The 111,124-nt window shown below is 39.4% G+C and overlaps 3 protein-coding genes across 4 annotated transcripts; 2 read left to right on the forward strand and 1 right to left on the reverse strand.

Moving 5' to 3' along the window:
* Positions 1 to 13,339: 13,339 nt before the first annotated feature.
* On the reverse strand, positions 13,340 to 38,427 carry LOC132384928 (protein LSM12-like). The gene is made up of 5 exons (XM_059956570.1): positions 38,197 to 38,427; positions 34,051 to 34,184; positions 21,813 to 21,922; positions 19,579 to 19,705; positions 13,340 to 14,378 (listed from the first exon to the last, which is right to left on the reverse strand). Exons 1-5 carry the CDS (start codon positions 38,372 to 38,374, stop codon positions 14,283 to 14,285), a joined length of 645 nt encoding a protein of 214 aa, XP_059812553.1. The 5' UTR covers positions 38,375 to 38,427; the 3' UTR covers positions 13,340 to 14,282.
* An 8,467-nt stretch (positions 38,428 to 46,894) lies between these two features.
* On the forward strand, positions 46,895 to 77,628 carry g6pc3 (glucose-6-phosphatase catalytic subunit 3). Of its 2 annotated transcripts, XM_059956572.1 has the most exons (7): positions 46,895 to 47,216; positions 49,662 to 49,771; positions 51,829 to 51,919; positions 57,863 to 57,923; positions 61,448 to 61,566; positions 63,976 to 64,117; positions 70,598 to 70,783. In XM_059956572.1, the coding sequence occupies exons 1-7, from the start codon at positions 46,999 to 47,001 to the stop codon at positions 70,634 to 70,636; spliced, it is 780 nt and encodes a 259-aa protein (XP_059812555.1). In that variant the 5' UTR covers positions 46,895 to 46,998; the 3' UTR covers positions 70,637 to 70,783. The 2 variants fall into 2 exon arrangements, with proteins under 2 accessions (XP_059812555.1, XP_059812554.1); XM_059956571.1 differs by lacking the exon at positions 57,863 to 57,923 and having other exon boundaries at positions 46,900 to 47,216; positions 70,598 to 77,628.
* Positions 77,629 to 89,320: 11,692 nt separating this feature from the next.
* On the forward strand, positions 89,321 to 91,670 carry LOC132384931 (twist-related protein 2-like). Its single transcript, XM_059956574.1, has 3 exons — positions 89,321 to 89,386; positions 89,813 to 90,357; positions 91,012 to 91,670. The coding sequence occupies exons 1-2, from the start codon at positions 89,336 to 89,338 to the stop codon at positions 90,338 to 90,340; spliced, it is 579 nt and encodes a 192-aa protein (XP_059812557.1). The 5' UTR covers positions 89,321 to 89,335; the 3' UTR covers positions 90,341 to 90,357; positions 91,012 to 91,670.
* The last annotated feature ends 19,454 nt before the right edge of the window (positions 91,671 to 111,124 follow it).

The raw sequence follows: 111,124 nt of genomic DNA on the forward strand, positions 1-111,124 counted from the left end.
GACTGAAGGATCAGGTTCAGTGCTGTATTACTCTATAACTCCATATACTGATGGCACTTGTTGGCAATTAGACATCCTCCTCTCCACATTCAAAGTTCCAGCAAAAGTGAAAAATCATCGGAGATGATGCACAAGAATTATATCAGTCTTGTTCTGCTTCCATTTTTATGCATTTACAATCTGAAAGATAACTTTAGCAAAATACACAGTCATCAGACATGTGATGAATATTTTGGTGACAAATTCAACAAAAATCACATTTTGTGAAATCAAGCCATTATCTTTTGCTTAGGATACCAGATACATTTCAGTAAGGAAATATTGAAAGGAAATTACAGTAAGGAAATAATCCACTGGAATTTGCAAGAATATTTGTACATAATGATGCAACTTTGATGCAAGACCTTACGAGTCTAGGAATTCACCATGTAATTGCATGTACAAACTAGGCTGCAATGGCAATTCAATATTACCTACACTATTTGCAGAGTTACAGATAAGTGAGGTGGGTACTGAAAACCATTTACATCTGAGAAATCTAGCACCTATCTCATAATACATATTAACCACGGACGGTATAAATAAAGACTATACTTCTTGGTCTTAATCAGGATGCAAAATATGCCATTTCTTACAGTGCTGCTTCCTGAGTAACTCATGCAAAATGCTAGAGGAACTCAGCAGGTCAGGCAGCATTTATGATAAGGAATATACAAATGACATTTGGAGCCAAGCCCCTTTATCAGGACTGAGAGGGAAGGGGGAAGCAGCCAAAACAAGGAGATAGGGGAGGGTAAGGAGTACAAGCAAGAAGGCAATAGGTGAAACTACTTAGAAGGGGGTGGGGCAGGGATGAAGTAAGCTGGGAGGTGATAGGTGGAAAAGGTAAAGGGCTGAAGAGGAGGAATCTGATAGGAGAGAAGAGTGAACCATGGAAGAAAGGGCAAGAGGTGGGGTGCACCAGGAGGAGGTGATAGGCAGGTGAGGAGAAGAGAAGAGGCAAGAGGGGAGCCAGAGTTGTGGGGGGGGGGGTGGAAAATGACAGAAGGGAGAAGAGGGAAAAATTACTGGAAGCTAGGAAAATAGATCTTCATGCCATCTGGGTAACCTCCAAACTGATGGAATATGAGGTGTTGTTCCTCCAACTGGAGAGTGACCACATTGTGGCAGCCATGAACAGACATGTTTAAATGGGGTTGGGAATTAGAATTAAAATAGTTGCCCATTGGGAAATCCTACAGTACTTGTTGTGGATGGAGCGAAGGTTCTCGACAAGGTGGTCCCCCGAACTACACCAGGTCTCACCAGTGTAGAGAAGGCTGCATCAGAAACACTGGATACAGTAGACAATCCCAGCAAATTTGCAGGTGAAGCTTTGCCTCACCTGGAAGGACTGTTTGGGGCTCTGAATAGAGGTGAGGGAGGTGGTGAATGGGCAGGTGGAGAACTTATTCCACTTGCAGGGATAAGTGCCAGGAAGGAGATTAGTGGGGAGGGACAGATGGGCAAGGGAATCACAGAGAGAGCAATCCCTGTGAAAAGAGATGGAGGGTGGGGTGTAAGGATGTTTTTGGCCGTAGGATCCTGTTGAAAATGGCGGAGATTGTGGAGAATGATGTGCTGGATACAGAGGCTCATCAGGTGATAAGTCCAAGAGGAACTTTATCCTTGTTAAGGTAATAGGAAGATGGGGTGAGTGCAGATGTCATGGCCTCCTCTACTGCCACATTGAGGCCTCTTTCAGGTTGGAGGAGCAACATCTCATATTCCATCTAGTTAGCCTCCAACCTAAAGGCATGAGCATCAATTTCTCCAACTTCAGGTAACATTTCCCTGAAGTTTCTTCAATTCCCCACTTGGGCTCCCCTCTTACCTCTGCTCCTCAACTGCTCTTCACCTCTCCCAGTGCCCCCTCTTCCCTTTCTCCCATGGCCCACTCTCCTCTCTCATCAGATTCCTTCTTCTCCAGCCCTTCACCTCCCAGCTTCTGATTTTATTCCCTCCCCCACCCACCAGGCTTCAGCCAGCACCTTCTAGCCTGTACTCCTTCCCCTCCCCCTGTGTTATTCTGGCTTCATCCCCCTTCCTTTCCAGTCCTGATGAAGGGTCGCTGCACAAAACATCATCTGTTTATTCCTTTCCAGTGATGCTGCCTGACCTGCTGAGTTCCTCCAGCATTTCTTGTGTTTATGATTTCTTCACTCTTCCTTTCTAGTTGAGAACTGCTAGTCTAGCAATAATTCGAGAACATTATCCATACCTACCTATGATAATTTATTTTGTCCATTACTTGCTAACTTACTCAAAACTTCCAAACTTCTGTATTACAAGATCTATGTAAAGGTATCTGACATGTCACCCAAGAAAAAAAATTGTTCAATGACCAATTTACAGAGCAAAATTATATTTTGTACAAAGTCACTATCTGATGCCCAATACGTCAATGTATTTCTCAATTTAAGAGTAGATAATCCCCTGGGATTTGCAATACCCTCAATATGCTACAATACATCATCTATAATGGATCAAAATAACATCTATCCCAGTATAATGAATAGCCAAGATTGTTGGCACAGATTCAAATCACTACCTCATAAATTGAGATGAAGTTTAAGCAATTTATAAATGTCAGAACAGCACGAGCTGGACCTCAGCCCCAAATGCATTGCCTTCTATTTGTGTCCCTGTGTAATACAATGAATGATTTATTTAGAATCTATTTATTTTGTTTTCTTACTATGAGCACATATATCAGTTTTGTGGTAAAGGTCAGTTGAAAACATAAAAAGGTTATTTTCAAGCATTATGAGACAGTCATCATGGTATTAGTATTCTTCCCAACAGTGGATTTGGGGCAAATTAAATGTCCATTCTGTATTACATCAGAATTTATACTTAATGCACCTTGAACTTACATGAAAGGATAGTTCACCTGATTTCATTACATAGGCCTCTTTCTGTAAAATAATACAAATATCAGGATGGAGGTGCTGATTTTTATGCTTAGTATCATCACCATTCTATCTAACATATGGGCAAACTTATCACTGGAACACAGAATAATACAACTCAGGAACAAGCCGTTTGGCTCACAATGTTTATGACAACAATGATGTCAACTTAAGTAGCATATCTGCAGACAATGACCTCAATCTTTCTATTTCAGGCATTCTCAAAAGCCTCTTGAATAATGCTTTTGTATCTACTTCCACCACCTCCTTGGCATCAGGCTCTAGGCATCTACCACTTGATGCGGGCAAACTTAATTTTGCAAGACTCCTTTAACCTTTCCTCTTTTAGTCTATACTCTCTAGTATTTGACACTTCCACCCTTTGAAAAAGACCATCTACCCCATCAATGCCTCTCAATGTTATATGTTAATGCTTACCCTCTGCTTCTGACTCTCCAGAGAAAAACTTCTCTCTATATCTAATTCCTTCTAGTCTGATCAACATCCTGACAAATCTCTTCTGCACCCTCTATACCTGCACACACTCGCTTTAATACAATGACCAGAAGTGCATTAATACTCCAAAATTTTATACAGCTGCAACACAACTTTCATTTTTACACTCTATCCCCTGACCACTGAAGGCAAGTATGCCATACATCAGCTTTCCTACCATGCACACTTGTGTTGCAACTTACAGGGAGCATCATCTTACACCCCTAGATTCCCCTGTATAGCAATGCCACTTACTTAAGGTCCTTACTTTTAACCTTCCAAAGTGGAACACCTACACTTGTCTGGATTTGTGAAGAGAGCCATTTTTACCCAAGCATACCTCTCCTCACTAATGACAACACACACATTCTTCCAGCTAGTTTCCATGGTAAAAAATGGTCACGTTTAGCCAAACTGAAATTAGTCAATTTAGCATGCACAAGAAAATATCTTGAACCTTTTATTTTAGAGATTTATTGGCTGAGACCCTTTAATTTCTGAACTAATTGAAGAAAGGAGCAACCAGGCCATACCTCATGTTGGAACTTTAATCTACCTTGAATGGACCGAGAGCCAAAGAGAACTGCCTCAAGACCCTTAACTTAATGAGGAAGAATACAATTAAGAATCTCATCGTCTGTGACCTGTTGAAAATGATAAGTAAATATTACATGAAGACAACTAGAGTTCACCCTATCCCTTGTTGCCTGGGCTCTTAAATGCAGTGATATTGGCAAAAATGCCTTGCTGTAAAATCGTAACCCTGAAAAAAAAAGACAAAACCATTCAGTCAGGGAGAAATGCTGGAATAGTGCAAACAATTCACAATAACCTCACTGATTTTATCAGGTGTGAAAAGTTTGTTCATTTTCAGTGAACAAAAGTCCCAGGTTGGTGCTAATAACCAGTAGTCAGTTAACACTTTGATACTCATTGCTGCATTTGAAGAGTGGGCTCTGCAATCATCAATAGTAGATGGCATAAAACACCTTTGACAGCATAAAACTAAAATAATAAATCCTCCTTTGAGAGATCAAATGAAAATACCACTCTCATTTCACCAAAACATTTTCACAAGTGGTACAATTGTTTTGTTGAGCACCTTGTTTATGAAATGTGACCTACCATTAATCAATCAAATATACAACCCAAAAGATGGCCATTTGGCTCATCATGCCCATGCTGGTTCAAACAGACCATTGTTCAATACAAGGAGCAACACAACCACCTAAATATTAATGCTATTTTTATGACAGACTAGTGATGTGATATTTGGTCTCAACATCCCAAGGCCTGGAAAAGTGGGGAACGAAAGGACAATTGTAGGAGCTGCTGCTTCAGATTGCTAAGATAATGGTTTGTTGCAGGAAAGGTTAAATTGTGTAGCTAAAGGACCAGAACAGAATTAACTCTTAGCCAATATTCCAATTGTGATGTGTTTTGCCAGCACCTATTGCACAAACTCACAAAAAGGAATGACTACACAATATATTCTGCAAAACTGTTACCAGAGGAGGAAGGAATCCAATAGTTAAAGTTGTCAGATTATAACTTGCACAAAAGGAAATGAGAGTTGATCCTCTCACCCTCAGAGATATCAGTGCAAAGCTTCCTCTGAGCAATGCTCCAAGTCCAACTACCACCAGATGTTTCATTAATGCCCTTACTTCCATCATCAAGTTAGAAATGGTGAAGTTTACTCATGATTACAAGATCACAAACATGAAAAAAAATCTGTAGATGCTGGAAATCCAAGCAACACACACAAAATGCTGGAGGAACTCAGCAGACCAGGCAGCATCTATGGAAGAAGAGTATAGCTGACGTTTCGGGCAAAGCCCCTTCAGTAATTCTGGACAGGACTTCTCATTTTCTCCCCCAGTCCTGATGAAGGGCATCAGGCCAAAACGTCAACTGTACTCTTTTCCACAGACGCTGCCTGACCTGCTGAGCTCCTCCAGCATTTTGTGTGTGGTTGCTTTGATTTCCAGCATCTTCAGATTTTTCTTGGCTTTGATTAAACCTACAGACTGTATCGTGGTTTTCTCAACAGTCTTTGATTTTATATTTCGGACTTAAGGTAAACATTACCATAACAGTCATCATAAAGGAACACAAAGATAATTCATGGCCGATTTACCTCACTATTACTTTTCTTTTATTCTATTGCCATATCCCTTGTTTCCTTTAATATTTAGCATCTATTGCTGTATTTTGAATACAATAATTTTCCACAATGCCTGTGTAAAAAGTTGCAAAGTTTCACCACCTTCCAAGTGAAGAAATGTCTCAATTCCAGACCTAAATTGTCTGCCCATTCTTATTTTGGGACAGCCTTATTCATCCTAGTTTTAATTCCTCAGTCTGTTAATTAATCTGAACCTTTCACATTATTTGGGAAGAATTTATTATTTAAATATTTCACATCTATTTTTCCTCTTGTAACTTCCTAGGTTCCTATTAGAAATGAGCATACATGTATTACATTATGATTAACCTCCTCCAGCATTGGGACTGTTATGGGTAGATGAAAGTTGTCCTGAACAGTTCTCTGATAGATGATAATTTGTTCCATTCTGGTTTGATGGGCTCAGTGGTGGCTATGAGTTTGAAACTGAAAATGAATATTATTTCACAGATGAGGCAGGGCAGCAGCTGGTGGATAATTAGCTTTTTAGGTGGTTCACACAATCCACTATTTACTGAGTTTCTATGGGCTCCTTGTCCATGGTCTCGAGATTCACAGTATAATCCAGAATGCTCCTTAATCACTTAGATTAGTCCCAAACTAGAAGTTGCCAAGGAAGAGCAGGAACATTATACTTCAAATGGATTTGAGCATGTCCTTAAATCTATTTTCTGCTGTCTTGGTAATCTCATCCCAGAACAGAGCTGGTCGATTTTAGGAATCTGGCATCTGAAGCACAAGGGATATGGGGACTGTAACGTACTGCAGTTGATCATGAATATCTTGGGATCAATGCTAAGGCAGTTATCCTGTGAGTGTACATTAACATTATTTCACTTATCCTTTCGGGGAAGTAGTATGAGTTTGCAAGTACAACATTGATGTTACATTTTCATTGCCTTGATATGCCTGCTGTAAGTAATCCAAATCACATATGGATATAGGGGGGGGGGGGGGTAGAGAACAAAAGTTCATGAGATTTTCTTTGAATACCCTACTCCTTAACCAAAAGGTTGCACTGAGTATCTAAGGTAGCTGGGGGAGGAAGATTTGGAAATTCAATGTGTCATTGAACTAAATCTCAAATTGCAAAGTCTGAACAATATAAATAAGTTGGCATACTGCATGCCCCAGTGTGTCACAAATTCATACTGCATCCCTCAGGATGTCACAATATTCCTTACTGTGAAAAATAGATTAGTATACCTACCCCAACATGTCATTGATATTGCTGAATTTCTTACATCAATAACACACCTAATCCAGGCCCAAAAACCGGCAAACCTCACATTCATATAGCAGTTTCAGTGGTTCTATGTTTCAGAATGGACTATACTGAGAGAAAATGTAAACCAAACCAATAAGTAGTGACCTAAAAAGCATAAATAAAGGTTTAAATTTGGCTACGAAGAATGAGGGACATGAATAGTTGATGGAATTTGTTACATCTATATGTAATCTTGGAGTAATATGTAGTGGCATGTCAAAAATGGAAGCCGATGTCAAGCTAAATGCAAAAGCAGGATATTCTATGAACAAAATTCATGAGATTATTCTGTATGTAAAGCATTAATGACTGAGCAGATGTTCAGTACAAAGGCAAAAATATTGGATATTTATGATGAAATACATGAAACAAAGATTACAAGGGCTCATTGTAATGCTTGTGGCATAGTTAATTTGTGATTCATAGTTGAACAATTCACAAAGTTGAACTTCCAGCTACAAGAACAGTGAAAAAGGCTCATTCCTCCATAACTGCTTAACCTCTCAGACCCTTTAATTGGTACTAAACAATAGAAAAATAAGTACAATGAGCAAGACAAATGGAGACTTCGCACTGACATAATCAATACCAGTGTTACTGCACCTTGTATTGAGAAACCCTTTCTATAGTCAAGTTACTACAATGCCATACTTAAACCATTCATGGATACTAATTGTTAATTGTTCTCTTTTGCATAGGTGTCAAAGGCATATTTGATGTTGTTTTAAAAACACGTTCTAAATGTTGCATTATTGGCAACACTGACATTTCCTTCCTACCACTAAATACGGTGATATCTGACCATTGAAGAGGACATGCAAGTCAATCACATTTATGGGGTACTGGAAGCTGCACACTGAACCAAGATATTAAATCATATGCATTCTAAAATACAGTTGTCATCAGCTTTATCAGATGGCTGTTTGAACTGCTGGAACTTTAAGCCTTTGGAAGCATCACAACATATGTTCAGTTCAGTCTAGATTGGGATAATTTAATTTCAGTCCCTCAGCAGGTCCTGTGACCAAAACACTAGCTAGTTCATCTATTCTCAGGAATATGCGGATTGTACTAATTCACATCTTCCATACAAAAAAAAACAGGAATTTACTAGTATTTTTGACTTATTCTGACAATTATTTTCCCAACAGTAAATATACACATCTTTGAAAATTCTGAATGCCATGCTTCAAGATTTTAAGATCAATTCATTTGCATTAAATTTACAATCTACACCACCCCAAAATAGTATTTAATTCTGCAATCTACAAATGTTCTCATTTGGCCATGCTCTTTTCACAGAATTAATGCATTAAACCCAAGTCTTACTCTGCAAAGGAGAAATGTACCTGAAAAGATGCATTATCCTTTAACCAAAAGGTTTCATCTCTGACAATGTGGCAATTGTTCATCATTGCATGGAAAGCTCATCCTGAACTGTAGTAAAGAAAGGAAGATCAAGTCTTTGATCCTCCAACTTAGATAAGACTGTTACTATTGAAATTAATGTTTCTATTAACATTAAATATAAAGGTTCATTAAGGCAAAACAAACTCAGCTAAATGATCTTCACCAGTAAGTTACTGCCAGATCTTGCATGTGTGCAATATTTAAGATTGGCAGCTGAATGTTGTTGAAGGGAATAAAACTTTAGTCATTTTCAAAAACATGCTTTTTGTACATCAAGAAACAAGAAAGGAAACAAAACAATTGAAAATTGCTCAAAAAATACCAGGCTTTAACTTACATTTTTAGATACAATATTGAAATGCTATCTGCAACCCAAAGTATTAAATATTAACTTCCATTAAACCCAAGGCTCAATTAAAATTGTTTGCCTTACTGAAACTACGTGTTCCAGAAAAGAACCATAATGCAATAAACTTATTTTAACATCTCCAAGCTTACTCATTACTGTATTTAATGTCTCTCATTTTGGCACCTATTTTGTCATGTTTCAGTTAAGTAAGAGAACAGGAAGAGGCTGGGTTCAGCTCCACTACCTAACAAGATCATGAATGATCCTCTGCCCAAGTTCACTTTCTTACCTAGCACTATTAGCTTTGACCCTACAAAACAAAAATCCTCATTTAACATACTAAATGAGGTGCTATTGCAAACCTGATGAAATGCTTTAAGAATTGAACTAGCTGAAATACTTGAGCTCATTTTTGCCTAGTTTATTAGGAGGAAGATATTTTCTTTGAGCAAGTGCTCCATGTCATCCAGTCAGTTGTTCAATATTCTGAATACCCAAAGCAAGTAGTTGCTTACCCAAAATTGGGGGAAAAATCCCATTATGAACAGAATTTCTGGGCACTAAGGGCAATGAGAACTTAAAGGGAATGTAGCATAGTCCATTCTTCATTGATTTAAAGGTAAAGATAGTGCCCATTTCGTTATTGAAAAAAAAAATTCCAGTTTCAATTCCACACTATGCAGTTAATCAATGTCAGCCCAAGGCAATCTACAGCACCACATTCATTTAGGCATTCAAATGAAAAAGGTCTGAATAATAAAATGAGAAAATACCCTACTCTTGGAAATATGCCCTCATCTGAACAGTGGTCAGTACTCACCTGGGATTATGCATGAGTAACAAAAAACTTTACTGGTTAGAACTGCTTGAAGCTACAAGTGCATTGAACCACATTGAAAAATGGACTTAAAAACACCAGTTTTTTCCCCCCAGATATTATGAGGATCCAAGATTAAAGGAATTTGGATCTCTGGTTATTTGTAAATTTTACAATAAAAGCTTGAAATAATTTATATTATCGAAAAAAATCCATGACCCGAGGGCGCAGTTTCAGAATAAAGGGGCATCCATTTAAAACTGAGATGAGGAATTTCTTCAGCCAGAGGGTAGTGAATCTGCAGAATTCATTACCCCAGAGGGCTGTGGAGGTTATCATTGGACGCATTTAAGACAGACATTGATAGGTTCTTGATTGAGGAGAAGGTTATAATTTTACTTTAAGATCTATAGAGAGAAGGCAGGAATGGGGGTTGGAAAAAACACCCATGGTGGAGAAGATTCAATGGGCTGAATGGCCTACATCTTATAGCCGTAACGTTCATAGAGATAATTTTTCTTCCAATGTCATAAATTGTACATTCATAGCTTAAGCTAATTTCGGAGAACAATCCATTCATAGTTAATCAGGCTGGAAGTTCATCATCATCTGACTGTACGCACATACAACCAAAAACAACGTTCCTCTGAACAACGGCGCAACATCTATCGCACACACAAACCAAAATATTATTGTACACGTTTATAAAATACAATTCAAAATGCATGCTGTAAAGCACAGCACAGCTAAGCAGCTTGCTGTCCCAGTGACGAGCCTTGGTGGTGGCAGGGCATTCATTATTCTCACAGCCTGAGGGAAGCTGTTATTACCCAGTCTGACAGTACTAAATCCTGATGCTTCTGTACCTTCTTCCTGATGGTGATGGGTTAAATACATTGTGGGATTGGTGGTAGGGATCCTCAACAATGCTTTTGGGCTCTTCGTCTGCAACTCTCCCAGTAGCTGACACATGGGGGGGGGGGGGAGATTAAGAGAGGAGGGAGACTCTCGGCAGTTTTTACCGTCCTCTAAGGTCTTGCAGTCCGATGCCTTGCAGCTTTTTTTTATATATAGAAAATTGTTAGAATGGGGGCCAGGAGCTCGCACGCCTCAATATTCTCGAAATGTAGATGTCGCTGTGCCTTGACTAGTGAGATCCAGGTTACATCGTTCGTTATGTGCATACCAAAGAACTTTGTGCTCTTCACTCTCCACGACTAATGTGCAACCGAGTGGTCAACCTGTTTCTTAAGTCCACTATCATCTTTTTTGTCTTGTCCATGTTGAGTGATTAATATTCTCGCACCATTTGACAAGCTTCTCTACCTCCTCTCTGTACGCAGCAAACTTTTGAGGCGGTTTGAACTGAATCCGGCAGTGCAGTCCTGAGTCGGAAAGTGCATAGCAGCAAGAATGAGTATATAATAACCCTAGGGACACCAGTACTCAGTATGATGGAGCTTGAGATGCTGCTGTCAACTCGGACTGACTGAGGTCTTTCCGTCAAGAAGTCCAAGTTCCAGTTACAGAGATGAGCGTCGAGTCCCAACGAGGACAGGTTACCTACCAGCCTGAGGGGCGATTGCGTTAAACGCGAGTTGAAGTGGATGAATAGCATCTTGGTGTACCGCATCGTATTCTAGGTGGAGCATAACGGTCCAGTCTGAGCAGTAGGCGAACTGGAAAAGCTCCAATGTAGCTGAAAGATAGGATTTTATACTATCCATTACTAGCCTTCAAAGCACTTCATGACTGTTGAAATCAGTGCCTCGGGCGATAATCATTTGGAGGAATGATGGAGGCTGCAGGGGCAGTGGATTGAGATATTAAAGACAAATAGTATTTAAAATAGCCAATTTTAACATAAGAACAAGGGAAAATCTGTAGATGCTGGAATACAGTACACACTTTGGAGGAACTCTGCAGCACAAGCAAATTCTATGGAAAACAGTAGTCGACTTGCTACTTTCCATAGATGCTGCCTTAACATGCACTAATTTTACATTCTATTACACTGTGTAAATTTTATATACACAAAAACCCAAATTACAAATGTTAATTCTGATTCAATTTATAAAATAGTAAGTCTAGACTGCAAGGTGTCAAGAAAGATCGTTAAATGCATTGCACAGCCTTTGGACAAAAATCTCCAATTTTGAAATTATAAAATACAAAAGGTGAGAAAAGACTCAAGAATTAGTTCATTAAATCCAGTCAGCTCCATTATGCCTATATATTGTCAATAGCATCCACCCTTTCCTACAATTAAGACCATACAACAAAGGAGCAGAATTAGGCCATCGGCCTATTGAGAGTACAATACTCTGCCTTTCCATCATGGTTAATTATCCTCAACCCCATTCCCCCATAACCTCAGTCACATTTACTAGTCAAGAACTTCTCAACCACTGCTTTAAATATACTTAATGACTTGGCCTTCACAGCCTCCTGTGGCAATGAATTCCATAGATTCACTACCCTCTGATCCCAGACATCCAAGAAGAAATTTATGTCAATTTTTGGAGGACAAATCTGCAGCAGATTTCTGCAAAAGCTGCTCAAACTAAAACTCCTAGAAACCAGATCGATAGGCAAACTTCATTTATTCAACTGTTTTAAAAAGGTCTGTAATACTTCTATACTTTCTTCATTAATAATTTAAGCTTAATAATTCTCTGTAAAGGGAATTTATCCCTGGCATCTAACCCAACTAAGAAATAGGTGACAATGGACACAATCTCTTTCACCAATTACAATATCCAGAAAAAATTCACAAGATCAGTGGAAATGCAATTCATTTGCTTAGTACCTACCCATGAATGCAAAAAAATTAGATAGCACCTTCTTATGAGTACGAGGCTGGAATGGTATTGACCCAATTACTTACTTTGTCTTAAGGGCTGATACATACATTAATAAATATTGGTATAGGATTTTTAAAGCACTTCAACCACTGATATTATACTAGATGAACAATGAACAAGAGCAGAAATGGGCAATAGAGAATTACTATTCCTGCTTACAAAACCTGCCTGTAATTTGCATTATAAGTAGAACTTCCCCCATTTCCAGTAGGATTCTATCAATTGCTAATTCAAATAGGAAATAAGTTCAAGCATATATGTACTTACATTAAATATAACTGCACTGTTTATGAAATCGGTACAAAACATTTGAACCAAGCTTTATAAAATATGAAATTCAAATGCATAAAATGATTCATTTGATGAATACTTACTCAGTGGTATTCATTTATCATCATATTGCTCAAATATTTCATTTAATTGAAGAAACATTTTGACAATAATGAAAACAGAGCTGGGAAACAGCTTGATATCATATATTGAATCATTACTGCAATGGAATAAAGAACTTTTTTTTTTGTCAGTAGGTCCACTAACTGGGCATATATTGCCCAAAAAAAATCCTCTCCATGCGAGGGAAACAAAGGTAATAATTTGTTTTATAGCATCCCCAATAGTTGAGTAAACTTTAAGATTGCAATCCTCTGTTAGTTTTACACTTTTAAAATTCATTTTTAACTAGTAAGGTTATACATTGCTATACCATGTTAATGTTAATGCTAATCCTTTTGGTAAAATAATAACTTTGGAGGGAGAAGGTCAATTGAAATTAGTACAAGTGTACAACAGTTCCATATGACAAATTCATTCAACCATGCAGTACTAGACTTCTCAATACAATTTCTAAAAATTTTAATTCACTAGAAATGATGGTTTAAAGTAGAAAGGAATTTGAACAAATTATATCTTTTTCAAATTACCCAGAAACATGCCAAAAAAGTCAATCTATCAAACTATCTGCAGGGAAAATAAAAAAGGTATAGAATAAAGAACACTGATTACACGTTTCTTCGTACTCTTTAATTTCATATTTTCAATCAAAATAAGACAATAACAGATTCAGCTTTAAAATGTTTTTTAAATTCCTCCAATTTATATTATAGCGTTGTGCTGACAGGGACTGTGAATAAAAATATACATTATCATAGATTCTTCACCAGCCTATAAAAAGGACTTTATGACTGTTACTGCCTAATTTTATTATGCAAAGACCAGGCAACACCTTTTCTTCCAATTTAATGAAGTGTACAGTACAAGATACATGCAAAACTGCATGAACAGTTATATCCTTTAAAATGGCCACTCTCCATAAGCACTGTCTTAGCAAGACAAACCGATTCTGTACACAGTCAGAGGATAAGCTTATGAGCCAAATCTTCCATCATCAAATAAACGATTCTTCACTGGAAGACTTTTCAGTGACGTTAAAAAAAAACAATTGGACTTATTCCTTCTGAGAATAAGCTTCTGGAAAAATAAAAGGACTTAAAATGAAATCTCTCCTACATGGGACAACAAATTAAATTACCTTCTTGCTTTGGTTTCCTTGTTAGAACACCATTACTATGATGAACTGGTTTGTTACTTTAACAAATATATTTGTAAAGTTGTGTAAGTCACTAACAACAATTTAGGATCTACCTAAAATGAACGTAATGACAATAGGAAAAGTAAATGAACATGTAAAAAATAAAATAACAAAATATGACTTTATTTTTTAAAAGCTAACAAAGAAAAAAGGTAATTTATAGTTAGTCAAGTTACAATTGTGTTGTCTTGTATGCTTTTTTTTTTGTAAAGTCTATTCTCTTCTCAAAGTGGAAATGTCAGCTCACTGTAGATTCTCTCTGGAGAACATATGGACTACTCCCTCCCCATCACAGGAAAAAAAAACTCCCCATCCCTCCCCGATCAGGCTCTGCAAAGGACTATCCAAGCCACTCAGGACGACAAAGCAGTTTCCTTCTGTGTTTGCTGTGCTTGTGAACGTTGTTGCATTAACTTCTGATTTTCCAAATCTCTAAAATGTTTCTCAACCTAAAAGAAAGGAAGAGATGAACAAAAATGAGCAAAACACCATGTCTTTCCTTTTTGTTTAAAATATACAGTCTGGTAGCTTCACTATATTAATAAAAGCCTACCCCCCCCCCCACCCTATTTATCTTGCACACAGCAAAGATACAGATGACAAAGCTGAACATTTGAGTAAAAAATGAATTGGGTTATTTAGGGCAACCTAGGAGATCTGGTGCACAGGTACAAGCAACCAAACTACTGTTAGATTATTGGCCAATAAATCAGCTCCATTCAAAATCACTGCATTTTCTGCTTCCCCACCCACCCCCTGGCCAATTTCTCTTAACCTCTGCAGCAATAGGTGCTATTTTACTCCTTCCCAAATACACAATGATTTACTAATAGTTTGATGTTTTACTAGATATATTCCAGGGTTTAAAGAGTTGAATTACGAAGTGTTTAAGACTAAATTCCATGGAGTTGATGACAGATAATTTCTTTAAAACTATCAAAAGGATTCTTTAGAGAGCAATTAGAAATTTGTTTACAGTGGTGGAAGGAGACGGAACATAGTGGCACCAATTCAAAATTAGAGCGGGGCCTTTCAGGAGTGAAACAGACAAAAGCAGTGGAAGGGCATTATCCATAAACTTTACAATCCATCATACTTTCTTCAGACAAGCCGTGGATGCTAAGTTACCTAAGATTTTCAACCCCCAAAAAGGTATTGAGGGAAATGAAGCTGGTTAATCATGGAGAGATTAGACCGTAATTAACCACTCAATCAAATTAGTTCAGGACTGAAAGTTCAATGTTCGTGTATCTGCCAGCTTTAAAAGACTATTTTACTTGACAAGCATAATGCATAATAGAGAGCACAGTCAAGAATAAAACAGCCTTAATACATTGGAGGTCAATGAAAGAGGAAAGTATACAGTAATGGTAGAACATTCAAGGGCATTAATCTAGAAAGGGATATTGCAGTCAGCACAAGCACATAGCTGCCCAAAATTGACAACACAAGTAGATAGGATGGTAAAGGTGGCAGATGGGCTTATTCCAGTCCTGTTCTACAAATATATTTACCCAGAACTAACTTAGGGAAAATATGAACATTATACAAGAATCTCAACTGGAATTTGAAGTCAGTTCATTTAATTAAAAACTTAAAATTAAGATGAGAATAATTTTGAGAGATATTCCGTCCTAATAAAGTCAGACAAACACTTGACTAACACTGTACTTCAAAAGTAAATGAGTGTCACAGCCACCATGGAAAAGGGACATGCAAAATCTGAACTGCCTTGTTTCTAATTCAACACTTGCATGATAGAGCTATGCATCCCTATTTTAAAATACATTTGGAATATAATAAGTGCTTAACTTTAAAGTATGTTTTCCAAACACAGAACAATGGTTTTGTATTTAGTAAAGGAGTACATCACCTGTTTATGACATACTGCATCACCTGTCACTGACCCAAACAACTGCATTACAGATACAAACTCAAACTTTAGTAACTGCTTCTTCTCCTCTGCAACAGTCCATAACTAACTCACTATACTTAGGAAATACTTGTTTCATCATTATCTATAAAGCAATGTTCCCATTTTCCTTAACCTTCCTCCCCCATCAATACCATGACACACTCTGAATGAATAACTGACTCTAAAAATTCATGCTCAAGTGCCTAGCCACTCTACAGCTAATTAAAGATTCCAATAATTTCCCCACAATGCATGCCCAACCAACACATTCCCAGAAATTGGATGTATTCTAATGTGAAAAACAAAGCTTTTCAAAGTCTGTTCTTCCTGTGCTTTTGGGAAACTGTGTCCTAGAACACCACCCCACCAAATCACATATAAAATTAGTGGCATCTTTCATATTTCACAACACCAATCGACCTCTCCATGCAGTTCTCCTTTGCACCCTACCAATTACTTCCTTTTAAAAAAAAATCACTTACGATTCTCCTCCACTTTTCCTTGCATTTGTAGAATTATTTTCTTTTGGTGTGATATTGCACCCTATCCTATTTGTTGGGCACAGCTGCTTAATTGACCAAATGGAATTTGTCTTATTGGTATTATAACTAACTGATTAATTGCCGTCTTTGAACTGTGAAGCCTAGTTTACTATGGCTAATATATTTTACATCTCTTCTGTGTCTTTTGCTGATTCAAATGCAATCGTACTATCATAATTCAAAAGATCTTCCTTGTTGAATAAATGATGAGGTATTATTAATCTACTAATGCTCCTGAGTTGTTAGTTCTTATCATAAGGACAACATAGATCATAACGGTTCTTGTGGTTCAAGTCCACTTTGCTGCCCAAACACAAACTCCTATGATGCTCTTAAAACTCATTTATTAATGCCAGCCGTAAATATTTATTAATGCCAGCTTTAAATATACTCAGCAACCAAGTATCCACACTCATAAGGTAGAAAGTGTTCTAGAATAATGCCCAGAACAGCTAAGCTGCTTAGCTTTTATCAGTCTGTGAAAGTTTAAATACAATTTCTGCTACAAGATTTCATGATCTCCATAGCTATACTTCCCTGCATGTATCATGACTACCTGGAGGACTTCCGGGAATTTCAGTCTTGCATTCAAGGTTCTTCTTAGCTCTGCCTAGTGTGCTTTGATGCTTGCCCTCATTATTTAATCCAGTATTTAATATGACAAAAAATAAACTATTCAAGACATGGAATATCTTTGAAAGCAAATTTGTCACCATCTAAATTTCTACAAATGTGTACAATTATAATGGGTCTGTCTAGTATTTTTTAAGATGCAAGGTACACTAGCAGCACAAAAACAAATGATAGGTGGAGATTGATAACATTTGGACTTCAATCAAACTGCATTCTATTTCACCTACTAGTTCATAACAAAAGTTTAAAAATTAAATACCTACCAGATTTAATTACCTGACAAAACTGCCAGTTCAACAGAGCTTTAAACATGTTTTAAGCAACCCCATTATCAAAATTTAAGATTTTTATTAAATATCTTATGAACACATACGTATAACAGTTATAAAAAAAACCAACATGTACTAACAAAGGTAACAAAAACCTTTGGTTAGCTGGTGCCCATTCTATCATGAGCTCTCATTTCTCTTTTTACTCAAAGCAATTCCCAAGCACAAATGCTAGTTTAAGACACAGGATGGCAAAGCCGAACTCTCACATCTCTACAAATTATACATCAGACTTCCAATATAACTCGGAGTCCTGCCATGTGCAGAAGTTCGCTGATGACACGGCCATAGTGGGGTGTGTCAGGAATGGTCAGGAGGAAGAGTATAGGAAACTGATACAGGACTTTGTGATATGGTGCAACTCAAACTACCTGCGTCTCAATATCACCAAGACCAAGGAGATGGTGGTGGACTTTAGGAGACCTAGGCCTCATATGGAGCCAGTGATCATTAATGGAGAATGTGTGGAGCAGGTTAAGACCTACAAGTATCTGGGAGTGCAGTTAAACGAGAAGCTAGACTGGACTGCCAACACAGAAGCCCTGTGCAGGAAAGCACAGAGTCGACTGTACTTCCTCAGAAGGCTGGCGTCATTCAATGTTTGTAGTGAGATGCTGAAGATGTTCTATCGGTCAGTTGTGGAGAGCGCCCTCTTCTTTGTGGTGGCGTGCTGGGGAGGCAGCATTAAGAGGGATGCCTCACGTCTTAATAAGCTGGTAAGGAAGGCGGGCTCTGTCGTGGGCACAGAACTGGAGAGTATGACATCGGTGGCAGAGCAGAGGGCGCTGAGTAGGCTACGGTCAATCATGGAAAACCCTGAACATCCTCTGCACAGCACCATCCAGAGACAGAGAAGCAGCTTCAGCGGCAGGTTGCTGTCAATGCAATGCTCCTCAGACAGGATGAAGAGATCATTACTCCCCAACGCCATTCGGCTCTACAATTCAACCACCAGGGGCAAGACATGTTAAAGTGTCGGGGTTAGGACTGAGCTTAAGTTACCACTCAATGCACTTTAGTAACTATTTAAGAACTTTTTAAAAGCTATTTATTAATGCTTTTTGGGAGGGTGATTTTAGATGCAAATCATATTTATATTGAGTTAAATACTTATGTAATTAGTTTTGCTACAATAAAGTGTATGGGACACTAGAAAAATGTTGAATTTCCCCTTGGGGATGAATATAGTATCTATCTATCTTAAACTGGTACTTTTAAGACAGCCAAATAAAATACACTGCAAAAGACAACATACTGTGCAATCATAAGCAGCTTAGAGGATGGGCATGAGAATTATGAGAAATGCTGATTTCAGCACTGAGTAGTGGAAGTGGACAAACTCCCTAAATGTACAGCCTTCTTGGTCTAAATATAAATTAAAGAACTAAAGTTCAGATCAGGCCTTTGTGCAAGGACAATTCAGGTTGGAAATTTGATTCTGTTATTGGTACTAATACATGCTGTCCTTCAATATTAGCTATTTTAGATTTGACTATAATGCACGACTATGGGAAGCTTAGCACATCAGAATAACTCAAGGTTAAAACAAAAGCAGCTAATAATCAAGTATATTCAGAAATGTAATAAAATAACATTTTCAGGGAAGTTTGAGGATTTGCAAAACAATCAATTTTGAAAAATTCAAAAAGAAACTGTTGGAAAAACTTGGTAACAGATGCTCACCCTCACTCTTCTGTCACTTGTTTTGGGAAAATTGTAACGTAGAACAGTACAGAACAAGCAGTCCCATCAACACGATACCAAATCAAACTATTTGCATGCACGTGACCCATATTCATCCATTCTCAACACACTTATGAGCTTGTCTTATCTGCCAGTGTGCATACATTCATTACCTTCTCAATTGTTTCTCTAGCTGCCAGCAGAACAGTGAGATTGATAGTGAAAGCAAAAAATAATGCAATCATCCCAACATTATGGATACAGTGTGGTAAGAAACCACTTGCAAAAATTTAAGGCATTGAAATACAAAGAATGAGCACGTGCTCAAACAGGTTTCTTCCAAGCTCCGACTCCACTGACAAAAGAAATTCACAATGCTTTCACTCTATTGGCAATTTCAGATCACTGAACTAATTAGCCATAGAGAACTATATGTTCACAAAAATGCCACAAAATTTGCCTGAGTATAATAAGTGCCTACCAACTTTCACGATCAAAGAATATCATGAGTAAGAAACAGGGAGGGAAAAAATGTACATGTACTTACTATTTTGCGTACGTGACTTAATGCGCTTCCTTCTTTGCCTCTACAGTTCTCAACTTGGTAAGGTGGTACAATTACAACTTCGTCCATGACAATTATGCTCTTCTCTTGCCATTTACATTCCTTGATGCTAAAAAAGTATACATTACATAAGAATGCTGGCTGACCAGACAAGTAAATAGATTTCCGATCCATTAAAATTATTTCAAACTTTTTTTAATCAACTAAAAGCTGTTGTAACTTCCAATCAAAGCACAATAGCTTTTGCACTCACATATGTTTGCAAATCAAATTAACAAGCTTGAAGAGCACCAACTGGGAATACAAACATCCTTAGTGTTAGTCACTATCACCAATACAAAACACTAGCTCAAGACAACAAAATGATTTTTAAAAGTTCAAAGGGAAAATAGGATGTATGCTTGGAAAATTCCTGGCAGTTATAATAGAGCGACTTCATTCTCTTCTGTAACTGAATACTTAGAAGCTCTGTGCAATCTTGCCCAATTGGCCATTATCTATGCAAGACAGCAGACAAAAATCATTACTTCAAAAGCGATTGGCTAATGCCTGTCTTTACTTACTGTTGTGCAGGCAAATATAACAGGCAATTTGCACACTGTAAATAAATCCAAATAAAATAATGCAGTGTTGATTAAGAAATATTGCTATAATGCTAGCAGTGCAGCCTACATTTCTTCAGAAAACAACATGCTTTTTAAATCCATTTACTTGAAAGGGACAATGACACTCACTTGGTGCTGCACTGAGCTACCAATTTAAGATTACATGTTTATGTTCCTGAAGTATGCAGTGATAACTTTGCAAACATTTACACTGATCTTTTCCACTCTTGGCTCATTCTTCCTTGTCCCGATGAGCAGAAGCAGAGTGTGGGCAAATTGGAAATTCAGGGCCTAGTTCAATCATTAGACAAGAGCAATGATTGACAATGATAATATTGGAATTCCTGACTAATGCTCTGCCAGGGAAAGCCGGTTCCTCTCATGCAGATCTATTGAAAATCTTAACCCCACAGTAAAATTCCTGGTATAAATATTGAACACCATGCCATATGGTCTTTACATTTCCAGAAATAATGCAAAACTTTAACACCACTAAAGCTATGTTAAGTGAACAGTATACTATCATGAGGAACATGTGGAAAAAGAAAAAGTTAACGTATTGAGATAGAAAGCGTTGAAAAAAATAATTTAAGCTTGGAGGAAGCTAATTCACCCAAGACACTGTTCACCCATTAAGCTAATTCACCCATGAAACTGTAGTACTATGAGCATTTTGTCACCAGATATGGAAAACTAATTCCTAAATTTTCTTCCTTCGCCAATATCTTTCAGAGGCCATTTTCAAAATATTCACACATTTCCTTACAGTAGATTGACTCCAAATTATTTTAAGGTTAAAATATATCTTGCAGCAGCTGTGTTTAAATTTAAAATCAATACTGATTAAACTGGAACAGTACGTAGAAATTCATTCCTACTTGAAAGCACCAAATCTACTTTACAGTCATGTCAATGCACTGTACACCACTTCCAGAATGCACTACATTAAATTCAACATAATGAATTTGGGAGGCAGTAACAAATTCTGACATGACTATATAGTAAGCACTACAGAACAGGGATGAATCTTTAAGTATATATTGCTTTGACTTTTTACTTGAACAGATTCTGAAAATCATGGTTGAGTGAACGCGGCCATTTCTCCTTGGAGCAACGGAGTACGAGAGGTGACCTGATAGAGGTGTACAAGATGATGAGAGGCATTGATCGTGTGGATTGTCAGTGGCTTTTTCCCAGGGCTGAAATGGCTGCCACAAGAGGATACAGGTCTAAGGTCCTGGGGAGTAGGTACAGAGGAGATGTCAGGGGTAAGTTTTTTCTTTGAAGAACACAGAGTGGCGTGTGCATGGAATGGGCTGCCGGCAACGGTGGTGGAGACAGATATGATAGGGTTTCTTAAGAGACTTTTGGATAGGTACATGGAGCTTAGAAAAATAGAGGGCTATGGGTAAGCCTAGTAATTTCTAAGGTAGGGACATGTTTGGCACAACTTTGTGGGCTGAAGGGCTGTATTGTGCTGCAGGTTTTCTAGGTTTCTATGCTTTCAAATTAAATCAACTGCTATATCATATCACAATCTTTTTTTTAAAAAATTCATTGAATTAGAAAACATTTTTGATGAAATAAGCCATTTAGGAAAAAAAAACTTACGTCTTATGGATAGTCTGAAAAAGCTGCTGGCCTTCTGGAGAGACTCCGGCACTAATTGCATAAGCTTGGCTTAATTTCTCTTCCTTCTCTGTCCGTGCTCGATTGGCAAGCTAGTAATAAAACAACAGCTTAATCATCAGACACTGCCATCCTGAAGCAAGCAGCTGAAACAATTCAAATGGTTACCAAAACTGTTAGTACCAAATTTTTAAATGGCAATTTAAAGCTAGCAAACAGATCTGCTATCATATCAAAAGAAACATTTAATCATTCCTCCAATTAACATCAAGGTGTACAGTTCATTAAAATTTTTTAGGCAGCAATTTTACAAGTTTGGAAGACAAAACTGGCAATATGGATAGGCAATGGATATGGCATATATGGACTTTAGTAAAGCACTTCACAGGGTCTTTCATGGCAGACTGACCCAAAATATCAAAAAACATGGGAACCACAGTGACTTGACAGATGAGATTCAAACCTCTATGACCAACAGTGTTCTGCAGTGATCAGTACTGGGACCTTTGTTTGTGTTTAGATATATGCAAATAACTGACAAAACAGGGGGGGGGGAGAGGAGAAGAATTAGTTTGCAGACAACACAAAGGGAGAGCTGTGGATAATGAGCAAACTATTGCATCAGAAGGATGCAATAGAAAAGGCACCTCAAAATTTAAATAGGGATTGATCGGAATAGTATTTGATCCACAAAGAAAACATTGCTTAAGATTTAATCTGTGCTTGCAAAAGTTTTGTCTATGGACTTGCAGTTAAGAAATTCAATTCTGCATTATCATTCACTCACTTGTTCCACTGGGAAAAACATGCAAAAGTCAGGCAAGTCAGAAACCAAAACTTGGCTGCAGATTGGTTTTACAAGTTATAGGTGCCAAGGGCTGCAATAGTTTGGGGCATCAAGATATTAATAGGCCTGAAAGAAAGTCAGGAAAATAAATTTAAGGGAAACTAACTTAAGTGGTTCCCAATATCAACCTGGGACTTCCTAAACATCACCCCAATTTGGCAGCATTTTTAGCACATTGAAATAAAATGGAAAACATCATGGGCTATACTTTTAAGCAACTGAAAATCCCAAATGTGAATTTAATTTCATTGCCTATTTCTGTGCACAGTTGCGATAATCTGTAGACATTGTGGACCCCAGACTCAAGTCTGGTCAGAGAAACAACAGCCTCACGCTCTAAAAGGCAAAGACTGATTTTCATCATTTTCTAAAAAATACAGTTTCAACTGTACACTGCACCCAAATGAAGAACCACACAGTCCAATCTCTAGACAGATACAAGACCATAAGCTATCAGAGCAGAAGTAGGCCATTTGGCCAATCAAGTCTGCTCTGCCATTCAATCATGGGCTGATCCAATTCTTCCAGTCATCCTCACTCCCCTGCGTTCTCCCCATTCCCTTTGAAGCCCTAGCTAATCAAGAACCCATCTGTCTCTGCCTTAAATGCACCCAATGACTTGGCCTCCACAGCTGCTCATGGCAACAAATTCCACTGATTTACCACCCTGTGACTAAAGTCTCTGCATCTCTGTTCTAAATGGACATCCTTCAATCCTGAAGTCATGCCTTCTTGTCCTGGATTCCCCTACCATGGGAAGTAACTTTGCCATATCTAATCTGCTCAGGCCTTTTAACATTTGAATGTTTCTAGAAGATCCCCCTTCATTCTCCTGAACTCCAGGGATGACAGCCCAAGAGCTGCCGGACGTTCCTCATACGGTAACCCTTTCATTCCTGTAATCATTCTCATGAACCTTCTCTGAATCCTCTCCAGTGTCAGTATATCCTTTCTAAAATAAGGAACCCAAAACTGCACACAATATTCCAAGTGTGGTCTTACGAGTGCCTTATAGAGCCTCAACATCACATCCCTGCTCTTATATTTTATACCTCTGGAAGTGAATGCCCAACATTGCATTTGCCTCCTTCACTACCAACTCAACTTACAATAAGAGCTAGATCCTTAAGACAGACAAGCCCAAAAATAGATTGATCTGAACTAATGTTCTTTAAATGGATAGCAAGTATCACTAACAACTGTTTTTGGAAAAAAGCCCCAACATGCAAGAATAACTATTATATCCACTGCAATGCAGCAAGCAAGGGAGATTGAAGAAATTAGGCACAAAGATGCAGGAATTTAATGAAATTAGTTTATATAATTGAAAAAGGTTTACACCCAGTAAGGGGCACACACCCATCTGATGCATTTTCAATAAGTAGCTTAGATGCTTATTTCAAAGGCTTCTAGAAGTACACCTTAGAATGTAAAAAAGCATTTCCATAGAGGACAGAAATGGAATGCAAAGTTTTAGGATACGCTTTTCAAAATTGATGGGCATTAACAGTGTATGAAAAGATGGTCTTGCTGAATCTACATTTAATGAAATAAAAAAGATGTTACTGTGCTGTCTTTACGACAGTTATTTAGTTTATAATATTTTCGCTTAGTAATTCATTCAATAGTATTTTCTAGTTAGAATTAGAAGTGTTTAAAGTATATTCATTGCATGTAAAATATATCGGCATGTGATGACGTCACATCCGGTTTCGCCGCGTCTTGTGGGAAAACACCGGTTTGAAATTAGCGCGAGGGTGGGGGCTTTCCACGAGGCTCACCTGAGCACAAGCAGTTTTGCAGGCATGAGAAATCACAGTGAGAGCAACGCTGTAAGTTAATAGATAATCGATATATTGAACTAAGATGTTAATGCTGATCCTGTTAGAGGTAACGACGGTAGATAATGTTTATGCTTTCGTTAGTTAAAGAGTCGCGGATAGTTTGCATGGAAGTGTATTTAAAGTAGTCAATGGAGCAGGTAAACTCTCCCTGTATACTGCACCTTAGTGTAATGTAGTTATAGTCACCTTTGCAAGTATTTACACTTGAAATGTGATATTAAGTAAGGAACAAATACTGTATCAATCTTGTATTGTTTTATCAACAGTTTTCACCATATGTTAATGTGAAGAGTGAACAGTAAATGGTTAATCTTACTGCGATCTGGTTCTTATTAACTGTGGTTTATCCGGACGTTAAATTCGGCGTTTCGTTACACCCGAAGGAGAACGTGACAGTTACTATTTCCTCCTAAGAGGAAAAACACACCTGCAAAGTCACAAATTCAATCCTAAATAAATGCTAACTAGATTGCCATTGAGGCATCTATAAATAACAGTGACTCTTCAATATGAAACAGTTTTGTTCTTCCCATCCCACTGTGCTCAATGTAAATTACATGCACAAAGATAGCACAATTAGGTTACATTCCAATGCCAACTATATTAAAATATCCTGTTGACACATCACTAGAAGGAAAATATTGACTAATTACAAAACTATCCAGGGATGGATGTCTCAGGACTGTCACCTTCAGGAAGAAATACTTTTTCTGCAAACAGCACAAAATAGACTATATCTAGTACTTTCGACAGTGTACTTCCACAAAACAACATGCAAGCCATTTCCATTATAACTAATTTGGTTCGTTGTGAGGCATAATTGGCTCCGTGAATTGTCAGGCAAAAATCCTTTCAAATTGAGAGGGAAAATAGCCAGTAGCATCTAGTCTCCTCTGAAAATAATGTCTAGCAGCTAAGCTAACCAGAATGCACTGAACTTCTAGAGAATGCATTGCAGTGATTCAAGAACCATTACCTTAACTTCATTTGTACATTTCAGAAAAAGGAAACTATCATGCAAATTTTGACAAAGATTATTGACAGCACACTAAAAAAGGGAAGAGGGGAAGACATACCAGGGTGGAAAAAAAAATTCTGAAAAGTACAACAAAGCCAGAAAGCAACTAATAACATAGCAATCGGGGGGGAGAGAAAGGGTAAAAACAGTTTATAAGACTACATTTAACTTCTTAACCAAGCAGCAGTGTTGAGAGAAATTCAGATTTGGTTTTGATTTACATTCATAGCAGGTTTGACTGAGGTGACAAAGTTCAAGTATAAATTTTCCAAGGCTCTTGCCATTCAGAAAGGGCTAAAATTAGAAATCAAGAAAGCCCCAATAAGTAAAGTAAATACATGTGAACCCTTCGCAATTACCTGTTTTTCTACATCAATTACTCAAAATGTGGACTGATCTTCATCTAAGTCACAATAATAGACAGACTGCCTAAATTAATAAACAATTGTACTACTCATCAATACTGAGTATACCATTTAAACAATCACAGTCTAGGTTCAACAGAGTATGTGAACCTCTGGGGTAATGCCTTTTACAAAAGCTATTGGCATCAGGTGTTCCAATCAATGAGGTGAGATTGGAGGTGTGGAGTGTCGATGTGATCTGCCCTATTAAGAAAGACAGGCAGTCAGGTTACTGACAAAGTCTGCTCTTCTCAAGATCTATTTATGTGCACCATGTTCCTTGATCAAAACAACTTTCAGGAGGAACTTAGAAGAACTGTACAGATGCATGAAGCTGAAAAAGACTACAAAAGCATTTCTGAAGACCACAGTCAGAGAAACAGTCTACAAATGGAGGAAATTCAGTACAATTTCTACTCTCCCTACGAGTGGACATCCTGCAAAGATCACACCGAGAGCACAATGTGGAATGGTGAAGGAAGTGATAAAGGACAAGGTTAACAGCAAAAGACCTGCAAAAATCTTTAGAACTTTCTAAAGTCTCTATTCATGTGCCCACTACAAGAAAAACACTGAACAAGAATGGTGTTCATGGAAGGACATCATGGAGGAAGCCACTGTTCTCAAAAAAAAAATTACTGTGCTTGTCAAGTTTGCAAAAGACCACCTGGATGTTTCACAATGCTTCTGGGACAATGTTCTGTGGACAGATGAGACAAAAAATTAACCTTTTGGCAGAAATGCACATCACAGTTTCTGGTGGAAGGAGCATCATGGTTTGGGGCTGCTTTGCTGCCTCAGGGCCCGGACAGCTTGCAATTGTTGAGGGAACAATGAATTCAAAATTGTATCAAGACATTTTACAGGAGAATATCAGGGTAGTGGTCCATCACCTGAAGTTTAACAGAAGTTGGATGATACAGCAAGACAATTATCAGAAACATAAGAGTAAATCAACAATTTGTTTAAAAAGAAGAAAATTTGTTTTAGAATGACCAAGTCAGAGTCCAGACCTTAACCCAATCAAGATGCTGTGGCATGACCTGAAGTGGGCTGTTCATGAAATGTATCCCAGAAATATTGATGTACTGAAACAGTTTTGTATGAAGGAATGGTCTAAAATTCTTCTTCACTATTGCGCAAGTCTGATCAGCTGCTACAAGAAACATTTGAAGGTTATTGCTGCTAAAGGAGGCTCTACCAGTTACTAAATACAAGGCTTTACCTACTTTTGCCTGCCCGCACTGTGAATGATTAAACAATGTGTTCAATAAAGACATGAAAAGTACAACTGTTTGCTCATTATTAGTTTAGGTAGATTGTGTTTGTCTATTATTGTTACTTAGATGAAGATCAGACCACATTTTGAGTAACTAATGCAGGAAACCACCAGGTAATTGCAAAGGGTTACCATTGCCCATCTACTTTCAACTTTTTAAAATAAATTACTGAATTCACATCACATACTTCCATTGCTTCTTTCACTTAACCTCAGAAGCAACATGACTTTGGCCCTTTTAGTTTTATTTCTATACTTACTATAATCATTAAGCTTCCTGCTATATTAGGTTAACAGTGTCTTACTAACTAATTTGATTAAACCCAGAACACCCCAGGAGTGTGAACAGCCCCCATTTGTTATTTAGTTCAACACATCCAACTTATTTGATAATCCTTTCAACATATACATGTCTTTAACTGAGTAAAGAAACAAAGGCAAAGGTTGCTTAAAGGACTGCAAATTGTTTGAAATCCCTACACCAAGATTGGGAATACTTAGTCATTTGGTGTATTCAAACTGAAATAAAAGTTATTTTGATATTAAATTATTTGGTGGACTGAGCAAGAGGACCCAAAGCATGATAAACTATCATCTTTGGCATGACCAGATCAAAGCAATTTGGCTTAATCCTATTCCCACTGTATCTATTTTTCAATAATTTACAATTGGAATTGCCTGTACTCGCTGAAGTTTTCCATAATTTAACTTTTCACAAACAAATACCTATACAAGTCTGTAATGAGACTTACAATAACCATGATCCATTTTCTGCTCCAACGAAAGGAAGGTATTATGTTCTCAAAAATCTGAAAATGCTGCAAACAGTACTAAAAGCTGCATTACCACAAGCATACTGAAAGTTCTATTGGTATGTTAAGATCATAATTATACCAGAGGGCACAGCCTCAGATGAAAGGGGCATCCATTTGGAAGAGATGAGAAGGAATCTCCTGAGCCAGAGGTTGGTGAAACTGTGGAATTCATTGCCACGGACTGCTGTGGAGGCTAAATCATTGGGTATACTTAAAGCAGAGGTTGATAGGTTTGTGATTAGTCAGTGCATCAAAGGTTACAGTGAGAAGGCAGGAAAATGGTATTGAGAGGTATAATAAATCAGCCATGATAGAATGGCAGAGTAAACTTGATGGGCCAAATGGCTTTGTTCTGCTCCCATGTCTTACGGTCTAACATTTAAATCAATTCAACAACTCACTATCAAACTTTGTTGTACTCTAAAACTTCATGGAGGAACTCTTGAGATTAATCAAACAATAGTAACACCACTCTACAACTAAAACATCTCAGGAGCTCCTACACTAAAAATTACATTCTCAAATAATTGAAGGGAATTAATATCTTTGTAGTTTAAACATTGAGTCATGTAACAATGTTAGTACTCAAAAGAAACACAAGAATGCAATATGTAATCTGCAGGACAAAAATTTCCAAATTCACCTTGGGCGGAGAAAAGGATAAATAATTTGCTTTGACGCAGAAAGTGTACTGAAACAATGCAATACACTGAAACTGATGAAGACTGGAAATATCGTGAAAGTGTCCAGGACTCACACCACTTCCTTCTCTCAGAGGAAAATTATAAACATAGATCACAGTTCAAATCAAATGTCAAGTAATCAATGTCATGATAATCATTTGAAACTAAAATAGTTGTTAAATTAATAATTTTTTCAAACATTCTACAAATTTGTATTTTAAAAACACACACACACAATATTGACAATTACAATCTGGACTGAAATTCAGAAAACTTTAATTATGGCACAATTTCTAGTAGTTCCATTTATCCAGAAGATAGGTGACCTATAAAGACTGGACAGCCTAACTCAATTCTAGATCTCTGCGGTATACCTGTTGTTGAGGGGGATGGCCACAGGGGTACTTTGTACTGGCTATTTGACCTCTTTCCCCTTCCTGACTGTCAGCCTGTTTCCTTGTCCTCCACCTTGGGTGTAACTACCTCTCTATATGTCCTATCTATCACTCTCAACACAAGTGACCCCAAGGGCTTCAACTCTAGATAATTTACTAACATTGCTGCAAATAAACATAAATTACTAAATTGTACTGATAACTAAATAATCAGCATTCATGGGACCATCAGGTAAGTTGTAAGGAAATCTGGCAATTTCCTAGTTTAACTTAAATTTATAACAGCAAGCAATCAGAGATCCAAAACACAAGACACAGCTGTGCTCACCCAGTTTCACCAATTGAGTATATAAGGCATTGACTCATGGCAGATTGCTTTTTTGAGCAGCAGCTAATCAGCGATCACAATTGGCAAGAACAAATTAAAATATGACAGGGGCAAGTGGAGCTGTCATTGCTGGAGTGAGGAATTTGAGGCTTTAGTTCTTTGCAGTTTCAGCGAGGAGAGGCTCGAGTAAGAGAAAGTGAAAAGCTGTAGGTGGATTTTCCACCCCCAGTTTATTGTGTTTCTTCCTTTGCATTTGCTCTGCTAGGACAGTAGAACACTCCTCTTGCAAAATGTGAGAAGGTAGGGAGATCTCCAGTGTCCCTGATGACTACACCTGCGAGAAGTGCATCCAGCAGCAGCTTCTAACACTCCACACTGAGTTGGAGCTGGAACTGGATAAACTCCAGACCATTTCAAAGGCTGAAAGAGTGATAGATAGGACATATAGAGAGGTAGTTACACCCAAGGTGGAGGACAAAGGAAACAGGCCGACAGTCAGGAAGGGGAAAGAGGTCAAATAGCCAGTACAGAGTACCCCTGTGGCCATCCCCCTCAACAACAGGTATACTGCAGAAAGCAAGTTCTGTGAATGAGAACATGATTCTTGGACAGTATTGTTCCCTTTCGGATGCCAGGGTCCAGGACATCTTAGATTGAGTTCTCAGCACTCTTAAGTGGCAGGGTAAACAGCCAGAGGTCATGGTCCATGTAGGTATCAATGACATAGCTAGTGACAAGGTTCTGCAAAGTGAGTTCGGTGCTAAATTAAGGGAAAGGCCTCCAGGGTTGTGATCTCATGATTGCTATCCTTGCTGCGTGCTAGTGAGGCCAGAAACAGGAAGATTATACAGGTTCAGCACGTAACCAAGGAGTTTGTGCAGAGAGAGGGAGTCAGATATTTGGATCATTCAACTCTCTTCCATGGAAGGTGGAGCCTGTACAGAAAAGACAGTCTGTACCTAATCTTTTGGGGGGGGGGGGGTGGGGGGGTAAAGTCAGGAGGGATAAAAGGCAGCATGAGGTTTCCCTGGCAGATAAGGTGAAGATGAATCCCAAGGGATTCTACAGATATCTTAACAGCAAAAAGATTGTAAGGGAAAAAATTGGTCCTCTGTAAGGTTAGAATAGTAATCCATGTGTGGAGCCAAAAAGAGATTAGGAGATCTTACATGGATTTTTTTGCATCTATATTTACTTGGGAGATGGACACAGTGTCCTATAGAAGTGAGGTAAAGCATCAGTGAGGTCATGAACCCAATGCAGATTAGAGGAGGTGTTTGCAGTCTTTAGGACGCAAGTCCCCAGAGCCTGACAACAAGGTGTTCCCACGCACCCTATGGAAGGCAAGTGCAGAAACTGCAGGGGACCTAGCTGAGATATTAAACCATCCTTAATAGGCAAAGTACTGGAGGATTGGAGGAGTGCTCATTTTGTTCCACTGTTTAAGAACGGGTCCAAGATTAAGCCAATTAAGTTATAGCCCAGTGAGCCTGACATCAGTTGTGGGAAAGTTATTGGAAGGTATTCTAAAGGACCGGATATATGAGTATTTGGATAGACATAAACTGATTAGGGATAGTCAGTATGGTTGTGTGTGTGGTAGATCATGTCTAACCAATCTTATAGTTTTATTTTAGAAAGTTGATGAAGGCAACACAGTGAATGTTCTCTATATGGACTTCAGCAAGGCCTTTGACAAGGTCCTGCATGGAGGGGTTGGTCATAAAGGTTCAGTTGTTTGGCATTCAAGATGAGGTAGTAAACTGGAATAGACATTGGCTTTATAGAAGCCAGAGAGCGGTAGTAGATGGTTGCCTCTCTGAATTGAGGCTACGCGGATCCATGGTGGACCTGTTGTTGTCTGTCATCTATATCAATGATCTAGATGATAATATGGTTAACTGCATCAGAAAATTTGCAGATAACACCAAGATTGGGGGTGTAGTACAGTGAGGAAGGCTATCACGGCTTGCAGCAGAATCTGGACCAGCTTGAAAAAAAAAGGACTGAAAACTGGCAGATGGTATTTAATGCAGACAAGTGTGAGGTGTTGCACTTTGGTAGGACCAACCAGGGTAGGTCTCACACAGTGAGCAGTAGGGTACTGAGGAGTGCGGTAGAACAAACGGATTTGAGAATATAGGTCCATAATTCACCGAAAGTGGTGGCACAGGTAGATAGAGTTGTAAAAGTTTTTGGCGCATTGGCTTCCATAAATCAAAGTACTGAATACTGGAGGTATTGAAGTTGTACAACACGTTGACAAGGCCTAATTTGGAGTATCATGTGCAGTTTTTGATCACCTACCATCAGGAAAGTTGAAAATAAGGTTGAAAGTGGAAAGAGGAGATTTGCAAGGATGTTGCTGGAACTGGGGAACCTGAGTTATAAGGAAAGATTGAATAGGTTAGAACTTTATTCCCTGGAACATAGAAAATTGAGTGGAAATTTGATGGAGGTATACAAAATCATGAGGGGTATAGATAGGGTAAATGGAAGCAGGCTTTTGCCACTGAGGTTGGGTGGGACTGCAACTAGAGGTCATAGGTTAAAGATGAGATGTTAAAGGGAACACAAGTGAAATTTTATTCACTCAGGGGGTCATGAGAGTGCAGAGCAAGTTATCTGCAGAAGTGGTGCATGCAAACTCGATTTCAACATTTAAGAGAAATTTGAATAAACACGTAGGCAGTTTAAATGGTTCTACACAGACTAGATGGGTTGAAGGGCCCATTTCTGTGCTTCAAAAATTAATGCAGGTGATGAAACTGCCAAAGTGGACTTTCTACAGAGCTTGAGACCATGGAAACAATTACTCATCAAGACTCGCAAGGTCATCAGCTTCAGTTCCCTAAGGCTCATTCAGGAGAATGAGGTGATAGATAGGAGCTGCAGAGATAATCACCCTGAAGTTGCCTAAGGAACATCACAGACCCACAGAGGTATGGAAAGGCTGGACTGATTTTAGGGCAGGTTAAAAGGTTGGCACAACATTGTGGTCTTAAGTACCTGTACAGTTCTAAACAACACAAAACATTATCAAGATTGAAGATAAATGTTAAATTCATTTTGAAGGAATCCATGGAGAAGTACAATCCTTCAGGTATAGGCAAAAACTATGCAGATGAACATCTATGAATGAAGGTCCTCACCAGGTTATGAATGACTGACTTATGGACATCCATACGTACAATCGAGCATTTGGGAGACCAGCAAGATGGACTTGCCAGTCACTACAAGAATGTAGGCATTTGCTTGGTGGAATGGGACATTTCCACATGCCTTCTCTTCCCATCCAATGATTCACAAAAATCAGCATCTGGAGGAAGATGATCAAACCTGAGAGCAGAATCACTTGCACATTCAGATTCAGAGGCCACCTGGCAGTTGTGCTTCCGATGCCTGCTCATTCTGTCACAGCTGTATCTGTGACCCTCGCCCACACACCGCTACTGTCATTTCCAAAAGTTCAAATTGTGAACAGTTCTTAGGAAATGAACCCTGTCGTAACCTGGGAACTGCCTGTCTAATTCAGAGATTTAAGTTTTTTATTTGTAGCCGTGTTTTACTAAATTATGGTCTGGAGTAGGTGCCCTTAATGTAAAGGAGTGCAGATTTAGAAGTGACCAGGAGTATAAAAATAGTACAGATCGCCTCACCACCCCCCCAAAAAAAAAATAGCTTCCAGGATATCACAGAACAGATATGCAGGCAGATTAGGGAAAGGTGAGAAAAAAAAAATCACAGGTTTGTTATAGTGGATGAATTCAATTTCCCCAATACAGACTCAGACTTCCCTAGTGCAAGAGGACAAATGGGGTAGAATTTGTTAGGTGCATCCAATACTCTCTTTAAATGGTGTGTGATAGCCCATTATAAACTTTGCACTGGGTAATAAGCTTGGCCAGGTGATTAACATTTCAATGAGGAAACAGCAATCACAAGTCCTAAGTTTTAAGTTAACTATAAGGGTCAGTATGGACCTCATAAGAAAATATTAAACTGGGGGAGAGCAAGTTACAAGAGTATTAGGCAGATACTAGGAACAGTAAATCAGGAGCAGCTGTTTTTGGGCAAGTCCACATCTGACACATGGTGGTTGTTCAAGACCAACTGCACTGAATATAGGACCAGCAAGTTCCTGAGGATGGAAAAGTAAACGAACCTTGGATGACAACCAGTTGTGAATTTAGTCATGATAAAGGAAACATGCAAGGTTAAATAAGCTACAGAGTGCCCTTGAGGAGTATAAAGAGACTAGCAAAGAACTTGGAAGGGAATTGAGAGCCAGGAGGTCCATGAAAGGTCTTTGGCAAGTGGGATTAGAGAATCCCAAGGTATTTTATAATCAAGAGCAAGAGACTAGGACTACACAAATATAAATTTAAAGTCAAGCTCTCGTGATGAAACAAAGTTAATCTTGTATGCACAAATTCATAGCACATCTAATTGGAAAATTTTGTATCAATTTAAGAATTTTTTTCAAATGGTTGCCCGAATATTTGAAATACACATTGGCAAAATCCTGTTTTTTTTTGAAAAACTTAAGGAAAAGTAAAGATAAGAAAGACAACATTTGAAATTTTTGATTAAGTTAAGATTCTTACCTTGCTAACATTCAGTGAAGCTAAGGGTGGTGGAGTTTCTGTGCGATCATTAATTGTTTTAACATCCGAAACATAAGCTAAATTAATCAGTAGAACATCATTATGGTTGGGCTTCCCACTGGAGGAAGGACATTCTGAGAAAATGGTTAAGGAATACAAATAATGAATGGTAATTCCTAATACACGTACTGCATCTGAGGTCAAACAGTTCAATGGATTCATGCTGGCTCGTAGCAGAATATCCCAACAGTCCCAGTCACTATTTCCCTGTAGTCCTGAAACTTATTCCTTGTTACATCCTCAACTCCATTTGGTTCTTGTGCCGCATATCTACATAATAGGGTAATTTACAGTAGTTAACACACACCTACAGTTTTGGCAAATGGAAGAAAACTGAAGAACCTTGCAGAAACCCTCATGGTGGCAGGAAGAATGGTAGAATGAAGCAGCACCCAAGATCAGGAACAAACCTCAATTCCTGCAGCTGAGGCAACAGCAAACACCACACCACTTTACCACTCTTTGCCCATTTCCACTGCCAAATTTCAATAAATCTGTAACATGGAAACAACTGAAGTAGTTATTGTTCAGCAATAGATATTTCTTCAAACTTAGCAACACACAAGATACTACTGGAACTCTTACGATGGAGAGAAATGAACAGTTGACATTTCAAGCCAAGACCCTTCACCAGGAATGGAAAGAAAGTAGTATGGAGTCAGCACATCCCACCCTTTATTTTGTCTTCTGACCTTCCCGGCAGTCTTTCTGACATTCTTGAGGGTTCTCAGCCCTAAATACCGACCATTCATCTCCATACTGCATAACCTGCTGAGTTCCTCCAGTGATGTGTTGCTCTGAATTTCCAGCATCTGCAGTCTTTGCGTTTCTTCAAGCCCAAGCACCACCTCTTCCAACTAAAATTCACTAAAATACAGGAGGCCAATTCAGAATGCTGTGGGATGGCATTTGAAGATGGCGATTCTCCCATTCTCTTGCTGCCCTTGCCCTTCTCACTAATATAGTAGACAGTGAAGGTTTGGAAGTCAGTGTGGAAGAAATCCTAGTACCCAATTTTTTTTTTAAAAAATGGGTATAAAACTTGACAATGTCACCCAGCAACATCAGAAGTGAATTCCCAGTGACAGATGATGAAAGGAAGAAAGTGGAGCTTATGTCAAACTGATCCTGCAGAAAATATGTTTATATAAACTTTTGATTTATATTCAATTATTTTAGGCAGGACTGAAATGTTATCTATCCTGCTAACATAGAACACATTGTTTTAAAATTGATTGCTAATCCAACATGTAAAATATTCAAAGTTCAAATCAAAACCTAAGAACTTACTCTGCAAACTAAAAGCCTGATTAAGTTCAAAATATCAGTTTTGCACTGTCAAGTTTAATAGATACATTCACTGTAACTATCTACCTAGTTCTGTTGTTTTATTACAATTTGACTGATCTGTGCATTTACATGTTTAGTGTCTTTTACAGAAACATATGCTAATTCAAGATGGAACTGAAATAACACACAAAATGCTGAAGGAACTCAACAGGTCAGGCAGTATCTACGGAAATGAATAAATATTTGACATTCTGGGCCGAGACACTTCTTCAGGACTGGAAAGAAAGGAGGAAGACTGAATAAAAAGGTTGTGAAAGGGGAAGGAAGACTAGCTAGATGGTGACAGATGGGTGGGAAAGGTAAAAAACTGGAGGAATCTGATCAGAGGAGAGTGGACCATGGGAGAAAATGAAGGAGGGGCACCAGGGGAAGGTGACAGGCAACTTTGGAGAAGAGGGAAGAGGCCAGAGTGAGGAATAGAAAAAGGGGAGGAAAAAAATTACCAGAAGGAGAAATCAATGCTCATGCCACCAAGTTGGAGACTACCTGGATGGCTTGAGATGTTGCACCTCCACCCTGAGAGTGACCTCACTGTGGCAAAAGAGACAGCCATGGACTGACATGTCAGATCAAGAATGTGATACGAATTAATATGGTTGGCTATCGGGAAATTCTACTTGCATTGGGTCTCACCATTTTAGCGGAGGCCACATTGGAAGCACTAGCTACAATAGCCGACCGCAATGGAGAAGTGCTGCCTCGTGGTAAGACTGTTTGGAGCCCTGAATGGAGGCAAGGGAGGAGCTGAATGGGCAGGTGCAGGATTCACGGTACTTAAAACGTCCAGAATATCTTGGGGAAAGCACTAGGAAAAGATTCAGGATTTCAAAAATTTTTGTGAATCCCAGATCCTTTAACTGTACTTTGAGGCCGAATCGAAAAGCTTTAGATTTTTCCACCCGAGCGACTGTCTCTAAATATCTGCATGAGCTTACTCCGATTGTATAAAATCAGAAAACTTGGATTTGTATGGCATCATTCACAGAATGATTATTCACCTCAAGAACATTTCCCTATGTGCTCCACGGCTAACAGATGGCTGAATCATGACCAAATCCTCAAACCTATGCATTTATTGATGAATGTGTGCAATATATATTAAACAGTATGAAAATGAGTGCACATTTTCAAATGAACTGTCCTTGCATTTTCTAAAAGACAGTCAATGATAGTTGAAAACCCAAGTGCTAGAATAACACAAATCTTGGGTTAGGCTACAAGCCTTACCATCTGTTCTTAATATGCAAGTGAAGAAATATACAAACTCCATTCCAAAACCATCACATCCACACTCCAGACATCTTAAACCAAACTAAATTGTTGATAATCTCAGTATCATTTCAACTCATTTGTGTCATATCTCTTCGAAAGACTGATTACTTTATGACATTACCTATGCCAACTTTGCCTCAATAGCTATCGTTCACACCCCCAAATTCAAATCCAATCTTCTTTCAGCACTTGGGCCACAAACTCATTTTTAAAATTCCCAACTTCAAGTTCTATTCCCAGTATGTTCACAGCCTCCACTTTCTCTTTAGAGAAACCTGCATGAACCCTACACTCTTTCAATCCGGATTACTTATGCATGCCTCACTTCCTTATTTTAATACATTAGGAACAAGATAGTTGTGTAGTTCCTTACCTAAATGGCACCTTTCTTTCCACCTTTATATTCAAAATGTTTTACAAAGCTTTTGGTCAAAGGTTATAATTTCTTTCCCTGCAGCTCTGCCTTTTTTCTGCATAAACCGAAGATTTTACTACACATACAAGTTATTACTTTTAATATTCAGCATACAAGTCCCAGAGGTTTCGATGCAAATTTAAAACACCCATACTTCAATACCCAAGTTAGAGCAGCACATTAACAGTAGCATAAAGTAGTACATTGTTGGAAAATACTAACTCGAACACAACCTTGTTTAAAACTGCATTTTAAATAAATGCTGCTTTGCAGATCTGAAACTATAGCTTTACCAACCTGAGCAAGCACTTACTCGATGTAAACTACGAAAAATATTCTTCCCAAAATAAGTAACCGCATGCCGATCTATCTCAATCTACTTTCGATAATACCCTTTCACGGGTAGAAAAAATATCATTTGTTTCTTCGGAGACATTTGCGTTGCGATTTACCCATTTGGTAAAATTTAACAGCAAACAGAAAACCAAGACGGCGTACTCAAGCTTTGCCCTACCTATGGTAACCATATTAGCAGTTTGTTACCCTTACTGGGATGCAACCTCACGGTGCCAAGGGAACCCTTGGCCATTTTTAAAATATATATAATTTAAGGATTTCTATCGACGCAACTCTACCGTCGCTTAACAATTGCTATAATCAAGTGCCACATAAGGGATTTTTCATACAATGAGCAGGGCCATGATGCAACCATCGAACTGCCAAATAGTGTGCTTCCAACCTCACCTTGAGCCTAACAACGTGGTGACAACTAAAATGTGAAAGATTAGATTCAATCCAGAGCTCTTGGAGATCACACCAGAGAACGGCAAGGATGTATTGAGCAGGTTACAGGCAATGATTGTGGTTTCTCAATTAGTCCACTTTGTGGCCGAGGCCAGAGGGGAGGTGAGCGCATGCGCGGACCCACTATCTGGCAGAACACCGGCGAAGGCCGCTCCATCCCCGCATTCGCTGGGCCTGCACCCGCTGACTTACACATCCCCTGCCGCGCTTCGTCCGAATCGTCGCGCCCTCCAAACAAAGGATACTTAAAGTTAACATCTTGGATTGGTAATCGAAGGCAACCACCTCCCCGTGCAGCTGCTGGCCCAGGCACGTCAGACAGGAAACCTGGCTTCCGACGCTAAAGTATTCTCCCGGAGCAGCCATCTTGTTACTGCCGGGCCAGCAGCGCTTACCCAGCAGCCTTTCAGCCGACCTGCGCATGCGCGAGGGGAGGAGGCGGCCGGCAGTCTGTCATTCAAGGAGGAAGATGGACTCTTCAAGGTCTGCAGTGAGAAAGTCATGGCAGCTCTGTGTCAGTTTGTGCCCAGAAACAAAAAGTAACTCGGCAAGCTTCAAAGCCCTAATCGGCAGACGGGTGGAATATAAAAATGAGAACTCAGTCTATACCATCCACAAAGTGCACAACGCCATCTCACTGTGGCTTATAGGTGACATTGGTGTTATGGTTAAAAACATGTTAACTACTGAATGTATTCAGCAAATGACAGGTTTTTGCACTCTTTTCTTTTTGTATATATATTTTGAATATAAAATTTATTTTTGAAATTAAAATGAAGCACCTCACACCCGTGACCTTCATCACCCGGGGGGCAAGGGCACAAAGCACATGGGGGGAAAACCACAATCTTCGTTTCAACACATGTACTCTGAATAAAATAGAATTAATTATATATTTGAATTACGTAGCCTATTTAAAACGAAAAATGAGGTTATGATTGAATCGCCATGATGTATTTATTTATTTAGAGGTTCAGAGATACAGAGGTATTTCCAGCCCTTCAAGGCACGCTGCCCAACAACCCACCTAGCCTAATCACGGGATAATTTACATTGACCAATTAACCTACTAATCGGTACATCTTTGAACGGGGGAAAAAAACGTACAAACCTGCTTACAGAGGACGCCGGAATTGAACTCCAAAGTCCACAGCTATAACAGCGTCGCAATAACTGCTACGCTATTGTGCTACCGAATGCACTCGATTGGAAAACATTTCCTTCAGAACCCACAAAGATTCATTCCTCAGTATTCCGGTGAATCAAACTGTGCAATGTGACTGAGCACTAAAGAATAGATTATTCCCATTAGGTATTATTCTGGAGTTATGAAATTATGGATAACAGATGCTTATCAAAATGAAGACACTTAACGAATGTCTTCACAACGAAACTTCAATTGATATTTTAGGGCTATTGAAACCAGTCTTTGGGTGTGGAGTATTCTGATTCCGTCTCATTGAAACTATGCAGGGGAGGAAATAGGTGAATGTTCTTGTCAATTGGTTCTCAATAAAAACGTCAGGATAAGATCAGGGAAGGCATTAAATGATCATCTCTCGCATTATCGCATCATTAAAGGCGTATCACTACCACTGAATGCATAGTTCGGGAAAGGTCTGCTTTGTCACTTAATATTCTGATTAGTTCTACATCCATGGAGTCATTCCACTAAACTGTAACAAAAGAGGTATAATATGGGGATATGAAATTTTTACTGAGAAATTTTGGACGAGCCACCTGTTTTTATTTAAAATTCAAAGCAACACACACAAAATGCTGGAGGAACTCAGCAGGTCAGACAGCATCTATGGAGAAGAGTAAACCGTCAACATTTCAGGTCAGGTCATCAGCACTGTTTAAAAAAAAGATGAGTCTGGTCTTCTGCCTGCTCTGGATCATTTCATTGCTAACTGCTGACAAGACATCAACTGCCTTGACTTTAACACTCCTCTCTTCAATTCCAACCTCACTCCTTCCGAACTCTCTGCACTAATCTGAACCTCACCATCGAACCCACAGATAAGGTGGGGGCTGCTGTGGTAGTCTGGTGGACTGACCTTGCTGAGGTCAGGCGACAACTGTCAAGACACCTCTTCTTAACCCTTGATCAGGATCCCAAAAAGCACCAGGCCATTGTCAGCTGCACCAACACTGACCTTATTAACTCTGGGGATCTCCCATCTACTGTCACCAACCTCATAGTTCCCTTACCTCTCGTTTCTACCTCTTACCCAAGATCCATAACCTGCCTGTCCAGGTAGACCCATTGTTTCAGCTTGTTCCTGCCGCACCAAACTTCTAGAGAATCATAGAACATTACAGCACAGAAACAGGCCTTTTGGTCCTTCTTGGCTGTGCTGAACCATTTTTCTGCCTAGTCCTACTGACCTGCACCTGGACCATATCCCCCCATTCACTTCTCATCCATACACCAATCTGCAGCATACCTTGGCTCTGTTTTATACCTCCTGGTTCAGAACTTTCCTACCTACATCCGTGACACTTAACATGCCCTGGATCTTCTCAATGACTTCAAGTTCTCTGGTTCCAATCATCTCATTTTTACCATGGACGTCCATTTCCTATACACCTCCATCCTCTGTCAGCAGGGCCTTAAATTCTCCTCTCCTTTCCAGCCAACAGACCCAACCTGTTCCCCTCCACCACCGCTCTCCTCCATCTAGTGGAACTAGTTCTCACTAACAATAATTTTTCCTTTGGCTCCTCCCATGTCCTCTAAACAAAAGATATAACCATGGGCACTTGCATGGGTCCAATTATGTCTGTTTTTTTGTTGGCTACATGGAACAGTCTATGCTCCAAGCCGACATTGGTATTACTTCTCAACTTTTCCTATACTACACTGACAACTACATTGGGGTTGCTTCCTGTACCCACAGAGAGCTCGTCAACTTCATCAACTTTGCCTCCAATTTCCACCCTGCCCTCAAATTTACCTGGTCGATTTCCGACACCTCCCTCCCCTTTCTCAATCTCTCCGTCTCTATCTTTTGAGACAGTTTATTGACTGATATCTTTTACAAAACCCACTGATTCTCACAGCTACCAGGACTATACCCCTTCCCACCCTGTCACTTTTAAAAACGCCATCCCCTTCTCTCTATTCCACCATCTTCACCGCATCTGCTCTCAGGATGAGGCTTTTCATTCCAGAACTAATGGGATGTCGTCCTTCTTCAAAGAAAGGGATTTTCTGTCCTCCACCATCAATGCTGCCCTCAACCGCATCTCTTCCATTTTGTGAACATCTGCCTTCACTTCATCCTCCCAGCACCCCACCAGGGATAGGGTTCCTCTTGTCCTCACCTACTGCCCCAGTCGCCTCCATGTCCCTTGTCCATTCAACCCTCCCACTAATCTCCCTCCTGGCACTTATCCTTGCAAGCGGAACAAGTACCATACCCACCCCTACACTTCTTCCCTCACTACCATTCAGGGTCCCAAACAGTCCTTCCAGGTGAGGCGACACTTCACCTCTGAGTCTATTGGGGTCATATACTGTGTCCACTGTTCCTAGTGTGACCTCTTGTACATCAGTGAGACCCAATGGAGATTGGGAGACCGCTTCGCTGAGTACCAACACTCGGTCTGCCAGAAAAAGCAGGATCTCCTGGTGGCCACCCATTTCAATTCTACTTCCCATTCCCATTCCAACATGAGTGTCCATGGCCTCCTCTACTGTCGTGCTGAACCCACACTCGGGTTGGAGGAACAACACGTATTCCATCAGGGTAGCCACCAACCTGGTGGCATGAACATCGACTTCTCGAAATTCTGGTAATTGTCCCACTCACCCCACCTTTCACCATTCCCTGTTCCTGATTCCCTCTCTCACCTTATCTCCTTACCTGCCCACCACCTCTCTCTGGTGCTGCTCCTCCTTCCCTTTCTTCCATGATCTTCTACCCTCTCCTATCAGATTCTCTTCTCTGGCCTTTTATGTCTTTCACCTGTCACCTTCCCAGCTCTGCACTTCACCCTCTCCCCGTCTTTCGGTTTCACCTATCAGCTACCATCGTGACTTCTTCTTCCCCTGCCCCCACCTTCCTGCTCTAACTTCTCATCTTTTTTTTCCCCAGTCCTGATGAAAAATCTCGGCCTAAAACTTGTGACTGTTTGCTCTTTTCCATAGATGCTGCCTGGCCTGCTATGTTCCTCCAGTATTTTGTGTGCGTTGCTGGGATTTTCGGCATCTGCATTTTTTCATGTGTTTGTGCTACACAATACTCCAAATTAGGCCTCATCAATGTCTTAATACAAATTCAACATAACACCCCATCTTGTGTACTCACTACATTGATCTATGAAGGCCAATCTGCCAAAAGTTTTGCTGATGACCCTATCTACCTGTGACACTACTTTCAAAGAATGATGGACTTGTATTCCCTGATCCCTTTGTTCCACCTCACTCCTCTGAGCCCTACCACTCACAGTGCAAGTCCTATCCTGGTTGGTCCCCCTAAAGTGGAACACCACACACTTATTAAATTTCATCTGCCATTTTTCAGCCCATTTATCCAGCTGGTCCAGATCCTGCTGTAACCCAAAATAGACTTCCTTGCTATCAATGACACTCCCTATCTTGGTGTCATCTGCAAATTCGCTGATCCAGTTAACCACATTATCATCCACATCATTGATATAGATGACAAACAGCAATTACACTAGTCACAGGCCTCCAGTCAGAAAGGCAACTATCAACAACCACTCTCTGGCTTCTCCCACAACGCCAATGTCTAATCCAATTTACTATCTCATCCTGAATGCTGAGTGCCAAAACCTTCTTGATGAACCTCCCGTGCAGGACCTTATCAAATGCCTTGCTAAAGTTCATGTAGACAACATACACTGTGTAACCTTCATCGACTTCCTCAAAAAACTATATAAGATTGGTTAGACACAACCTACCACACACAAAGCCATGCCAACTATCCTTAGTCAGTGCATGTCTATCCAAATACTCATATAACTGGTCCCTTAGAATACCTTCCAATAATTTTCCTACTACTGTTGTCAGACTCATAGGCCTATAATTTCCTGTTTTATTTTTTAGAGCTTTTCTTAAACAGCAGAATGACATTGGCTATCCTCCAATTTTCTGGTACCTCTCCTGTTGCTAAGAATGATTTAAATATCTTTGCTCAAGCTCCAGAAATATCTGCACTTGCCTCCCGCAGGGTCCAAGAGAACACCTTGTTAGGCTTTAGGGATTTATCCAGCCTAATTCACCTCAAGTTAGCAAACACCTCCTCCACTGTAATCTGTACAGTTGATGCTGCTTACCTCACTTCTATAGACTCTGTGTCCATCTCCTGATCAATTTTCTCTCTCATTTGTAATGATCAGTGTGCACAAAAATCTTGTGCTGTGCAAAGGTTTTGCCCAGTGACAACAACATGGTAGTACTAAATTTTATATATAGTGGTTTTCATTTTAACAGCTCGCAAAACACGATCTCCTCTGAGTTTGACCATTTTTGCTCTCGTTCATCTGCACACTCACAAAACCTATGTAGCAGGCCTGTAGCGTGTAATGGGTAAAAGAGTGTATTGGCATCTATTTGAGAGAACAAGCGAAATCTTGGTTTAGTGTATCATCCAAAATTCAACATCTTTAACAGTATCAGTCCTAGGTTTTAACATGTCCTGGTTCATAGGTCAATTGGTTGTTGTAAATTGTCCCTTCATCAGACTCAAGTTAAATTGGGAACTACTGGGTGGTGCAGCTTGAGGGGCTGAAAAGACCTATTCTGAGCTGTATCTCTGAAAAAATAAATACACAAACTCAGGAACAGTTGACAACATCAATTTCTTCTGGAAAAATGCTTTGAATTATTACCAGTGCTGAGGTCCAATGTAGGCAGTAAAGGTGGGGTTCTGCCCTAAACTCAAATATTGAGAGATATCAAGTGATAAAGTGTTCATCTGGCTTGACTACTCCCACCCTTAATCATCAGGGTCTGGACTCCACCCACACATTGGGTGTGGACTCATCCACCTCGAGTACATTAACACAGTAGCCTAGCATCTTTTTCTTCCCAGAGGTCAGATAACGAAGACTGGTAATCCTCACGTTGCTTTCTTCATGTACAAGCATTTTTATTCTGCAAAGACATATATGAAGAAAGAATTATCTTTAGCTATTTCAGCTAATGGGATAAATTGAGGAATTATTGGTCTATACCTCTCCAATTAAAATCAATAATATCTTTGTCACTTGCGTCTACTCCTGAATGCATGAGGGCTAGGATATGGAGAAGCTGAAGAGATGGTCAGGATATGGAGAAGCTGAAGAGATGGTCATGTCTTCAGTCTTCTTCTATAGCACTAAGCTCATCTCTCTCTGCCATGGCTGTTTCTTATGAAAGTATATCACTTCACACTTCTTACTAATGAATTCCATCTGCCACTTTTTATTTCACTCTCCAGTATTCCAGCACACATCCACATTCAATAAGGTCTCGATAATCTACTGCATTGTTTCCCTCAGGCTCTTGGAATATATCCTATTGCGATTTGGCATCTTCTCTTCTTTTTATTAAACTAATTTATCTGTATTTTCCTTTTACTCAACATCTTCCTCTTCACCACTTAAAGATTCATCTTCTCTCCACTTTCCATGAAGGCAATGCACATGTCGACCAATCTGCCAGAGAAAGTAGTTGAAGTAGATACAATAATGCCAGTGAAAAGACACTTGAAAAGGTAATAGATAGGAAAATCTCAGAGGAATTCAGGCAAGTGGGACTAGCCTAGGTGGGCACCTTGGTTGACATGCTATATTACTTTTTGAATCTGAGTTATTTTCTCATGGAGACAAAAGTATTATAAAAGATCTCTGCTATTTCTGCTGTTTTAACAACTCTCTTTATTGATATACAGTACCTCTAAAATTATTGTAGCTTTCGTTGGACTTAAATTATATTCTTTCCACATAACTCTACTTGTCTCTGCAAATTCTCCTTGAAGTAATTTTTCTTGCCTTTTCATATCTTTTTTGTCATCTGTATCATTCATAAATCCTTATAGTTCTACAGCACTTCTTCACTTATTTCTATAACCATAGCACCTTGAAATGGTGCTGCCCACACTTCTCGCTGCCTCAGTAAAGCAAACAATAAAGCATAATTAGGAATTTCACCCACCACAGACATTCTGTCTTCTCCTCTTCCATTGGGCAGAAGATACAAAAAAGCATATACAACCAGCCTCAAGGGCAGCCTCTACCTTGCTGTTATAAGACTACTGAATGGTTCCCTAGTATGATAAGATGGACTCTTGACACCACAATCTACCTTCTTGTGATCTTGCACCTTATTGTTTACCTGCACTGGACTTTCTTTGTAGCTGTTACATTTTATTTTGTATTCTGTTATTGGTTTACTTTGTTTTGCCTCAATATATGAGCAGTATGCAAGACAAGCATAAGAGATTCTGCAGATGCTGGAAATCCAGAGTATGTAACACAAACAAAGTGAGGAACCTCAGCAGGTCAGACACATCTATGAAAAGGAATAAAGAGTCAACATTTCAGGCCTTGACCATTGATCCTGATGAAGGGTCCTGCTTAAGGGTCTCAGCCCAAAACATCAACTCTTTATTCCTTTCTGACCTGCTGAGTTCCTTCAGCATTTTGTGTGTTTTATTATGCAAGTCGAGCTTTTCACTGTACCTTGGTACATGTGACAACAATAAACCAATACCAATTCCAAACTGTTGTCCTTTCTGTTTATGCTGGAAAAAACAGAATGTGAAGTTTGTTTTTGTCGTAGGGTTCCCGTGTGTTTTCGGCGGCAAATACCTTTTCAAGAAAGTAACCGTGCAAATAATTTAGAAAGGAAAAACAAAGGAAAATTCAGAATTTGAAAAATCCATCTTCTGCCCAGCGACTCCAGTCAGGAAGTGCCAGTATACATACATAATCACAGAGAAGATACAGCATGGAATAAGGTCACTGGTCGCTTGAGTCTGCACCAGCGATCAAGCACTTACTTTTACTCTGATCTTCCTCTATTTTATTTTCACATTCCCATCAATCCCCTCCACCATTCATCTACACACCAGGTTCAAAGTGGTCAGTTAACCTGCGAATCCTGATGTTTTTGGAAGAACCTCTCACTATCACATGGAGAACATGCAATTGCCATGCAGTGTTTAGGACAGAACATTGTTAGCAGGAGCTGTGAGGCAACATATCTACTAGCTGTGCCACTCTACCACCATTTAGAGGTGTATAATCAGAATATATAATACTGGATACATAATTAGATATTTATTTTTGTTTCTACCTTTCTCCTTCAATTTGTGTTAAGCTCATGAATCACCAGCAGAGTAGGCTACAGGACCAAATGCTGGTAAAAGGGATTGATATGTGATGCTTACATTGGACACAGTGGGTGAAGGGCTCTTGTTTTGTGCTGTAAGGCTTTGGTCTATTGCAGTTGACCCAAAAGCACCAGCTGGATTGTTATCAATATCAAAAGCAAACTACTAGAAATGCCAGAAATGTAAAACATATATAGGAAGATATAAAGGAATAAACATATAAAGGAAGATACAGCAAGTCAGGCAGCATCTGTGGAGAACGAAACAGAGTTTACCTCTTTTGATAGTCAAGAACCTGAAGCGTTTCTCTCTTCTGGAATGTTGCCTTCCTTACCAGATATCTCCGACATTTTTGTTGCTTTTCCCTCTTAAAATATCATTTATTAACATTTACCTTTGCGATCTTTATCCAGTGAGGTCAGGCTATTTAGCTAGATCACGATCTCATTTTGCAGGTTTCACGTGTATTTCACGGAACGATTTTCATTCGTCCGACTAGTGACATCAACAGCGACTTCAGCGTTGAGAGGTTGAAACTTCAAGGAGCTTATGATTTTGCCTTGATTGTAATCGCCGTATGGAAAGCGAGGTTTGTCACCGCTGGTTTGCTGTCCGACAACGCTAGTGCTTTAGTCATTGAGACGTCCGGTGGCTCATTGCGGCGTGTGGGCTTTTGGTGCTGGCTGCGCTCTGAACGCCATGGAGCCGCTTTACGAGCACGGGATCCAAGTGGCTGAGTTCCTGCAGCAAACTCTCGGTGGCTTTGAAAAGAGTATGCTCTTTATGAGTTGGCTCGGGGACCCCAGAACCTCTTTTTTTATTTATTTCCCTGTAACGTACTATCTCAACAGAAAGATTGGGATTTCAGTGTTGTGGATCACTGTACTTACTGAATGGTTGAACTTAGTATTTAAATGGTAAGTTCCTCTTTATTGGGTACAATTTTCTTTCTCCCTTCCAATGTATCCACGACCACTGTCGTATCCCACTCTCTAAGGATGGCGATTGAATCATTGATATGCTCTTTGATGTTGTAACTCATACATTCCTATTTACACCTGATCAGTGGTTTTTTAAGTATGCAGTGAATGGTCGTTTCTAGAACTGGGGCATTGTACTGCATATCTAAGTGATAATCATCAGGCGAGACAAGTGAATGCTCTTTCTGTCGCTGGATTGTTTGGGTCAATTAAAAATGCTAATTCACTATGGCCTGTAGAGGAAGCTCTTCTTCCTCAACAGCTTTTATTGATTTTGCAAAATGGTTGCTTCATCGGCCTTCATAAATAACATTTATGTAACGCTTCTCTTGTTTTACAAAAAATTCATGTATAATAGAATGTAAACCATATATTTTATAGTTGAGATTACAAGCTGAACGGTCAAAGTTGAAAGGAAGAGATTGGGTAGCATGCTCTAATGTCTTAAAATTTTTAGCATAGAAGATAAAGTGAAGACCAGCGCTATAGTTCCTCTTGAGGAAGGCGTTAGTATAAAGTGGAGCTATCAACTTTGGGAGGATGTATCCTTGTAAGTTCAGAAACATTACTTCCTGTCTTCAAACCTCATGTCCCTACAAGAGACACAAAGTATGTGAGAGTGTGCCCATCCAAGATCAGAATAATTTACCCAGTAAGATTAGCATTAAGAGAGTTGAAAGTTTCAGATGTAATTGTGTTTCATCTTCAGATATTTCAGTTGTATGTTTGAGGTTCTTGTGCTTACAGTGATGGTTGAGATGGGTATAAAAATGATTAGGTTTTGATTGTTCTGTTTTTGTACCTGAGAACAGCTTTAAGGAGTGTCATCACAAAGCCCCTCCTTCTCTTTCAACACACACAAAATGCTGGAGGAACTCAGCAGACCAGGCAGCATCTATGGAAGAGTACAGTTGACATTTCCGGCTGAAATCCTTTGGCAGGACCTCCTTCTCATTGCTTGATGCTTTATTATTAACAGAGTATATGGTGGCTTAGGAGCAATTGTTGCTTCCTCGTGGCTCCAGATTTAATCCAGAACTCAGATGCATCTGTATTGAGTTTGCACATTTCCCCTGTGATTGAGTGGGTTTACACTGGGTGTTTGGTTTTCTCCTATGCTGATGGGTTAATTAGCTACTGTAGAAAAATTAGCGACTGTAAGGGACCAAAGGGGAATTGATGGGATGAAAAAAATGGCAATGCAATAGGCAAATAAGGAACAGAAATGGAACTGATGGGATAACTTTGGCAGCCAGCCAGGACTTGATGGCCTGAATGGCCTCCTGTATCATAATAAGTAATCCTCATTGCAGAACACTAGAGACATGGAATATCCAGACACTATTAGGCATGGAGTGTCTGTTTCAATATTAATTTAGAAAATGGGTTAAATTAAAATATAACTTTCTTTACTCTTCTCAGTGGACCATCTTTTTATATTTTTAAGATTACTTAATGTTGAAAGCATCCCTGTAAAGATGAAAGAAGAGGCTGTCATTTTAAAACTAAACTACATAGTTCAAAAAGTTGCCAAATTTGATCACTGGGCAGCACTGTGTCAGAAGAGTAACTTGAGGATGTGGGGTGTTGGGTATTGAATGTAGTTGGTTTCAACAGTGTTTCATGAGAGAGAGACAAAATATTGGCAATATTTCCTGATTATGATTGCTGCTGCACAATGAGTCTATCGCACCATAAATCACTTACAGAGAACAGAGAGTAAAGCTGGAACATTTTGAACAGTAAATTGAAAATGTCATCAAACACGTTTTGGCAAAAAGATCATATCCTTAAATGTAAATATAAATATCTATTAAGGGGAGTTAACTTTTCTCCTTTTTGTTGTCTATTTCTGTATTTTATCTTTGACCATGTTATCTGCTGTAGATTAATGCTTCAATCATTTCTCAGTTGACAACAGTTTATGTGCAACTAAAGGATGAATATTGAGAGGATATTTTAGTGGGAGAGTTCATTGCACTTGAACTATATTTGCCTAGAAATTCAATAACAATGTGATTTTTTTTCCAGTTTTATGCAATTTGAAATATGGGTTTCTCTCTGCAGTGAAATGCAATAGTAATATATTTAGATACTTCGAAAATTCAGCAGAATATTACTCTCTCTTGCACTGAGGACAGTGCAAGAAATGCCATTCTTCATTTTTCCGTTTGAACGATTATGGGAATATTTAGATGAAATTGTCACTGAAATTACTGTTGTTTATTATTCCTTGAAAAACTCTGTGTATCTCAATCAATCTGATGAAATAAATTTCTTATCTTGGTCGTGAAGAGAGGCTGAAATGAAATCTTGAAAGTGTAATCTCGGCAAAAATCAGCTTTACAGATCAAATCTGAGTGTTTCTTACTTTCCTAATAGGTTGCTGTTTGGTGAGCGTCCATTTTGGTGGATTCATGAATCGGGGGTCTATAGTAAGCACCAGATGCCAAAGTTACAGCAATTTTTCTGCTCCTGTGAAACTGGTCCAGGTTTGTTACAATGGAGTACAATATGACTTTTAAATGTACACTTGCTAGCTACTTATTTTTTGACAGTTCAGTCACAAATTAACATTTAAATTTTTTTTCGAGGAATTAGGTTTCAAAGTTCATTATTAGAATTATTTTTTTAAAATGTTTCAATACATTTCTCTGCTGTTAGGGTTTGTTTTAAATGTTACACATTTACCCAAATCTTATTCCAATGAGAAAATAGTTGCAGTAAATTAGCTTTGTAAGAACACATTATTGAATGTAGAACTGACTTCAATCTGCCAGTTTCAATATGTTTTATTAATTAGCAAGTTAAAATTGAAAATTGGCTAATCTTCTTACAGTGTGGTCATTTTTAATGTGCACAGTTGTTCACTGTTCATTTGGTTGCTATTCTGGTAATTCATTTAGAAGGCTTACCATGAAGAAGCTTACATTTTCTCTCTACACCCCTTTAACATCTTTCAAAGTTTTTCCTTTTCACTGTATTAGTCTTTGCATCAATGCAAGCAGCAGCTGGAGCTGTCCATTTGGTTCCCTTTCCAAATATCCTATCTAGCAAACCTCCTGGAAACTACCATTGGCAAGACCTTTCCAGTGCTGACATCGTAGACTCTGCCATCAATCACTTTTTGCTACCCCTCCTGCTTCTTCCTTTAGCATATTTCCTTCCTTGTAAAATCAGATTCCTGTCTTTCCTGACCTAATTGCAGATGATTGAAGTGATGGGAATCTGGCAAAGGGCTGGTGACATGTCTTTCACTAATGAAACTTCCTTACCTAATTGTGCTTTTCATGGCTTCCCTCACCCACACTGCTGCATTGATAATGTGACTTTTCATCAAAAAATATTTTGCTCCACTCTTTTGGCATATGTTCTTGTCTGACTCTCCAATCTTATTTCAGTTCTCCTGATTATTATTTAACATTCTTAAACTCTACCACCTGCTCAAGTACCACACTGTGTTTTTGACAAGGCATCGTCACTGCTTTTCTTACTCAGTTGCTGTTCCACTTCATTTTATTCTCACTAATTTCTATCTTCTGTCTCTATGCACTCTCTCCTCTGAGTTTACTGTCTTCCTTTTAGTTCATACAGCTCCTCGCCTTCCCCATAAAATCTCCCTCATCTGTATTTACCATCTCACAAAGCCTCACTGCTGTGCCAATCACATAAGTGATCAAATAATGTTTCTTCTGTGCACCAATCTCCATCTGCATCCCCTTTTCCTTCTCTCACTGTACCCTCTAATATTTGATATTTCCACTATAGGGGAATAAAATAACACTTTGAAATAGTTCTCTTCTCATAAGGATACCCATCTTCTCTCCAGTTTTTGATTATCTGCCTCTATATCTTCCAGTGTAGTACCTGTGAACATTCCTGGAAGTTTTTTTTGGATGTTTCAGTTTGTTAAAGTCCCAATGTAAATGCAAGTCATTATTGATCATTGGACAATGTCTGCACACTGGTATTGTAGTGCCAGGAATTGTTTACCCCATCCGTTGGTTCTGTCTTTGACCAAGATGTTCCGTTCAGCTCAAGGGCTCAAAATGCTAACTCAATCCACCATCCCTATCATCAAATGAATGACTCTACAGTTGTTTATTGTGGAGTAATACAGGTATAAAAGGTTGTTAATGGACAAAAAATTTATAAAAGTGAACTTAGAATTTTCAATTTCTACTAATGACAGCCACAGAAGGCTAGAACTAACAAGTGACAGAAATAATATTATAATTAATCCATGAGTGCATTTGTTAGATTCCTTTTTATTTTTAATTAAATGTAGCTGTGAATTATTCTCAGGACACATTTTTAAAAACAGAAGTACTGTTATGATTCACACTATATTTCAGGTATGCAGTTATTTTCATAATTGACTGAGATCCTATGAACATTCTTGGTGTATATGGCCTGGTTACTATACCTACCTCTGCATTACAGACACAGCTCAGATCCAGCTCTTAGAAATATTGTTGCTTCAAATCTGTGTCTTGCAACCTGGGAAATAAAATACAAGTTCACTTTGCAATGTTTGTTTATGCTTCAGGCAGTCCGTCGGGCCACGCGATGATCACAGCTGCAGCTTGGTGGCTTATGATGACCAGTTTTTCTACATTCATTTACAATCGCACTAGGAGGTTTGTGCTGCTTTAACTGATTAAGCATAAAAATAGTTAAGGAATGTCACAACCCTGAAACACAGATTGCATAACTCACCCTGCTCGCTGAGAATTATCTCCCTTTCTGAAGGAGTTGAATGCTGTTTGCTTATAGCTTCATTGGGATCATTGGGCCCTAGTGATTTATTGTCTTTCAGTCAAATTAATCTCTCCTATACAAGGGCTCCTCAAATTACTAATGGCTTGACATATGGAAATACAACTTTCCTGAAATTCCCCTATGTATTTTTAAACCTTTTTCAAGCTAGTAATGATAAAATGTTTATTACGTTCATTAATAACTGGATGCAGCATACAGTATACTCCATTGCTATAACAATGGATCACATTAGAGTGATCATTCAACTAAATTAATGAATTATACCAAGTGTGTGTAAAGCAATTGTACGAACATTATAGAAAATAAACAATTAAATTAGATTACAGACAGTTCACAAGAGTGGCACATGGGTACTAATGTACTAATTTTCAGCAATATTAATTTATTTGAGCTGCTCATTTACTCCAGACCTACACCCTCCTCCATTTCTGAAAGGAAAATAAATAAAGCTGCAGATGCTGGTCTCTGAAGCAAAAAATGTTGGAAGAACTCGGCCAATCAAGCAGCATATGTGGAAAGAAATGTTGATATGCACTATTGCTTCCTGATGATACAAAGTATGTATACTATATACAACCTTGAGATTTGTCTCATTACAAGCCACTAAACAAAGAAACCCAATAAAACCCATTTAAAAAGACTGTCAGACACCCAATGATCAGAAATTGTGCAGACTATGAAAATAAGCAAGTAACATTCAGAACTGAAGTTCACCAAAGTGAGTCTACAGTCTCAAAGCTAGTCACAGCCGATCTAGGAGCCTGTTAGTTGTAGGCCACAGCCTCAAACAGCAAGTTGTTCCTCGCTCACGGACCCGGGCCCTGCTCCTTCGATAGGTTCATGAGGCCCGAGCTCCACCGCTTCGATTCGGCCCATATACACCACGCTGCAACATCCTGCACCTTCATGGCTCCAGTTCACGTGCAAAAATGTCAGGCCATACAGGCAGTTCAAAAGCTCGACTCCAAAAGGGAAGTTACAGGCTATTGATTGAAGTGATTGTTTTCTAGAAAAAGTGTGATTAATAAGGTAGTTAATAGTTGTTTTTGCTGTCAGCAAGTTGCTGTTGTGCTTCACCAATGCCATCTTCAATGGAAAAATTGTGGGTTTTTCATTAGCTATTTGGCTATCAACCCTGCTGCTTTCACTTTCTAACTTTCTCCTCATCAAACCCTTCCAACAACTATTTAGATTAAGGGCATATTTATAAGCCAATTTGTGGATTCACTGGGTCACGAGTCCTGGCTTTATTCCTGCTATTGCCTGTAAAGAGTTTTTATGTTCTCCCTGTGACCACGTGGGTTTCCTCTGGGTGCTCCGGTTTCCTCCCACAGTCTGAGGATGTACCATTTGGTTGGTTAATTGGACATTGTAAATTGCCCTGTGATTAGGCTGGGATTAAATCAGGGGATTGCTGGGGACCGTGGCTCGAGGGCCTGGAGGGGCCCATTCTGCACTGTATCTCAATAAATAAATAAAGATAAGCCCATCCCAGTGGAGCAGCTTTCTCTTTCCCAGTACTGTTTCTAGTGCCTTATAAATTGAAACCCATTTTTCTAATATTAACATTGAATCCCACATCCATTTTCCTTATCTTATTTCTTCTTTGCCAATTTTCACATATTTCGGGTAGTAATCCAAAGATTATTACATTTGTAATGCAGTTGTCAAACTTTAGCAGAACCTGCTTTGTCCTTTCAATTGTCATTGGTTCCTCAGCCCTGGCACTAAGCTGACAACACCGCCTTTGGGATTTGCGCTCATACCTGTAGAGATTATTACCTACTCCTCCAGCTATACTTTTCTTATTACAACACTCTTCATTTCCCATAGAACATTACAGCACAGAAACAGGCCTTTTGACCCTTCTTGGCTATGCCGAACCATTTTTCTGCCTAGTCGCACTGACCTGCACCTGGACCATATCCCTCCAAACCCCTCTCATCCATATACCTGTCCAAGTTTTCTTAAATGTCAAAAGTGAGCCCGCATTCACCATTTCATCTAGCAGCTCATTCCACACTCCCACCACTCTCTGCGTGAAGAAGCCCCCCTTTAAACTTTTCCCCCTTTACCCTTAACCCATGACCTCTGGTTTTTTTCTCCCCTGGCCTCAGTGGAAAAAAGCTTGCTTGCATTCACTCTATCTATCCCCATCATAATTTTATATACCTCTATCAAATCACCCCTCATTCTCCTACGCTCCAGTAAAATAAAGTCCTAACCTATTCAACCTTTCTCTGTAGCTCAGTTTCTCAAGTCCCGGCAACATCCTTGTAAACCTTCTCTGCACTCTTTCAACCTTATTAATATCCTTCCTGTAATTAGGTGACCAAAACTGCACACAATACTCCAAATTCAGTCTCACCAATGTCTTATACAACCTCACCATAACATTCCAACTCTTATACTCAATACTTGGATTTATAAAGGCCAATGTACCAAAAGCTCTCTTTACAACCCTATCTACTTGTGACGCCACTTTTAGGGAATTATGTATCTGTACTGCCAGATCCCTCTGTTTTACTGCACTCCTGAGTGTCCTACCATTTACCTTGTATGTTCTACCTTGGTTTGACCTTCCGAACTGCAATACCTCACACTTGACCACATTAAATTCCATCTGCCATTTTTCTGCCCATTCCTCCAACTGGTCCAAATCCCTCTGCAAGCTTTGAAAACCTTCCTCACTGTCCAGCACACGTCCAATCTTTGTATCATCAGCAAATTTGCTGATCCAATTTACCACATTATCATTCAGATCATTGATATAGATGACAAATAACAATGGACCCAGCACTGATCCCTGTGGCACACCACTAGTCACAGGACTCCACTCAGAGTAGCAATCCTCCACTACCACTCTCTGGCTTCTTCCATTGAGCCAATGTCTAATCCAATTTACTACCTCATCATGTATACCTAGTGACTGAATCTTCCTAACTAACCTCCCATGTGGGACCTTGTCAAAGGCCTTACTGAAGTCCATGTATACAACATCCACTGCCTTCCTTTCATTCACTTTCCTGATAACTTACTCAAAAAAACTCTAATAGATTGGTTAAACATGACCTACCACACACAAAGCCATGCTGACTGTTTCTAATAAGTCCCTGTCTATGCAAATACTTGTAGATCCTATCCTATCCTTCCAATAATTTACCTACTACTGATGTCAAACTTACTGGCCTATAATTTCCCGGCTTAGTTTTTGAGCCTTTTTTAAACAACGGAACTACATAAGCTATCCTCCAATCCTTCAGCACCTGACTCTTGGATATTGACATTTTAAATATTTCTGCCAGGGCCCCTGCAATTTCAACACTAGTCTCCCTCAAGGTCCGAGGGAATACCCAGTCAGGTCCTGGGGTTTTATCTGCTCTGATTTGCCTTAAGACAGCAAGCACCTCCTCCTCTTTAATCTGTATAAGTTCCATGACCTCCCTACTTGTTTGCCTTGTTTCCATAGACTCCATTCCAGTTTCTTAGTAAATACAGATGCAAAAAACCCATTTAATATCTCTTCCATTTCTTTTGGTTTCATACATAACCAACCACTCTGATCTTCAAGAGGACCAATTTTATCCCTTACTACCATTTTGCTCTTAACATACCTGTAGAAGCTTTTAGGATTATCCTTCACCCTGACTGCCAAAGCAACCTCATGTCTTCTTTTAGCCCTCCTGATTTCTTTCTTATGTATTTTCTTGGGGGGACGTCACGTGATGACATAGGATTGAGACGTGGAAATCCAGCTCTCCCGTAAAAAAAAAACCCAGTAAAATAATGTTTAAGTGAAGAAAAGTTAGTAAATACTTTTTAAAAATTACTTATAAACTACTCAGGATTGTCTTAAGATACGTCTCCTAAATAGAAGCAGAAGAAAACTACTACTTTGAAGACAACTCAAGTTGGAAAAGAATCAAGGCTGGTCGCCATGAAAGAGCCTCGGGCTCAAGTGCATTTTACCTCTGGTGAAACAGAACAGGAAACTGTGGCAACATCAACCGTTTCCAAAAAAAAAAAGAGCAACAGGAATTGCGCATGCGTGAGCAACCCAAACTACAAATCCCGGCTATGATCGGAACTGAAAGTGAATATGAGGTGGAATCAGATTCTCTGGATAAATCAGACGAAGATGAAGAGACAGACAAAGAAGAGCACAGGAAGAGGTTGGAGGTGATATTGGAGACAAAAAAATCTTTGGTGCAAATAATGCATGAATTAAAAGCATTAAAAGTAATAAAAAAAGATATTAAAAATATGAAGATTGTTTGATAAAATGATGAAAAGACAGGACAAAATGGACAAAAAAATTAAAAACTTGGAAGAAACAATGGGAAACACCAATGATAGAGTGAATAAAATGGAAGATAATATTTCTGCCTGGACATCAGAAAGAAAATGGTTGTTGGAAGAAGTGGATGTACTTGAAAATTTTAGCAGACGAAATAATATTAAGATTGTTGGACTTAAAGAAGGTATAGAGGGAGAGGATCCAATAAATTTTTTTCAAAAATGGATTTTGGAAATTTTGGAAATGGAAGAAGGAACCCAGTTAATTGAAATTGAAAGGGCTCACGGAGCCTTAAGATCAAGACCTCAAGTTGATCAAAACCCACGACCAATCTTGATAAAATGCCTAAGATCTCAAGATAAAGAAAAGATCCTGAAGGCAGCTGCCCAACGTGCCAGAAAGAGAAACAGGCCATTGATGACAGAAGGGAAAACAGTTCTTTTCTATCCTGATATAAGTTATGACCTTTTGAAGAGGAAGAAGGAATTTAACCCAGCGAAAAAGGTTTTATGGGAAAAGGGTTATAAATTTATATTGCGCCACCCAGCAACCCTGATAATTTTTTTGGATGACGGAAAAAGAAGATCTTTTACTGATTATCGGGATGCGGAAGAATTTGCACAAGAACTCCCAAATATTTGCTAACCACAGCCAAAGATTTAAAAGTGAAACGGATTAAAGATGAAGACAGGGACAGTGAATGGAGTTGATGGATGTTTAAGGACAGAAGAATATTTAAATATATTCTTAATTATATGATACAGGGGGAGAAAGGTAAAAATTTGAGAAATAGTAATCGAGAGTAGTGATATTTTTTCTTCTCTTATTATACTTTTTTATGTTATGGGGGAGCTGGGGGAACTTTGGGTCGATTGCTATGGGATTCACGTGCCATGACCCGTACAATAGAGGGGGGTAATGTTGTGTTTTTTTTTAGTCACAACATTAGTAGGGGGGTATTTTGTTTTTTTTCTTTATAATCTATTTTTCTTTAATCTTTCTTTCTTTGCCTGGACAATCGGGGGGGGGGGGGGGGGGGCAGGGAGACACATAGCAACACGGAGAATATTAAAAAGATTCCCCAAGGTACTACAAAAGTTGAAAAGTTAGGTATTACTATAGACTGGAGTAACCCTGTTAAAAATAATGACTAATTTACTTGAATTTTTTAAGTTTTAATGTTAATGGGCTTAATGGACCGGTGAAACGAAAAAGAATTTTAACATACATTAAGAAAATGAAAATAGATATAGCTTTTAGCTGCATTCCATTTGAAAAAATTACGTAATTTAAGAGATAAATATGAAATATTTCTGAAAAATTGGCGCCCTTATGTACAAAAGATAGGATTAAATATATAGGTGCTCCGAAGATAAAATTATTGGTTATTTGGGGAAAGAAATAAGTATATATACTAAAGCTATTATGAAATCCATGGAGCATGTGGGGATCTTCCAATATCCAGGCACTCTTTCTTTCTTTCTTTTTTTTCCTCTTTCTACAGGGATATGTTAGGGGTGTTACGAATTCCCGTAACTGGATCACTTACCAGCAAAGATAGAGAGGTCCGTTGAAGTCTGATGGTACTATTTTTAAAAGTATTTATTGATAAAGGGCACAAAAATAAGTTTAATGCAAACATACAGATAATATACGTTGTCAATACTAAATCTAGCGCGCGGGTATAATAATATAATAATAATCAATAAGAAATCGTTCTATCGTTGTCAAGGGGATAATGTATTGTCCGATGGAAAGATAACAGTCACTATCAGTTCGCTCAAGCTGCAGCGTTGTTGGGTTTAAAAACGATGTGGTTTAACTTGCCCCATTTCTTTTATGATGCCAATCCATTGAGTCAGGGGAGCGGGCTTCCCCATTGTTAGCTAAAAGCTGTTTTCTGTTGGTTCCAGCCACCAATTCCAGCCACGGAATCGAACGCACGTGGCTTCCTTCAGATGACTTCCTGCTGTTACGTGGTCGCTTAATGTTTCCTCTGGTGCGTCTGAAGGGGTTGTTCCCCAGACCCTCTTTTATACTTCCTCACGGGGTCTCTGATGTCAGTCAGGTTGGGATGATGCAATCCCTTAACCAGCCCACTCTGGTCATCCCCTGAGGGGCTTCAATGAATAGTACAGTACTCAATACACAACTTGGTCTTCCGGAGACAATTTACATCGCCGGGGAAACGAGGCATTTTGCACGTTCCATTCTCATTTCCTGGGCCTCTTGACCCAACCCACCGGTGATCTTGCGATTCTCACAAAGGAGGGGGCTACGGACGTAACGGGGAGAGGGGGGAAGGGTTGATAATTTTTTTCCTTCTGTAACCATTTGAAAATTCAATAAAATTTTTTTTATAAAAAAAGTTTTTTCTTACTCTTTTTATACTCCTCAAGCATCTTATTTCCTCCCTGTTGCCTATACATGTTATACATCTCTCTCTTCTTTATCAGAGTTCCAATATCCTTCGAGAACCAAGGTTGCTTATTCTTATTCGTTTTGCTTTTAATCCTGACAGGAACATACAAACTCTGCACTCTCAAAATTTCCCCTTTGAAGGCCTCCCACTTACCAATCACATCCTTGCCAGAGAACAACCTGTCCCAATCCACGCTTTTTAGATCCTTTCTCATTTCTTCAAAATTGGCCTTTTTCCAGTTTAGAACCTCAACCCGAGGACCAGATCTATCTTTATCCACGATCAAGTTGAAACTAATGATCACTAGACCCAAAGTGTTCTCCTACACACACTTCCGTCACCTGCCCTAACTCATTTCCTAATAGGAGATCTAATATTGCATCCTCCTTAGATGGTACATCTATATATTGATTTAGAAAATTTTCCTGAACACATTTCACAAACTTTAACCCATCTAGACCTTTAACAGTATGGGAGTCCCAATCAACCCGTGGAAAATTAAAATCCCCTACAATCACAACTTTCCGTCTCCTGCAGTTGTCTGTTATCTCTCTGCAGATTTCCTCCTCCAATTCTCGCTGACTATTGGGTGGTCTATAGTACAACCTTATTAATGTGGTCATACCTTTCCTGTTTCTCAGCTCCACCCATATGACCTCAGTAGACAAGCCCTCTAATCTTTCCTGCCGAAGCACTGCTGTAGTATTTTCCCTGACTAGCAAAGCCACCCCTCCATCCTTCATCCCTCTGCCTCTATCACGTCTGAAACATCGGAACTCTGGAACATTGAGCTGCCAGTCCGGCCCCTCCTGTAGCCAAGTTTCAGTAATGGCTATGATGTCATAATTCCACGTGTCAATCCACGCCCTCAGCTCATCTGCCTTTCCCACAATACTCCTCGCATTGAAATATACACACCGCAGAAGATTATTACCACCACACACAACCTTACTATTTGTGACTTTGCATGAACTACTAACATCATTTATTTTTACCCCTGTTCCACTATCTACTCTGGCACTCTGGTTCCCATCCCCCTGCAAATCTAGTTTAAACCCTCCCCAATAATACTAGCAAACCTCCCTGCAGGTATATTGGTTCCCTTGTAGTTCAGGTGTAACCCGTCTCTCTTGTACAGGTCCCACCTGCCCCAGAAGAGGTCCCAATGATCTAGAAATCTGAAACCCTGCCTCCTACACCAGTTTCTCAGCCACGTGTTCATCTGCCAGAGCATCCTACTCTTACCCTCACTGGCACGTGGCACAGGTAGCAATCCTGAGATTACCACCCTCGAGGTCCTGTTTTTCAACTTCCTACCAAGCTCTCTGTAGTCACTCTTCAGGACCTCCTGACTCTTTCTACCTATGTCATTGGTACCAATGTGTACCACGACATCTATCTGGCTGATCACCCTCCCACTTCAGAATGCTGTGCATGCGATCAGAGACATCCCTGACCACCCGGGAGGCAACAAACCATCCGGGAGTCTCTGTCATGACCACAGAATCTCCTGTCTGTACCCCTGACTATCGAGTCCCCTATCACTACCGCTCTCCTCTTCTTCCCCCCCTCCCTTCTGCACTGCAGAACCATAGATCTGGCTGCCTCAGCTTGTCCCAGGTAAGTCACCCCCCCAACAGTATCCAAATCGGTATACATGTTCTGGAGGGGAATGGCCACAGGGGAACCCTGCACTATCTGCCCTTTCCCCTTCCCTTGCCTGATGGTAACCCAATTACCTGTGCCCTGTTCCTTGGGTGTAACTACCTCCCGGAAGCTACTATCTGCAAACTGCTTAGTCTCCTGAATGATCTGGAGGCCATCCAGCTCCAGTTCCCTAACGCGGTTTATTAGGAGCTGCAGCTGAATGCACTTCTTGCAGGTGTCGTCGTCAGGGACACCGGAGGTCTCCTTGACTTTCCACATCCTGCAAGAGGAGCATTCCACCATCCTGCCTGGCATTCTCTCTACTCTAAAAGAACAAAACAAAACTTAATGGAACCTACCCTCGCCTCTGCCTGTTTCTCGCCAAAGCCGTCCCACTCTGACTCAGTCCACTCCAACGATGGCCGCTGTATATGGCGGTCTCCCTTTTAAATCTTGGTGCGCTGCGTCACACGCCTACGCAGTCTAGCCTCTTTTCCACGATCAGTTAAAGAAAAGAAAAACGACCTTCCCTCCGCGATGCTTCAGTCTTTCACTCTCAGCCTCTTGCTTCGATTGAAAAGACCGTTGAAAAGCCATACTCTTCCTGTGTCATTTGACTGTCAATTTCCATCAGACTAAATCTAAGTAGGGCGATTGTTTTGGATAGTCCCCCACTCCCTGAGACAGTGTTTAGTGTCAGACCCTAGTTCATCCAAAGTGTCCTGTATATATGATGCACTTGCGCACTGAGACTGCTGGTAAGACTCCAAGCCATTCATTGTCTTTTTTTATAGGAGCCACTTTTAACTTTTCATTGTTAGTGAAATCCTGAAGTCGACCCCCATCTGCTCTCTGTCGATGCCCTCCAGTCACCCTGTTCTTAGACTTGATTTTGACATTGGGTACCTAAAGTGTAGAATCCCTTCCTTACATCACTTAATTAATCAAAAATTGTATTTCTATACATTTCAACAATTAAAATATGCCAATAATTATGATATTTTGTTTATCTATTTTAAGCTTACTGGCAAAGAACATTCCCGTGGTACTGTATATCGTTCTGCTGCTGACAATTGGCATCTCCAGAATATTTATTTTGGCTCACTTTCCACATCAAGTCCTTGCTGGAATAATTACAGGTTAGATCTTTAATTATCATGGGTGAATACAAGTGTCTGTATCGAAAAAGTGTATTGATACTTGTCTTTAATTTTCTCATTTGAAATTCATTCTCAAGGTATGCCTCCTACTGTTATTGTGGTGGCACACCAGCGCGTCTCAGGAGCTGTTGGTGCCGAACAGAATGAGTTGCAGAAGAAGCAGTTAATTAACATCAACACCTCTACCGCTGCCAATCCTAAACACAAAGACATTGGCATATCACCCAAGGTTACGAGCAGAACTCTGTATCCGCATGTGCATCAGAACATTTTAGCATTTTAATCCTTAAATTAATTCAAAGAGATGCAAGTTAACATAGCTGCATCAGATAGTTCAAAGATTGGAAAAGATGTTCAATATGAATATTGTGATTACATACAGAACTTAGTACCAAATCCAAGGACTGCTGTACTGCTTTAAGATGTAGATTCTTTGGAGGATTGTACAGAGTTTGTAAGTACACACTTACACCTCCTACTAAAGGGAGTGAAGTGCCAGTAATTTTTCAATTAAAAGTGAAAACTATAACGCTTAGAACTTGGAGGGCACAGTGGCCTGAAGTTTGAAGACTGTGGAAGTAGAGAGCTAGTGATCTTTTTTCCAGTCTTCCCCTTTTCCAACATTCTTTGTTATCATGGATCACTTTGAAGGATCTATGGCAACCAGAGTAGCCAGCCATTGTCAAAAAATTATTACAAGGAAGAAAATTTTGATCTAACTTGATGCATTTTACAGACTGTTTAAAATAAAGATTAGGGCATCAGATAATTTCAAGGTGGAAGTGAAAATATAATCAACTTTTTAAACATTTAAAAATATTTTGAGCTAATTACAATCTACATTGAATTATTTTAGGATTAAAACATTTACTATGCAATAATCATGGCATAATGCAGAATTTAAAAACTCAACAAGCATTGTGGGACAAAGTCTAACCTGTACAAGGTTTTGTAATGAATAAAATTGGTAAATATATGAAAAAATTATCATCTCAACAGACTTCTCTTTATTCCAGGGTAAAAGATTACAGCCAGCAGAACTTGTCCAGGGGAATTGAACCACTGACAGCAACTTCAGGATTTCAGTGGTTCAAATCCGAAAGAGGCTGTTGGTCTCATGTGCAATGATGTCATTACTGGTGGTTTTCCAAAATTTGAACCATAGTAAAATGTGCATGATTAATGTCCAAAAATACAGAAATAGAGTAGTACAGTCACTAGGCTTTTTTGCACAGTTATCTCCATTCTGGCTGTTAGCTCTCCATGAGATCTTTAATTTCCAACCGGGTGTGATATATATTAGTTAGATGTGTCTCTCTAAGCCGTGAATTTTTAAAACACAACAAGGGATAATAGCTATGAAAGCATCAGAATCATTTAGACATTGTGATTTAATATGGAGTTAATAAAATATGTAGTGTCACATTTTCAAAGGCAAAGTTGGCACAATGAAGAAATTTGTAAGTAAGAATAATCATTTTACAACCTGCTCTGTGGAGCAGGTTGTGAGAGGATTATTCTCATCAAGAATGATGTGGGGGAGAAAAGAACTATATTGGTCACGATGAAGGGTCTCGACCCAAAATGTCGACTGTACTCTTTTCCATGGATGCTGCCTGGTCTGCTGAGTTGCTCCAGCATTTTGTGTGTGTTACTATATTGGTTCTGTTCCTTTTACACCAGGAATCTAGATTTAAATCCACTTTAGACTGATAAAATATGTGTTTTCACCTGTTTGGTATCTTCGAGCAATGCTCAAAATGGGAATCCAGTTCCCATTCAATTTTTAAAAATATAAAATAAGAAAACTAATATTCAATCATGGCACAAATATTATTGTACTTTTGATCTTTTAAATGTGTTTTGCTCAATCTGCACACCTTGTTTTTATGTGCTGAGTTGCTATATTTGGGGTTTGGTTTTCTTACTGCCCCTTCTTTAGCCAGCTCAGCAGGTAGCAGGAAATAAAGGCAAGACTGCTGATGTGTTCATTTCATTCTTAAACAATGTGCTGTTAAGGAGAGATTGAGTCCCATTTCTCTTTAGAATCCTCCCTGATTTTTCTTGGCCGATGATCATGTGCAGCTGAGGTAAAGTTACCATGTGCTTCAATATCTATGTGATGCTATGGAGACTGATCCATGGTTACCTTTGTTGTCACGTTTTCTTGAGGTGTAGTATGACACTTTAGTCATACTTTTGATACCCCCAGGGTAAAATAGAACATGTATCACATCAGAATTTTAGTGATAAATGTTTAACATGTCATTGTGATTTAACTGTTCAACCAACTATTTAAAGATTATCTTGCTGTAAAAGCTTAAAAGAAGGCAAATATTCTGTGAGCATTGATGTAAATAGTCATTGAAATTTCAATTTGGATTTTAGGTGCTGTACTTGGTTTTCTGCTAGGCCAACGTATACCCGAGAATTTGAAATTAATTCAATACGTTGTGACCTCAGTCGTATTGCTGCTCAGTGCTGCGTGCCTGTACTGGGGACTGCATTACCTTGGAGTCAATGTTGCCTGGTAAGTACAGAATTTTTTACACGTTGTCATTCTGGCCGTTATTGCTTGTGTGAAGTTTTATTTTGGAAAATTCCTGTGTGTTTTATGTGGCAAACTTTTTTAAGAGAAAGTAAGTACAATTAGGGAAGAGATGAAACACACTGGTTTCCTCGGCTGCATAAGCCTAGGGAAGACGATCTCCAGCCCTGTCAAATGTGTGAGATTGAGGCACGAGACCTCCCCCACCCCCCCACCCCAAGCCCCAGTTTGTGTGGATGCTGTGTAATCGCTACCCTGTTACAAATTAATGCTACGAAATAACAGACAGTACACTGCATGCGATTAAAGTGATTATATTTACGAATCTTAACTAAAGGGTTAGTAAAGAATAACAGAAAAGGGCCCATTCTAATTAAATAGTGAAATGTGCACAAGTTGGAGTTCATCTTGAACTTCTCTGTCACTCACACACTGGGCCCTCGGTCAACGTGAAAGCACACACCACCTTCCGAACGTCGCTCGCAATCCATCTTGAGCAAACGGGTCTCCCACTGGATCGTACCCTACGAACGGTTTTCCCCAGCATCTTCTCTCTTCATCTCCTCTCGAACAAAAGCCCAAGACCAACCTTAGTGTCCCTCACTAAGAAAACCTCCCGTTTATTAGATGGCACACATTCCACATCAGCCCTTACCATCAACAATAACCCAAACAGGCTGGAAGCAGAACAGACTGTTCTTACAGAACCGCTAAATGAAATTCCTACAGCATAACAGTAAAGATGTGAACCAGGGCATTACAAGGGGGGAAAAAACATAGATTTTAGAGAGAAGAAAATTCTTCTGCCCAATGATTGTAGTTAGAAGGTAGAGCTGAGAAATACAGCATAAAAACAGACCCTTCAGCTCACCAAATCCTGTTGACCATCAAACAATGATCCCCCCCCACCAACTCATTTTATTCACTCCACATTCCAACCTGTCATTCCCAGATCCAAACGATGATCCCCCCTAACTCATTTTATTCACTCCACATTCCAACCTGTCGTTCCCAGATTCTACCATCTGCCCGCCAGAGGCAGTTTACAGTGGTCAGTTCACCTACCAATCCACACTTACTTGGGACTTGGGAGGAAGCCAAAGCACCTAGAGAAAATCCCCACATTTTTATGCACAAAAACTCCACACAGACAGCATGAAGATCAGCATTGAACGCAGGAAGCTGGATCTGTGAGGCAGCATTTCTACTAACTACACCATGTTCTACTCTCATGAAGAAAGTAAAATGCACATTTCTTCAATAGAACCAGCTCCGAAATTACTATTTTTTTTAAAAGGGTATGGTATAGTTTTGTTGAAGGGACCTTTGCTGCTAAATACTAAAAGATGTGGTGTTCAAGCAAAGCTAAAAGAAACACCTCTGGAACATCATCCCCAATTAGTAGCTAAACATGCTATATAACAGTAGCACTGCCTTTTACTTGGCTTGCAAACTTCGTTCCATGGAAGCCTGAAAGGAACCATGGAACCATGGAGTTCCATAGAACTCTGGTGAGACTGCATCTGGAATATTGCGTACAGTTCTGGTCACCTCACTATAGGCAGGATGCTGAGGCTTTGGAGGGGGGCAGGATGTTTACCAGGATGTTGCCTGGTTTAGAGGGCTTGTGCTGCCTTAAGAGGTTGGATTGTTTTCTTTGGAACGGTAGAGGCACAGGGGAGATCGATAGAGGTTTATAAGATTACACGAGGCATAGATAACGTAGACAGGGGAGATCTTTTTCCCAGGGCAGAAATGGCTAATACCTGAGGGCATGCATTGAAGGTGAAAGAGGGTAGGTTCAAGGGGGATGTGAGGGGTAAGTTTTTTACACAGAGCGTCGTGGATGCCTGGAATCCACTGCCTGGGATGGTGGTAGAGGCAAATACATTAGAGGCTTTTAAGAGACGTTTGGATAGGCACATGGATGTGAGGAAGATGGAGGGATATGGACATGGTGTAGGTAGGAGGGATTAGTTTTTCTGGGGGAGTGGTTGGTTTACTTTTTAGCTGGTTTGGCATGACATTATGTGCTGAAGGGTCTGTTCCTGTGCTAAATTGTTCTATGTTCTATTTGTCAGCAACAGAGAAATGTGAGAAGGACAAAATAAATAGAGACACTCAAAAAAAGAGGGGGTGGGGGGAAGACAACGTTATAAATTAACATTGAAACAATGCAGCAAAGAAAGGCTTCAGCACACTTGACTTGCTATTGCATAGATACTCCAGACAATGGCAGTGGTATTCTATGTATGCCTGGATACAATTTCTGGGACTTTGTCCATGGCTTCCTACTTCCCCAGCTCCTCCTCCAACCACCCCGTGTTTCAGTGAGATCCTCTTTCTCAGAAATTTCCTTCTCTATTCACCTCAGTCCAGTAGTGACTGTGCACCCCACATCCCAAAACACACAATCTTCCCAGAAGACCCCATTCACTGATTATCACCCATCCCAATCCTCCAGTGAAACCTACCAAATATTGAAATATCTAGATAGCATGGACATGGAGAAGATGTTTCCAAAAGTGGGTTAGTATGTCCTAGAGGGTACAGAGGGCACATCCTCAGAATACAAGGGTGTCCCTTTAGAACAGGACGTATTTCATTAGCCAGAGGGTGGTGAATCTATGGAATTCATTGCCATAAATGGTTCAAATTCAAGTTTCAAGTTTAATTATCATTTGACCATACACATGAATACAGCCAAACAAAACAGCATGGAGGCCAAATCATTGGGTATATTAAAAGTGGATATTGATAGGTTCTTGATTAGTAAGGAAATCAAATCTTACAGGGAGAAGGCAGGACAATGGGGTTTAGGGGGATGAATCAGCCAGGATTGAATGGCAGAGCAGACTTGATTGGTCAAGTAGCCTAATTCTGCTCCTATGTCTTATGATCTTATGGTCTAAAATCCGCACCTCCACACATGCACCAACAACCAATACCACTTCCCACTGCTCACCACCCACTCCAACAACTGATTTCCTCTCATCTACACCTTGCCACAATCTCCAGCAGCCGACTCTGAATGTACTTCCGTCGGTCCATTTCCTTTACCAGTCACAACCTCCCAGCTCTCTAATCCCTATCCTTACCCCACTTCTCCCCAGCCCCAAGTTGATCTTCACTGTGGTAAGGCTTTTGATGAGGTTCCGCGTAGGCTTCTGCAGATGATTTGGGCATAAGTGATCAGAGGCATGTTAGAAAACTGGATCTATACTGGCTGTCATAGAATGAGGGTAGTGATGGATAGATGTTTTACTGACTGGAGATCAAGAGGTGTACTAAAGGGATTGGGATTATGACCATTGTTGTTTGTAATAAACATAAATGACCAGGATGAGAATGCAGATGGTATGATTAAGAAGTTTGCAGATGACATGAAAATTATTGAAGTCATAGGTTGTGAAGAAGGTGTCTAAGGATACATAAGGAGGCAGATCAGCTAGAAAGTTAGGTGGAGCAATGATGGATGGAATTTAATGAGGTAAATTCTGATGGAATATATAAAGTAAATGGCAGGGACCATAGGAGTGTTGTTGTATAGAGAGACCTTGGAGTAGGAGTCCAGAGCTCACCAAAAATGGCCACATTGGCGGACAGTTTACTGAAAAAATAATTTGGTATGATTGCCTTCATAGGATGAGAGACTGAGTGTAAGAATTTGGATGTCATATTGCATGTTACAAAATATTGGTAAGACCACACTTAAGTATTGTGCACAGTTCTGGTCACCACACTATTGGGAGGATGTGGTTTCAATAGAGTGAGTGCAGAAGACAATTACCAGGATATTGCTTGGAATGGAGGGGTGTAAGCAGAGATTGGATAGGGTTATTCTCACTTAAGTAACATTATGGTGATTGATGCCTTGTCTGAGGTTCTTGGGGAGAGGAGGCTGGTAGTGGAGGGAGGGGGGATCTATTTGGGAATTTTGGTGTGGATAGAGTTCAAAGCTTCAGAGGGGAAGGAATCTAGAGATGTAAGAAGAATTGGATTTCTGTGCCTGGTGGTTGTCCAACATTGGAGCCTGGTGGATGCTCTCTGGCTAACAAATAGATCAGATATGCTTAAAATTAAAGGGGTCCTACTAGAGCTGGCTTATTGGAGCTCAGCTCTGAATGCTGTGGGAGGTCTCCTTTAAATTGGCAGGCAAACCTTAGAACAACATGTTCTAATAGCTCTGACAAAAGAGCACTTTATGGGAAATAACATCTTCATACATGCAACTAGCGTGAATGGGACTACGTGGTCAAATTTCCAAAATGAGGTGATTCAATGTGGTTGCAACCACATTTCAGTCTGGAAATAAATGATTTTAACATGTGTGCTGCTGAACCAAAGAGCACACCAGAAATTCAGCACAAAGGTGTAACAAAACACAAAACATGGGTGGGGGGGGGGGGGGAGTGGACGGGAAGCTTTGTAGGATGAAAGTGTATACAAACTGAGAATTAAGAGCATGACTAATGCAAGACATCTCACCTTGATGCTGCTTCATAATGTTATGTATCAACCTTTTAATCAGTACAATCAGAGCAATTTTAGTTAATTATTTTCATGCCAGACTCATATAGGTAGTTTGTTAATTTTAGATGGGCATTATAATTTCAGAATGAATCTGAAACTGACTTTGCAATCAACAGGTGAAATGAGCCTGGAAAATGTTGTGAATGGTTTTGTAACTGCAGTAAAGTGTTTGTTTAGTTTTCAGCTTTCAGTTGGGCAGGCTTTCAGATCTTTTTTAAATTCATTGCACATAAATGTTTCAAATGCATTTGGCCAGTAAAAGAATTAAGCCTTCAGGATTTGAACAACGGCAGACACACAACGATGTTTTTTGTTTAGTTTTTTTTTCTGCAGCAGGTCAAGTAATTGCTCAATAAACTGATTATTTTCATATTGCTAAAAGATGAATTGAAGCCAGACTAGTTAATTAATTAAATTATAACAGCAGCCCTTGTGGAAATTTCTCGTCCAAGAAATTCTTCACTGCAATTTTGATTCAAAGAATTCCACTTTATCCAGAAAATGGCAAGAATGAGACTGGAGCAGGGAAGCGGCATCCTGTGTATGTTAAATCAAAAGTATATATTAACTCAAAATTATTTCCTTTTTGCTCATAAAAGCATTCAGAAAATCTGTTGATTTTCTCTGAGTTCTTTTTTAGCTCCCCAAGTTGTTTCAGTAATTATTAAATAAATGAAGGCTGTTGAATAATTTAGCTTGGAGTTATGTTGATTACCTTTTACTAATAATCATTTGAGGAATATCCCTCAATTTACATCATTATTTTCCAATTAGGCTTGTGTTTTTAAAAAAAAACACAGCAGGCCAATTCAGCCCATCGGGTCCATGCTGGCTCTCAACTGAGCAATCCTGAAAGAATGTTTTCCCTGTCCTTATTTCCCTGTAACAAGCTCTTTTTCACATAAGCCCATCAGTGTACAGTGTATTATTCTTTTTTGCCATTCACCTCAGTCCAGGGTAATTTACAGTGGCCATTTAATCTTTGTTGTTGGAGGAAAATGGATCACCCAGAGAGAAAACCCACAAGGTCATGCTGAGTGCATGTGAACTTCACGCTGTCAGTAGTCGAAGTCAGGTTTCAGCCTAGTTCTCTGCAATGCAAGCAGACTCTGTATCATCCTATAATCTCACACACTGAGCTCTTTATTTAGAATGGAATTAATACCTCTTGCAGGAAGAAAGACTTCAAATGAAAAATTACTTCACTCCTTTGATTTTCAAGGGTTTACCTTTATGATTTTGAAGTACTTCAGATTGATTTTTTTTTTGTTGCAGCCTCTGAATTTACTACACTCAGCAAACATATGCCCAGTGATTTTTGTTCCCTTCATTATTTTGTTGTTAACAACAGCTATTTTCTTTGCCAAGCAGGAAGAAGGTGACTATTTTCTTCCTGTGATGAAAATCTTTTCTTTTAACAGTTGATATAGTCAGTGTTTTGGAGCCGAGAAAGTGCTTTGAAGTGTGCAGAGTTCCACACACAGAAGTGCTTACAAAGCACTGTTTTGCAACACAATTTGAAATTCTTATCATACGGTTTTATGCCAATCTGATCAGAGCTTTCAGGCAGGGAGAAGTAATGGTTAGTCTGATATTCTTTTACACAAATATTCAATGTTGCATTGTTGCAGAGCCAATATTTAATGTCAGCATGTCAACTCTTCAGGCTTTTCCCACAGTCTGCAGGAATTAATCTTCTGAACATTGCTCTAAGCAACCAGGCTTTAAAAAAAGTGGATTCTAAAATAGGTATTTTTCTCCTTTCTTTTGTACATGTGGGAGGAATAGTTATTGATAGGCTGAAGCACATAATGAAAACTCCAATAAAAACATTGCCTTGACTCTGGTTGCAAATTAAAATATGTAAGAATTTTATTATGTTTAAAGGTGCATGCTCATTTGAAACTAATTCAGTCTTGGATGTTCTAGGACACTTTTGCTTGCTACCAAGTGGTGTGCCAATCCTGAATGGATCCGACTGGACACTAGGCCATTTTCCTCACTAAGCAGGGATGCAGGGGCAATCCTCGGACTTGGCATTGGACTCTCCTCACCGTTGTATGCCAGTACATTGGGATGGAAGATGACATGGAAGATGAAAGTAGTCTGCATTGTTCTCTGTGAGTTCATCATTGAGATAATGGATCAAGTCCCAATACCAACGTACTCCACTATCCTGTTTTATGTTCTGTTTTACCTGAAGAATGCATTTGTTCCCATTCTGGTGACTGCCATTATGCCCTGGCTGGTTCATTCCATTTTTCAAATTCAGCCAACTAAGAAACAACAGTAACACCAAAGCAAAAAATTAAGTGCTTTTTGCCTTCCCCGATGCACTATTAATACTAATATACGCCACCCAAGACCACCTCAATATTGTGTGCTCATCTGAATCAAAGCTGTGAGACTTTTGAGAGTTTGCTATACTGTTTAGTGATATGCACTGCAGATGTGTCTGACTTCTAGCCCTCGTTCCCACAGCTCTAAGTTTCCATAACCAGACAGGCAACTACCTGACTACTACCCTTCATATATGATGTCAACTTAGTTAACTAAGGCATACAGTACTGTACAAGTCTTAGGTGTGTCTGGTGCAGGTGCTGATACACCCAGCCCTGAGACACCAGGCAAGGTGTCATTTGATTCTAGACATTTGATTTATTGATCATTACAGAATGTCTCTCTGGTGTTTCCCATTCCCTCCCCTCTCTCTTCCCCTTTTTCCAACCATGATTCCCCTCTCGCTGCCCCCTTTCCACGCTCAGACCACAATGGAGACCCATAATCAGAATCAGGTTTATCATCACTCGCATATGTCATGAAATTTTTTTTTTGTATGGCAGCAGTACTGTGCAATACATAATATTACTACAGTACTGTGCAAAAGCCTTGGGTACCCTAGTTATATACATATGCCCAAAACTTGTACAGTCTGTAGGTCAGTTTTGGTCCTTCCATTGCTCAAGTGCATTGTTGACCTTCTCCTCCTTCTGCTAATTATTTCCAACTTCCCTGTTCTGCTGACTTTTCTGCCCATGTTTCTGGCTGTTCCTCCTAGTCCCTCTATAACTTGACCTCACTTTATCAAGTCAGAAAACAGGCATTTCAGCCCAACTCACAATGTCTCTCTGAGAATAATCTTATTTGCCTTACATACAATAGCCACTTCATTAGGTACAGGAGTGAACCCGGTGTGGTCATCTGCTGCTGTAGCCTATCCACCTGACGTGTTGTGCATTCAGAGATGCTCTTCACGCCACTGTTGTAATGTGTGGTTATTTGAGTGACTGTCACCTTCCTGTCAGCTTGAACCAGTCTGGCCATTCTCCTCTGACCTCTCTCATTGCCTCTACAACCTCCTCTGGTAGCTCATTCCAACAATCCACCACCCTCTGTGTTTAAAAAAATTTCCCCTTTAGTTTTCCTTTTAATTATTTCCCCTGTCACCTTAAATGTATAGCCTCTAGATTAGACTCTCCTAGACTGGGGGAAAAAAAAGACTATGCTCCTCATGATTTTATATACCTTTATAAAGTCACCCCCTCAGCCTCATACACTCCAAGAGAGAAGAAGGAGAAAACAGCTTATCCAGCCCTCCAGTCCTGGCTGGTAACATCCTCAGGAATTTTTTCTGCATCCTTTGTTATGACTACCATATAAAATTTTCCATTATCTCCTTAATCTAGAGGCAATCATAAGCTTACTTTTAAAATTAAAATGTTAAGATGATACCATTGTCACTTCATCTGAATTTTCCAGGTTCTGTTCATATCTTCAATTTTGTTAAGCGTAAGTTGGATATTGGGCCGGAACAGATAGGTGCAGCAATAGGCTACTTCGCTGCTCGGGTATACTCCACCATTCAGTAAGATCATACTGATCTGATTGGATTTCAGAGCTAGCCAGTGGTAACCTTTCACTCCATTGCTTAACAAGTATTTAATGAATGCTGCCCTAAAATTATTTAAAGGCTCTGCTTCCAGTATGATTCAAACATGGGATTTTCAAAGATCTACAAACATCAGAGGAGAAAAAACACTCATTATGTCTTAAGATGGATAAGCCTTTTTAAGACAATTCTTAAAAGAGTGATCCTAGTTCTAGGTTCTCCCTTGAGGATGCATCCTCTTTATATCCACCCTGTCAACTACACTCAATTGTTTTTATCAAGTTCCCTCTCATTCTTCTTCATAACAGTTAATGCAAATCTAGCTTATTCAACGTTTCCTCATAAGAGAACCTGCTCCTTTTACAATGGATAATCAACTTTTATATAATTGGTTTCAAAAAGGGATTAGATATATAGGAGATTGTTTTAAGGAGGTATATTAATGTCATTTGATCAATTAAAAAATAAATATAAAGTATCATACAACACTTTTTTGTTACTTCCAATTAAGGGCTTATTTAAGAGAAAAATTAGGTCAAACAATGTTATTGCCAAAATCTAATGAAATAGAAACTTTAATTCAAAAAGGAAAAACTAAAAAATTTATTTCTTGTATGTATAGCTTGATTCAAAAATAGGCAATTAAACAAGGAATCCATAAGTCAAGACAAAAATGGGAAAGTGACTTGAATATTAAAATTGAAGAAACAAATTGGTCAAGACTATGTCTTGATAGTATGACAAATACAATAAATGTCCAGTTAAGATTAGTGCAATATAATTTTTTTACATCAATTATATATTACACCACAAAAAATAAATAAATTAAACCCAAATTTATCTGATCAGTGTTTCCGATGTAACAAAGAAATCGGTACTTTTTTACATTCTACTTGGTCTTGTTCTAAAATTCAACCTTTTTGGACAAATTTAAGAGTTTTATTGGAACAAATTATTGGAACACAACTTCCACATAATCCAATATTATTTTTATTAGGCGATATTGAAGGGATAAAACCGATACCCAAATTGAATAAATATCAGAGAAAATTCATAAAAATTGCACTGGCAGTAGCCAAAAAGGCTATTGCAGTTACTTGGAAATCAGATTCATACTTAAGTATAGATCGTTGGAAGAATGAAATTTCCAGCTGTATTCCACTTGAAAAAATTACTTATAATTTAAGAGATAAATATGAAACATTTTTGAAAATTTGGCGCCCTTATTTACAAAGGATTAAATATATAGGTGCTCCGAAGATAAAATAATTGGTTATTTGGGGAAAGAAATAAATATATATACTAAAGTTATTACGATCTCCGTGGAGCATGTGGGGATCTTCCGATATCCAGGCACTCTTTCTTTCTTTCTTCCTTTTTTTCTATAGGGATGTTAGGGGGGAGGGGGGAAGGGTATATTTTTTTTCTTTCTATAATCATTTGAAAACTCAATAAAAAAAGTTTTTTAAAAAAAGAGAACCTGCTCATTCCAGATGTTATTCTGTAAGACATAGGAGCAGAATTAGACCATTTGGCTCATCGAGACTGCTCTGCCATTCCCTCTCAACCCCATTCTTCTGCCTTTTCTCCATAACTTTTGACACCCTGACTAATCAAGAACATATTAATCTCTGCTTTAAATATACTTAAACACTTGGCCTTTACAGCCATCCGTGGCAATAAATGCCACAGGTTCCCAAGCATCACACACAAAATAATGGAGAAACTCAGAAGGCCAGTCGGCATCTATGGAAAAGAGTACAGTTGACGTTTCGGACTGAAAACCCACTTTATCTAGGCCTTTCAATATTTGATGAGTCTCAATGAGATCACCTCTCATTCTTCTAAACTCTAGTCAGCACAGGCCCAGAGCCATCAAATGCTCCTCATACATTAACCCTTTCATTAAACCTTTGTTAGCCCCTTTGACTAAACCTCTGAATTGCTGCCAAAGCATTAACATCCATACTTAAATAAGGAAACCCAAAAAAACAATTTTGTTCAATGTATTATAGATGTGATCACACCAGTCCTCCCAACATTTGTGTTCAGTTCCCTTACCTATAAACAATAATATAATTTACAAATAATTTGCTGTATCTGCCTATCTGTTGTTTTGTTGATCATGCCCTAAGATGCTTGGGTTCTTCTGCGTTTAAAGTCTCCCATTGTTAAAATAAATGTCTTTTTTTGTATTTTCCTGGTCAAAATGGGCAACTTCATATTTTCTCTCGTAATCCAATTACCAGCTTTTTGTGCACTGAACCTGTTGAAATCTCTTTTGTCCTCTTCACGACTTGTATTCCTACATACCATTATATAATTGGCAAACTTAACAGTCACATCTTAAACTCTGGAAGGAATGGTAGTAGCACACCACTTGATATCTCTTGGAAGCATAGTACATTCACCGGTATCCATGGAACATGTTGCTCTCTAAAGAACTCAAATAAATTGGTCAAACACAATTTCCCATTCACAAAACCATGTAGATTTTACCTGATGACCTTGAATTTTTCTAAGTTTCCCTGTGATAGATATTAAATAGACTGGCCAGTAAAGTCCTGCTTTCCATCTTCCTTTCTGAATTAAAATTGCTTGTGCTAGTTTCCAAAGTATCATTCAGTCACGTGAATTGAAAATGCTTGTAAGGTTAAATATTGGTGATCATTGTATTTTTAGATGCTATTACTGTATCAAAGTCCTCTCTTATGTTTGTAGGACTTCTTTTCCAATGACTGATATACCTATTCTATTTACTTTAGGTGTTATTAATAGACAATAATGGAGTTTATTCGGTGCTTATTGTAATTTTCTCTTAATTCTGCTTGCAAAACTAATAGTTGCAGGAAATTAAAAACAACTTAAAAAGAAAATGATTACATTAATTTTGATGTGATAAATCCACTAATAAGAAATTAGATAGCATATTTCCTTTTTTAAAAATAGCTAACCACATAAAATATGATTTTATTGCCAGCAGACCATACGAGCAATTATTTCTGGGTGAAATAACACCAAATATGAAATAGGAATTTTTTTAAGCCAGAGGGTGATGAATCTGTGGAGTTCATTGTCATCGACAGCTGTGGAGGCCAAGTCATTGGATATTTTGAAAGCAGAGCTTCTTGATTATAAAGGGTGTCAAAGGTTACAGGGAAAAGGCAGGAAAATTATGTTGAAATGTATAATAAATCAGGTATGACTGAATGGCAGAGCAGTCACAATGAGCTGAATGGCCTAATTTTGCTCCTATGCCTAATGGACTGGGTACTTCCAAATGTCATCCACAATAAGGCACTTAACCTTTTTCCCCAGAGACAGGTGTGACTCACTGTTTGTGTAGTGTACGTCCAAACACATTGGAACTTAAAGCTCCACACTATGACTGTCATGAAGTAGTCTCAGTAGAACTGGGAGCAAATCAGACTATAGGAGAATTCTAAAGTCTATGCGAACAGCGAGTGCAGCATTTACCTTGAAGATACCCACTCATTGCAGCATGCCATCATTAGAGGTATTGTTATGGCAATAAATGGATACTTTTCAGAGCAAGAGGCACAGATGTGCCCATTTGTGAAGAGTTTATACATGCAGAGTTTGAGAAGAGTCACATCCTACCTGTATCCCTCTGATGAACAATACATTTGTAGGCTCCAATATTCCAGCACTGTCATTGAGATACATGACTTTAGAAAGACATTCTGTCACACTCTCCCATCCAGACTGCTCCCTGTAAGGAGCTCAAGATTACTTTGAATCTTACCTACCTCACTACGGGATCTTATCAAGCAGTCACTGCAAATCTTTGCCTTGTTTCCTAATTTGCTACATCAGTATTCCTAAAGAAATAATTTTGTCAACTTTTAATTTCAACTGGGATTTTGGAGCACAGCACAGGCCCTTTGGGCACAATGTTGTGCTGTCCTTTTAAACAACTCAGCTATCAATTTCGTCCTACCTTTCCAATAGCTTTTTCTTCAATTCATGTGCCTATCTAAGAATTAATTAAATGTCCCTAATGTACCTGCCTGTACCACCACCCCGGCATCCCATGCACTTGGATAAAGAACTTAAAGGGAAGGCCTCAATGGAACCATGTACCCCAAATGCTGCCATTAACATGGAGCACCAAATATCAGTCATGGGAGCCCAGGTCACACAAAATATCACTCACACCCAGCTTTGCAGGTACACTGCAATGAGCAGAACACAAAACCATAAAATGCTGGAAACACTCAACAGGTCCAGCAACATCTGTGGAAAGAGAAACCCGTTTCAGGTTCAGGCTTTTTGTAGAACTGATTTTCATACATAATGAATTGCTTCTCTGGTTACTTAAATAGCCTGTGTTGTTGTGGATATTGAGTGGCACCTGGCTTAACAATGCAGGACCTCTACAATAAAAAACTGAGGATTCCCGCTCTCTCATTTATTTTATTTAGAAATACAGCACCGTAACAGGGCCCAATTACACCCATGTGACCAATCAACCTACTACCCTGTAGTCAGGGGTGTCAAACTCATTTTAGGTCACGGGCCGGATTGGGCAAAATGCAGCTTCATGGGGGCTGGATCAGTCGGGCGCGTGCGAACGCAGCTTTCATTGCCTCCGTTTTTTCAGCCTGTTCTCATGTGTCTCAGTCTCTGCTATAACTACAAAGTGTTTCACTTCACAAATTCCGTTTCTTATGAAGAAGACTGCTGAGCAAGCATTATTTTTATGATTGGTATTAACTTACAATCATAGGCTTCATATCGCCGGGCCATTAATAATTAAAATAATAGATCTATCTAGAATGATCTCGTGGGCCAGATATAATTGTCCGCTGGGCCGGATATGGCCCGCGGGCCTTGAGATTGACACCTATGCAGTGTACATCATTGGAACGTGGGAGGAAAACCACACAGTCACAGGGAGAACATACAAACTCCTTACAGGCAGCAGCAGGAATTGAACCTGGGTCGCTTGTGCTATAGTGGCATTACGCTAACCATTTGATTACCATGCCATCCATATCGAAGCAATGACAGCCTGACATATCTTGTGAGGATATGAAATTTCTTTCCTGCATCATCCCTGGTGGAGACTAGCTGCTCCTACTAGGCTCTTCTTACATAGGTGTCCTGATCTCCTTGCCACACAGGATTACCCTCCTGGCAAAACCCTCATTGACTATGACATTGTCCCTTGAAGTGAAAGTGTGAGTGTCTCTCTCTCACCCGAGTCATTGTGATCTCTATGGCAACCTGATATGCTACTGTTGTGTGGCTCTCATAGATACTGTAAAATTGAGGGGTAATCCCCATTTTATATTTCTGTACAGCTGGGATAAACTGAAGGGTCAGGTAAGAATCATGCAAACCTCAATTTAGTGTTTGTTTCTGCTTGTAAACCCCTAATTTTGCTTCAAAGAGTATCTTGGACAGTTTCACAATTGTTGCAATGGATAGGTTTAGCGCAAGAAGTGTTTTAGCACACAAAGTCGATGGAATCTAATTTTGAGGCAGATACATGCAAAGACCATAAGACATAGGAGCAGAATTAAGCCATCCAGCCTGTTGTGCCTGCTCCGCCGAATACAAAAGTATTCATCCTCCTGTGACATTTCTTTAAAGTTCCTACAAGCATACAGTATAGAGTTAGCCTGAACAGATTTGCAATGGAAAATTAAATATGCTATTCCTACAAATAAAAGGTCAGGGTACATTGGCCACAGACCAGATGCAAATCCAAACTCTGCAATAAAATTGTGCAGACACAGCAAATGTTGAATAAATAGCAGTGCTATAATGGAAGCAAAAAGTCAAGTCACTTTTTATTGTCATTTCGACCATAACTGCTGGTACAGTACACAGTAAAAATGAAACAACATTTTTCAGGACCATGGTTCTACATGAAACAGTACAAAAACTACACTGAACTACATAAAACAACACAAAAAAAAAATACACTAAAGACCTACCCAGGACTGCATGAAGTGCACAAAACAGTGCAATAAACAAAACAATAGGCACAGTAGAGGGCGGTAAATTGGTGTCAGCCCAGGCTCTGGGTATTGAGGAGTCTGATAGCTTGGGGGAAGAAACTGTTACATAGTCTGGTCGTGAGAGCCCGAATGCTTTATTACATTTTTATTATTTTTTAAATTTTATTTACTACAATAAAGACCATTACAAAGTCTTTATTACATAAGACATAGAATATGTCAGTACAGCACAGGAACAGACCCTTTAGCCCATGATATTTGTGTCAAGCAGGATATCAAATTAAACTAGTTCTCATCTGTCTGTACACAATCCATATCCCCCATTCCCTGCATATTCATGCGTCTATCTAAAAGCCTCTTAAATGGCACTATCTGGCAGCCTGTTCCAAGCAGCTATCACACTTTGTGTAAAAAAAAATACCATGCACATCTTCCTTAAACTTCCCCCATTGCATTTTAAATGCAAGTCCTCTAGTTCATGAGACTACTACCCTGAAAAAAGAATTTGACTGTCGATGGCTCTCATAATTTTATAAACCTCTATCTGGTTTTAGTATTTCATGTACCTTACATTGACAGGTTTGGTTAACCTTGCCAGTGATTATTGTTTTAGTCTGCAGGTCAGAACAGTTAAATTGCATTCAGTATTGACTAAATAAGAAGGTTTTACTGCATTCTACAAGAGATAAGTGTGTGTCATTATGTTTCTGTATCACTGGAAGATTGCGCTGATGTGAATTACAAATTGTTATGTCAATTCTATGGAAACAAAATACTTGGAAATATCATTTAAAATTGCCACTCTATTGTGGCTGTATTTTATTGATGTAGAGTGTTCTATAGGCGTTTCAAAGAGTAAAGTTTTTTAATCAATTATATTCCCTGTTGTGGTCTCTTGGTGAGATGCGATTCCACGTAAAGTAAAAAGTAAATGAAGATCAGAAGCCTTGGTGATTAGTGTTAGTGCAAACACCTTGATTAATGAAACATGTATATCGTGGTGTAATAGTTATTTTATACTCTGTTTTAGGTCCCAGAAAATGAAAGCTGGTGCTACCTAGTGATGAGGTTAAAATGACTGCCTACAGAAGCTTTGCTACTGGTTATTAAATCTATTCATACTATCCTTTGGTCTTAACAGTCACATACTTACAGATGCTGATTGCGACATTTCAATGGTAAATTTGACCATCTTAATTAACTAATCAGAAATAACTGTTCAGATCCAGCCAGTCAGGATTAAGCATTAACCCCACCCATGCCCTGCTCACTCGTGAGGGTATATAAGGAGGTGTCTCTAAGGGAATTTGTTCTTTTAACCAACTTGTGCTTGAGGAAGATGGTTCAGTTTACCATTGAAATGTTGCAATCAGTATTTGTAAGTGTGTGACTGTTAAGGCTAAAGTTAGATAGAGGTTAAAGATAGAGTTTGGATAGAGGTTAGAATGAGTTACAAGACAGTAATGGAGTGGGCTGAACTGGCTTCCCCATTCAAGCAAGGTCTGGGCTTATGTGGTACTCCAGCAACTCTTGGACATATTGTTCATACAACAGCCGATCCCTTAATGTCCTGTCAGTCATACCAGGCAAAGGGTCAAAGACTCTACAGACTCGGTGACAATTCTGGGCCTATGTTTAAATAATTTAAATCATTTTATTTTAACATTAATTTGTATGTTTTAATAAAAAATAAATATTTTGCTGTAAGTATATCTGTAAAGTATTTGCCTACATTTTACATATCCCTCAATTTCAGAAATATTTAAAAAAGGCTTTTATAAAGTTCTCAGCTTTGATGGGAGATGAAGCTCCACCCACAGACTTGTTTCCTATCAAAGGAAACCACCTACTCACTATTGAGGCCTCGTTGCATAACTACAAGGTGCAGAAGGTCAGCAAGATCACCTCTCCCCATCTGGGTCAGGTGCTGTAGGTGGGGATATGCTGAGTGATCCCAGATGGTGGATTAGATTCTGAATTAACACAGCAAGTACAATCATTTAAAGTATATATAATCAAACCTTTGGTTATATTCTATTCATGAATAACACTTCAAAGTTCAAAGTAAACTTATTATCAAAGTTATATAGGTCATCGTATACTACCCTGAGATTCATTTTCTTGCAGGCATTCACAAAGAAATACAATAGAATCAATGAGGAAATGCACATAACAAGGATGGACAAACAACCAATGTGCAAAAGACAACAAACTGTGCAAATACAAAAAGAGGAAAGAAACTAAATAATAATAAATAAATGAACAATTTATTGAGAACCTGAGTTGTAGAGTCCTTGAAAGTTGTGGAATCAGTTCAGTGTTAGAATGAGTGAAGTTGAATCCTCTGGCTCAAGAGCCTGATGGCTGAGGAGAAATAACTGTTCTTGAATTTGGTGGTGTGGGACTTAAGGCTACTGTACCTCCTTCCTGATAGCAGCAGTGAGAAGAGTGTGTTCCTGGCTGTAAGTGTTAATACGTAAAGCATTTTGTCCAACTGCACACCATTTTGAAATATTTGGTTGCAAGTCTTCACAAAAAATAACAACATTGGTTCCAATTAACAAATCATGTGAATTCATATTTGCAATATCTTGTACATGCTCAATAATTACACAATATAAAACGGTGAGAATACATCACACGAGGAAAACGTATTTTATTTATCAACATCATATTCTTCAAAGGTTTCCTCATATTGCAAAATACAGTCATAGAGGGCAGCTCAGGCTTGTTGGGCTGGAAGAGTCTGTTACTGTGCTATATATGTCTAAATAAAATAAAATTTACTGCATTCAATGAAAAAAACATTACACTCTTAAGCCTCTCCAGGAGACCAACCATAAAAGGGCCAGGTTTTCAAGATCACTGCCCTGCTGGAATGGACCACAGTCTGAAATAGTCAGCAAACCCTGGAGGTATGTTGGAATATTGCAGATGTAGTTGCAGGACTATGCTAGTAACAAAATAACATACTACTGTATACTCTTCTCTCAAGGTCAAGCTCAGAAAGTTGAGTTGGTATTGTGACCAAGGCTGGAAGTTGGTGAGGGAGAAAAGGAAGGAGGGAGGGCATCTGGATAGGTAGATTGTGACTGGGGAGACTGATGGCACCACTGGGGCTCTGGAAAGCGAGTAGGAAATACCATTCCTGAAGAGGGCAGCAGATGGGAAGTAGAGGCACGTTCATGTTGGCAGTGATAGTAAAAGCGATATCAGATGGACTGAGGATCATAGATACAGCATGGAAACAGGTCTTTGGCCCACCAACACCACACCTACTGGAAAATTCCCATTATTACATTAGTCCTACCTTGATCTATTCTCCACATATTCCCATCAAATTTCACCACTAACCTACAGTGAACAACCCATACATTTTAGGGATGTGGGAGGAAAGCAGAGAAATGTATGCAATCACAGGGAGAACATGCAAACAGACAGGATTGGAGATCGGGGTTGAACCCGGTTTGCTGGATCTGTGAGGGAGCTACTCAAACAGCTGCACCACTGTATGTCCCCTAGTCTAGGGTCAGAAATGAGATTGGGGTTTGGGGATTGCAATTTCTTGTGAGGAATAGCCTTAGAATTTAGATAACTTACAGGAACACACTACAACACTTTTCCCAAAGAGCTGCTTTATGACAGGCCAATGTCTACATCTATCCGCTGTAGTTCAAGAGCATTACATGGATGATAAATTCATACCATGCAGACTGACATGCAAATCAGGACAGAGTTGAAAGAGTGGCTGACAACAGGATGAGTTTAATAATTGCCTGGAATTTGATCTGGAACTGATCACAAACATGGCTTACCAGCATTTGATTTACTTTCGATGCTATGCCATCCAAGTTTAAGGTACATCAGCTAAATTATATTGATGGCCAATCTTACCTGTTCAAAAATAACATTCCACAGTTTGGCCAAAGAATAGTCCAGAGGAATGAGATCTAGTGGAAGGTACCTGGCTTCAGGAATACCATAAGACCATGACGTAGGACAGAAATAGGCCAATCAGCCCACATCATGGCTGAATTATTATCCCTCTCAATCCCATTCTCCTGCCTTCTCCCTGTGACCTTTAGCATTCTGATTAATCAGCCTCCGCTTTAAATATACTCAATGACTTGGTCTCCACAGCCATCCACAGCAATGAATTCCACAGATTTACCACCCTCTGGTGAAACAAATTCCTCATTTATGTTCTAAATGGACATCCCTCTATTCTGATGCTGTGCCCTCTGGTCCTAGAATCAAGAAATACCCTTTCCACATTCACTCTATCTAGGCCTTTCAATATTCGATAGATTTCAATGAGATCACCCCTCATTCTAAACTTCAGCGAGTAAAGCTCCAGAACCATCAAACGCTCCTCAAACATTAACCCTTTCATTCCTGGAATCATTCTTGTAAACCTCCTCTCGACCCTCTCCAATGCCAGCATATCTTCTTCAATAAGGGGCCCAAAACTGTTCACAATACTCAAGTGCAGTCTGACCAATACCTTATAAAGCCTCAGCATCACATCCTTGCTCTTATATTCAAGTTCTCTCGAAGTGAATGCTAACATTGCATTTGCCTTCCTTACCACTGACTCAACCTGCAAGTGAACCTTTAGGGAATCCTGCACAAGGACATCCAAGTCCCTTTGCACCTTTGAGATTTTTGAATTTTCTCCCCCATTTAGAAGATAGTCTATGCCTTTATTCTTTCTACAAAGTGCATGGGCATACACTTCCTTACTCTATTTTCCATCTGTCACTTCTTTGCCCATTCTGCTAATCTAAGTCCTTTTTCAGACTCCCTGCTTCCTCAACACTACCTGCCCCTCCACCCAACTTTGTATCATCTGAAAACTCCATCATCCAAATCGTTGACATATAATGTGAAAAGAAGTGGTCCCATATTGATCCCTGCGGAACACAATTAGTCACCGACAGCCAACCTGAATATGTCCCCTTTAATTCCACTCTATTTCTCCCACCAGTCATCCAATCTTCTATCCATGCTAGTATCTTTCCTGTAATACCATGAGCTCTTATCTTGTTAAATAGCCTCATGTGCAGCCCCTTGTCAAAGGCCTTCTGAAAATCCAAGTAAACAACATCCACTGACTCTCCTTTGTCTATTCTGCCTGTTATTTCCTCAAAGAATTCCAACAGATCTGTCAGGCAAGATTTCACTTTAAGGAAACCATATTAACTTTGGCCTCATTTATCATGCACCTCCAAGTACCCTGAAACCTCTTTCTTAGTAATGGACTCCAACACTGAACCCAGGCTAACTGGGTTATAATTTCCTTTCTCTGCCTCCCTCCCTTCTTAAAGAGTGAAGTGACATTTGCAATTTTCCTGTCCTCTGGAACCATTTCCGAATCTAATGATTCTTGGAAGATCTTTACTAATACCTCCACAATCTCTTCAGCTACCTCTTTCTGAACCCTGGGTGTAGTCCAACTGGTCCAGGTGACTTAGCTAACTTTAGACTTTTCAGCTTCTAAGCACTTTCTCCTTAGGAATAGCAACTACACTCACTTCTACCCCTGACACTCCAGAATTTCTGGTATATTTCTAATGTCTTCCACAGTGAAGACTGACATAAAATACTTTGTAAATTTATTTCTTTGTCCCCCATTACTACCTCACCAGTGTCTTTTTCCAGCCATCCGATATCCATCCTCACCTCTCTTTTACTCTTTATATATCCGAAAAAGCTTTTAGTATCTTCTTTTATAATATTAGCTAGCTTACCTTCATATTTCACATTTTCTCTCTTTATGGCTTTTAGTTACTTTCTGCTGATTTTTAAAAGCTTTCCAATCCTCTAACTTCCCACTAATTTTTGCTCTATTATATGCCCTATCTTTGGCTTTTTTGCTGTCTTTCACTTTCCTTGTCACTCACGGTTGCCTCATCCTTCCTTTAGAATACTTCTTCAGCTTTGTGATGTATCTATCCTGCACATCCCAAATTGCCCCAGAAACTCCAGACATTGCTGTTCTACCCTCACCCCTGATTGTGTCCCTTTCTAATCAACCAGCTATCTCCTCTCTCATGCCTCTATAACTCCACTGTAATACTGATACATCCAACTTTATCTTCTCCCTCTCAAACTGCAGGGTAAATTCTATCATATTATGATTACTGTCTCCTAAGGGTTCCTTTACCTTAAGCTCCTCTAATGAAATCTGGTTGATTACACACCACCCAATCTAGAATTGCCTTTCCCCTAGTGGGCTCAATCACAAGCCGCCCTAAAAAGCCACCTTGTAGGCATTCTACAAATTCTCTCTCAGGATACAGCACCAACCTGATTTTCCCAATCTACCTGCATATCAAAATCTCCTTATGATTATTGTAACATTGTCCTTATTACATGCCTTTTCTATCTCCTGTTATAATTTATATCCCACATCCTGGCTACTCTTCAGAGGCCTGTATACAGTTCCTATAAAAAGTATTCACTCCCCCTTGGAAGTTTTCACATTTTATTGTTTTACAGCATTAAGTAACAGTGGATTTAATTTGGCTTTTTTTTACAATGAACACTGATCAACAGAAAAAGACTCTTTCATGTCAAAGTGAAAACAGATCTCTACAAAGTGATCAAAATTAATTGCAGCCACCACCATGCTTCACGACAAGGATGGTGTGTTTTTGATGATGTGCCAAACATAGCATTTAGTCTGATGGCCAAATCGCACAATTTTGGTTTCATCAGACCATAAAACCTTCTTCCAGCTGATGTCTGGCAAACTCTAACTGAGATTTCATGTGAGTTTTTTAACAGTGGCGTTCTCTTTGCCCCTTTTCCATAAAGCTGCAACTGTGAAGGACCTGGGCAGCAGTTGTTGTATGCGCAGTCTCTCCCGTCTCATTCACTGAAGTTAGTAACTCCTCCAGAGTTGTCACAGATCTCTTGGTGGCCTCCCTCACTCATCCCCTTCTTGCACAGTCACTCAGTTTTTGAGGAAAGCCTGCTCTAGGCAGATTTACTGCTGTGCCTGATTCTTTCTACTTCTTGATGATTGACTTAACTGTACTCCAAGGGATATTCAGTGACTTGGAAATTTTCTTGTATCCTGACTTGTGCTTTTCAATAACCCTTTTGTGGAGTTGTTTAGAGTGTTCTTTTGTCTTCGTGGTCTAATTTTTGCCAGGATACTGACTCAACAGCTTTTATCAATTTTTTATCTTTTATCAATTCAAACACCTCGACTGCACACAGGTCTCCAAAAACAGATCTCCATTTAACTAAGCATATAACTTCTAAAACTGATTGGCTGCACCAGTGATGATTTGGTGTGTCATATTAAAGGGGGAGGGGTGAATACTTATGCAATCAATTATTTTGTGTTTAATATTTGTAATTAATTTAGATCACTTTGAAGAGATCTGTTTTCACTTTGATACAAAAGAGGCTTTTTCTGTTGATCAGTGTCAAAAAAAGCCAAATTAAATCCACTGTGATTCAATATTGTAAAACAATAAAACATGAAAACTTCCAGGGGGGGGGGGGGCTGAATACTTTTTATAGACACTGTATAACTCCCATCAGGGTCTTTTTACTCTTGCAGTTTCTTAACCCCACCCACATGGATTCTACATTTTTCAATCCTATGTCACCTCTTTCTATTTTATTTTATTTTTAACCAACAGAACTACCCCACCCCCTCTGGCAACCTGCCTGTCCTTTCAATCAAATGTGAGTCCTTGGATGCTAAGTTCCCAACTATTTTTTTTACAGCCATGATGCCCACAACGTCATACCTGCCAACCTCTATCTGCACTACAAGATGGAGTTTAGATGCTGTGGATGCAGATGGGGATCATGATCCATTCAACAGTTATTCAGACTGGGATGAATGTAGCTGATTAGGACTGACATTTTTAGGCAGTTGAAGGGTTGTCAAGGACCAGATCTGTGTATTCAGATCACTGTTCAGATGGCTAGTCTTGACATTTGGGCATTGGAGCTGGAGGAGTAGGGAAACATCATTTTCAGTTTATATATGACACAACAGTTAACATAATGCTATTACAGTGCCAGAGACCCAGGTTCAATTCTTGCTGCCGTCTGTACGTTCTCCCGTGACCACATGGGTTTCCTTCGGGTGCTTAAATTTATCCCCACAGTCCAGAGATTTACGAGTCAGCAGGTTAATTGGTCACATTGGTGTAGCTGAGCAGTGGGTTCATTGGGCTGGAAAGGCCTATCTCTAAATAAAAATAAATGTGGGATGGGAAATGTCATTATCATATTTCATTCTGGGGAAAAATTATTTTCTATTGTATGATGCAGAAAAACAATTGGCAACTATGTGTATTAGGAATGGAGCCTACCTCATGGAAAATAAATGTTTCAGCCCAACTATTCTTTAACGGTAACTGTCCCCTCCACACACCTCTTCCAAAGCTACTTCTTGCCACACATCACTTAACATCAGAGCTTAACTTCTGCTTTGAATTTTCTGCCTCTGGAAATAAACCTAGTAGTTTGGATTGCTCATTTCTATAAATCATTTTATTAACTTACATTTAATGTCTGCATGTTTGCTGCGCAGTTCCATTTCAAACCTTATTATCCCAGTAAAGAATCATAGTCATACAGCATGGAAACAAGCCGTTCAACTCAACGTTGGCCATCAAATATCCAGTTACATTAGTTCTACACAAATCCCATTTTATTCTCCCTGTGTTCCCATCAATCTCCCTGATTGAACCATTTACCTAGAGCAATGATTCACAGTGGCTAATTAGCCTATCAACCGATACGTCTTTAGGATGTGTAAGGAAACCAGAGCACCTGCTTATCATGACTCTGTTCCAGTGCTCTGGTTCCCATCCTCTTGCAGTTCTAGTTTAATATTCCAATAATCAGTTATATTCATTGCACCTGGAACAACTCATTGAAGGAATGAAAGAAAACAGTAAATCCTCTTCACAATATTTATCGATCAGATTAAAAGCACACTGAGATTTTGTGACTCCTTAGTGAGTCAAAAAAGTTTCAAATTCAAGTCTTACTTCAAAACTACAATGTACAATCATGCAGAACTGAGAAGTAAACCATCAGAAATGATGTAGGTAATTATGACAGAAATAAGACCATATATTAGATAATTGTTTATGTCTATGTGTTTGTCCTTGTCTTGTAATATATTGTGCTGTTGAAAAAAGCTAACTTTCATGGTATTTATGTCCAGTATATGTATTCCTATGACAACAATAAACTTGGAACTTGAAGTAGATATTTGAACTTAAATAAAAAATGATACTTTTCAAACACATTTCACAACTTCAAAATGCCCTGAAGTGCTCTATAACTCACAAAGTAAATCTGACATCACATTATTCGAAGAAGACTGCTTAAGAAAAAGATCTATACACAGCAAGAATTACAACAGCAAAGTGATGATTACCTTATTCACTGATAGTAGTTGAGGATCAATATTTAAAATAAAAATAAATTCAGACCAAATAATTAACACGCAGTGAAAAAAATATTTTTATGTGGCAGCAACATTTTAAGCACAGCATCAGGAACATGTATCTAAAAAAGCTCGATTGGTCTGACCAAATATTTTGACAGAGAAACCAGTATTCGTTTGCATTCAAACAAGTTAAAAATTGACATACAGGCAATATAAAACCAGCCCTTTTAAAAATGTGCTCATTCAACGTGGGGTATATTTTAGGACAACACCAGTGGTTCGAGCAAGCATTCAATCAAGTCTTCCAAAGGCACATTTGGAAGGGCAGGTTCTTCTTGCCTCCTGATTAAACAAGAAGAGGATGAAATTGAGCCAGAAACTGTGGAACTAAAACAAGAAATTAAACAAGAGGTAAACGAAACCAACGTCATCAAAATGAAAGCCCTAAAGTGGCACCTTTGGCCACTGAAGCATGCTGACTTTCCCCATGCAAAAGCATTCACCTACTCCATTTTGTAACACGAGTACGAACCGGGATTATCAGTCCTACACAGATGCAAACCTTTGCCTTTCACCACTGCCGCTGCTGCGCTCCCCTGGGAAGACGCTTGGGGGCGCATTAATCTGCATCGACAAAATGGATTGTTAAAACATGACAACATACATTGGACAAACCGTCCTTTACATAATTGCACATTGTGTTCAGTGACTTTTTTGAAAAATCATACTTTTCCTTGAATTTCCTTAAATTACCTTGAAGTGTACTTTGCAATAAATCAAAGTTTTTCTCCATTAAATCAAAATGGAACGAATTGGCTAGTGTTTAAAGTTGTTCACATTTGCTCCGCTACAGGCAGTTTTCTCCCAGTCTCCTGCTTGTCCGTTATCTTCAGATGCGAGCGGATGCCTCATAAAATGCTTGACCTGAAGGGCAGATACATCAGCACTACAAGCAGAATTAATTACATTTCTACATTTAAATTCACTTTAATAAGAGTCGGCGAGAAATTAGGTGAATGAAAAAATCCCGGTGGATTAATTTTCATGTCCGTTCAGACCGCGACGCCAGTCCGTATAATTTAGCAAAAGAACAAATAAAAGAGAAATACATTTTAAAAACTGAATTTGCAATCTAGAATCAGCGGTCGGTAATACAGAATCTACAAAGGAACGTCCTGTGGTTATCTTATGAAAAATGCACATTAATTCTTATGAGCAGAATTCAAACAGATGTTTAGAATCAACAGAGCATTTCATTTCTGGCGGAAATCTTTCAACGCCATATCTACGTGTTACAACCTTAAAATAATTTAAAGCCTAAAATTCTTAGTCCGACCAACCAAATGAAGTGACTAATGTTTAAGCAGAGTTATACTTCACAGTCCGAATTCATGATGTCTCAAAGTGTAACCTTTCCATCTTTTGTTCCTGAATCGTGAATTCCTCCTGAATTAACGACCGCCGGACTTATTTGCAAGCTTCGTTAACATGAAACGCTTTGTAGCCGAGTGCATTCCACTAAGATATCCTTTAAGATCAACTTTATTCTTTGGGAAAAAAATGGGAGTTGGTCCGCAGGCTGATTTTATACAGATGTTAGTGGGTGTTTTCTGCACTGTTTGCCAACAGAATACTCCCACTCATTAGAGGGAATGTGGCCCAATCAGTTCTGAGCTTCCCCAGGATGTGGGCCCTCTCTTGGATCTTGAAAGCTAAAACCCCCACGAAACCAGTGAAAGATAGAAAGAAGAACTAAGGACCGCTGGGAGTAAAGTTGTTAAGCACATCTGTAAGTTTGTTTATTTTTACAAATTCACCATTTCTATTTACAGGGTCTGTTTTCCCTGCTTGCTGCCGCCAATCTTCGAAGCTTGGTTGACCACAATATGCAGGAGGATTCCAATTCCCCGTTTTCTCCTGTGGACAGTTCAAGCAACAGCGAGGGGGAACAGGACGCGCAGCAGAAGAGAAATGGCAGAAAGAGGCGTTCAGGCCAAAGGTCTCATAGACCCAGCACCGGGAAGAAAGGCATGAAAATTTCTCCTCTTGCCCAAAGTTTGGAAGATATTCATACCCAGAGAGTTGTAGCCAACGTGAGGGAACGCCAGAGGACACAGTCCCTGAATGATGCATTTGCAACTCTTCGGAAAATCATCCCCACTCTGCCTTCAGATAAACTCAGTAAAATCCAAATCCTTAAACTGGCCACTAGGTACATCGATTTTCTTTACCAAGTGCTGCAGAACGACGAAATGGACAGCAAGGTGACGAGCTGTAGTTATCTGTCACACGAGAGACTCAGTTATGCTTTCTCTGTCTGGAGGATGGAGGAATCTTGGCCCTTGTCTGCTGGGCCTTAGCGACTGCTACCAATCAGGTAAATGTGAAGGACTTGTTGTCGAGATGTTTTCAAAATAGGCCCCTTGTTTCCACTATGTAACTGAAACAGGCAGCTGTTCGAAAAGATAGTGACATGTATAACCCGTGCTATGTAGAAGGGGTTAAATAAACACCTAGCAATAATGAGCTCTTTTCATCTGAGTTTCAAGCGTTCCCAGATGATAACAGCCGCATGCAGTTTAGTTACCCTTTCACGTATGCTCACTTCAAACTGTTTTCCCTGTTTTTTTTTAAACAGGGAAAAAAAACAGATTTAAATCTTAGCAAATGTTACTGTTAGTCACCGTGTATTCTAATCTGCACACAGCCCAATCCTCAAAAAACACCAAATCTGCTCTCTCTCCCAACAAACAAAATTTCCAAATTTGATTACTCTTATAATCTGCAAATTCACACTCTATCGATACATCTTCGGCACTTTAAAAAAAATGTTTGTTTTACTATATCCAAATAATGGTCGGCCGTGGTGGTTCATACTGCACGTGAAACCAAACATCCGCATTCGTTTTTATGACTACAAGGGTCTGGTCCACCTCAGGGGCGCCCAGTCAGGGGCCGGCAACTGGTATTAAAATTGTTTACTATTAGTTCATTTCCGATTAATTCACACCACTTTCTCGTTGACTTGCAGGCACATTGATTTGCTACGTGGGAACTCTACGCCAGCACATTAAGAACATTTTAAAGATGAACTAAGTGTAATCAATAGTCAAGAGCACTTAAATACTGGGTTGCGGATGTGGGTATACCTAGAATTCTACCGGGAGATCAGGCAATGTTGGTCCGTGGATTCAATGTTATCTATTTATTTGCATGTCTTCTGCAAGGCTTCAATCCCACCGGATACCTTGTGGCGAGACTGGGAAATCGTTTTGTAAATCAAGGAAGAAAACTGCGGGCACAAACTCAGAACTTTGTTGTGAAATATTATTATTTTTTATACTTTAATTGGAAACCGAACTTTTATTTCTTGAGAATGGGCTCTGAATGTTGTGAAGTTCTTGATTTATTTTAAGAAAAGCTATATGGCGTTGTGTTTTGTAATAAATGCATATTGCTTCCAGTTCCCTTCCCCCCGTTTTATATATTGCAGTCGAATTTTGGTAACTCTGTTACTCCCTGGGGATCAGAGAGGCCTTTAGTAGTTAAATAAAAATAATTTTTTTCATACAAGTGCTCATAAGCTTCAAGAGAACTATGTTTTCTATATGCTTAAAGTGATCTCTTCATAGAAACAAATATACTACGCGGTTATCAGACAGGATAAGACAATATATCCATGAAGAGCTGTCCTTTTATGCCGGGGCAGCGCAATGAAGACTCCGACTCATTTAGAACAATTTTCTTTTCCGAAAAGATAATTGGGGTTAGTGATTCAGGAACGGAAAATAATCTCACTTTTAGTAAAGGATATCAAATTATTATTTGCTGATCACTTCCTATCAGTTCCCTCCAGACTTAGTGCATAACCAAAATTTTCAGCCTTAAAGTTCTCTGCAAGTACAAGTTAGGCTTTGTTAGGAATTCCCCTTATGAAACTGAAGTTTTTATATAAATATTATTGGTGTATGATTAAAATCTATTTATTTTCTAAATGGTTCTTTCCCAACACTGGGTAGCCAGGTTACGTCAGTCTGAGATTCGGATACACCGGTGGCTATTTTCCTAGTACAGGTGTAGACGGGGTTTACGCTGACTTTCAGAGGATAAAGCGACCAAACGAAAAAGGAGAAGGCGAGGCACGTAAAAAAAGCATAGGATTCAAATAAAACAAAAGTTAACGCCTCAAAGATTTGCTTCACTACCGTCAAAACAAGGAAAGAAAATGAAAGAGGGTAATTCGGTTTACACAATGATGCTGCTTCCATTTGCTGTTATCCAACAAAACTAGGTTTGTTGATCAAAGATAGAATTCAATGGAATGTTAAAATGTGCAGGATTACTTGGTGCAAAAATTACTAGTTCTATCAAACGTTTGCAATATGCTCTAAAATTTAGTCACGAATGATTTAAACTTGTGACGCATTTACCTTTAAAAACAAAAATCAGATTTGCTTTTAATTTTTTATAACTTGAAATAATAAAGCGTACAATAAAATAGAATAGTGCTTTGAAAATATTGAAACAGTACTTTGGTTTATTTACTATGCAGTCAATGGTTCCTGCTTGTTACCTAGCGATTTAGCATTTAAATACTGGAGGACACCTCTAATACAAACCAATGTTAATCATCTGCCCTGCTCGGCTTTGTTTGTACCCTGTAGAAATATAATGTTACAGAATTCTATTATAAAAAATAATTCTGGAAATCAGAGTAACCCTTTGTGCTTTACTCATTCTCCTCTGCATCTGCACTTCTCACACTGTGTTGTTCAGTATTTCTAATAAATCGTTCTACTTTTGACAACAGCAAACGTTATATTTTCAGCTGGTTTTTATAAGATGGGGAAGGCTTAAAATTCCCAGCCGCCACTGGAGTGAGTTCGTTTCCTCTCTCTGACCCTCTTTGTGTAATTCCAGTTTGCTTGGGAGAAATTCTGCTCTGTAACAGTTGAAAGCGCACTGCAAACACACAGTGTCTGTATCGCATTGGGGTTTCAAACCACATCATTAAATGAACTGAATTCAAAATAACTCTCCTTTACCCCACACAAGTTCAGAACTCTGAGTACATCATAACATACGCGCCCAGACCAGGTTTAAAAAACCAAACACTCAAATCACAATCAAAAACAAGGCTTTTACTTTGTCCTACATATTTACCTTTGATTTTTTTAAATTTTGTGTGATCAATATCAAAACCACCCACACCAAAATCTCTAAACCTCCATTGAAAGGAGATTGGGTTGTTTATTCTTCATGGCGAGGACCATGAGAATAAGGGCTTCTGAATTCTCCCTGAAACGTTCATCTCAACATGTGTCTGCCTCCTGCAAATGTAAAGGTTTTAAAAAAAATCCTCCTTTTGTTGTGATTTACAACCAAGCGGCTGTTCGCGTGGAACCCAACTCCTTTAAAATGTAACAAACTCAGCCAGCTCCATCATGGGCTAACCCTCCCCAGTATCGAAGACACCTTTAAAAGGCCAAGCCACAAAACGGAGCCATACATCATTAAGACCCCCATCACCCTCTTGTCATTGCTGCCATCAAGGAGCCTGAAAACAGACACTCACTCAACGTTTCCCTCCGCCATCAGATTTCGGAATGGACAATGAACACTACCTCACTATTTTCTTTTTGCACTACTTGTTTAATTTGATTTTTAAAATATTATTACAATTTATAGATTGTTTTGTTATTGCAATGTACTGTTGCCGCAAAACAACACATTTCACGGCGTATTGATATTCTGACATTTTAACATTCAAAGACAGGTCATGCAATGATTGAAAACAAATCGAGAGTAGGCAGTAGAACAGATCAGATTGACAACTTTTTCTTGGAAGAACGCAGAAAGTAAAGCCACCGAAGACGGTGAGAGATAAGACAGAGAATAACCATACGGTGGACCCCAGGATGACCTGTGAAATCCTAGTGTTTTAATCTTGTAATAGCCAACTGCAGAAAAGAAGGACGCCCCCACATACACTTCACCTTGATAATTCTTTTTCATTGGGCCTTCCTCTGCAGCAAAGGATCTTGGCCCGTCTGCGGAGAAGAGGGACGGGGTCAATGGCCCCGGAGGCGAGTCCGATCAGAGAAAGCAGGACTTTCATTTAGGTTAGGGGGAGTCAGAGGATGGTGAGGTAAAGGTCGCCTCTGGGCGGAGAGATCGTGACCGTGGTTAACGAGGGGAGGAGGACTGGGCGAGATGGAGAGTTACCTCTAAATGTAGGGACAAAATAAACAGGAGGCAGAGGTGAAGTGGGAAGGAAGGACTGGTGCGTGATTATATTTGAATGTGCAGACAATGGAAGGACATGGACCATGTATAGGCTGAATTGATTAATTGTGATTAGCTTAATTAGTTCGTAACAACATCGTGGGCCGAAGAGTCTGTTGCCTGATATACTGTTCTATGTAACGTGACATCAAATTCATTCACGCTCTTCCCCGGGGAGCAGTAGATGAGACCCAGTGCTGATATTCCCAAGACTGACTGTTGTCCACTGTACTATCCTGGATGGATGGAAAGTTTAGATAAACCAGTTTTCCTGCGCTTAGGTTACTTACAATATCAACTTTTTTGTGTGCAAAGGGCCCTTCATGCAGTGTGTAATTTGATTTATTTTATACGACAGCTTATATCCGGAATAACAGATTACAGATTAAGATAAATTTTCTCTTTTTTTTTGTCAGTTTGATTTCCCATAAAACCGTTATCAAACAACACTTTTACCAATATCAGTCTTTAAGAAAAAGTGACAACTTTTTACTAATAACGAGTGATTTATCTAAAAACCCTCATGCGTCCAGTAAACAGCAAATGAGGTGGTGACCGCGGCTGAACAGCGTGTAAAATGTGCGTGAGCTGCACCTAGTGGCGTTTTTGATCATTGCACCCAAGCCCTTCTGTGATAGAACACGAGTGGATGCGCTGAAAATCAGAATGGTCGAAATTGATTTACAACCTGAGTAAAACAGCACCCACGAAGACTGGAAGTGAAAAGGATATTGAACATTTCATTTACTCCACCTTTTTTTGCTTATTAAAATGCTGCTCACATCAACAATTGAGTAATTGTCATTTTAATGGACCAAATTATCACAGGAAAGCTGCCAGACTCATCCTGATAATTTGGTCTGGTAAAGTATATAGGGATTATTTTATTAGGCTGAAGAACAGAAGTGGGTGACAGAAGTTATCAGATTTTCACCCGTTGTATCACCCGCTTTAAAACATTCTCGTTGCCAAAACAGAACCAGTCCTTTTTACCATCATTAGCCGTTCTCCCGCCGTTTCAAAGTTTCCATTAAGTGGCTAAAACGCACTGCTTGTCAGAAATTCGTCAACTCAGATGTAAATAGACGTGGAACTCACATTGAGAGAAGTTACAGTTGAAAGCATTCACTAAAAATAATTTGATCTAGCAAATGCCAGCAAGATATTGCATGTTGGATTTTACCAAAAGTAAAATGAATAGAGTTCAGGTCCGCTGGCGGGTAAATTTTCAACAATCCATCTTCCACAACACTTAACGCTAAATGGAGACCCTGATTTTTTTTTATCATCAGCTCGGTCACCGGACGCAAATGAAGGTCAGAATAAGAATTCTCACACAAATGCAGTAAAATACGAGAGTTATCATTAGCTAAGAGATATGCAAAAATTGGCCTTTTACCGTGATAAAATTACCTGTTCGAACTTGTTTGTGAAGTCATTGAATCTCCGGGGGGCTTATTTGCTTTATTACCTTTATATATTGCGTATATTATTTACACGGATTAATTTGAATTAACGATTTTTAACGAAACATTGAGCTTGTCAAAACAGAAAATGCGGGTTGACAATTCACAAAAATATACCCAAGCCTAACGCAGTGCCGCTCCTTCCCTGCCACAGGCTGGTTGATTGGCTACATATGTGCTCTTTGTCCTTAAGCTACTTCGCCAAGATCAAAGCTATCAGAAACCTCTCTTTCAACCGAGTACAGAACAGCATGGATTGTTTATGGGGTGTTTTTATGACCAAATCTATTATTTCACTGCGAATCTGACCCAGCTAAGATCACCATTTGTGCAGTGTACGATTAGGAAAATTATTAACTATCAACTTTGAAAGAGGTGCTTTGTTGCATCTTTTAGTCACTGGTACATAGCATGCTTTGAACTTTCCAGTCTCTAATTTGGGTCCACCACGTTCCTTCAGTATGTAACAATACTTGTAATTTTGATTCATTCTGATAAGATTGTAGCCCTATGAGATCTATTTCTTTCTTCCCTGCTCTGTAAAATAGTTTGGCTCTTGAGGATTTGGCAGCATTTCAAGTATGTATTTGATGAAATCATGGATCACAAAACTTTAAAAGAGGCTGCAGTGAAACTCATTCACTCAAATCAAATTCTGCATTACACAAACATTTCCATTCTGTGAAATGCAACATATCACGTAAAGGTCATTTCTAAATGGTAAAATCTCACTTGCAGATCAACATTTTAAACTGTGTTCAAATTCCTGCTTTCTTTCCCATACCACAGCAATGCACTAATCAAATCACTATGTGGCTGCAGATCAGAATCACTGACTTACATGACGTGAAATTTGTTGCTTCACCCCTGAAGTACAGAGCACGGACATAAAATTATTATAAATTACAAAACAAATAAATAATCCAAAATAAAAGGAATAAGGACATAGCATTCATAAGTTCAAAGACTGTTCAGAAATCTGATGGTGGAGAGAAAGAAGCAGTTCCTAGATAATAGAGTATCAGTCTTCTTGTTCCTGTACCTCCTGCCTGGTGGTGCTAACAAGAAGAGGGTATGTCCTGGATTGTGAGGGCTCTTAGTGGTAGATGCCTCCTTCTTGAGGTGTCACCTCTGGAAGATGTCCTCAATTGTTAGGAGGGTGTGCCTGATTGAGTCTAACATTTCTCATCATTTAGCTGCTCTGAAGTAGGAGGTTATCTGGCACTTCAGTATTATTTAACCAAAAGTTAAGACTCTAGTAAACTCTTATAAAAGTCTAGTAAACACTGGTTCACTAGCCACACCTGGAATATTGCATTCAATTCTGGTTACTCCATTATAGGAAGGATGTGGGGGCTTTGGAGAGGGTGCAGAAGGGGTTTACCAGGATGTTGCCTGGATTAAAGGCATGTGCTATAATGAGAAGTTGGACAAATTTGGTTTGTTTTCTCTGGAGCAATGGAGGCCAAGGGAGATCTGATCGAGGTTTATAAGATTATGATACCCAGTATCTTTTGAAATGTCTAAGAGAGGGCATGCATTTAAGATGAGAGGGGTAAGTTCAAAGGAGATGTATGGACAATTTTTTATACAGATTGTGGCTGCCTGAGTTAACGTGGAGACCAATACGATAGAAGCATTCTTGAGGCTCTTTATATATAATTATTCATAAATTCTATTTAATTTCTTTATTTTTCTGCAAATGGCAACAAGAAAATAAATTTCAAGGTAGTATATGGTAACATATATGTACTTTGACAATACATTGACTTTGACTTAAGATAGGCACGTGAATGTGTAGAAAAGATAGGATATGCACATAGAAGTAATTAGTTTGGTTGGGCAGTTGATTACTAATTTAGCTAGTCCTGCACTACATTGTGGGCTGAAGGGCTCGTTCCTATGCCACGCTGTTCTATGCTCTATGCAAAAGACACTAGCATTAAAGGGTGAAAGGTCGTTATTTTTCCCCCAAAACTTTCAACATCATCACTCAGTGGGTAAATGTAACTCAAATATGATAGTAAGTTACACAATTAGTTTCAGGCTTGTGGGGATACAAGAGATACAAGAGATGGTGGAATCTGGAGTGAAAAACAAACTGCTGGAGGAAGTCAGCAAGTCAGGGTGGTGGCAAATGAATAGTCAATGTTTTGGGTTAAAACATTGATTGTCCATTTCCCTCCATAGTTGCTGCCAAGTTCCTCCAGCAGTCTGAGTTTTGATTTTCGCTTCAGGTTTAGTTCTCAGCTTGTGTTGAGTTAACTGATTTCTGTTAAAACACAAGCAAACGTGGCACAAATTGCTTCCAAGCGAACTTGGGGCACACAGAAATAAAAATAAAATGAGCTAGGGTTCCTCTCCATACAGCTTGCCAAGGGTAAGTAAAGATGTTTGTGCAGAATTGGATTCAGATCTGGTGCCATTGAAGATGAGTAGTCTCCAGACACCCATTGCCGAAGTAAATATGTGAAAAATGACTAATTATGTGAGCTTAATGTAGATCTCCAGGAAAATATGAAACCACATTGCAATAACTTTGGAATGAAGAACAAAGGGAAGAAATTTGGGCATCGGGTGGGGTGCATATTTACAATGTGCTTTGCATCATGGGAGAAGGACTTGCCAAGGCCTCCTGAAGTAAACAGTAAAATCTTTACATTACTACATTCCAGCATCAAAAACCACCACTGAGACTGCTTTTAAAGAATAGCAAAAAAAAAGTGTTCTTGGCATATGTCCATTGAAAAAGGTACTTTTTTAGATGAAAGCAAATTAACTCTGATGGTTAAGGAATAATATGAAAGGATGTTGTGTTAGAATGGATGCATCATTCCCAATAGCAAGGGAACTAGTATTATAAACATAGTAAGAAAAGAAAATGGTGGAAATACTCACCAGGTCTGGCAGCATCTGTGCAAAGCCAAAGGGAGTTAATATTTCATATTTGAGACCCTTTATTAGTTCTCATGGCAGGTCTCATACCTGAGACGTTAAATCTATTTCCCTTCACAATCAGCAACAGGTTTAATATCACCAGCATATGTTGTGAAATTTGTTGTTTTGCAGCAGGTTTTGTTTTATGTTATCCAATACATAAAAACTATAAATTAAAATAAAAATATACATCTACAACTAAATTAAATAAGTAGTGCAAAAGGGGAGCAAAAGATAATGAGGTAATGCTCATAGTTTTAGAAATCTGATGGCAGAGGGAAAGAAGCTGTTCCTGAACTGTTAAGTGTGTGTCTTCAGGCTCCTGTACCTTCTCCCTGGTGGTAGCAATGTGAAGAGGGGATGCCCTGGATGATAAGTGTATGAGTGATGGATGCTGCCTTTTGGATGCATTACCTTTTGAAGGTGTCTTTGATGCTGGGGGTGGGAGAAACTGATGCTTCTGATGGAGTTGGCTGTCTCCTGATCCTGTGCTGCATACCGGAGGGTGATGCAATCAATAGAATACTCTCCACAGTATATCTGTAGAAATTTGCTAGAGTCTTTAACAACCTAACAAATATCCTCCGACTTTTCATGAAATACAGCCACTGTGGTGCCTTCTTTGCAATTGCATCAACATTTTGGGCCCAGGATCGATCTTCAGAGACGTTGACACCCAAAAACTTGAAACTGCTCACTCTTTCTACTGCTGATCCCTCGATGAGGACTGGAGTGTGTTCCCTCAACTTCCCCTTCATGAAGTTGACAATCAATTCCTTGGTCTTACTGACATTGAGTGCAAGGTTGTTGTTGTGACACCACTCAGCTATTGATCTTTCTTGCTCCTGTACACCTCTCGTCACCATCTGAAATTCTGCCAACAATAGTGGTATCATCAGCAAATTTATAGATGATATTTGAGCTGTGCCTAGCCACACAGTCATGGGTGTAGAGAGAGTAGAGCAGTGGGTTAAGCACACACCACTGAGGTGCACCAATGTTGATTGTCAATGAGGAGAAGATGTTATTTCTGATCTGCACTGACTGTGGTCTTCCAATGAGGTAGCTAAGGATCTAGATGCAGAGGGAAGTACAGAGGCCCATGTTTTGTAGTTTGTTGATTAGTACGGAGGGCATGATTGCATTGAACACTGAGCTGTAATAAATAAACACATGGGTATTGCTGTTGCCTATGTGGTCCAAGTCCAAATGAAGAGCCAGTGAGATTGCATCTGTTGTAGGCCTATTGTGGTGCTAAGCAAATTGCAGTAGGTCCAGCTACTTGCTTAGGCAGGAGTTGACTCTGGCCATGACCAACTTCTCAAAGCCCTTCATCACAGTAGATGTGAGTGCAACTGGGTGATAGTTGTTGAGGCAGCTCACCCTCCTCTTTTTAGGCACTGGTATGATTGTCACCCTTTTGAAGCAGTTGGAAACATCCGACTGCAGCAATGAGTGTCTTAAGATGTCCTTGAACACTCCAGTCAGTTGGTTAGCAGAGGCTTTCAGTGCCATACCAGGTACACCATTGGGGCTTAACGCCTTGTGAAGGCTCACCCTCTTGAAAGATGTTCTAATGTCAGCCTCCAAGATGGAGATCATAGGGTCATCAGATTCTGCAGGGATTTGCATGGGTGTAGGTTTATTCTCACTTTCAAGCGTACATAAAAGGTGTTGAGCTCAGCTGGGAGTGAAGCATCATGGCCATTTATGATGTTAGTTTTCACCTTGTAGGAAGTAATGGCCTGAAAACCCTGCCAGAGTTGATGTGTATCCAATTCCATCTCTGATTTGAATTGGAGTTGTTATTTTGCTCTTAAAATAACCTTCTATAGGTTGTACCTAGACTTCTTGTACAGTTCTGGATCACTGGTCTTGAACACCACAGATACTGCCCGACTTGCTGAGTACTTACAGCATTTTCTGACTTTATTTCAGATTTTCATTATCTGCCATTTTTGTCTTGATTTTCAGTATCTCATCCCATAGTATCTCAATTTGAAAAATAGAATGGTGAGAGTACAGATTAAATGTTAATGTTATCTTAGACAATAAAAATAAACCTTTCTTTTACATAAAAACAAACCCCTTATAGCCATTGGGTATTCATCTGTAATTCATGAGGAATAATGAGAATTCTCATGAAAATTTATGACAACAAGTGCTGTGAATGAAGACCCACAAGGGCTGGTGGCCCTCCTCCAGGTCAGCCAGTCCCCCCAGGTAGGTGGCTCCTGGGATAGGAAGTCCATGGAGGCAGGAAGATCAAGGGCTGATAATCGGAGAGCCCAGAGTTAGAGGCCTAGGGTTCCTGGTCCCATCACTGGCAAGCCTGGAATCTGAGGCATGGAGTTTGGGGTCTCAGCATTGGTGAACCCTGCAGTCAATACAGCAGATTGAAGTCCAAAGGTTAATCAGAAGTCTGGAAGTCAAGTCCTGACGGCTAAAACTGCGAGTCTACGAGTGCAGTGGAGGCTGGAGGCAGACTGTCCTAGGGTTGGAGGTCTAACTGTGTGTGAGATTGGGTGGGAGGGATGAAAAGGGGTTGATTTGCTGCTATTTTCTTGTCGCTGTTGTTCTGTTGAACATTGCCGGCATGCTATGTGGGCACTGGAATGCGTGGTAGCACTTGCTGGCTGCCTCCAGCACAATGTTAGGCTGTGTTAACTGTTAACAGAAAAGAAGCATTTCTCTGTGTGTTTCAATATACATGTGATAAATAATGTATCTGAATCACTACTATAGCTGATCACAGTAATATACAATTCAGATATAACTTGTGGTTCAGTACAATACTAACATAGGCTCAATTTTAACCTTGGAGGGAAGAAACATATTGATGTAATGTTTTATCTGTCTATTTGACAGCACAGCTCCACTGCTTTGTGGCTTTCCACTTTTGATGGCTTTGTGGCCAAGTTTGCAGGTGATACAAAGGTAGGTGGTGTTGAGGAAGCAGAGACTCTGCAAATGGATCTGGACAGATTAGGAGAATGGGCAAAGAACTAGCAGATGGAATATCATTTAGGCAAATACACAGTCATTTACTTTGGTAGAAGGAATAAAAGCATGGATTATTTTCTAAATGGGCAGAAAATTTGGAAATCAGAGACACAAATTAACTTGTGAGTCTTGTGCAGAATTCCCTAAAGGTTAACTTGCAGGTTGGGTCAGCAGTGAGGAAGGCAAATGTGATGTTAGCATTCATTTTGAGACGACTAGAATATAAGAGCAAGGTTGTGATGGTGAGGCTTTATAAGGCACTGGTCAGACCATCCTTGCAGTATTGAGAGCAGTTTTGGGCCCCTTATCTAAGAAAAGATGACCTGGCATTGGAGAGGGTCCAGAGGAGGTTCATGAGAATGATCACAGGAATGAAAGGGTTAACATATGAGGAACGTTTGATGGTTCTGGGTCTGGACTCACTGGAGTTTCGAAGAACGAGGGGGGATCTCAATGAAACCCTAGACAGAGTGGATGTGGTGAGGATATTTCCTATAGTGGGTGAGACCAAGACCAGAAGGCACAGCCTCAGAATAGAGGGATATCCATTTAGAACAAACTTGAGGAGGAATTTCTTCAGCCAGAGGGTGGTGAATCTGTGGAAATCATTGCCAGAGATGGCTGTGAAGGCCAAGTCATTGGGTATATTTAAAGCCAAAGTTGATAGATTCTTGGTTAGTCAGGGTGTCAAAGGATATGGGGAGACACCAGGAGAATGGGATTGAGAGGAAAAATAACTCAGTCGTGATGGAATGGTGGAGCAGACTCGATGGGCTGAATGGCCTAACTCTGCTCCTATGTCTTATGGTCATATGGTCTGATATGTTTTCCCTATATTTTCAAAAACTAATAATCTAAATGTGTATTGCCTCATTTACTTTTTGCCTCAAGGGTATGGAATTTTTACCTGCAATATATGGAACCTAATGTTGTAGAAGGCACTGAAAACAAACTATTACATTCAGCCTTATGTGTAGCAAGTAATGAGGAGGTAATGGGACAATTGATGATCAGCTATTGAGGAACACAAGTTTTTCCTTTGTATCTTAGTACATGTGACAGTAATAAACAATTCAGCCAATGTGATGTCAAGTATTCCAAACTGAGATTTTGTTTAGGTTGGGAGGACTGTGAAAACTTCCCCAGGAAAGTACACAGATTACCTGTAACAATAGTGTAGAAGGAGCATTGCTGAACTGCCTGTTCCATTGAAGCTCATCTGGGGTACTGTGAATGGACTGAACGAGGTTCTGCATGCCCTTCCTTTAAGGGGGCAGTGTTCAATCAAAATTGAGATTGCAGTTTTCCCTTGTAATTTAATTTTCTAACTCGGAGATGCCCAAGGCTGATATAATGCTTCACAGTATCTTATAAATACACAGAATGTCAACACAAAATGAATTCTAAGGGGAAAAATTATTAGAATGTTAGTCAGCAGCTAATTTGTTTTTCTTTTGTTTTATATGAAAAGCAAAACCGTATAAAGCTATGATAATTTTTGAGTAAAAAACGCAAACTGCTGGTTGAACTTAGCGGGTCAAGCAGCATCTGTGGAGACAGAGGGATAGTCATCATTTCAAGCGGCGGCCGTGAATCATCTCTCACTCCACAGATGTTGCCTGACTCATTGAGTTCACACAACAGTTTGCTTTTTGCCCCAGATTCCAGCATCTACAGTCTGTTGTGTCTTAACACTTCATTGGACAGTTTGGGAAAAACATGGCTTTTTGTAAATATATATAACTGACAATTATTCTTTGACCATCTCTGTCTGCATTTTGATTTGTTTTTAGATCACAGCATCATTCTATCACTGTTCACACTAAAACAGTCTTCAGGGTCTCCTTTAGCATGTATCAGCAGCGAACGTTTTAAAATTGTTTGACGTTGCTGTTTTAGATTATTGAAAATCTATTGCTTCCACATCAGTAAAATATCTTTGAACTAAAATCCTGTTTGTATTTGACAAGCGATAGCAAAGTTGTGCAGAACATAACATGCTAGAAAAACGTGGATTATTTTTCTGGCAGTACTTCAGTTGTGTTCAGGGCCAAAGGCTTTTTCAATTACACATCTGGCAGATGAAGGAGCTTAGTAATACTTGACCCATGCAACTACATTTTAAACTATACCTCTTGTTGTTTGCAAGCAAGTTCCTTAAGCACATCAACCAATCTACAAATCATATAAGACAGTGATAAAAACCCTGATACTGAAATTCATAATCTGGTGGTGCAGAATTTGCATATTCATCTATTAACTATACTTTGCATTTAGGTTAAATACACTTACTCTGGCCCCTGCTTGATTCTCAGTGTTCATTTGGTGACTCTTAGTTTGGCAGTCCCTATCATTTGAGATGCTGTCAGTGAGGCTGATGTTTGAAAGAGAAAACAATGCTAGCCAGTGCAATGCTGACATACAGGTAGATGATTGTTTTAATCAGCACATCACAGAAGCGAGCTTCCCTTCCTTGGACACTGCCTCAGTAAACAGCCAACATAATCAAAGACCCCACCCACCCCAGACATTCTCTCTTCTCCCCCTCTCCCATCGGGCAGAAGATATAAAAGCCTGAAAACACGTACCACCAGGCTCAAGGACAGCTTCTATTCCACTGGTATCGGACTATTGTACATTCCCCTAGTACAATAGGTGAATCTTGACCTCGCAATCTATCACGTTAAGATCTTGAGCCTTAAAGTCTGCCTGCAAATGTGGTGCAGAATCAGCAGATAGGAGGGAGATTGAAAATCTGGCTGAGTGGTGCCACAACAACCTCTCATTCAACATCAGCGAGACCAAGGAGCTGATTATTGACTTCAGGAGGAGGAAACCAGAGGTCCATGAGACAAACGTTATTGGGGGATCAGAGGTGGAGAGGATCAGCAACTTTAAAGTCCTTGGTGTTATCATTTCAAAGGATCTGTCCTGGGCCCAGCATGTAAGTCAATTACAAAGAAAGCATGGCAGTGCCTCTACTTCCTTAGAAGTTTGCAAAGGTTTGGCATGCCAATGAAAATTTTGAGAAGCTTATATAGATGTGTGGTGGAGAGTATATTGACTGGTTGTATCATGGCCTGGTATGGAATTATGAATGCCCTTGAATAGAAAAGCCTATAAAAAGAAATGGATACAGCCCAGTCCATCACAAGTAAAGCCCTCCCCACCATTGAGCACATTTACACAGAGCGCTGTCGCAGGAAAACAGTATCCATCATCAAGGACTCCAGTTCAGGAAAAGTTCTTACCGCTCATCTATCAGACTCTTGAACCAGAGGAGAGACCTTTACTCACTCCAACATTGAACTGTTCTCACAACCTATGGACTCACTTACAAGGACTCTTCAACTCATGTTCTCGATATTTACTGCTTATTTTATTTTTAGTTTTGTTTCTTTGTATCTACTGTGAATGCCTGCAAGGAAATTAATCTCAGGAATATGGTGACATGATGTGCTGAGATGTGTCTACAACCGTCTGGAGTTTCTTGCATTCGTGTGCAGAGCAGTTGCCACGATGCATCCAGACAGAATGCTTTTGACAGCACATTGGTAAGAATTGATAAGGTCATTCTGTGATTGTTTTCCTTTGTGTTACCTCAATGTACTGATGTGATGAAACAATCTGCGTGGATGGCATGCAAAACACAACTTTTCACTGTACCTCGGTTCATGAAGCAATAATAAGCTGATGTGCCGATTTACCAACTTTGAGGGAAGTTATCAGAATTACGAAGCAAAGGTGGCCAGAGTTAGGATAGCTGAGCAGGGCTTGCTGGCTCCAGTGTCCAGGGAAATCCTGACCTCAGGGCTTTCTTCTCACCATAAAGTTTGCAGATTGGTGAACTGGGAACTGTAAGTTGCCCTGGTGTGTAGGAATGTGGTAGGATCTAGGGAAATTGATGGGAAATTAAATATGATCAGTGTAACCAGGAGCTTGGTGGTTGGCACTGACTCCGAGGGCTGAAAGACTACTGTAATGTTAATCCACCTTTATAGGAATTGTTTGTTTCTGAATTATGGAAAGATCTGTTTTCTGATTGCCCTCAGGACCACAAGTCTGCTTGTATTTAACATCTCGTTGATGGGAGAATAGGATTAACTAAATTGGGGGATGTCAATGAAGGGACTGGTCTGAAAACTGGATTAGCTGAAATAAACTCAATGGGCCAAAAGGTCTACTTCTATATTGTATGAAGTTATGAAAAATAAAATGAAACATGATCCTCAATTCTGAGACAAAGGGGTAGAATCCAAGTTTGAAAATATTGGGGTGTGGATTGAATTGTGATTAGACAGTAGACTGTAAGTCTAGGTTTAACTGAGCCCTGCTTACCATGTATTAACCACACTCTTCACTCTTCACCTCCCACAGGAGTGGTTGCAAAACCTGATAATGTTCTGCTTGGGTGAGAATGATGTGGACGAGGGACTGGGATATGATACAGGATATAATTACAAGACAGAAGTCTGCAAGTTCGAATCCCCAGAGTTTACATGTCTCCAAACCAACATCACCAAAAATCAGTTTTACGTCATCCTCCCTTCTTTTTTAACAGCTTCATTTGTGTGTAGAAGTCAGTTGCTACTTTTTCCTAGATTATAATGATGATTGCACCTTAAAATAATTTATTGGATTATAAAGTACATGCAGATGCTCTGAAGTCATGGATATATAGTGAATCTATTTTTCTTCAAAGCGTGCCTTTGTCTGAAAAGACTAAACTTAGGATCATTGCGATCATTTTCTTGTCTGACATCCACTGAGAAATTCCAGTTTTGAACCTGAATGACTGAAGTTAATGGTAAGGAAACAATTATTTAGCTGCTTCAAGTGTTACAAACTTTTAGCAACCATTAACATTTGCTCTGAAAACCTCTTTCTTACATTAAGTACCTTAAGTATTGCAAGTTACAATATATCAGCGAAAATAGTTTCTGCTCATTTGGAAAGCACAATTAGCTTCCTATAGCTTCGAATTTTTTTCTGTTTTATAATATTAATATATAATCCCCTACCCAAAAAAGATTGATAAACCAGAACTGGATGTTTTCAACATAATGTAGCAATTATTATCAGAATTAATGATGTTTTGAGTTGGATGGCACATTTTTCCAATGACTTTAACACCATGATTCATTGTAATGGGAACATGTAAGGAATAGAAAATGAAGTTTTGCACAAAGTTGAATTAGAAGTAAGTTGTTAGGAGCACCTTTGAAAGATAATCATAGCAAAAACAAATACTGTAACTGAAATAATAAAAATGCAGCAAATGAACATTTTCTAAAACTGGAAACTACCATATCATGCTGCGTTATAAAACAGTGAGATTTATTATTTTGCTGCCAAAGCTTATTTTGAGAAACTTTTCAATCAGTTTTGCAGCCTTGTTAGTTACCCAAATCCATATTACAAATGCCCCTGGCTATATGTTTGAGCCAATTTACTCCCTTCGCTCACCTGCTCCTTTCCGATATGGCCTCCCTACAGCCATCTGCTGCTCAAACTCTCATGCATGACCTCTCATCTCAAGATTCTTCCCTCCCCTCTTCTTCAGCCTAATGGCCTTCACTTACCACAAACTTTAACTTATCCAAACCTTTACTTCACATACCTGGTCCACGATCACTCACCAAACCCACTGTATAGTGGCTTCCTGCCCCTCCCACAATAGCCCCTTCTGACTTTCTTCACTTTTACAATAGTTCTTCCCATAAGCTTCTCGAACTCTCCGACTCTGGCGTAATGGATCTATCTCCTCACTTTTATTTTATCATTACCTAAGACCCTAGCTGTAAGAAATGAACCAAATAATAACTTGAATAAATTCTGACCATGTTTCCTATGGCTAAATTCAAACAATTATTCAAAACAGTATACAACCTAATACAAGTGTCATAATTTTAAGGCGATTGCAGGAAAGTATAGGGAGGGTGTCAGAGATAAGTTCTTTATACAGAGAGTGGTGGGTGCATGGGACGCCTGCTGGGGTGATGGTAGGGGCGGATACATTAGGGCCATTTAAGGAACACAAGATAGGCACATGGATGATAGCAAATTGGAGGGGTATGTAGGAGGGAAGGGTTAAATTGGTTAAGAGGTTGGCACAACGTTGTGGGCTGAAGGGCCTGTACTGTTCTATGTCACAGAATAGAATCAAAGATTCATAGTACACTACAGCACAGAAAGAGTCACTTCGAACCATCTAGTCCACACTGAACTATTACCCTGCTTAGTCCTATCCATCTGCACCTGGATCATAGCACTCACACCCCTCCTATTCATAAACCTATCCAAATTTTTCTTAAATGTTGAAATTGATGCCACATTCAGCCCTTCTACTGGCAGTCCGTTCCACACTCTCACCACCCTCTGAGTGAAGATTTCCCTCATGTTCCCCTTAAACATTTCACCTTTCACCCTTAACACATGATCTCTAGTTTTATTCTCACCCAACCTCCATGGAAAAAGCCTGCTTGCATTCACCCTATCTATACCCCTCATAATTTCGTATACCTATGTTCTATGTTCTAACCTGCAGGACTTGGTATGAACATAGGCTAGCTTACCTGAAGCAAGAGTAGCCTCTGGTTATGACATTAATTCAGTTGCAGCTTGTGTGAAACTGGGGCAAGCCAGTGATCTGTAGCTGAAACCAAAGTAATAACTGAGATATGACAAATCATCAGACCGTAGCAAAACAAAAGGAACCTGAGGTAACACAGGAAAGTGAAACCCGTATACATGACAGCCAAAGACAGCCAGGAATGTATAAAAAAGTTCTAGGGCCGGGCAGACACAGAATTGAGACACAAGTGACTGCAGATGCTGGAGAAACTCAGTGGGTCAGGCAGTATCTATGGAGGGAAATGGACAGCCAGTATTTCAGGTCAAGACACTTAATCTGGATTGAATCATTGAGGAATATTGGCACAAAGAATCTTTGGGGAATCTGAATAACCCTGTCCTCTGTTACAGTCTCCTCTCTCTCACACTCATCCACTGAGATATGGGGGGGATAGCTGGCAATTTACACAGAGAAAGCATTTTATTAAACAAGAGAGAGCACGCCCAATATTACATCAGCTGTAGTAACAACAGAAAATGCTGGAAATACTCAGCAGGTCACTCTGCATCTGTGGAAAGAGAAAGAAAGTCAGTGTTTCCGATCAGAGACCCTCCAGCTACATTTGTTACATTCTCTTTAGGATCACTCCTTGAAAAACCCTCTCCTTTGTCCAACCGGCAACACTCCTTTTACATTTCTCTGCTTTGGTTTCGCAATGATTAGTGAAAAGTACCGTGCATATCGCTCTGCATTTAAGATACTAAACAAATGCAAGGCACATCTGATACTCAAATTGATTGAAATTCATTTGCAACAAGCCAGAATCCAGCATTTGGTATAACTTGATCTTAATTATATGAAGTAAAAGAATGTTCATCTTAATACAATAAAGTAACAGAATTCCATTTTTTAAAATAATCTGAATTAGTTCTAACAGGATCCTTTGATATCAATGTAACTTAGTGGCTGGAAACGTTTTAGCAGCTGAATGGATTGAAATAGGAACTAAACAGAAACAGCTTTTGCCTCTGCCTGTGTCTTGAAAGTTGCATCGTTTTTTTAAAATTTCAAAATATGTTTTATTCATTAAAAGTTCAAATGTAGTTAACAGAAAACATTCAAGTTACTATTTTCATCACAAGTCATATGATTTCAATTATTTAACATTAGCACATCGGTTATCGTTTATATTCGATTCTTTGAGAAGTAGTTCATGGGGTTTCAACACAGATGTGAATCACGTAATGTGCATTAACAGGAAGCTCTAACACTGTGTATCTTCCTCTCTGCAATGGCTATACTCAGCATTAGTGCATCCTTCTTCACCTAGCTTTGGATCTTAGTGGGCTGCAGTCACACCATTCGACCATGGGCAACACTACATTCTTGGAACACCTTGTCATTTTCAGGCAGACCAAAGAGCATCTTTCACCATGTTGCTGTTTGTCTCCAGGAACAATCCTTGCAATACAGAATCCTTTGTTAGACAAAGCTCAGCAAACACTCCGGCACCTCATGTCAGATTTTCCAGGCAAATGCATGTTCCAGATGGAATTGGGCTGAAGTCTCATTTCAGATTGCACCATCATGAGGGCAGTGTGAGTGTACTTAGTGCGCTGACCATACATGGAAAATCTGACAGGGCCTTTCTCAGCATCAGCAAACCAGGGTCTTGGTGCTTGTTGGAACTCTTGGGCGCTGAGATGTATTACACTTGGTAGTCTGCTCAGGAAACTGTCTCCTTTTCCTGGAAGGTTCTGATGATATTTTGCACAGACCAATGCCTCATTGACTTCTTGTCAAGTGTGTTCCTGTGGCTAAAGTGTTTAACAAGGGATGGACAGTGAGATAGTAGAGCCAGACCATTGACAACATGGGACAAATGGAACTGCGGCGAGCTGTCTACATCCAGTTTAATGCAGCCACTCACACGATTGAGAAGGCACACTGTGGCCAGTTTACCTCACTGGCCAAAACTGTTGCCAGTTTTTCCTTTACCTCACGCATAGTCTTCATCCAGTTCTTGATGTCAGAGCCAACTGCTCTAAAATATACTCCCAGCACCTTTAGGTAATCAGATCTGGTGCTGAAGGGAACATATAGCAGGTGGACCAGTTGTCAAAGGTGCAGACCTTGCTGTTGCTGTGATTCACTCTAGTACACAAAGTCTGTTAAAGATACTCAGCAATCTGCAGATTGACAGGGGCCAAGGCAGGAGTTAATGATGTCTTTGTGTACAGAGAGGGTTTGACCTGAGTGCCCTCACTGCCTGGGATTGTCACACCTCGGACAGTCAGATAATTCCTGATGGACTTGGTGAGAGGTTTTGTGCAGAGGGAGCAGCCTTGCCTGACTTCAAAGTTAATCAGTCCACCCACAGTTCAGGACATCACTACAGAAGTCAGTGCAGAACTGTTGTCATTTCCTAATTTTAGCCGATGGCTTCAAGTCCAGGCATTGATCTCCTACAGATAGTCATCACCTTTTTCAAGTAAGTGGTGTAACCTTTTTGTAAAGAGTAAACATTTTGCTGAACATTCCTTACACCATGATGATCTCATATTCAGATGGAAGAAAGAACATATAAAAACCTTAGCTTTTGAAATAAAAATAATCTCCTGGCAATAGAATTTCACAGTTAGACACAAAATCAGTTCTACCAATAAGCAGTCTTTTGAACCCGACCACAAACTCAGTAAGATTCCAGGAAAACAATTTCAACAGAAAATTGCCTTACTGAGTTTCAATTTCCAGATTGTAAAGTGAAACTCTTCAAAATCTCTTATTTTTCCATCCTTATTAAGCATTCTGCAATAGTCCTGCTTCATTTTGCCATCAATATCAGACTGTCTTCATCACCTTAAAGCTGCCTTATGAAC

This window comes from Hypanus sabinus, chromosome X1 (genome assembly GCF_030144855.1).
Source record: "Hypanus sabinus isolate sHypSab1 chromosome X1, sHypSab1.hap1, whole genome shotgun sequence".
Classification (NCBI taxonomy): Eukaryota; Metazoa; Chordata; class Chondrichthyes; order Myliobatiformes; family Dasyatidae; genus Hypanus; species Hypanus sabinus.

Bases quoted from the DNA above. Each gene is read 5' to 3' on its own strand.
- LOC132384931 (XM_059956574.1), top strand. From the start codon at position 89,336: ATGTTTAAGCAGAGTTATACTTCACAGTCCGAATTCATGATGTCTCAA. The intron at 89,387-89,812 runs GTAACCTTTCCA...TTCTATTTACAG, and splicing joins AATTCATGATGTCTCAAAGT to GGTCTGTTTTCCCTGCTTGC.
- g6pc3 (XM_059956571.1), top strand. From the start codon at position 46,999: ATGGAGCCGCTTTACGAGCACGGGATCCAAGTGGCTGAGTTCCTGCAG. The intron at 51,920-61,447 runs GTTTGTGCTGCT...ATCTATTTTAAG, and splicing joins ATTTACAATCGCACTAGGAG to CTTACTGGCAAAGAACATTC. The intron at 64,118-70,597 runs GTAAGTACAGAA...TGGATGTTCTAG, and splicing joins CTTGGAGTCAATGTTGCCTG to GACACTTTTGCTTGCTACCA.
- LOC132384928 (XM_059956570.1), bottom strand. From the start codon at position 38,374: ATGCGCAGGTCGGCTGAAAGGCTGCTGGGTAAGCGCTGCTGGCCCGGC. The intron at 34,185-38,196 runs GTATCCTTTGTT...CCATTTTCTCAG, and splicing joins ATCCAAGATGTTAACTTTAA to AATGTCCTTCCTCCAGTGGG. The intron at 21,923-34,050 runs GTAAGAATCTTA...TTTTATTACTAG, and splicing joins CTTCACTGAATGTTAGCAAG to CTTGCCAATCGAGCACGGAC.